This window comes from Neoarius graeffei, chromosome 1 (genome assembly GCF_027579695.1).
Source record: "Neoarius graeffei isolate fNeoGra1 chromosome 1, fNeoGra1.pri, whole genome shotgun sequence".
Lineage (NCBI taxonomy): Eukaryota > Metazoa > Chordata > Actinopteri > Siluriformes > Ariidae > Neoarius > Neoarius graeffei.
Window position 1 is genome coordinate 99409869 of NC_083569.1, and position 144179 is coordinate 99554047.

Consider the following 144179-nt stretch of genomic DNA (forward strand, 5'->3'; position numbering starts at 1 on the left):
GGGGCTCCCTCATGCCTGTGTTACCTTCTGGCTCTCCCCTTTTAGTTATGCTGTCTTAGTTAGTTGCCGGAGTCCCTGCTTGTACTCGGTGCAATATGTATACTGCTCCTACTTATTCAGGTGACATTGGGCATACCTAACAACCTGGGTTTTCTTTCTCTCCCCCCTCCCCCACCCCAAATCTGTCCCTCTGAGTTACATGGAGTCAACAGGAAATCTTTTGGTGGAGAGGGTGGAGACCTCGACTGGCTATCGTAGCCTGTAGGGAATCGGCCGTCAGACTTCTGTCGCATGTCCCAGACCCGGTGAAATGTAACTGAATTGTCTTGGCCAGCCCTAAGGGTCCCATCTGCATCTCATTATTGCTGAGGAGTGTGCTCCCATCACCCAATCAAGCATCCAGCCAGAGCAGGTCATGATATATTTTTTTACCATATTAACATGCCATTGTTGTGTGTTATGCCTGATGTCAAGACTCTCGTCTCTGCGAGCCTACCACACAGATTTAATACTTGTCATTTTTAGGGCATACCTAACAACATGTGTTTTCTTTCTCTCTCTCTTCCCCCCTAATCTGTCCCTCTGAGTTACATGTTGGTCCTGGGATTGAGATGCTGACCTCTTCTGCCCCTTGGACCTGCTTGATCCATCCTGGTGCCCTGTGTCTGGTCGGAGTTTTATCGCATCGCTCCTGTGAAGGACAGCCCCATGAGGATAGTTGAGGGTTATACCTGGAGGATGCTCTTGACTCTTACAGTAATGCTTTTATGGCTGAGGACTACAGTTGCCTTGCTAACTTTAGGACTGCCGTTATCATGAATCAATTTTGCACTCAAGTTTCCATCAATGAAGAGTTATAACATCAACAAAACTGTCCTCATGTTAAAACTGTTAATATTATAGTCAGGCTGTCTGTTGTTGCCCAAATGAGGATGGGTTCCCTTTTGAATCTGGTTCCTCTCGAGGTTTCTTCCTCATGTCGTCTGAGGGAGTTTTTCCTTGCCACCGTCGCCACAGGCTTGCTCATTGGGGACAGATTAGGGATAAAATTAGCTCATGTTTTAAGTTGTTCAAATTCTGTAAAGCTGCTTTGCGACAATGTTTATTGTTAAAAGCGCTATACAAATAAACTTGACTTGACTTGACACAACACACACACAGGGTTAGTCAAAATTATGTTAACAACTTAAATGGTAGAAACCATTTATTCACAAAACATACATCATATGTGTGCAAGATTATTTACAAGACGGTCTCAAACTGTTCACCCTCGTGTTCAGGGCCATCGACAGGGGGGGACAACCGGGTATTTTGTCCCGGGCCCAGGCATGAGGGGGGGCCCAGAACTGGTCCCTCATGAAAATGCCATTAATCATTCTGTTTCATTTCAAAATGTGTTGATTTGGGGAGAAAAATGTGCTATATTTGCATTCAATGAATGATTTCTGGTTCTTTTGCCTTTATTGTCTTCGAAAATAGATTCAAGAACCCACCTACCACCCCTAATGCAGAAATGGTTTGGCCTTTGATTAAGGCGCCAAATAACACGGCACTATTCCATCATAACGCTTCGACAATAAGCGTGCGAGCCCGTTTGCCAACATGCACAAGTCAGGTGCAAAGAAAAGAAAAGAGAAAAAGAGATGAAGCCAAGAGCCTCAGGGGCTCACTGCATAGATATTTAGCTGAGCCAGGTAAGACACAGATAACTTTTTTCCAGCCCTGTAATGTAACCCCAGCACACGCGACGCGCCATTCATAATTATAAAGTAGAGGATAGCAGGGTACACTGAGTGAACACTGAAATGCACAGGGCATTGAATTATTTCATAAACATATCGGTTTAATAACACTGTGTTGCATATATCTCAATGAAGCAAAGAATAGCACATTGGCCCGCAATCATATCCAAATGTTTTAGGCACGCTTGCTGAGCTGCGCTGAGCTGGACTCCGATTAGCTGAAAGCCCGTGGAACGCTGCCTCTTGTTAATTAAACCTTATTTTGTTGGAAATCATCCCGTGTAGATACGACGGCATGTGAAATTGCCAGCTAGATAGAGTTTAATGTAACGAATGGGCTATAAATGGGGTGTTTTGAGGTTAGTCTGTTGCAAAACATTAAACTTTCGCTTAGACTGGATACTCTTCAAACAATTCCCTTGCTCAAGTGAAAAATGATAGGCCTGTATGAAAAGCGCAATTAATGAAAGTAGCCTAATAAGCCCTAAATGAATAAAACAACCTCTGTTTTATTGTTGTTGCTTACACGTTAAGATTTTGAAATCTTCTTGGTCCAGTTCTATATCCAGGGAACGTTGTAATCCTTTTGGTTTATCCGTAATAAACGTGTCAGCCCCCAGGTCAGATAGGCTAATGTTACGTGGTTGGGAGGGTGTCAATTTTTTTTGTAACATTCTAAATCGAGTATGGAAAGGACGTTTATGAAAAACAAGACAAAAAAATACACTGAAAAACTCACTGTACACATCACTAGTGGTGATGCTTCTATGTTCAGATTTTGGGAAAGCCATAACTCCGTTCTCATTGAGGCCCAGTTCCATCCCGTAAACAATCATTTTGGTTTATCAACTACCTGCGCTCAAACATGTCACAGGAGAGGCTCAATGGGCTGGCTATGCTCTCTATAGAGCGCGAACTTGCAAAGAAGCTGGACTTCAATGACCTTATTGACGACTTTGCCACAGCAAAAGTCCGGCGCATTGCATTTCACACCTGAATAGTTGCAGACTAAGGAAATGTTCAAACTGTAAATATGTTGAAATGTTGAAATAAAATGGTTGACTGTTATAATGGGCTTGGAATACCTGTTATTTAAGGGTTGGAGTGAATGGAGACTGTGAAAAGAGGGGTTGGGTGTGGGTGGTTGCTGTGTGGCGATGTGCGTGCGCGCGTATGTGTGTGTGTGGGGGGGGCACTCAGATTATTTTGGGGGGGGCCCACTCAGATTATTTTGTCCCGGGCCCAGCCAAAGCTGTCAACGGCCCTGCTCGTGTTCAACACACAAAAACTAGCAAGCAACTGCAAGTAGGGCCCAATTACACCAGCAGCGGTCACAGCACACCACACATTCAGGAGAACAATAATCCATTCGTGTTAACATAATTTTGACTAACTCTAGACAGACAGACAGACAGACAGACAGATAGACAGATAGATAGATAGATAGATAGATAGATAGATAGATAGATAGATAGATAGATAGATAGATAGAGTCTATCCATTCTCAGTATGTCACCTAGCCTACAAGAAAAAAACAAAAGCATTGAGTTATTTTATGGCTCCATTCCTACAGCATGTTCTCATCCATTGCCATAACCCCCCCGGGTGGCTCAGACCACAATACTGTCCTTCTTAGACCCACCAATAGACAGATTCTGAAAAGGGTGAAGTCTGTGGAAAAGCAGATCCAGGTGTGGACAGTGTTGAGACTCTGAAAGGGAACTCTGAGTGTACATCATGGAACATCTTGGAGGATTCTTCTGTTGAAGTAAATGAGATGACAGAAGTTATCTTGGGCTACATAGACTTCTCTGTGGGTGCCCAATAATGACCAGCAGAGTGTACCCAAACAACATGCCTGGGGTGACTAAAGGATTAAAGGAGAAAGTAAATGAGAAAAGGAGGGTTTTTACTTCAGGAAAACTGCAGGAAAGGAAGGAGATCCAGAGGAAGGTAAACAAGGAGGCCAAATGGCAGTACAGGGACAAGGTGCAGTGGCAACGCAAGGGCAGGATGGACTGGCACAACAATAGCAAATACCCCCTTTAATGGAAGGAAATATCAGACCCCTGTCCTGAGGAAAAGGTGTGCCTCTCTTTAGCCGAGAAAGTGAATTAATTTTTCACCTGTTTTGAGACAGTGGGTACCGATAACTTTCATGCTTGGCAAGAGATGGATAATTTTGGTATGGAGAACACACACACACAAAAAAATTGAGGATGAGAGGTGTGATAGGTTTCATTAGTTTATATCTTTATTTTTTCCAGTTTATTTTTTTAATTTCAGTTTAATTTTAGTCCTATAGTAATTTCAACAAGATGTAGTAGCCATGGGGAGTCTGGGGTAATACATAAACTCAGGGAACTGGAAAACAATAGACTATTGCATATGAATAGTTCATATCTAGCGTGTTTATACTGTTTATATTGTCTGAGTGTTTAGTCTATGTCTAGTTCTTATCTAGTGTTTATACTGTTTATTTATACTGTTTATATTGTTTGTCTGAGTGTTTAGTCTATGTCTAGTTCCTATCTAGAGTGTTTATACTGTTTATATTGTTTGTTTTTTCAATTATTCTATTTTTATTTTTATTTATTGCATTGCCTGTTTGCACCGTGGGTCAGAGAGGACTGAAATTTCATCTGTGCTGTATGTCGAGCATGTATAGCATATTTGACAATAAAGTTGACTTGAATACATGGATACTAGGGGATGTGCAGTATACTCAGTAGTTTTATTACAGTTACTGGTACACAGTTTTCCATGTGAGTAAGAATGATTGTGGTTTTTGTCTATTGATGTGCTTTTAATGGTCTATGTGTTCAGGTGTTCAGTTACTGATATACACTTTAAATGTCTGTTTGGACTTTTGATGGCTGCTGTAGATGATTTGGATTCTTGTTGTTTCTGTTTATTTGATGTGCTTTTAAAGTGGCTATATGTTCTGTACTATACCAGAAATTGCCTCTTGGAGGATATTAAAGTTTTCTAAGTCTAAGTAAACATGGAAACATACATAAAACACAAACTGAAGGTGACAAAAGCTCGATATAACATACTACCAAAGACAAAACTTCAAAGCAGGTGCTCATTAGATCACAACGTGACTCAGGTGGCGTTTACATTAGACCGTATCCGTCTCGTTTTCGTCGCGGATGCACTGTCCGTTCACATTAAAACGCCGGGAAATGACTCCACAGGCGGAACAACTTGAATCCGCCAGGGCCCACGTATTCAACCCAGTTCGTATCTGATCCGGTGCTGTGTAAACATTGAGATACGAGGAAACGCAGTGCTGAGCTCTAGCTGACGTCGTCATTGGACAACGTCACTGTGACATCCACCTTCCTGATTCGCTGGCATTGTTCATGGCATGCCACGTTGGTCATGTGACGCGACTGCTGAAAAACGGCGCGGACTTCACTTCCTGCTATTGTTTCCGCCTTGTATCACCTTTTTGTTTTTCATTAAAGAGTATAAAAGTATGAATATAATGCTTTGCTTTGTCATTCTTAATGTTGTTCATGGTAAGATGCAAATACTGCCCATTGTGTAGTTATGATTGTCTTTAGGCTTGCCATCCTTCCACTTGCAAGTGGTGAGTGACTTGCGCATGCCCGATATGCACTGGGATCACACACACAGCGGCTCAGTCCCGAATCACTGCTCGTGCGCTTCACTCGCGCGCTCTGTGAGCTGTGCAGGGCCGGAGTGCGCACCCTCCAGAGGGCACTCGCTGTTCAGGCCAGAGTGATTTGGAGCACAGCCGCTGAGGAGGACGCGCTGAGCCGCACTGACACATTTCAACTTACGTGCCGTGTGATTAGCGTATCCGTGTATTGGCGTTGCTGTGTGCATGCGAATCGTTTTAAAAACGTTAATCTGATGATCCGCTGATATGGTCTAATGTAAACACCACCTCAGGTGATGAAGGTGAAATGCCGGGGCTGATGGGAAACGTAGTTCTGGACCAAAAGTGCTGAACTACTCCTGACCAGACTTCATACCAATGATGTCATTGTGATGGACTATGATTTTATTCATTTTTGAATATGTTAAAATCTTTATATTAATGTGATGTGGTTTACTGTGTGTAAATACAACTGAATATGAAAAAAAAAGCATTACATTTTACTGTAAGGCTTTTAGGATTCCTGAAGCGATATCCTAAGTCTCTGCAGTTGATGTAATATTTTGATATAATATTTATGGGAGTGATTTTAAGTCATTAAGCCTGATGAAAAACAATGAGGTGTTAAATGAACTTTACATCATGAGATTTTCAGAGCTATTGTTGCAGTGTTAAAACTTGAATAAAAGTAAAAATGGCTTTTTACACCTAACTGGGAGTTAGTATGTGTCAGGGTTCCAAGGTCTTTTGCTCGATAATTCCCATGGTTTATTTAGTAAAAACTGAACAATTTTTTATTTTTTTTAAACAGATTTTATTGATTTTATTCAAACGTTTCAGAACAAAAGCACACTTCAATCCCATGAGAATGTTTTTAAACAACAAAATGTATCTCAGGTTTTTACTTCATAAAATATTAGAAAATAAGCCTTAGTTCATTTCATTAAAATATTACACTGCATCAAACCATCCTGTATATTTATCCCTGAGCAAATGCTAAACTGAGTAAATGCTGGCTACAATATAAAAATAATAATCTTCAAATTTAACAAAATTAATATAGCTGTAAACACAATAATACAGTGTAAAGCTTAAATAGGGAAAATAAATGCATGCAAATGTATCAGGAATACCCCCCCCCCCCCCCCCCCCAAAAAAAAGGCATGAATTTAAATCTTTCATCCAAAATCATTCATCACTAAACCTGTCCTCAGTGACAGAGCACATGCATGAACGTGTTCTCTGCCGCACTGGAAGCTGCTGTGATTTAAAGCTAGATTATAAAAATAATATAAAAACGACACTCAGACAGATGCTTCAGCTTCTATCACTCTGTATGGTCTGTTGTCCTCATCAGGTTTAGCTGTAAAACACAATCATGAACACTTTAAATTAGCCTCTTATTCAATGTTCGGGTCTAATTTTCTGGCTAATGAAGAACACAGAGTTCTTACTTCGAGCTCTGTAACATTTCACTGCCAGAATGATGGTCACCAGCACATACGGAGAGGCTGCAACGACACTGCTGAGGAGCTTCAGCACCGACAGTGGAGCTTTTCCATGTGATAGAACTGGAGGGGAAAATACTATGGATACAAAATAATATAATTAAAAATCTTATATAAAAGTATTAATTTACATTTCAGTTTCATTTCAAAATACAGGTCTTGCCTCTATTAAGTCTGAAAAGACGTCGAACTTAATATGTTACTTTCTTTTACAACATACAGGCATTTCTCTGGAATTATTAAATTGAACATTAGGACAGTTATATTTGCTCTTTCTTACTGATCATATGGAAGGCATAAAATAAACATCTAAGACAAAATTTAAATAAAACTCAGGCTGCCTTTTGGACAGTGCTGTATTGTTCAGCATGAGTCGATTGGCTGGTTGATGACAGTTACCCGTACCTGGCAGGTCAATCACAGCCTGGAGATGGTTTATTGACTGTAGTGTGTCGAAAGTGGGCTTTAATAAATAAAGTGTGAATGCTTAAAATACATGCATCACTGAGACAGAGTCGAACCTGCCACCCTTTGATAATCACTCAGCATGTCTCTCTGGTCTGCAGTACTCCAAATACAACATAACTTGTGCTTATTTTACTCAAAATGGTGTGAAAGTGGTGTCATTTCAAGGAGGATTAATGAGATTTCTACACCATAAATTCCAAAGGGGAGTTGTTCTGACTCCTGTCACTGTTTGAGTGATGTTAGTGACTTCTGGTGATTTCTGGTATTGCGCCTTTAATGATATACAGTAATCGACCAGTGCACATGCAGACTAAGTGCTCCACCACAGAGTTGTTTGTCCGATCCTTGGAGTAGATCTATAATTTCACAACTTTCAAGAAGATTTCAGTAAAACACACTCAACCTGGAGTCAAGCCTACTGAGTCTTTTCGCTATCTGTCCAACAGTACAAGTGACGTATCTGCCAGGACAGAACAGTAAAATGAGGCTTCTGCATGCTGTTCACAGAGTTATTTTGTTGTCTTTTCCTGTCATGTGGACATCAACAGTCTCAGCTGCAGACGAGGTCCTGAGTCTCAACTTCTCACAAGTCCTCCAGAACCTCAATATGTACATCTGTCAGCACCGCTGCGACAAGGGCTAGAGCCAAGGCCAAAGAAGCAACAATAAAGGTGTTCTATGCAGAAAAGGAGGCAACCATGATGAAAGAAAAGGCTTTGATAGAGGCAAAACTTCACATGTTGAAGCAAGAGAAGGAAGCTACAGCAGCATCAAAAGAGGCAGCAATATACAAAGAGGCAACAGCAGCTGAACAGATGGAAAGAGACTCTTTTGGTGAGTTACAGGATTTAACTCTTGAAGATCCAATAAAATGCACCAGAGACTATATAGAAACTCAGCCATTTGAACAACATGCTCAACAGGAGCTTTAAGATGCTACACCACTGCAGCCAATCCTACATGATAAAAACATAAAACCCCCGTCAGTGCACAAAACTCAGTTTACGAGTCACTTGAGGAGGAAGATAACTACAAACCCATTGCAGGTGAATGCTACTCACCTCCCCCTACCCCTAAGGTATTTTTTCCCAAAGCAGGAATACTCGCCTGTGGATCCTTCCACCCCAAAGGAATACCCAGCTGCTACACTTCAAGCCCCTGACCAAACTCAGTGTAAGAAATACTTACCTACAACTCAGCATACCCCTGATCAGGTCTACTATAAGACGTACTCACCTTTAACTCCTCAGACCCCTGACCTAGTTCATTATCTTGTGAGAAAAGAGATGGTGAGGTCTGGGCTCCTTGCCTTTGATGATTGTCCAGAAAAATACTGGGCATGGAAATCGTCTTTCCTAGCAGCCACAAAGGAGCTAAATCTATCTGACCATGAAGAGCTCAACCTCCTCGTCAAATGGCTCAGCCTTGAGTCATCAGTTCAATCAAGCAGATAAGGTAGCGCATGTTAATAATCCTAGAGCAGGTGTGTTTATGATATGGCAGCACTTGGAGGAAATGTATGGAAGCCCAGAGTTGATCGAAAGTGCCCTACTGAGAAGACGAGAGACTTTCCCAGTCATCTCTAACAAAGACACATACAAGCTCAGAGAATTAGGTGACTTGCTAAGAGAGCTAGATGCTGCTAAATCTGAGGGATTCTTGCCTGGACTCGCATACCTAGACACATCGAGGGGTGTTAATCAAATAGTCAAAAAGCTTCCTTTCTGCCTACGGGAGCACTGGATCATGCAGGGATCCAAGTATAAAGAGGATTGTCATGTCCCCTTCCCACCATGAAGCTTTTTTTTGTCAACTTTGTATGTTCCCAGGCCAAGACCCACAACGACCCCAGTTTTACATTTAGCCTCTCCTCTACCCCAAGCCACGTGAAGGTTGAAAAGGCACCAAAACACCTCCCCAAAACAACCATAACAGTTAGAAAAACTGCAGTCACTGCCACAACTACTGCCCCACAGGCTCACACAGCTGCCAAGAAGGACGAACCGAACAAGCAATGTCCTATACATAATAAACCTCACCCACTGTCAAAATGCCATGGGTTTTGAAGAAAGCATCTTGATGAAAGGAAAACATAATTAAAGGAGAATTTTTTGATGACGTGCCAGCACCAAGCATATGGCTAAAGATTGCAAAGCAACGCTTAAATGCAAGGAGTGTGAAAGCAACAAACAGACCACAGCAATGCATCCTGGTCCGGCTCCTTGGTTGCTTGGTGAGCAGGCTGAGTCCACACCTGAGGACGAGCAAAGCGGGGAGTGTGAAGAACCAACACCCCCCATAGTCACTTCCAAGTGTACAAAAATATGTGGTGGTACAACCAAGCCTAGATCCTGCTCAAAAATCTGCTTGGTCAAGGTTTACCATGCCAACCATCCAAGTAAGTTTCACAGGGTGTATGAAGTACTTGATGACCAAAGCAACTGGTCTTTAGTAAAATCACAATTCTTTGATCTATTAGACATTAATAGCAGTGCAGCCCCCTATACTCTTCAAACATGCTCTGGCACAGTAGAGACTGCAGGGAAGAAAGTGAGTAACATTATGGTGGAGTCACTCGATGGGAAAACCAAGGTGAAACTTCCCACTTTGTTAGAATGTAGCAACCTACCTGACGACAGATCAGAGATCCCAACTCCGGAGTTCACCCAATATTTTCCTCACCTCAGACCTGTGGCCAATAAGATCCCTCCTCTCGATATCGGTGCTCCTATTCTCCTCTTGTTGGGCAGAGACATTTTGAGCTTGCACAAGGTACGTGAACAGCGTAACGGGCCTCACAACTCACTGTACGCCCAGCGCCTTGACCTTGGCTGGGTAATAGTTGGAGAGTTATCCTTGGGTGGTGCTCACAAGACAGAGGAAGTCAAAGGCTACAAGACACATGTCCTTCAAAATGGACACTTCTCTTTCCTTAAGCCATATCCCAACAATATTCACATCAAGGAGAGAGTAAAGGGTCCAGTCCAGCGTAGTCTTCAAATGCTATCTCATGGCCAGGAGATCTTTCATGAAACATGTCTAGATGGTCTGGGGGAAAGTTTGTTTCAGAAAAACACCTGAAGAAGACAAACCAGCCATGTCAGTGGATGACAACAACTTTCTCAGAATAGTGGAAAACTAAGTGTACATGGATGACGAAAATCACTGGGTGGCACCGCTGCCTTTTCATTCACCTCACAAGTCTCTTTCTAATAACAGAGAACAGACCTCCCAGAGACTCTCCTCTCTCCAGTGCTCATTCAAAAGGAGACCTGACATGAAAGAGCACTTCTTTGGCTTCATGTAGAAAGTCATTGACAGCCGCCAGGCAGAGCTGGCTCCTCAACTGCGGCCAGGGAAAGAGTACTGGTATTTACCTACCTTTGGTGTATACCACCCCCAGAAACCAGGGAAAATAAGAGTGGTATTTGATTACAGCACAGAGTAAAGGAACTTCATTGAACAACATGCTTCTCAGTGGACCCAACCTCAACAACACCCTAGTTGGAGCCCTACTAAGGTATAGGAGGAAGCAAATAGCCATCACAGATGATGTAGAACAAATGTTTTATGGTTTCAAAGTCAGTGAGGCCTGCGATGACCTGGCAACTTGTCCAGGGTGTACCCCGCCTCTCACCCATAATCAGCTAGGATAGGCTCCAGCTTGCCTGTGACCCTGTTCGGGATAAATGGCTACACATAATGGATGGAAGTCAGCAATGACCATCGTAATTTCCTGCGGTTTCTGTGGCACAGAGATAATGATCCGGATAAGGAGATCATTGACGACAGGACGACTGTGCACATGTTCGGGAACAGCCCGTCACCAGCTGTAGCAACATATGGGCTGAGGAAAGCTGCAGAACATGGAGAAACAGAACATGCACAGATGCAAAGGAGTTCATCTTCAGAAATTTTTACATTGATGATGGACTCGCCTCAGTGGCAAAGGAGGTTGAAGCTATCGATCTCCTGCAGTGCACCAAGGCCCTACTAGCTGAGTTCAACTTATGACTTCACAAAATATCTTTGAATAGCACAAAGGTCATGGAGGCCTTTCTTCCAGAACAGCGAGCAAGTGACTTTAAGGATCAAGATTTAGGAGCAGACCCCTTGCCCCTTCAACAGAGTTTGGGTTTAAGCTGGGAACTTCAGACTGATAGTTTCACCTTCAGAGTGTCAAGAGATGTGAAACCATTCACTCGGCAAGGCATACTGTCCACTGTAAACAGTCTTTATGATCCCCTTGGATTTGTTTCCCCCATCACAGTGCAAGGCAAGGCATTAGTAAGGGACCTTCCCTCAGAGCAGTATGAGTGGGACAAACCTCTCCCACTGGAGAAAGAGGCACAGTGGAAAGCATGGACTAACTCCTTAACTGAGCTGGGACAGGTTCACACGCAGACAGCATACATTCCAGGCTCCAGGTCATGTCGCAAATGGACAGAACTATGCGTTTTCTCAGATGTTTCCACTATGGCAATAGCTGCTGTAGCTGTAGCCTACCTCTATGTCTTGGATTCTGATGAAAAATGGTATGTAGGTTTTGTAATGGGAAAATCAAAGCTGGCTCCTCACCCCATGCACACCGTACCATGCCTGGAGTTGTGTGCAGCAGTCTTGGTGATCGAGCTGGCAGAACTGATCTAATCTGAAATAGATATAGAGTTGCAAGCAGTCAGGTTCTTCACAAACAGTCACATCATGCTGGGCTACATCCACAACAGTTCAAGAAGGTTCTATACCTATGTAGCTAACCAAGTAGCTCACATTCGGAGCTCCACTGAACCAAAACAGTGGCAGTACATGATAACTGATGAGAACCCTGCAGACCATGAAACCAGGCCAATTCCAGTGGATTACCTGGCCTCATCCAGTTGGTTCCTTGGCCCTCCATTTCTCAGCCAGCCAAACACAGATCAAGATGATGAGGCAAAATCATTGGAGCTTGTGCAACCAGATGCAGATACAGACGTTCTGCCTCAAGTCACTTCTCTTGCAACCAAGGTCACAGAGCAGTCTCTTGGATCACAAAAATTTGAAAACTTTTCTACTTGGAAGAGTCTAGTAAGAGGCATGGCAAGTCTCATTTATGTAGCCAAGACATTCTCCAGTGAAACTAAGACTGATGAGTGTAAAGAATGGCCATCATAAACACCAGACCGCTGGTCCCAAGCTCATATGATGCCGAGATACCTGAATGCTCTCACCTGCCACTCTCCTAACCCAAAAGGTGAGTGTTACTCCCACACCCCCAGGAGACTTCAAATTGGAGCACCTATGTAAGGGACAGTGGCACCAGATACAGAGTTTGGCAGACTCTTTCTGGAAAAGGTGGAGGCTGGAGTACTTGGTAACTCTTCAGCCATGGAGAAAGTGGACCAAGGAGAAGCCTGACCTTCAGGAGGGTGACATTGTTTTGATAAAGGACATTCAAGCAAAATGTAATGAGTGACTTCTTGGACTGATAGTTCAGGCCATTCCCAGCTCCAAGAGCAAGGTCTGTAAGGTTATGGTGAAGACTCTTAGCCAAGGGACAATTGAGGAGTATTTTAGGCTCTTTCGTGATGTTGTTTTACTTATACCAAAGGTGAAAGAGTAAATAGTGTTATAACACACTTATACCAAGCGAGGAGTGTTCTGACTCCTGTCAGTGTTTGTGTAATGTTAGTGCCCTCTGGTTGTGATTTGTGGTATTGCGCCTTTAAGGATACAATCGACCAGTGCACATGCAGAATAAATGCTCCACCACAGAGTTGTCTGTCCAGTCCTTGGAGTAGATTTATCATTTTACAAACTTTCAACAAGATTTCAGTAAAGCACACTCAACCTGGAGTCAAGCCTACTGAATATTTATGTTCGCTATCTGTCTAACAATACAAGTGCCCTATCTGCCAGGACAGAATTATAGTAAATATCTTGTGATGAACAATCAAGTTGCTTAAAAGGTATAAAGGGGCAGTAGTTCATAAATATTTTAAAATGCTTTATGAATGGAAAACTGACTCCAAGACAGCAAAAATAATTTTATTTAAATTAATATTTGAATTATTTCTTACCTCTGACTGAAACCCAGCTTTTCGGTGACTCTCCTCTCTGTGGGTGTTTACAGTGGTAGAAACCTTCATCTGACTTTGAGACACTCCTGATGGTCATCTCTCCTGTAGTCTGGTTCTGGAGAACTGAATCATCTTTATAGAAATCAACACCAGAGTCTGAGATGTTTGTGTTGCGATATAAACAGTGTAAAGTCAGAGGACGTCCGTCATTGACAGGATAGACCGGACTGTCCAGGATCACATCACCATCTGTAGGAAAGAGAAAGATGACACTGAAAACTGAATGTGATTTGTATGTTTCATCTGGAAGGATGTACGTATGTACAGTAGTTTACTACTAAAATGGTTACTCTAAAAGAGGTATGCTACATTCACATTACCATGTAAAAGATAAACTCAAGGTACAAAAGATGTCTCTATGAGGGTGCCACCCCAATAAGGGACTTTATTTCCACAAGGAAAGGTGAAGTTTATTAAACTGAGTTTCTGAGAGTGAAGAAATAAAACCATAGGACATGTTTAAAGGGCAGTGATTTGTGGAAAACTGTGAGATTTTGAAAAAAAAAATCAGTCGAATTAAAGAAGTCAGTCTATAGGGTCCAAACTTCCAAAGACACTTTTTTTTCAAGAAAAATAAATTTACAATACATTTTAATCGTAGTTTATCTTCTTTGTAGCGTTGTACTCATTTCATTGAATTTTAGATTTTTACAGCTACAAGACAACAGGTTTTGAAGCTAATAGAGTAATTATTCAGAGCTACATACTGCCCTGCCTGCAATACAATAAACATCATACAACCACGAATCAGAAAAAATTGTGACAGTATGTTGAAAATTACATTAAAACTGAAGATATGATTTGTAAATAATCTTTGACCTGCACTGCACTCAAAACAATACAACAGCACATTATTTGTTTTACCTCATGAATTCCCCCAAAATAAACGCATTTCAGTTCTGATTCTTGCAACACATTTGTCCCATTCTTCCTGCAAACAGGTCTTAAGGTGTGCCACAGCCCAGGATCATTGTCATTTTTCATTTCAAAATTCTCCATACATTCTCTATTGGGGACAGAGGGGACACACCCTCGTCTTCCACAGCCACACCTTTGTAATGTGTGCAGAATGTGGTTTTGCTTTGTCCTGTTGAAATATCCCTGGAAAAGATGTCGTCTTGAAGATGAATGACGGCCCTTGATGAAGTGCTGTGACCGGAAGTCACAGGCGTTCCAAAGCCCATATCCAGACCACTTCCTATCTTTCTTTGAGGAACTTTGTTTTTAAACATCAATATTTTTCTCACACATTTGTCGACAATCTTTGCTCCTCACAGACTCAGCCTTTCCTGGATACTGATTTTGTACCGAATCATGCACTGTAAAAAAATATTTGTTGTTTTAACTTAAAAAAGTTAGTGCAAGGGCCGCCTTAAAATTTTGAGTTCACTGGAATTCACATAGTAAGTTAAATTGTTGTGAACTTACTATATTAATTTCAGTGAACTCAAAATTTTAAGGCAGCACTTAAGGCAACCCTTGCACTAACTTTTTTAAGTTAAAACAACAAATCATTTTTTACAGTGTGATTACAGTCACCTGTTTCAAGTCACATCATTATTTAACTGTTTCATCTCATTACTCGCCCTAATTTACTCCGTCCCAACTTTTTTGGACTGTGTTGCAGGCCTGAAACTCAGGAATGGATGTATAACAAATGAAATGAAGTTAACAAAACATGAAATATCCTGGGTTCATGCTAATTTTTTTTCTTGTGATATTACAAATAAGATTTCCTTTTTTTATATAACAATACTTTTTTAATGGTCTGGTTTGTGTATTAAATACTGCTGATGAGAACTGATAAAAAGACTCACAGTGCACTGTGATGTTGACAGGATTACTGTGTCCTCCAGATTCAGACTGACACCAGTAAACTCCAGTGTGTGATGTAGAGAGGGAGCTGATGCTACATGTAGATCCTGAATATGATGAACAATTGAACGGTGTCTCTTTGTGTGTGTATCGTCTCACTGTCCATCCAGTAGAGTCACTCTGGTCCTCACAGCTCAGTGAGAGAGAGTCAGCAGTGAAGTGTTGAGTTCTGCTGGGACTGATGATCAGAGACACTGGAGGAGATTCACATGATAATAAATATATTAATATTATTATATTTCAATTTATGTCACTTTTATATTTTATTCCAAATGCAGCTAAGCAGTAAACGACATTAAAAATTGCAGTGTGCTGTAAAGAAGATAATAGATTAATCTATACATAGAGCATAAAAGATCCTAGAAATGACAATTTACTGAGTGAAAAGCAGGCTTGTAGTTCTCGAGTCCAACTCGTGCCCTAATTTTAAGGACTCGTGACTCGACTTGGACTTGAGCACTGATGACTCAGACTTGCATTCGGACTCAGCAATTGGAGACTAAGGCTCGGATTTTTTCTTTCTATTTTGCAACATGCCATAATTATTTGGCATGAGATATTTATATCTACATAACATATCTATATATGTTTACACTAACATTAGTGTACACTAAAGAGAGAGTTGAGAGACTCTCTTCAGCAACAAACGATGTCTCTACGGTTTTCATGAACTCACTCGTCAGAAGGAGTCTTAATAGCAACATTATGAAGAGCTTCTTTGCAATGCACGGCCCTGATATAGGCATTCGTGGTTTGTTTTGTTTTTTACCAAGAAATAAAATATAAAGTGTTAGACATGTTAATGTATTGTATTATCATTAAGCATTACATATAAAATGTGGTAATTAATAATTGAAACTACTTTACATTTTTGGGCAAAAATTTTTTATTCCAAGCTTTTTTTTTTAAATTAAATTAATAAACATTCACACAAAAGAATGAGCAAATAATAAAGTAAATAATGAAGTAAATGTGTTCCCTGTGCCCACTCCTTTCACTGTTACTCAAACATACAGTCAGGATTATTTTAACTGTTATCCACAATGCCAAGATGGCAATGTCCTCCCTTATATGTGCACATGTGCAGAGAGGTTTTAATCTCTGTGTACCTGTGTACCTTAGGAGGTTGACTTGACATACACAATAATACACAATAATATATATCAGGAGGTCAATCAAAATGGTGCGGTTGGAGTGTTGGACTCGACTAGGACTCAGTAGTGGACTCGGACTCGACTCAATTTTATTTTAATGACTCGGATTTGAACACTGGGGACTCGAGACTGGACTTGGACTCAAGGTTTAGTGACTTGACGACAACACTGGTGAAAAGTCGCTTTCATTTTAAAGTGCTGCGCTGTATCAGAGCTAAAACACAAAAACACATTTTTTTCACTTATAATACACACACATACATGTTATCAATTCATAACACCTCACAATAATCTAATCTTTCTCACGCTTTCAGATTCTGCTTTATTATTATTATTATTATTATTATTATTATTATTATTATTATTATTTATTTTTACACTCTGTGTTCAGTATAAAAGTTCAAACCTCCTCCTCTTCAACTCATTCACACTTGAGCATGATACTGGGGAAAATGCATTTGTTCTCTATATGTATGTTCCTCTGTATGTATACACTGCCTGTCCACAAAATGTCATCGTTTGGATTGAAATAAGCAAATACTTAAGAGTTGGATAATTATTGCAGTGATTAATATGTTTCAGATGGCAACAATTCGTTTAACGTGAACTGATGCAGTGAGTAGCTTCTCATTTCTTAAACAACCGTGTCATGGTCATGGAAAAGGTGTTACTATGGTTCAGAAGGGTTAAATTACTGGCCTGAATCAAGCAAAGAAAACAACTAAGGAGTCTGCTGCAATTACTGGAATTGGGTTAAGAACTGTACAACACATTATTAAAACCAGGAAGGATCTTGATGAACCATCAACTTTGAGAAAGAAATGTGGTCAGAAAAAAACTCATGACTGTGATCAGAGATCAATTAAACACTTGTTTAAGATCATTAAAACAGTAAAAAAAAAAAAATCAACAGTAGCCTCATGGCTATGTTTAACAGTGAAAGTAGAAGCATTTCCACATACAAACTGTGAGAGAGTGGCTCAGGAAGCATGAGGAATCATTTTCACACATGAATTGGCCACCACAGAGTCCTGAGCTTAACCACATTTGGGAAGCCATAGCCTAATGGTTGCAGAAGCAGCTTTGGGACCAAAAGGTCATCAGTTTGATTCCCTGGATCATCAGGAATGGCTGAAGTGCCCTTGAGCAAGGCACCTAACCCCCAACTGCTCCCCAGCCTGCTCTGTGTATGTTGTACATTGCTAAATACCATTAATGTAATGTGCTGGAGAAGACTTTACAGAGCGGTTCAATTCCCCCATCATCAATACAAGATCGAGGCTAAAAATTAGTGCAAGTTTGAATGGAAATAAATGTTGTGATGTTGCAAATGATTGCTGAAACAATGCCACAGCTAATGTGCTCCATAATTAAAGCTAAAGTCAGTCCAATAAAATATTAGTGTGAAGCATTTTTTGGTCTGGCAGTGTAACTTACTGTGTGTTATGACCCAGCTCGAGTTTTAACATGTTCTGTCCAGTGCAGTCACATACTCACCAGTAACATTTACCCAGAGTGCATCACTGTAGTGTGTGTAGTAGACTGGGTTTCCTCTTCCAGCTCTGCAGCTGTACTGACCTCCATCAGAGACATGAACTGGTCTGATGGCATAGTGGCCTGATTCTGTTTCAGTCTCAGAGCTCTGTGTTGATGTGCTCCAGTAAAACTTCCATCCAGCAGACTGTGGCTTCAGTGTACAGTACAGAGTCACTGGGATTCCTGTCAGTGCAGCTCCTTTAAGGTCTGATGTGAGTTCAGGTTTAGGTTTTTCTGCTCGAGATGAAACATACAGTTCAGGCGTAATATAATATTTACTGTACTAATCACCTCTACAGAGTGAAAACATTTCTGCTGTCCCTGTGATAATCCTGGTCTCAGGTAAACAATAACTAGGACTAAATATATATTTTTCTACAGTGGTATTACTTTATTAGTGTAGTATAGTAAATTAAAATTCATCATCTTCACATTTATTTGCTGGAAGAGAACCTGACCAAAGATTAGACAATAGCAGGTCCATACATGATGTGATTCTTCGATTCATCAGCATTGTGTGGTTTAATTAGGAAATAACTTAAGAAGTGAATAAGATGATTTACACAAGTGAATGACTTCTTTCTTTTTGATGAACACAAACCCAGATGCTGTGCAATAATGACACATTCTTTTCATACACATTACTCTTTTAGTGGATATTATTCAAAATAAAACAGAAGTAGCTTTTAAGCTTTTTTTTTTTAAGCTCTCAATCGCTGAGAGAACACTTGCGGTCGCTACTCCATACAAGTGTGCGCAGTACCCTGGCTAGGGTAGTTGTGCCTTGCCGAAACATCTAACAGTGTTAAGATGAGTCGCCTTGCCACCGGTAGAGTTGACCAGGTTCACACATAAGTCGTTTATTGCCCAAACTACCAACCGACAATCCTGCTGCCCGAGAGTCTTTCCAGAAACCAGCGTGGTTTGTTTGGGACAGAGTCCCGAGATTTTGTCTGGCGCTGCTTATTCGGGTTATTCGCAGCTAACTTCTATATCTAGAGGCCGTTCCCCTATCCGCAACCTGGGGAGCCGGTGGATGGGAGTTTTCTCTCCACACCACAAAACAGAAGTAGAATAGTTTTTTCCAAATTTCAAATAATAAATAATGAAGGCAATCTCTCACTGTTGTTTCACATGTTTAATATTTGTAAGAATATGTTCTATAATCTCAAAAAGAGCTCCATCACTTCAGTTTACCTGCAGAATACGTTTACAATTCAAACACCTAAACACTTCATTCCTGCTTCTCTAACCTCCTGACTGTGGCTGAAGTTTTATGTGAAGTGAAGTTTTATTAAAATAAGTTACTGTGCCTTTAGTTCATGTAACTCGTAAACATGAGCTAAACTTGTTTTCTTTAATAAAGGATCTGATGTACTGTATGTTTATCAGAGAAATCGGCAAACCCACATTGCGTGTACATGTTTAAAGCAGTTCTATACAGAATACACTTTATATTTTTCACTTTTTTAAAAAAGAATCTGCACATTAGTGTTCATATATAAAAAATAAATCCTTTTCAAGTGTCAATAACATGACTTTGTATCCAGTGAAGCCATGATAGAAATCTTTTCCAAAACAAATCTATGAGCACTTTTTAGTGAACAATTAATAATCCAATAGTTTTTTCTAAACCAGTAGAATGATGACAGACACTCACAGTCGGTTTGGGTTTTTCTGTTGATATGAAATTATCAGCAGATCAGAACTGCTTTTATATTTACAAAATAAGAATTAGTCTTGTCCTCTCTCTGCTTTCTGATTCAACATTTACTGAAAAAGCTACAGTGGAATGACGTTTCTCGAAAGTATGTGTGCAGCTCTTTAGATAAAGAACATTTTATCTTCATATTTATGAAATTCACGATTGACCTCAAGTTAATTGTATTTATTTTTACTTTTTCCATGTGTTTTTTTGCTCCATCTGATGTTGAAATTGTTTTGTTAAATCTGCAATTTGTGTTCATGTATAAAAAAGAAATCATTTTCAGGTTTCAATCACATGACTTTGTATCCAGTGAAGTCATGGTAGAGATCTTTCCCAAAACAACTCCACAAGCACTTTTTAGCGAACAATTAATGAACAAGTAGGGTTTTTTATTGTTTGTTTGTTTTCTCAAACAGTATAATGATAACAGTGCGATTGGGCCGATCAGCTGGTAGAGAAGATTTGATGAAACCCAAACAGGCCTGGAGGTAAATTTGCATGAAGGTCTGTATTAAGATCAGTGATTAGATTTGTACAAACTCACAATTGTGGAAGATTTTAAAATCCATTGTTCCTTATTTACAGCTGACAAGTTAACTGTTCTAGCAGTTCTGTGTTTAATCCCCCAGCCTGTGTTTGTGCTGAAAGTGTCAGTTAAAGAGAAAGGGTATTGTGCTTTCGAGTCAGGGTATTGTATTATTTATTTATTTTTACCCCACTGGCACCACACTAATTAACATTCATACTATGACAAAAAAGCATTGTTACATCTAAAAATACAAGAATTCAATCAGAATACCAGCTTCCTTCAACATATAAATTAAAACAAACACACACACACACACACACACACACACACACACACACACACACACACACACACACACACCAGTTCACTCAGAGCTTTCTTTTAGCTCCCATAGTGTGGAACTCAACACAAAATCCCTGGCTGACAGACACAAGGCAAAATGTTGTTGAAACTAAACAAGCAAACAGGCATCACAAAACTCAACAACTTGTGACAACAGACACAGAGAAGTCCAATAAATGTCCTTAGATGTTTCTGCATGATACACACTGTCCACATGCTGGATAGTGTGTATCATGGCGCTCTGAGGTTTATCATAAACTGTGGAGCTCTAACTCATCACTGTGTCTTATACACTAAAGTAAATTGGCCATCTTTATATGCGCGCCGGCTCGGCCATTGGTATGTCTTTATCTACAAGGCTATCCTTGAGATGGTTCCATCTTCTTTATCATCTCTTTTAATCCTGAATAATAGAGCCTACAGTCTTTGTTCTCTGGACTTTTTACATTTTACTGTTCCTAGGGTTAGAACAGAAATGGGGAAGAAAGCTTTTAGGTTTTCTGCTCCAACTACATGGAATAATTTGCAGTCAGAGCTCAAACTCTATAATCTGGTATCTCTGAATGTATTTAAGTCCATGATAAATCCCATTGTTTCGAGGCTTCATGAGTGCAAATGTTTTATCTCATCTCATCTCATTATCTCTAGCCGCTTTATCCTTCTACAGGGTCGCAGGCAAGCTGGAGCCTATCCCAGCTGACTACAGGCAAAAGGCGGGGTACACCCTGGACAAGTCGCCAGGTCATCACAGGGCTGACACAGACACAGACAACCATTAACACTCACATTCACACCTACGGTCAATTTAGAGTCACCAGTTAACCTAACCTGCATGTCTTTGGACTGTGGGGGAAACCAGAGCACTTGGAGGAAACCCATGCGGACACAGGGAGAACATGCAAACTCCGCACAGAAAGGCCCTCGCCGGCCACGGGGCTCGAACCCGGACCTTCTTGCTGTGAGGCGACAGCGCTAACCACTACACCACCGTGCCACCCCAAATGTTTTTTTGAATGGAAATTGTCTTATTTGACCTTGACTTGATTTTGTAAATTCAATTGTTTATTTGTATTTTTATGTCTATGTCTAAGGTGATAATGTGTTAGAACTGTTGTTTTTTTGCTGCCATTCTTGCCCAGGTCTCTCTTGTAAAAGAGATCTTCGATCTCAATGGGACAAACCTGGTTAAATAAAGGTTATAATAATAATCATCATAATGTTTGATAAGCATTTCATACAGCAGGTTAGAGATGATTTTCTAGTGTGGTTATGTCACTGTATGGAATCTGACTAGGGACTAATTCTGTGTGTGTGTGTGTGTGTGTATATATATATATATATATATATATATATATATATATATATATATATATATATATATATATATATATATATATATATATATATATATTATGGCATGCCGTTCAGGAAATTAATCTTTGAATATATGGAATGAATCCCCAAATATATTGAATGAAACTTTGAATATATGGAATGAAACTTTGAATATATGGAATGAAACTCTGAATATATGGAATGAAACTTTGAATATATTGAATGAATCCCCGAATATATTGAATAAAACTCTGAATATATGGAATGAATCCCCGAATATATTGAATGAAACTTTGAATATATGGAATGAAACTCTGAATATATGGAATGAAACTTTGAATATATTGAATGAAACTTTGAATATATTGAATGAAACTTTGAATATATTGAATGAATCCCTGAATATATGGAATGAAACTTTGAATATATGGAATGAAACCCTGAATATATGGGATGAAACTTTGTATTCTGCCCCCGCTCCCACAGCTCGGCAGACAGACAACAGGTCCCAAGAAAAACTCTGACTCAGAGGAGAGTATTAGAGTATATTGAGAAACGCTGTAAAACTCTCATCATCTCTCTCTCATTATCTCTAGCCGCTTTATCCTTCTACAGGGTCGCAGGCAAGCTGGAGCCTATCCCAGCTGACTACGGGCGAAAGGCGGGGTACAGGGGTACACATAAACACAGACAACCATTCACACTCACATTCACACCTACGGTCAATTTAGAGTCACCAGTTAACCTAATCTGCATGTCTTTGGACTGTGGGGGAAACCGGAGCACCCGGAGGAAACCCACGCGGACACGGGGAGAACATGCAAACTCCACACAGAAAGGCCCTCGCCGGCCACGGGGCTCGAACCCAGGACCTTCTTGCTGTGAGGCGACAGCGCTAACCACTACACCACCGTGCCGCCCGCTGTAAAACTCGACAAATAAATTTTACAAATTAGTTTTATATACAGAAAATACCGTTATACAAATATGATCCACGAGGGAAATGACTTTGTCACCGTAGCTTCGTTGCACATAAAAGAAGTAAACACTAATAAAACCACAAGCATTGGCCAGAGTGTTAACAATGTCTTTATTGTTTAAAATAGCCGCAACCACATCCTGAGCCGACTGACTCATTTTTGCTGCAGGACGGCGGCAGTGCCTTCATGACGTCAGCCAAGTTTCATTCCATATATTCAGAGTTTCATTCAATATATTCGGGGATTCATTCCATATATTCAAAGTTTCATTCAATATATTCAGGGATTCATTCAATATATTCAAAGTTTCATTCCATATATTCGGGGATTCATTCAATATATTCAAAGTTTCATTCAATATATTCGGGGATTCATTCCATATATTCAGAGTTTCATTCAATATATTTTGGGATTCATTCCATATATTCAGAGTTTCATTCAATATATTCGGGATCATTCCATATATTCAGAGTTTCATTCAATATATTCGGGGATTCATTCCATATATTCAAAGTTTCATTCCATATATTCAAAGTTTCATTCAATATATTCGGGGATTCATTCCATATATTCGGAGTTTCATTCAATATATTCGGGGATTCATTCCATATATTCAAAGTTTCATTCCATATATTAAAAGTTTCATTCAATATATTCGGGGATTCATTCCATATATTCAGAGTTTCATTCAATATATTCGGGGATTCATTCCATATATTCAGAGTTTCATTCAATATATTTTGGGATTCATTCCATATATTCAGAGTTTCATTCAATATATTCGGGGATTCATTCCATATATTCAAAGTTTCATTCCATATATTCAAAGTTTCATTCAATATATTCAAAGTTTCATTCAATATATTCGGGGATTCATTCCATATATTCAGAGTTTCATTCAATATATTTTGGGATTCATTCCATATATTCAGAGTTTCATTCAATATATTCGGGATCATTCCATATATTCAGAGTTTCATTCAATATATTCGGGGATTCATTCCATATATTCAAAGTTTCATTCCATATATTCAAAGTTTCATTCAATATATTCGGGGATTCATTCCATATATTCGGAGTTTCATTCAATATATTCGGGGATTCATTCCATATATTCAAAGTTTCATTCCATATATTAAAAGTTTCATTCAATATATTCGGGGATTCATTCCATATATTCAGAGTTTCATTCAATATATTCGGGGATTCATTCCATATATTCAGAGTTTCATTCAATATATTCGGGATCATTCCATATATTCAAAGTTTCATTCAATATATTCGGGGATTCATTCAATATATTCGGGGATTCATTCAATATATTCAAAGATTAATTTCCTGAACGGCATGCCATAATATATATATATATATATATATATATATATATATATATATATATATATATATATATTTTTTTTTTTTTTTTTTTGGGGGGGGGGGGGATTAATGTTTCATACTTAAGATGAAACGCTGTAGTGGTCCGTGATAGAGTCCTCAGTCACATGTGAAAAATGCATGTAAAACACTTTCAAATGTTAATGAAATATGTGAGATAAAACACACCTGATACAGTCAGTGTAACAGCATCACTGGTCTCTGAGCTCTGAGAGTCACTTCTCCTCCCACTGCAGGTGTATTTACTGCTGACATCATTTCCTACTGAATCAAGACTAAACTCCTGTGTTGTTCGGTATGAGCGTGTGTAATCATTCCTCTTCCAGCTGTATGTCCACTCAGTGTCTCTTCCTCTCGGTATCTCACATCTGAAAGTCACTCTCTCTCCTCTGAACACCTCCTTATCAGGCTTTATAATCACCACAGGTTTAGGACTCTCTGTGGAAAAATAAATACGACTACTTTTATGCATTAATTAATTCCCAACACCATTATTTAAATGAAGAGTAACATTTTAAACTGAATACAGTAAATCTGCTCACATGTAAATGATTAAACTCTGTCAGAGGTGGACTGAGTCATTTTAACAATCTCTACTAATGAATTAAATGTAGATCACAATTTGAAATTAATCAGATTAATGTACTGAAAATGTAGATCTTTTTCACTATTGATTGATGTCTGAATGACAGTGTGTTTGCTCTCCTGTTTTCCTGATTATTCATCATTAGGAACACTGAGTGTCAGCAAGGGAACAAGAAACTAAAGGGAAAAGATTCACAATAATGCTAGAAATAACTGACAGGATCATTTGTTTACCCTGTTAACAGGTATATTTAATATAAAAGAAAACAATAGCTCTGTAATACACACCCTTACTCATCACCACACACCTGTACACACACACACACACACACACACACACACACACACACACACACACACACACACACACACACCTGTTATCACGTCATAACCCCTCATACACACTCACTCTCTCATCTCTCTCATTCTTTCAGATTCTACAGCCTCTTACACTCAGGGGTTCAGTATAAAAGTTTGACCCTCGTCCTCTTCACTCATTCACACTCAGGCAGGTCTCGACTCGAGCATGCTGATGTTTCTGAAGCAGTAACTTTATGAAGCCCCTTTTACAGCCTCTGAGCTGCTTGTTAAAAGAGTTTTACAGGTTTTGTTGGTGACATTTTCTCCCAAATCTAAACTAGTGTTGTGTCACCAGTTCACCTCACACCAGCGCTGCTCAGCCGTGATCACACTGTCTCTCTTTAATAACTTTCATAACATCAGTTAGTTAAAAGAGTTCTCTGTATGCCGTTGTCTAAATATTGCTATATTGTGACACTGTTCACATGGTGTTTATATGTTCAGTGTTGTACAGAATCATTTAACAGAAAGCTTCTTACTCACCAATAACATTTACCCTGAGTGCATCACTGTAGTGTGTGTAGTAGACTGGGTTTCCTCTTCCAGCTCTGCACTTGTACCGACCTCCATCAGAGACTCGAACTGATCTGATGGTGTAGTCGTGTGATTCAGTCTCAGAGCTCTGTGTGGGGGTGATCCAGTAAAACTTCCATCCAGCAGACTGCAGCTTCAGTGTACAGGACAGAGTCACTGAGTGTCCTGTCAGTGCAGCTCCTTTAAGGTCTGATGTGAGTTCAGGTTTCAGTTTTTCTGTTAGAAATGAAACACAAGCTCAGGGTGTGAAGTCTTTACCGCACTAATCACTTCTACAGTGAAACACAGTATTACTGTATTACAATATGTCGGGCCACCGCCCGACTCAGGCCGGGCAGCCGTCCGGCCTGCAGCTGACTCCCCCCCCGACGGGAGAGAAGTCCGCCACAACCATCTGCGCCCCTGGCCTGTGTATCACCTTGAAGTTAAAGGGTTGGAGTGCCAGATACCAACGGGTGATCCGTGCATTGGCATCCTTCATGCGGTGGAGCCACTGGAGAGGCGCGTTGTCCGAACAGAGGGTGAAAGGGCGTCCCAGCAGGTAGTAGCGGAGGGCGAGGACCGCCCACTTGATCGCGAGGCACTCCTTTTTGATCGTGCTGTAGCGCCCCTCGCGTACTGACAGCTTTCTGCTGATATACAGCTCTGGACGGTCCTCCCCCTCCACCTCCTGGGACAACACCGCCCCTAGCCCTCTGTCCGACGCATCCGTCTGTAACATAAAAGGGAGAGAAAAGTCAGGGGAGTGTAAAGTGGCCCCCCGCACAGTGCAGCCTTTACCTCAGAGAAAGCCCGCTGGCATTGCTCCGTCCACTGGACCGGATTTGGTGCCCCCTTTTTAGTCAGATCAGTCAGCGGGCTGGTGACGTCCAAATAATTAGGTATAAACCTACGATAGTAGCCAGCCAGCCCCAGGAACTGTCTCAACCCCTTTTTGGTCTTGGGCCTCGGGCAGGCCGCAATTGCTGCTGTCTTGTTTATTTGGGGATGCACCTGCCCGTTGCCCAAGTGGAAGCCCAGATACCGTACTTCCACCTGCCCAATCGCACACTTCTTTGGGTTGGCTGTGAGACCCGCTCGCCTCAGCGACCTAAGGACGGCCCTCAGGTGTTGTAAGTGCCACTGCCAGTCATTACTATAAATAATTATATCGTCGAGGTATGCGGCCGCATAGGTGGCGTGGGGGCGTTGGACCCTGTTCATCAGCCGCTGAAACGTAGCGGGCACCCCAAACAGCCCAAAAGGAAGTGTGACAAATTGGTGTAAGCCAAATGGTGTGGAAAAGGCCCTTTTTTCTCGGGATAATGGAGTCAAGGGGATCTGCCAATAACCCTTTGTCAAATCCAGCGTCGAGTAAAAGCAAGCCATGCCTAGCCAATTGAGCAACTCATCAATACGAGGCATTGGGTACTCGTCGAATTTATGCACCGCGTTGACTTTTCTGTAGTCCACACAGAACCGGACCGACCCGTCAGCCTTGGGAACCAAGACCGCTGGGCTGCTCCAGTCACTGTGGGACTCCTCGACGATGCCCATCTCGAGCATGGCCTCGAGTTCTTCCCGAACCACTTTTTTCTTGTGTTCGGGTAGCCTGTAAGGGCGGCTACGCACTACCACCCCCGGGGGCATCTCAATGTGGTGCTCTATGAGGTCGGTGCGGCCAGGCAGGGGCGAGAACACGTCCGAAAACTCGGTCTGCAACTGGGAAACCTCTGCGAGTTGGGTCGGGGAGAGGTGGTCTCCACAGGGGTCGGAGAGGTATGCGATGCCAATGCTCCCTTTTGAACCTCCGGCCCCAGCTCCGCCTTCTCCGGAACCACCGACACCAATGCTACGGGGACCTCCTCGTTCCAGAGTTTGAGTAGATTGAGGTGGTAAATCTGTAGCGTCCCACCCCTGTCCGTTTGCCTCACCTCATAGTCGACGTCCCCGACTCGCCGTGTGACCTCAAAGGGTCCTTGCCACTTGGCGATCAATTTGGAGCTCGACGTGGGCAATAGTACGAGTACTTTATCTCCCGGTGCGAACTCATAAACTCATAAATTTTTCCCCTCGGAAAAAAATGTGGACCGACACACAACACCTTCACCCCCTGTGCTTCCCCCAATGCCTCGTCTTGCACCAGGCTTTGGTGAATTGAGGTCTGATTACCATCAGAATCCACCAACACCTGATCTGTATCCCCTTGGATACTCACTGGTATGCGATACGCTCTGGCCCGATCGAGGGCAGCTCCTGGCGTGTCGGGGATCTGAAACACCGTGCCCACTTCCATTGCCAAACACTGCTGTTGGAGGTGGCCTGGCTCCCCGCAGCGCCAGCAAACTGGCCCGGGCTTCCTCTCTGCACCGGTGCCCTGGGGCTCACTCACCTGAGGGGGGGAAGAGACAGACACAGAAGGGAAAAATGGGAGGGCACCGCAGGTGCGACGTGCCGGCTGGGGTGGGGCCAGCCCCCGCCTTCGCGGTGGGAGAACGGGGCGAGGACGAGACACAGGAGGAGAGAGGGGGAGAGAGAGGAGAGGAGAGAAGAGGATGTCCTCTGTCCTGCCGTCAGAACAGCCGCCAAATGGTCCTCCGCCAACTTGATGGCCTGATCCAGTGACGCCGGGCTGTGGCACTGGACCCACTCCGCAGTTCCCTCTGGCAGGCGGACAATGAACTGCTCCAGCACCACCTGATCGAGGATTCCCTCAGCGTCGCGGTTGTTGGCCCTCAACCACCACCAGCAGGCGTCCCGGAGCTGCTGGCCAAACGCAAACAGCTGGCCGACTTCCTCCAGCCGCAGAGCGCGGAAGCGCTGTTGCTGTTGTTCGGGGGTGCGCCCCACCTGCTGAAGGATGGCCCAGCGAAGGTCTGCATAGGCCAGCCAGCGGTCGGCGGGGAGCTGAAGCGCAGCCAGCTGTGCCTCGCCCGTTAGCAGGGGGAGGAGGCGCACCACTCGCTGTTCCACCAGCCAGCCCAAGGCCTCTGCTGTCTGCTCGAAGAGCGTGAGGAAGGCCTCGGGGTCATCCTGCGGGCCCATCTTGGCTAGGGTAAGGGAAGAAGGGCCCGCGGCAGTGGAGATGGTGGACCCCGCCGACGCGAGGAGGTGCTGGAACACCTGTCGATCTTCCTGCTGTGCCAGCACCAGGGCCTCGAACCGGCGCTCTTGCTCCTTACGGAAGGTGACTTGCGCCTGTTGCTGGCTCTGCTGGGCCGTGGCAAGGGCGTGGACCAACTCTGCGAAGGGGGAGGACTCCATGGGGCTGTTCTTTTCCTGTGCTCCGTCCCGGGTTTCGGCACCACTGTGACATTTCGTAGGAGGGGGAGGAGCACAGAAAGACGGCAGGCCAGAATAAAAGTTCCATAACTTATGGTTTATTTGTTCTTTTCAGACACAAAAATAACTCTCCCAGTCACACACACACACACACACACACACACACACACACACACACACACACACACACAAGGCATCTCGTTCAGGAGAGAGCTCACTTCCTCTGCTCTCTCTCTCTTTATATAGGGCGCGGTCACTGGGAAGACACACAAACACAGGTTAATTGACATCAGGTGTAGTGATTCTGCCACTTACCTTCCCTGACTCCGCCCTCCTGTCACAGACCGTCGCTTGACCACGCCCCTGCTGCCACACGCACCATCGGTTTAATCCATATTTTATCAACTTATGGCCTATTTACAGTGGGGCAAAAAAGTATTTAGTCAGCCACCAATTGTGCAAGTTCTCCCACTTAAAAAGATGAGAGAGCCCTGTAATTTTCATCATAGGTACACTTCAACTATGAGAGACAGAATGGGGGGAAAGAATCCAGGAAATCACATTGTAGGATTTTTAATGAATTAATTGGTAAATTCCTCGGTAAAATAAGTATTTGGTCACCTACAAACAAGCAAGATTTCTGGCTCTCACAGACCTGTAACTTCTTCCTTAAGAGCCTCCTCTGTCCTCCACTCGTTACCTGTATTAATGGCACCTGTTTGAACTCGTTATCAGTATAAAAGTCACCTGTCCACAACCTCAAACAGTCACACTCCAAACTCCACTATGGCCAAGACCAAAGAGCTGTCAAAGGACACCAGAAACAAAATTGTAGACCTGCACCAGGCTGGGAAGATTGAATCTGCAATAGGCAAGCAGCTTGGTGTGAAGAAATCAACTGTGGGAGCAATTATTAGAAAATGGAAGACATACAAGACCACTGATAATCTCCCTTGATCTGGGGCTCCACGCAAGATCTCACCCCGTGGGGTCAAAATGATCACAAGAACGGTGAGCAAAAATCCCAGAACCACATGGGGGGACCTAGTGGATGACCTGCAGAGAGCTGGGACCAAAGTAACAAAGGCTACCATCAGTAACACACTACACCGCCAGGGACTCAAATCCCGCAGTGCCAGACGTGTCCCCCTGCTTAAGCCAGTACATGTCCAGGCCCGTCTGAAGTTTGCTAGAGAGCATTTGGATGATCCAGAAGAGGATTGGGAGAATGTCATATGGTCAGATGAAACCAAAATAGAACTTTTTGGTAAAAACTCAACTTGTCGTGTTTGGAGGAGAAAGAATGCTGAGTTGCATCCAAAGAACACCATACCTACTGTGAAGCATCGGGGTGGAAACATCATGCTTTGGGGCTGTTTTTCTGCAAAGGGACCAGGACAACTGATCCGTGTAAAGGAAAGAATGAATGGGGCCATGTATCATGAGATTTTGAGTGAAAACATCCTTACATCAGCAAGGGCATTAAAGATGAAACGTGGCTGGGTCTTTCAGCATGACAATGATCCCAAACACACCACCCGGGCAATGAAGGAGTGGCTTCCTAAGAAGCATTTCAAGGTCCTGGAGTGGCCTAGCCAGTCTCCAGATCTCAACCCCATAGAAAATCTTTGGAGGGAGTTGAAAATCTGTGTTGCCCAGTGACAGCCCCAAAACATCACTGCTCTAGAGGAGATCTGCATGGAGGAATGGGCCAAAATACCAGCAACAGTGTGTGAAAACCTTGTGAAGACTTACAGAAAACGTTTAACCTCTGTCATTGCCAACAAAGGGTATATAACAAAGTATTGAGATGAACTTTTGTTATTGACCAAATACTTATTTTCCACCATAATTTGCAAATAAATTATTTAAAAATCAGACAATGTGATTTTCTGTTTTTTTTTCTTATTTTGTCTCTCATAGTTGAGGTATACCTATGATGAAAATTACAGGCCTCTCTCATCTTTTTAAGTGGGAGAACTTGCACAATTGGTGACTGACTAAATACTTTTTTGCCCCACTGTATTTATATCTCACATCAATGCACATATTGGTAACTTATTAAGCCTGCGTTTCACCATCAATCTACAATGTAATTTCTGGTGGCGCAGAACTGCTGCGATTCGGGCACGAGAGCACTTGTTTGTTTGTTAAGTTTTTATTAAGTGTTTGTGTGTTGAGAGTGGGGTCTGCTGAGTGTGTTGTGCATATGTTTTTTGTTAAGTTGTTCATCGAGTTTGACAAGTTTTGCATGATGGAAGGGAGGATGGTGGGAATTTTCCTGCTGGTGATGTTGATCGCGTCTGTTGTTTGCAACATTACTGGATATACTGCCACCATGTCTTCTGTGGGGCGCAATCAGGTGCAGCGGGCCTACGGGAGAGAATGGCTGCTATCCCTGCGAACGAGAGCCTCATTAGACCCTGGCCTGTTGGATTATATACTGGAGGACCTGGTGTGACGGCAAACAGGAAAGAAGTCGTGCAAAAGAGGCAGGAGGGGTGGCATCCAGCACCGACTTCGATGGAGGTGGGATAAGTTACCACTGCCTTCAATAATTTTCAGCAATGCTTGATCACTGAGGAATAAATTGGATGAGCTTCGTTTGCACACACGGGTTTGCCATGAGTACCAAGAATCCTGCCTCATGATCTACACTGAGACTTGGTTTCAGGACGACTTCCCGGATCCTATGGTTCAGGTACAGGGGTTCTCAAATGTCCGTATGGACGGTAACTCAGGGAAAACAAGGGGAGGTGGCGTGTGCGTTTTCATCAAGGATTCTTGGTGTCGGAACTATACAGTGAAAGACAAGGTGTGTACACCTGATCTAGAACTCATATGTTTAAGTTTAGGATCATTCTATTTACAGAAGGAGTATGGGAACATCTTTATTTGTGCGGTGTACATCCCACCTAGTGGGAATGCATCTAAAGCTGCTGTGCGAATTGCGGATTGCGTCCATCAGCAATTACAACCCAAACCAGATGCACCGGTATTCGTACTTGATGACTTTAATCTCAGCTGCGCGCTCCCTGGGTTTCAGCAGTATGTAAAGAATAGCACTCATAAAGATAAAATACTGGATAAATGTTATGGTAACATCAATAGTCCATACACTGTTAAAATCAGACCTCCTCTCGCTAACTTTGACCATAACACTATTTACTTACCGTAATTCCCACATACAAGTCCGCACTTAAGCAAAGCAAACCCATTTCAAAGACTATTAGTATTTGGCAGGACAAGTACAAGGAGGAGCTGAGTGGCTGCTTCCTAGCAACAAATTGGGATGTCTTTTATCAAAATAATGATGATATCAACAATACTGTGGATGTTATTATGGATTATATTAAGTTTTGTGTTGATACTGTTGTGTCAAAGAAAGTCATTAAGATCTATCCAAATAATAAAGATTATATAACTCCCGACATTAAGAACTGCATCAGACAGAAAAAACGAGCCTTCCGGAATAACGATATTAATGGGTTGAAAATTGTCCAAAAAGAACTAAAGGGGAAAGTACGGGAAGCCCAACAACAACACAATCAACGGGCCAAGGACACTTTTTCAACTAAGGATACAGGGAGAATGTTGGATTGTGTGAAAGACATGACTAATTTTAATATTGCAAAGAGGGGATTGTTTGAATGCAACAAGCTGGAGAGAGCGAATGAGCTTAACTCCTTTCATTTATGGTTTGATACACCTTCTGAGGGGAATGGGTGTGTACTGGGCACATGCGACCCAAGGAATAACATATTAATAGATCCTGGTATGGTTACAAGGGTGTTCAGGGTGTTGCAAATTAGGAAGGCCAGTGGGCCTGATGGGATCTCCCCACTCCTTCTACACACATTTGCACATGAACTTGCACCAGCTTGGTGTCCCTTATTTCAGCTCTCAGTAAACACACACAGTATACCCTCCCTGTGGAAAAAAGCAACTATAATTCCTGTTCCAAAAAAGCCATGCCCACAGGTTAATAATGATTTTAGACCTGTTAACATCAGTGGTTATGAAATCATTCGAATAAATTATGATAGGGATTCTACGTAAACAGGTTCAACATGTTCTCGACCCCTACCAGTTTGCTTATAGAGATGGCAGAAGTACTGATGACGCCTTAAGCACAGTATTACACCTCATTTTGAAGCATTTAGAGAACTCAAAGGCATATGCCAGGTTACTCTTCATGGATTTTAGTTCGGCATTTAATAGTAGGGAGATATCTAGGTGTCCACTTCGATTGTCAGCTGAAGTGGGCCCAGCATGTTGAATCTGTCTGTGTTAAAATAAGCCAGCGCCTGCACTGCTTGAGAAGGGTAAGGGTCTTTGGGGTGGAGAAATATATTATGCTGACTTTTTATAGCAGACATCCCAAGTCTCCCGGAAGTTCCGGGAGTCTCCCGCATATTGATAGCGGCTTCCTGATGCCCGCAAATGACATACAATCTCATGGAATCTAGAGCAAGCGAGCAATCTTCATCCCGAACCTATCGACCAGTCAGTGAGTGCATAGAGCATGAAGAAGAGCAGCAGCTGCTCCAGCTGTTTTCTGGAACCCAGGAAATTAATGCATGGTACAAATCATCGGGGTTTTTTGTTTGTTTTTTAACTGATTTGGTGTTCAACTTTCACGGTTATGATAAAGCAGTGTCTCTTTGTAATTGTCATCTTTGTAAGCTCACTTGCTCGGCACAAGGCTGAATAATGGCAATAAATTACTTTCACTTTCAGTGCTGGAGCTGCAGGAGCAGGTGGCGCGCAACTGCCAGGAATTTGTTCAGATTCACCTCCAAAACTAAGTCGCTCATAAAACTACAACCTTTTCTGGTTCAAACAGAACCAATTAGGACCATGTACACCCTTTCTATTTTGTGCTACAACGTTAAGTAGAGGTGTGTGTGGGGGGGGGGGAGGGGGGGTTCAACGTGTAATTACCGTTACTTATTTATTTATTAATTGATTTATTTTTACTAAAATCATCGTATCTCTGCAACCATACAAGATTTTTTTTTTCAAAATTCTGTGGCCCCATGCATGAATCTGATAACCCACATTTTTAAAAATGAGAAAATTGAATCTAAATATAATAATCCGTAAATTTGATATCAGTCAACCAGACATAGATTTGAGGTTTGTAAGGGTTTCATTAACATGTCTCCAGTTAGTCTGAAAATTGCACTGGTGAAAATTTTAAACAGCTAAGAAAAATACAGATAAAAATATGTGGGTTATCAGGTTCATGCATGGGGCCACAGAATTCAAAACCCTATGATCTTCTTGCTGCGTCCCTTTACAGAGAGCTGATTTTAAGGTGAATTGAACCTGTTTTAAATTTTAAGGTAAAGTCCCTACAATAATCACGGAACTGGAGTGAAGGAAAAAGCCATTGCAAGATCAATTTATAATTTATAAACTTCCCTGTGTATTTCTGAATCTTGTCGTTGCCTTTTTGTCCACTGAAACACGTGTGATGTTATATTGCATCTAAAAACATGATTTCAATATCAAATGAATGGACACGCCATCCTGTTATCTCTCTCAACTAACTCATCGGGGTTTTCTGTATTTATAGGCTCTGAAAGAGATTCAATCACAACATGAGCAAAATTTACACTGTTCAATTAATACTGTATCTTCAGGTACTATTAACACATCCATCTTCCGTCAAATATGTGATTTTCCGATGTGAAAATCAGCACTCTCCAGTCACAAGACAAAGCAATTCTACAGAGATGCGAGAGCACTCTACGTCAGAAGCTTTCCAAAAAAAAAAGGAAAAATTCCCAGTGAGAGATCAAATCTTGACGAATCTGTCAGTGGTCAATCCTGAGAACCATGATGATGTGAAACCAGAGCAGATTTTGACTTTGGCAGACAGATTTCCAAATGTAATGAAGGCAGATGCCAGAGAACAACTTCATTTAGAAGTCCTGGATTATGTCTCATCTAATCTGGAAGTGCTGGTGCCAAATTATAAGAATTTACCAGTTGATGAGTTCTGGGGGAAGCTGTCCAAAGTCACATCTGTGAGCTCAGGGCAGTTGAGATTCAGGGAACTCTCTCAGCTGATGAAGCTGCTGTTGGTGCTGCCAAATTCTAACTGTGATGTGGAAAAGGCATTCAGCATGGTACGTCACATCAAGACCGAATTTAGGAGTCAGACGTCTCACCAAACACGTGTGAATCCGATGTCTTGCAAGATTAACAAGTTTATTGACACAGAGTACTACGAGGTGGAGGTGTCTAGAAAATTGCTCAAATCTGCAAAGCACGCAGCCTCTAAATACAATGAAAGCTTGCAAAAGGAACAGGCATAGAACAGAGGAAAGGAAAGAGCCCTTTAGGCCTAGGCCTACATGTACAGTTGCATTCATTGTCATTCATGCAATTCATTCATTATTCTGTTATATTCATCTGTGTTTTGGTATCTAAGTAAAGCAATGTTCTGTGGTGAAATATCTATCTATCCTGGTCATCCTTCCTTATTTATGGGGGGGGGGGGGGGGGGAGGGGGTTGTCCAGATTCAATCAGTAAGGACCTTAATATATGGCACATTGTAGTTATCATAGTTTATGGGTTGGGGGCAGCTACGTCCCCAAGTCAGGGTGTCAGCTATGAATCTGAGTGAATTCAGGTATTGTTCATCTCCAAAAGGCCACCCCAAAATCCACCAGAATGCAGGAAATCACATCAAATTCAAATTTTCTGGGGGAGTACCCCCATACCCCCCGGCAATGTATTTGCCCTCCCCCCCAAAAAAAAAATCCTTCCCCAAAGAGGGGGACCTCCCAGAAATGAATTTTGTCAGGTTGGGATGTCTGTTATAGGGCTGCCATAGAGTCCATCATTTGGTATGGGATAACAATATGGTTTGGGAATCTATCGGTGAAGCTTAGAACACAATTGCATATACTCATTAGAAGGGCTGGGAAGATAATAGGTATGTCACCCCCTTCCACACTGCAAGACATTTTTGAAGACATGGTGCGAAAGCAGGGTGTGAAAATTGTAGAAGACCCGAAGCACATCCTTCCCTATGAGTATGAGCTGTTGCCCTTTGGCAGAAGGTATAGGGTCCCTAACTGTAAAACTAATAGATTTAAATTTTCTCTGGTCCCTCTATCGATTAAGTTACTTAACAAGAACTCAAGAACTGGTGAGGGGGTTGGGGGGGGGGGGGGGGGGGGGTGAAAGTATTGGAAGAACTAGTGTGTGGGGGTGGTTTTTTTTTTGGAATGTGTAAATGTGTGTTTTGATTTTATGTGTATTCATGTCAGACTCTCATTTGCCCAAGATGAATTTCTCCACTTTGGAGACAATAAAAGGTTTATTTTAATTTGTAAAACTTATTCACAATATACACCACCAATTCACATATTAGCAATAGTTCTTTACATCTCATCAATCTACATTATTATTTGCATTACTTGTTTACATCTCACATCAATTCACATATTAACAATAGTTCTTTACATCTCACACCATAACTCTACATCAGTCAAATCAATTGTTTGCTAAACTTACTTACGTGTCACAACATCAAACCACATATCAGCAATAGCCAGTCATTACAATTTAATTTACAACTTTCCAAATAGGAGTTAGATCAAGTTCCTCCTGCCTTTCCTGTCTCTGTCTACATGCTCCTGGGGAGACTCCCAGAGCATCCAGGAGACTAGGGATGTCTGAATCATTTAATTTTGTTATTTAGTCTAGTCTTAGTACCCCACAGCAACCTCATAACTTTGGCCGACCAAAGCAACATTGGATTGGGAGTCGAGCACGCGAGCCAATGGAAAAGTCCAGGCTGCCAGTTCTCACTATCACAAGGGAGGTTTGCGAATGTTCCCTGCGCAAAGACAGTTTAGCGGGCATCCATTAAATTAGCTAACTCAATTTTCTGATATTTACCTTAAAGCTAAAAACACAGAAAACAGCTACAACTTAGTAAATTAAGATAAAATATGACAAAACTACAGACAAAAAGATCTGAACTTCAGTAAATGGAGGTGTGAATTTTTCGACTAGCATCCTGTCTGTCACTACTAACGCTACTTATGTCATCTGCTGCACTAGTATATTTTGCCTGAGAAAGTTTCTCAACTAAAGACAAAATAAACAAAAGAACCATGACTTACCTCTGTCTACTTTGCTAAGGCATCGTGTTTAGCAGATAGTTACAACTTCGTACGACATAAATCCTCATAAAATATAAAGTATGATGGACTGATATTTTTATGATATTATGATATTTTTCATGATATTTTTTAACCATATTAACATGCCATTGTTGTGTATTATGCCTGATGTCAAGACTCTTGTCTCTGTGAGCCTACTACACAGATTTAATACTTGTGTCATTTTTAGGGCATACCTAACAACCTGTGTTTTCTCCCCCCCATCTGTCCCTCTGAGTTACATGTTGGTCCTGGGATTGGGATAGTGGCCTCTTCTGCCCCTCGGACCTGCTTGGTCCATCCTGGTGCCCTGTGTCTCATCTCATCTCATCTCATTATCTCTAGCCGCTTTATCCTTCTACAGGGTCGCAGGCAAGCTGGAGCCTATCCCAGCTGACTACGGGCGAGAGGTGGGGTACACCCTGGACAAGTCGCCAGGTCATCACAGGGCTGACACATAGACACAGACAACCATTCACACTCACATTCACACCTACGGTCAATTTAGAGTCACCAGTTAACCTAACCTGCATGTCTTTGGACTGTGGGGGAAACCGGAGCACCCGGAGGAAACCCACGCGGACACGGGGAGAACATGCAAACTCCACACAGAAAGGCCCTCGCCGGCCCCGGGGCTCGAACCCAGGACCTTCTTGCTGTGAGGCGACAGCGCTAACCACTACACCACCGTGCCGCCCCAAGGCAACATGTTGTTTAAAATAAACAAGCAAACAGGCATCACAAAATTCAACAACTCGTGACAACAGATACAGATAATTCCAATAAATGTCCTTAGATGTGTCTGCATGTTTGATAAGCATTTCATACAGCAGCTTAGAGATGATTTTATAGTGTGGTTATGTCAGTGTATGGAATCCGGTTAGGAGATAATTCTGTGTGTGTGTGTGTGTGTGTGTGTGTGGTGGTGGTGGTGATTTTTTTTTTTTTATATCATTAACCCTTGTATGGTGTTCGGGTCTGTGGGACCCGTTTTCTTTTTTTAATCTAAGGAACAATGATACGATTAATTATTTTTTAAAACTCAGACTCATTGGCCTTGGCTCATTTTCTATGAAGAACATATATCAGAACACATTTTCGATGACCACACCCTGTACCCCCCCACAAACACATTTATATTACATACAGGATGTTCGGGTCCACTGGACCCGGGGCTAATAAAAGTGTGTACCTTCACTCTGTCCTCCTCCTGTCTGGGCCTGCTGTTAGTGTGTGTGTGTGTGTGTGTGTGTGAGAGAGAGAGAGAGAGAGAGAGAGAGAGTTTTGTGTTTCTGCCCCTGCAGTTCAAGCACCGACACATGTCTGCTCTCACATTCCTGCACCCCTCTGACTTGCGGGAACCAAGACAGAGGTTCCTGTAAATTGGGGGTGGGACACAATAAATGCAGCTTTTCCAGTGTGCTTCCTTATCACAACTGATCAAGATGGCCAAAAGATTCTCTGCTCAGATGGCCTTGCAAATGATTTTGGAAGAGAGAGAAGCTTTTGATGATTGTGTAGAGGAAGAAGTTTCAGAATGTGAAGATCACATTTCTGAAAATTCAGAGTCTGACAGTGACTTTGAAGAAGAGGATGAGACGGAGCATCAGCCAGTCCCAAAACGAAGACGAGCAAGGGGATGATGTGTTGTATAGACTGACATGGTTACTGTATGATGTAGGTACAACACACAGTCCCTTTAAGAACTACATTTCCCATCAGCCAACTTTCGCGTTGACCTACGTCACGACTGGGCGGGATCACCTATGTCACATCCTCCAGGAAGCCATAAGTAACCCGGAAGCTCCCAGCTTGCTCTCTCTCTCATCTTGGACTTCAAGCCATCCGGACACAAAGAGATACCCTGCACCAGAAAACCCAAGAAACCACTTCTTTTTTGCAAGAAGAAAGATTCAGCGCATTTTTCCTTTTTTGTTTACCCTTGGCCACGGTAGACTCCAGAATCGCGCGATTTTAAACTCAGATAGAGTTCCAACCGGTTTTTCTTTGTCTATTGTCAGTCACGCTACAAGACTGCAGCCCAAGCAGTTTAATTTAAAAGTTAGAAGTGACCGGATCCTTCTAATTAAAGCGTTGTGCACATTGTCTGATCAGAGACTTTCTTTTCATCACGAGCGACCACGCGTTGGACCAAGAAATCCTCTGATTTCCAAGGAAGCGACTCACGTGCTCCACAACGGTGAAACTCCAAAAGTCTCGGAACATCTTCTCATAATCTCGCGTAGAGGCAAGATACTGAAGTAAGAGACTGGCATTTGGGCAGAAAAACTAGTCTTAGGAATTAGCTTTATGAAGAAGTGTGAATTTAAACTCAGGAACGGTTTAAATGTGTACACTGTAGACCCTCAGGGTATTGAATTAATTATTGTTCTATTTTTGTCCTCTCAATTGCTTAATAGATAGGCTTTGCATACTCGCTCTATTCCTTTCTAACCCTTAACTTCATTATCACACATATTTTGACCTCGTCAAGATTTCAGTGAATTTGGTAATGTTATAAAGCTAGTGGGTTAGCTACTACGGCTAATTCTTCTGTCTCATTAGCACCCAGGGCTAATTGTATTGTTTCCAGGGACTATAAGGCCTCACCACGTGGTCAACTGGTCACACACACACACACAACACACCTCAGTTAGCATCCCACGCTAGCCTTTTGGTTAGGCTAAAGGCCTCACAACACACCTTAGCTAGCAAACCGAAGCTAACTCTTTTGTTCTATAAAGAAACATGTGGTGACCCTTCCCCCCTCCGTTCTTTATCATGAGGTCCTTTGTCTCAACTTTAGATAATATTCCAAGCCCTGATTCAATTCAACCTTTATAGCGCATTTCCCCATGCTCACATTCAAATCCACATATATCACGAATGACCATTTGAATGTATTTCAATTGCTAATATTTAATTTTTTATCACACACACACACACACACACACACACACACACACACACACACACACACACACACATCTCACTGTTTGCTGCTGACTATTTGAAGATTTCAACTGCCATTATTCAGTTTATCTTTGTTATAATAAATTCAATTAATTATTGAAACTGTGTGTGTTTATTTGTTGTTCCGATATTTTTGAAGTCGCACAATCTCAAAAGAATTCCAAGGTGCATATGAGTTATGTAATACGGTAAGTGATCATAATAATTTGGAATATACCATAATTTAGCTGTTTGGTAATTTATTATTAAGCACCAAAATTAAAGGTATTATTTAATGAGACTGATTTAATGAGATTAATGAGACTGATTTAATGAGATTGATCACTTAATGACCAATTGCACCTACAATGTGTTCAGCTTGTGTTGTGTAAACTGAACTGAATGGGTTACATTTCTAATAAAATTCAAAGAAATAAAAATCAGTTGTGATGAAAAACCTTGCTCCATTTGTAAATTTGACAATAAACGTCTTTTTTCCACTCACATCTTGACTATAATTGATTTTCTTTTGGGAAAATTAAATTTTATTTAAAAACAAACAGAAAATGAGTCACACTTCTCATCTCATCATCTCTAGCCGCTTTATCCTTCTACAGGGTCGCAGGCAAGCTGGAGCCTATCCCAGCTGACTACGGGCGAAAGGCGGGGTACACCCTGGACAAGTCGCCAGGTCATCACAGGGCTGACACATAGACACAGACAACCATTCACACTCACATTCACACCTACGCTCAATTTAGAGTCACCAGTTAACCTAACCTGCATGTCTTTGGACTGTGGGGGAAACCGGAGCACCCGGAGGAAACCCACGCGGACACGGGGAGAACATGCAAACTCCACACAGAAAGGCCCTCGCCGGCCCCGGGGCTCGAACCCAGGACCTTCTTGCTGTGAGGCGACAGCGCTAACCACTACACCACCGTGCCGCCCTGAGTCACACTTTTTTTTTAAATAAATGTAATCTAACAAAGGCAAAGGGCAAATATTAACCATATATGCTGTTTATATTGCTTGTAATTGGGGTGAAGTAAACATCGGTGAAGTATTTAATGCAAAATTGTTTGTGTTGAATTTAAAACACCAAAATGCAGCGGCTCCACCAGACCCACAAACACTGGCTGACTAACAAAAATATGAAAACCACACAAGGGTTAAGATGAAAGGCTGTAGTGGTCCGTGAAAGAGTCCTCTGTCACATGTGAAAAATGCATGTACACAATATAAAATATTAATAAAATTGACAATATGTGAGATAAAACACACCTGATACAGTCAGTGTAACAGCATCACTGGTCTCTGAGCTCTGAGAGTCACTTCTCCTCCCACTGCAGGTGTATTTACCGCTGCCATAATCTCCTACTGAATAAAGACTAAACTCCTGTGTTGTTCGGTATGAGAGTGTGTAATCATTCCACTTCCAGCTGTATGTGTCTCTTCCAGCTGTACTCAGTGTCTCTTCCTCTCGGTATCTCACATCTGAAAGTCACTCTCTCTCCTCTGAACACCTCCTTATCAGGCTTTATAATCACCACAGGTTTAGGACTCTCTGTGGAAAAATAAATACTACTGTTTTTATGTATGAATTAATTCCCAACACCATTATTTAAATGAATAGTAACATTTTAAACTGAATACAGTAAATCTGCTCACATGTAAATGATTAAACTCTGTCAGAGGTGGACTGAGTCATTTTAACAATCTCTACTAATGAATTAAATGTAGATCACAATTTGAAATTAATCAGATTAATGGACTGAAAATGTAGATCTTTTTCACTATTGATTGATGTCTGAATGACAGTGTGTTTGCTCTCCTGTTTTCCTGATTATTCATCATTAGGAACACTGAGTGTCAGCAAGGGAACAAGAAACTAAAGGGAAAAGATTCACAATAATGCTAGAAATAACTGACAGTGTCATTTGTTTACCCTGTTAACAGGTATATTTAATATTTTAAGTTCGTTTCTTAGACAAGGATATTTTTTAAACTTGTTACCTCGTTAACAGTTTCGGCGAGAATCTCCCGCCTTCTTCAGAAACAGTCACCAGATGTCGAGTGGTGACGTGCCTTATCAGCTGATGTTGCGTTACGGAGGCGTGAACGTCCCGCCCAATTTGACAGGTAGTTCACGCCTCCTGCTGTCAGGTCGCTCCTCCAGGACGGCGCTCCAGGTGTGCGACAGCGCGTACGCTCCCTCATCCCAATTCATCGTCCTCTGCGCCCGCTTGCGTATCTCCACTGCCTCTAAAATCCAACGCTGGAATCTATTTTCTTCAGCGCGAATGACTCTGGCCTCTTCCCAATTCATTATGTGATTTTGCCGTTTGCAGTGGTCTGAAATGGCTGATTTTAGGTTTTCTTGGTTTGCTTTTTCTTTTTCGGATCTTGTGAGTCTTCTTGTTGTTTCTTTTTCACATTCTATTTGGTGTTCTTTCCTGCGAGTGTGGAAGCATCTGCCCGTTTCACCAATATAGACTTTATTGCATGAACGGCAAGGGATTTCATAGATGACATTGCATTTATTGTCCAGTTGTATTTTATCTTTGGAGTGAACTAGCAGCTGTCGGAGGTTCTTGTATGGTTTGACCGGGGTGTTGATGTGGTATTTCCTCATGGATCGTTGGATGCGTTCTGTGACTCCTTTTATGTACGGTAGTGTGACAAAGCCCCGGTTTGTTTTTTCGGTGTTTTTTCTTGTTTGTTCATTTTCTTTTATTTGTGTCTGTAATTTCCCTTTCCGAATTGCCCACGGTGGATATTGGCAGTTTTTTAATGCCTGTTGGATGTGTTGTTCCTCCTCCTGTCTGTCTTTCTCCTCCGTGATGTTCTGTGTTCGGTCGTATAGTGTTCTGATTACTGACATTTTGTGTGCGATGGGATGTTCAGATGTCCAGAGTAGATACTGGTCGGTATGTGTAGGTTTTCTGTATGTTGTGATTCTAATGTTCCCTTCTTCTGTGTGGTGTATTTTTAAGTCCAAAAAAGCTATTGTCTTGTCCGTTTCCTCTTCGTGTGTGAATTTGATGTTGCCTGTCTTGTCTATGGAGTTTAAATGATCCGTGAGTTGTTGTGTGTGGCCTGTTTTGGTTATTTCGAGAATGTCATCAACGTATCTTTTCCAGAAGATAGGTTTGCAGTCATCCGGTGCTGTTTCTATGGCTCGGCCGGGTTTCCAGATCCTCCATAAAAAAGTTACATAGAGTGGCAGATAGCGGGTCCCCCATTGCAAATCCCTCTTTTTGTCTATAGATTATGCCTCTAAATTGGAAATATGTGGAAGCGGAAATGAAATGCAATAGTTTTGTTATGTCCTGTGCTGCAAGTTTTGTGCGTTTTTTCAGGGTTCTGTCTGCTTTTAACCGGTTTTCTACTATGTTGAGAGTGTTTGTGACCGGTGTTTTTGTAAAGAGGGATATGACGTCATGCGATACAAACATTTCATCCTTTTTTATCTTGATTTCCTTTAGTTCTTTCGCCAGTTGTTTTGAGTTTTTGCAGTGGTATTCCGTGAGTCCGAGGAGTGGTTTGATTATGTCTGCCAGTATCTTGGAAAGGTTGTAGGTAACTGATCCTCCGGGTTTATGAATTTTCGGTGTGCTGTATATCCGGGGGGTGATGTTTGCTGTGGGGATGAGGTGGTTGTATGTTTGTTTATCGATTTTGTTGTCATCCAGTAACGGTTTGAGTAATAGCTTTAGTCTTCTTTTCTTTTCCTCCGTCGGGTCTTTTTTAATACTTCATATGTGTTTGGGTCCGTGAGCATTTCATTCATTTGTTTTTCATATTGATTAGTGTCCAGGATAACCGTGGTCCTCCCTTTATCAGCCGGTAATATTGTTATTTTCTTGTTCATCACACCAAACAAAATCCCGAATGAAGAATTCATATTAGCCACGGAACTAGCGTGCAATATGATACAGGACCAAGGACAGAAGGCCGCATTAAGGAACGAAATAGCAGGCATCCTCACCTCAGCTAAACCGCCACCCAGAAACATAACCAAACAGGAAATGGAAGCCATCAGAACACTCACAAAGAACAAGAAAATAACAATACTACCGGCTGATAAAGGGAGGACCACGGTTATCCTGGACACTAATCAATACGAAAAACAAATGAATGAAATGCTCACGGACCCAAACACATATGAAGTATTAAAAAAAGACCCGACGGAAGAAAAGAAAAGAAGACTAAAGCTATTACTCAAACTGTTACTGGATGACAACAAAATCGATAAACAAACATACAACCACCTCATCCCCACAGCAGACATCACCCCCCGGATATACGGCACACCGAAAATTCATAAACCCGGAGCACCACTAAGACCCATAGTAGACAGTATAGGATCAGTTACTTACAACCTTTCCAAGACGCTGGCAGACATAATCAAACCACTCCTCGGACTCACGGAATACCACTGCAAAAACTCAAAACAACTGGCGAAAGAACTAAAGGAAATCAAGATAAAAAAGGATGAAATGTTTGTATCGCATGACGTCATATCCCTCTTTACAAAAACACCGGTCACAAACACTCTCAACATAGTAGAAAACCGGTTAAAAGCAGACAGAACCCTGAAAAAACGTACAAAACTTGCAGCACAGGACATAACAAAACTATTACATTTCATTTCCGCTTCCACATATTTCCAATTTAGAGGTATAATCTATAGACAAAAAGAGGGATTTGCAATGGGGGACCCGCTATCTGCCACTCTATGTAACTTTTTTATGGAGGATCTGGAAACCCGAGCCATAGAAACAGCACCGGATGACTGCAAACCTATCTTCTGGAAAAGATACGTTGATGACATTCTCGAAATAACCAAAACAGGCCACACACAACAACTCACGGATCATTTAAACTCCATAGACAAGACAGGCAACATCAAATTCACACACGAAGAGGAAACGGACAAGACAATAGCTTTTTTGGACTTAAAAATACACCACACAGAAGAAGGGAACATTAGAATCACAACATACAGAAAACCTACACATACCGACCAATATCTACTCTGGACATCTGAACATCCCATCGCACACAAAATGTCAGTAATCAGAACACTATACGACCGAACACAGAACATCACGGAGGAGAAAGACAGACAGGAGGAGGAACAACACATCCAACAGGCATTAAAAAACTGCCAATATCCACCGTGGGCAATTCGGAAAGGGAAATTACAGACACAAATAAAAGAAAATGAACAAACAAGAAAAAACACCGAAAAAACAAACCGGGGCTTTGTCACACTACCGTACATAAAAGGAGTCACAGAACGCATCCAACGATCCATGAGGAAATACCACATCAACACCCCGGTCAAACCATACAAGAACCTCCGACAGCTGCTAGTTCACTCCAAAGATAAAATACAACTGGACAATAAATGCAATGTCATCTATGAAATCCCTTGCCGTTCATGCAATAAAGTCTATATTGGTGAAACGGGCAGATGCTTCCACACTCGCAGGAAAGAACACCAAATAGAATGTGAAAAAGAAACAACAAGAAGACTCACAAGATCCGAAAAAGAAAAAGCAAACCAAGAAAACCTAAAATCAGCCATTTCAGACCACTGCAAACGGCAAAATCACATAATGAATTGGGAAGAGGCCAGAGTCATTCGCGCTGAAGAAAATAGATTCCAGCGTTGGATTTTAGAGGCAGTGGAGATACGCAAGCGGGCGCAGAGGACGATGAATTGGGATGAGGGAGCGTACGCGCTGTCGCACACCTGGAGCGCCGTCCTGGAGGAGCGACCTGACAGCAGGAGGCGTGAACTACCTGTCAAATTGGGCGGGACGTTCACGCCTCCGTAACGCAACATCAGCTGATAAGGCACGTCACCACTCGACATCTGGTGACTGTTTCTGAAGAAGGCGGGAGATTCTCGCCGAAACTGTTAACGAGGTAACAAGCTTAAAAAATATCCTTGTCTAAGAAACGAACTTAAAATATTTGTAATAGTTAGACATAATGAACATCCACTAGGTATATTTAATATAAAAGAAAACAATAGCTCTGTAATACACACCCTTACTCATCACCACACACACACACACACACACACACCTGTTATCACGTCATAACCCCTCATACACACTCACTCTCTCATCTCTCTCATCCTTTCAGATTCTACAGCCTCTTACACTCAGGGGTTCAGTATAAAAGTTCGACCCTCGTCCTCTTCACTCATTCACACTCAGGCAGGTCTCGACTCGAGCATGCTGATGTTTCTGAAGCAGTAACTTTATGAAGCCCCTTTTACAGCCTCTGAGCTGCTTGTTAAAAGAGTTTTACAGGTTTTGTTGGTGACATTTTCTCCCAAATCTAAACTAGTGTTGTGTCACCAGTTCACCTCACACCAGCGCTGCTCAGCCGTGATCACACTGTCTCTCTTTAATAACTTTCATAACATCAGTGAGTTAAAAGAGTTCTCTGTATGTCGTTGTCTAAATATTGCTGTATTGTGACACTGTTCACATGTTGTTTATATGTTCAGTGTTGTACAGAATCATTTAACAGAAAGCTTCTTACTCACCAGTAACATTTACCCAGAGTGCATCACTGTAGTGTGTGTAGTAGACTGGGTTTCCTCTTCCAGCTCTGCACTTGTACCGACCTCCATCAGAGACTCGAACTGATCTGATGGTGTAGTCGTGTGATTCAGTCTCAGAGCTCTGTGTTGATGTGATCCAGTAAAACTTCCATCCAGCAGACTGCGGCTTCAGTGTACAGTACAGAGTCACTGAGTTTCCTGTCAGTGCAGCTCCTTTAAGGTCTGATGTGAGTTCAGGTTTAGGTTTTTCTGTTAGAAATGAAACACAAGCTCAGGGTGTGAAGTCTTTACCGCACTAATCACTTCTACAGTGAAACACAGTATTACTGTCTCTGTGATGACGCGCCCTGTAGATAAACAACTTCACCTTATGATGACTTTTCTATTGTTTTGCAATTTTAAACTCGACAGATGTTGAGGATGAAAATAGTGATATTAAATTTAAATGTTCACTGTGATCAGAGTGAAGGTCAAACAATAACTGCTGTGTGATTATGCAGATCTTCAGTCTCTTTCTCTTCTCTATACCATTTTATTTTTATGAGTGTATCGACTAAAAATTATTTTGAAAAAGTGGAACACAAAATACAACACAACACAGACAGTCTTTATCAGAAGATGTATTGGAAATATAATGTCTTTTTTTTTTTTAATTTGCATTTTGCCCAAATGTCAATAAAGTGAATAGTGTTGCTGCCTGACATAGGCAGACAGACAGACAGACAGACATGTGCACATGCGCACGCACACAGACACCACTAAAATTATATGAACAAAATCTCCCACTCTACCTTATTCACACAAAGTCCATCAGTCCCTCATTATTTCTCATCTATAAAAGTGTGAAATTACTTTACAGCAGTAATGTAACAGATTCCTATTTCCTAAACAAGGGGAATGTAAGCTGAAAATAGTTTTTGGAGCAATAAATATGAATACCCAGTAATACCCAGTGCTTCCTTTTTTTTTGACATAAGTGGAAAAAAAAGTATGTCGGACATCATTGGACATAAAGGGCAGCAGACATAAGAGAATGAACTTTTCAACTGCACAGAAACGTATCCAGCACCAGTTCATCAGCACTCTACTAGAGAAGAACGGCTGATGTCCAAAAATGGTGAAATTGAATAATCTGCTTATTCTAGAAATGAGCCACTAACAATGACTGCCAACATGATGAGGATGAAACCGGAATTAAAACAGACGGCTATCGACACTAATTAACTACACTAATTAACATTAATAGTATGACAAAATAAAACACCGTTACTTCTTAAAATATAATAATTCAATCACATTAGCAGCTTCCTTCCTCACACACACACACTTTATATATATATATATATATATATATATATATATATATATATATGCGGCACGGTGGTGTAGTGGTTAGCGCTGTCACCTCACAGCAAGAAGGTCCTGGGTTCGAGCCCCGTGGCCGGCGAGGGCCTTTCTGTGTGGAGTTTGCATGTTCTCCCCGTGTCCGCGTGGGTTTCCTCCGGGTGCTCCGGTTTCCCCCAAAGACATGCAGGTTAGGTTAACTGGTGACTCTAAATTGACCGTAGGTGTGAATGTGAGTGTGAATGGTTGTCTGTGTCTATGTGTCAGCCCTGTGATGACCTGGCGACTTGTCCAGGGTGTACCCTGCCTTTCGCCCGTAGTCAGCTGGGATAGGCTCCAGCTTGCCTGCCTGCGACCCTGTAGAAGGATAAAGTGGCTAGAGATAATGAGATGATATATATATATATATATATATATATATATATATATATATATATAAAACCACGTCAATTCACTCAGAGCTTCCTTTTAGCTCATCAACACAAAATCCCTGGCTGACAGACACAAGGCAACATGTTGTTTAAAATAAACAAGCAAACAGGCATCACAAAATTCAACAACTTCTGACAACAGATACAGAGAAGTCCAATAAATGTCCTTCGAAGTGTCTGCATGTTTGATAAGCATTTTATACAGCAGGTTAGAGATGATTTTATAGTGTGGTTATGTTCTGACTCAGGGCCAATTCTGTGTGTGTGTGTGTGGGGGGGATTAATGTTTCATAATTAAGATGAAATGCTGTAGTGGTCCATGATAGAGTCCTCTATCACATGTGAAAAATACATGTACACAATATAAAATGTAAATGAAATCGACAATATGTGAGATAAAACACACTCACCTGATACAGTCAGTGTAACAGCAACACTGGTATGTGTGTATTCTGGGTGTGATGACTGTGTTCCGTTACATGTATAAAGACCTTGATGAGAGGTTTGAACTGTATTGATTGTGTATTGATTCTTCCATGAGGCATCACTGAGTTGTGTATTATCCCTATACCAGTGATATGACCAGGATCCTCCAGTCTCTATGTCACATGTGAGAGTGACGGTTTCTCCAGTGAACACACGCCCAGCTGGCTGTATTGTCACTACTGGCTTTGGTCTTGCTGTACAAAGATAATAAACACTTCAGCATATCCAGTACATCCAAACATCATTTAAATATATTATATAATTACAGAGTCCCAATAATTGTTAAAATTGTTTCACAGGCTCACTAACTTTTAATCTGTAGTGGAACTGTAGAAAATATAACGTACCTGTCACTCTCATCCTGACTAGATCACTGAACTCTGAGTCATAGTTTCCCCTGCGTGCTTTACAGGCGTACTTTATTCGTCCTTCAATAGACACTGTCTCAGTGTGTGTGTTACTGTGTGGATCATCAGGTGTCAGATATTTTGATTGCTGATAATCGTACCAGAGAAACCTCCATCCAGTCGACTGCAGATTACAGCTCAGAGTAACTGTGTCTCCAGTGTAGATGGGGCTCTGAGGATTCACACTCACAGTCGGTTTGGGTTTTTCTGTTGATGTGAAATGATGACGGTATCAGAGCTGTTTTTACCTTTTACATGATTATTTTTGTGTCTGATTCAGCATTGATATAGTGTTACACAATTTAGAACAAAGAATGTAGAACAAACATGAAACCTAAAACTATTGATACATATGAAAATACATATGATCAATTACATTTATAAATAATAACAGAAAGTCACACACACACACCTGATACAGTCAGTGTAACAGCATCACTGGTCTCTGAGCTCTGAGAGTCACTTCTCCTCCCACTGCAGGTGTATTTACCGCTGACATCATTTCCTACTGAATAAAGACTAAACTCCTGTGTTGTTGGGTATGAGCGTGTGTAATCATTCCTCTTCCAGCTGTATGTCCACTCAGTGTCTCTTCCTCTCGGTATCTCACATCTGAAAGTCACTCTCTCTCCTCTGAACACCTCCTTATCAGGCTTTATAATCACCACAGGTTTAGGACTCTCTGTGGAAAAATAAATACTACTGTTTTTATGTATGAATTAATTCCCAACACCATTATTTAAATGAATAGTAACATTTTAAACTGAATACAGTAAATCTGCTCACATGTAAATGATTAAACTCTGTCAGAGGTGGACTGAGTCATTTTAACAATCTCTACTAATGAATTAAATGTAGATCACAATTTGAAATTAATCAGATTAATGGACTGAAAATGTAGATCTTTTTCACTATTGATTGATGTCTGAATGACAGTGTGTTTGCTCTCCTGTTTTCCTGATTATTCATCATTAGGAACACTGAGTGTCAGCAAGGGAACAAGAAACTAAAGGGAAAAGATTCACAATAATGCTAGAAATAACTGACAGGATCATTTGTTTACCCTGTTAACAGGTATATTTAATATAAAAGAAAACAATAGCTCTGTAATACACACCCTTACTCATCACCACACACACACACACACACACACACACACACACACCTGTTATCACGTCATAACCCCTCATACACACTCACTCTCTCATCTCTCTCATCCTTTCAGATTCTACAGCCTCTTACACTCAGGGGTTCAGTATAAAAGTTCGACCCTCGTCCTCTTCACTCATTCACACTCAGGCAGGTCTCGACTCGAGCATGCTGATGTTTCTGAAGCAGTAACTTTATGAAGCCCCTTTTACAGCCTCTGAGCTGCTTGTTAAAAGAGTTTTACAGGTTTTGTTGGTGACATTTTCTCCCAAATCTAAACTAGTGTTGTGTCACCAGTTCACCTCACACCAGCGCTGCTCAGCCGTGATCACACTGTCTCTCTTTAATAACTTTCATAACATCAGTTAGTTAAAAGAGTTCTCTGTATGCCGTTGTCTAAATATTGCTGTATTGTGACACTGTTCACATGTTGTTTATATGTTCAGTGTTGTACAGAATCACTTAACAGAAAGCTTCTTACTCACCAGTAACATTTACCCAGAGTGCATCACTGTAGTGTGTGTAGTAGACTGGGTTTCCTCTTCCAGCTCTGCACTTGTACCGACCTCCATCAGAGACTCGAACTGGTCTGATGGTGTAGTCGTGTGATTCAGTCTCAGAGCTCTGTGTGGGTGCGATCCAGTAAAACTTCCATCCAGCAGACTGCGGCTTCAGTGTACAGTACAGAGTCACTGAGTTTCCTGTCAGTGCAGCTCCTTTAAGGCCTGATCTGAGTTCAGGTTTAGGTTTTTCTGTTAGAAATGAAACACAAGCTCAGGGTGTGAAGTCTTTACCGCACTAATCACTTCTACAGTGAAACACAGTATTACTGTCTCTGTGATGACGCACCCTGCAGAGTGCGAATTACCCCACCATAATTGGGGGGTACCATCATGGTCCACTATCATATCAATCCCCCCCCCCCCCCCCCCCCCCGGTCCCGTCCCGTCTCGTCTATGGAAGTCGGTGTCAGTAACTCAACACAATAACTCTGAACAATAATTTTTAATGTCATTAAGCATGACAAACCATACAGTACTACCACAGAAAAAAAAAACAGCAGTACAACCTGATAACCTTCTTTGTCAGAACAAACTGGGTATCAACACTACAAATGAGTCACATACAGTATATACACACATGCACACACACACAGACACACAACTTCCAGACATTGTATTTGCATTATATGGCAATATTTTAATCAACACAAAGCAAATCAATGTTGTTTTAAAATATTGACCACAGAGGTCTGGGTTCGCTCTCTTTTCCTTTCCTCCCTGGCACCCACGATTTTGAAAGGCGATGCCCTGCCTTCACCCAGGACATCACAAATGGAGTAGGTTTAAAGACCTCCAAAGGAGGGCCATTAAGGTCCACAAAAAGAAGAGAGGACAGACTCTTGGCACGAAGCTGATTGCGCGTTTTTCTATCTGTATCATTTACAGCTGAAAATCCTCTCTCACATTCAGCAGAGGTAGGTAAATAAGTCTGGCTTGCAATGATAAGTTTTTTCAGCGTCTCTCCCTCTAGTGTCCCTCGTAATTGTAAATTTCTGAACTCCTCCACTGCTTCTCTGCCCGGCTCCCCAAGGAGCTTTGCCAATGCACAGACCTCAGTCTCTCCAAACAGGACTAGGTCATCCTGTTTCTCTGGCCAGCTTGACTTTTCAAGTGGCTGAAGGATGCAAATTAGGTCATCAGCTGGTATTCGGGCTGTCAGATTGTCCACTACCGCTTGATAAAATTGTTGCCTGTTGATCTTTCCTGCTCTGTCACCAACAATGTTCACCCCCTTAAAAACACCAGCTGACAAGCTTTGTTGTGCCTTTGCGGCAGACTTTCCACCTTGTGATTTCATGGCATTTAGAATTTCTGTTGTCTGTTTGATGTAGTGGTAACCCTGAACAATGGTTGTCTCCCGTTTTTGTAGTGACAGGCTCTGCAATTCTCGCAAGGCATCTTTCATGCAGGCTAAATCATGCACAAAGCTGGCATTGCTAAGGTACTTCAGTAGTCCCAGGAACTTCTTCCTGACTTTATCAGGGTTGGCTGCATTTTCAGCCTCAATTTGAAAATGTCTAGCCAGAGCAGGGTAATCTTTCCACACAGCCCTGACAGTGTTATAACTGCTGGCAACCCATTTTATGGTAAATATCTCCCCTATCTTCAGAATTTGGACATTAAGGTCATCTGCAACTTCTTGTAGCAACCGGGCGAGCTTATGGGATTGGTGAAATAAACTGTACAATTTAGAGATGAATATCTCAAAGTGATTGCAGGCGGCCAAAGATTTTAATGAGTCATGGACAGACAATTCCAACCTGTGAGCCATACAGTGTATGGACTTTAGTTTTGGAAATTCAGATTTAAGTCTAGTAATGACACCAGACTTGCACCCTGTCAAAACTGAGGCCCCATCAGTTGCAATGCTTATGAGGTTTTTTTTGTAGGAAGTCATCATCTAAACCAGCCATCTTTAGGCTCTGTCTCAAAGCATCATATATGGAACTGGCATCTGTACCCCCTTTTAATTCAATGAGATCTAAGAAAATGTTCTCAACATCCCCATCTCCGGTAATGTCACACCTGATGAATATTATTAGGTATGCCAGCCCAAATACTGTGCTCTCATCAATTGTCAATGAAATGCGTGAGTTTTTTTCTTTAATGTTCTTCACTACCACTTTTTTCATTTCTGTGGCAATATGGTTCACAATTTCGGCACAAGAATGATCTGACCTGTGCACATTCCCTACAACCGCACCATTAAGATCTTGCAGAGTCATGAGAGGTGGCATCTTTCTGAAAGCGAACCTTTCTTTCGCTATTGCATATGCAGTTCTGAAAGAGCTTGTTGTTTCTTGCACTAAAGCTGCATTAATTTCCAAAACATTGTTTGGCAACACCTCCTTTTGTTTCTGTTGAGCTATCTCAATAGCCCTCTGGTGCGAAGCACTATTTCTGTGTTTGTAGATTTTCTTGGCTAATGTTTTTTTGCAGCTACTCCCTACTACCCCATTAACCCATTCACTGGCAAAATTCATCCCTGGACATTTATTAGACAATAGCAAAGTCTTTGCATCTCTGCATGGCCCACAACCGATGGATCCATCTTTTATATATAACCAAGGGTTACCTTCTATCCAGCCCTGCAGCTGCTCTCTGGTCCAGCAGTGTGGTATCTCTGTCCTCTCTTTCCCTCCATCTCCAATAGCCTTCAGAAACAAATATTTGCCTATAATACTGATTTCCCTCTTGATGACACAATAGACCTTTAAGATAATATTTAGAGTGAATCAACCCAGCCCTGTTGTTTGATGTTGCAGAGTGCTGTAACATCAGAAGAACAACAGAATTTGATAAAATGTAGACCAAATGACGAAACAACAAACTTTAACTCATGAGGGCAAGGAGACTTTGTTTCAGTTTTGTTTTTCTGTGTCCCCATCAGTTGGCATTAGCCATGCCAGTTTGCAAATTCAGTTACATGTAGCATATTCTCTCCTTCTCAGATCTGCCCAGACAACAGGGCTACGAGTTGATTCACTCCAGAGAATCCCTTTAGTGTAGGGGCGATTTCTCAGAGACAACAAGGGAAGCCGAGCTTCCCCTAAAATTCTCTCCCCAAACTGCGGCATCTACGACATTGAATTCTCATTAAAACAATAACTTGCATAACATAATATATGCCCAAGATTGTATTTACGTTCATAACTATCCTGTAACTTATTTGAGTGATGTCTGACGAACTTGCAGTTCGCTATGAGAATCACCTTTGCTGCCAGGCTGTAACCAGCGTTGCCAGATACTGCTGACGTTTTCCAGCCAAAATATGTTCAAAACCCGCCAAAATGCACTTAAAACCGCCCAATCTGGCAACACTGGCTGTAACCTTTCTTATTTCAATGGGCTCTATGCGCTGGCAGCCGGGTATCCGTTGCAGTCTATGAGAGGGCTCTGAACAGCCAATTTCGGCTAGTTGTTATTGGTTAAAATCGACAAAATCGTCACTTCCAGGGAAGCTGGGCTTCTCTGGGACTAACGAGACAGTGGGAGGGGCAAGAAGCCGGGCTGACGAAGGATTATTGGAGGTAGTGTTGAAAGACATGAGGAGGGCAGGCTCTGTACTTCGGTGTCGGCGAGGAACACGGTAAGCGCATGATCAGTCAGTCCCTAGCGGATGTCGAGAAAGTGTAGTCTTGTGCCAAAGTGCTGTCCGAATTTATTTTCATATAAACGTTTCTTCTCATTGATGTCTCTGTACATTACTCTGTAAATAAATGTAAATATTACTCGTTGTGCTCCGTTAACTTTCATCCATTCTATCAGTTTGATCATTCGCGAATTCACTCGTTTATTTCATTTGTAGTTCAATCTGGTTGTATGCTAGCTTGAGCCTTATTGGGATCTGCAGTGCTAGCTGCTAACAGAAATTGGTGAAGTCTCTGGAAAGCACAACCAGCGAGTATGACAGGGTCACAGACCATTTTCTGGAAAAGGAGCGGAGGGCAGAATTTGTGTATAAATAGTGTGCATCATATAATGTTCATGAATCTGAAGTGTGTATATTGTTCAGTAATGTTAAGAGAATGGTGGGCTCTGTGTTATAGGTTATACCTGGGTATGATATTCAAGGTTCTGTGTGTTGTATAGCCTACCTGGTTATGAATTTCCAGACTGTGTTGCAGAAGATGTTCAAGGATGTGTTGCACAGCTGGGTGTTGTGTTAAAGACTCTGTGTTGCATATCAGGGTATGATGTTCAAGGCTCTTCGTTGAATAGCCAGTGATTTTTGGATGTTTGATATTTCTGATTAAGGATATGAGGCACTAGCCTGGCAAGCCAGACTATAACATGAAATGTACAAGCAAAAATACTTTCTGCCACTAGGTAGGGTTGTCTAGTTCACTATGCTAATGGGGCACACCTTTCTATGCTTTGATATCCGGCCTACAGGTTTTACGATGAATGCGTAAAATGGGCTTCCCCTGTTTTAAAAACCAGCAGCCGCCACTGCTTTAGTGCAACCTAATTTCTCACCTCTTGGCCACATGCTGCCTGCTCAGTGCCACTGTTGTTGTCTGCTGCCTGCCTAACGTCCTGCTGAATGTCTTGCTCTCTTTCGTCCTGCTGTGCCTCTCCTGTCTGCTGGGAACCCATTTTCTTTATTCACATGAACAGTGTATAAAACCTAGCTGCACCTACACTTGTACTGTAATTGTCTGTAGATCTTAGTGCTAATTTTTACTACTTACTCTTTTAGCACCCAAAAAATGCCTGATGTCTGGCCCTTTTCTTTTCCTCATGTTTGGCCTACTGTCTCTGTGAATAAAATCAAACAGGGTACTCAGATGAAACTATGAATATCTTAAAAATAATACAAAAGGAATGTAAGTAAAAACAATAGAAAACAAATTCAAATACTAGCATATGTACTAGGCTATTTTGCCTAGGCTAGCCTACTACCTGGCTCTTTTTATGTTGCCCCCAGAGGTTGTGATTGTAATTTTACATAGGCTTAGCTAGGCCTACATCAGAACTTCTTGTGCCTAATCACACACACAGGATGGGCCTATGTGCCAAATGAATTTCAGAAGGGCACAATTTATTCATGATAAAATGAGAATGGGAACATATGGAGTTCTTCTCCTTTGAAATGAGAATCGTTTCTATACCACACTGTAATAAGCTTGATTTAAATAGAGACTTAGCTTATCTTGCTAACTAACGTTGGTAACTAACGTTAACATCCGTCCACTGTAGCCTACTGGCCTCAGTGGGTAAGTAATTCAACATATAAAGACGTGACATGAGCTGAAAGAAGAACAAATCACTTTAATAAATGAAAGTTGTAAAATAAACACATTTTCAACAGGCTAAAAATTGGTTAGCAACTAACATTACCAATGCACGTCTTCTGCTGCAAACCATAGACTGTATAAATTGCTGCAAACCCATGGACTGTATGAATCAACTGAATACTAGTGATGTGTCGGTCGCGAACGATCCGGTTCAAAGAGCCGGCTCTTTGAAGTGAACGACGGGAGCCGGCTCTTCGGTGGGAGCCGAGTTGGGGAGCCGAATTAGTTTTTTGTCCTTAGGTGCCTCAGAGAGAGACAGAGAGAGAGAGAGAGACTTTCACAAAAAAAGTTGCTGTCCGATTGCGTCTTTGTGTTGTCTATTACCATTCAAAGGAAAAAAGTAGCATGGTGTACGCCTACTTTTTTTGGTTGGGGGGGGTTTCCATAATGGAAGTACGGTCCTATCTTGAGGAGCCCCGTTACAGCGAAACGCAGACCCACTAAGCTGGTGGGAGACTGCACTCTATCCACGGCTTACACACGTGATGGCACGGAGGATGTGTATAGTGGCAACATCTGTCCCCTCAGAAAGGATCTTTTCAAAAGCAGGACAGATTATAACTGAGAGGAGAAATAGAATCGGCCCTTCCAAGCTGAGACACTTGGTTTTCCTCAATGCCAATCTCCACTAAAGACTTATTCTGGGAGTTTGTGCAGCCTTAATGTAAATAGTTTTTTGTTATTGACACTTCTTTGTAATTTTTACTTCTTTGTTCATTGTACTTCATACTTTTTATACTTATTTTATATGCTTATTTAATATTTTATTTAATATTTTATTTAATAAAATATTTTGTTGCACATTGCTCTGTGTTTGTTAAAATAATTTCCAACTTTGCTTCATAGTTTCTTAGGCCTGATTTATACTTCATAATTTATTTTGTGGCATTTTGTTCAAGGTCGAGTGTGAAATAAAGCCATAAAGGATAAACAGTTGATGTCTTCTGTGTATTTTATATTGGTAATATAACACAGTTTTGCATTATGTTTGTGAGAAAATAATGTATTAATTGGTAAGTAAGTTTTATTTCTATAGCTAGAACATTGTTACACTGCTATAGACCCCTTCGCATGTTTGTAAACAAACCGACCGTTGCCAGGATGCGCGCGCAGCCTGGACCCAGAAACAATGGCGCTGCCCATAGACCGGCATTATGAGCTGTCAGATTATGCCAAACAATTGTCATTACAAGATCGAGAATGCTACATAAATAAGTTAACTCTAACAAGTGGACATCGCGTACCGGATCCGTATTTAATTAAAGAGTGGACGGACGATGTTAGTTAGTTCCCTGGTATACAATGGCCAGATATATACTCGTACCTTATTGACAAGACTTCAGTGTACACCCACGGAAAACTTCGTGCCTACAAGTCTTTAGACGCATATGATTATGTTATGTGCGGGCATGTACAACTTGATTAACAATGCGACATTCATATTCATTTTGTTTTAATCAAATTATGCCAGTGATGTGATGGCAATGTGGCTTTAGCTACAACAGCAAATACCAACACTAAACAGCAATTTGCAGGAGGGAATGGCATGAAAGGAATGATAGTGTAAAGAGTGCAGCTAAGAGAAATCAGAGCTGCGTAAAAAGCGAGAGGCAGAGAGCAGAAATGAAACTGAACGGGGCGGGAGCTAGGTTAGAGCAGTCAACACAAGTTGGCATTTAGAGTGAGGGCACACAATTTTACCTTTCCATCCTTGCTTTAAAATTGTGATTTTCGGCATACACAAATAATGACGGCACAAAATCTGGACTGCTTGAGTCAAGCGAGACCTCTCCTACAAACAAAACTGCATGCAAAGCTAAGTTAACATGCTAACAATATTCATTACATTGTGTAACTATGACCAGCTAATCAGACAAACGCTACCAAAGTATTTTGCTACATCAATAAACGAAGACTAGAAAGAATAAAAAAGAAAGATTTAATAAATAGCCCGATCTTACCTGTGATGAAGTGGGCGCTGCAAACCCGCACATTTTTGATAGTGCTTTCATCCCAGTCTACATGTTTGATGGCTTGTAGTCATAGACGTCGGCGATTTTTTTGGAATGGGTGAGATCCTGCTGGAATTCTGTACATTTTAACCCCATCACTGCTATGATTCTGACACCCGACAACACAACAACTAGGCATTTCTGAGTCTTTTTTGGGTCCAGGCTGCGCGCGCAATTTCCGCTTACGTATGAATGACGTTTACTGTGAAGGGGTCTATACTTTACAAAGCTTTACAATGGCTACAAAAACTAAAAAATAAAATGGAAAACATCCTATTGATAAAATATAAATAATAATGTAATTAATTAACTAGTTAATTGCAGCAATTAAATAAAAAATAAAATCTCGGGAGCCATTTGGGAGCCGAAAGAGCCGGCTCCTTATAGTAAGAAGAGCCAAAAGAGCCGGCTCCCGAAAAAGAGCCGAAATTCCCATCACTACTGAATACGGTGTGGACTGGAAGCTGTTGCTTCTAGTGCGTTCTAGCGCTGCAGTGACTAAAAATGGTACGGTCCACAATAGGGGTGTCTGTCTGAAATCGATTTACATTAAAATGTTCCTACAATAAGAATGCTGAATGGGAGTTGGTTTGAATTATATATTCCTTTTCACAATATCAGAAAAAATATCAGACCCGCCCAAAACTTACATTTTTGTCTCTTTGGGGGGTGCTGGGCCTTCATTGGGGGGTACAGTACCCCCCGTAATTCGAACTGTGGTCTTATCTCACATTGTCCCACAAAAATATTAATATAGTGTAGATAATGTTACTAATTGGTTCTGTTAAGTGTCCATTTCAGTCATTAAACACATTTAACATTCACTTTTATTATGATTACACTAATTGAATTTGATTTTTTTTTTTGAGGGGGAACAAAATGTAACGGAATAATTACTTTCCCTGGTAATTAGTTACTTTTATGACAAAGTAACTCCGTTACTAACTCAGTTACTTTTTGGGAAAAGTAACTAGTAACTATAACTAATTACTTTTTGAAAGTAACGTGCCCAACACTGGACTCTTACCTGGTTCACCTGCCCCACTGCCTTTGCTAGAACCTGCTGCATCATCCGAATCTTTTTTAAAATATTTATGCAGTGAGCCCCTGAGTCTCTTGGTTTCTTCCTCTCTTTTTCTCTTTTCTTTTCTGTGCTCCTGACTTGTGCATGTTGGCAAATGGCACGCACGCTGATTGTCGAAGCGCTATGATCGAACGATGTCGTTTTTTTCCCCTTAATCAAAGAGTCAGACCAAACCATTTTTGCATTAGGGGTGGTAGGGGGTTCTTGACGCCTTATTCAAAGACAATAAAGACAAAAGATCTAGAAATAATTTATTGAATGCAAATATAGCACATTTCTCCCCCAAATCAACACATTTTGAAATGAAATAAAATAATCGCAACTTCATGAGAGCCCAGTTCTGGGCCCCCCATTCCTGGGCCCGGGACAACATACCTGTTTGTCCCCCCGTCGGCGGGCCTGGCTGCCTCACATATCCATCCTAAGTCCGTTTGGTGCGTCTGTTTCGCACATCCCCAAAAATTAACACTATGTATCTGCAAGAAGCAGTACATGCATGAACAGTTGGGGCAGTGTTGGGACAAAATGGGGATGTGACATGACTGGGTCAATAGGCACGTCAGCAGTGACATGGGTGAAAGTTTTCAAGACAAGCAGAGTGACCAAGTCTGCAATTACCCACATTGCTGCCGCACAGTAACAAATATTTTTACATTAAATTGTTCCTACAATAAGAATGCTGAATGGGAGTTGGTTTGAATTATATATTCCTTTTCACAATATCAGAAAAAATATCGGACCCCCCAAAACTTACATTTTTGTCTCTTTGGGGGGTACTGGGTCTTCATTGGAGGGTACAGTACCCCCCAGTACCCCCCGTAATTCGAACTGTGGTGTGTATGTTGGGTCTGATGACTGTGTTCCGTTACATGTATAAAGACCTTGATGAGAGGTTTCAACATTATGGATTGTGTATGTTTTCTGCAGCATCACTGAGTTGTTTATTATCCCTAAACCAGTGATACCACCAGGATCGTCCAGTCTGTATGGCACATGTGAGAGTGACGGATTCTCCAGTGAACACATGCTCAGCTGGCTGTATGTTCACCTCCGGCTTTGGTCTCGCTATACAAAGATAATAAATACTTCAATGACTACAGTATCGCAACATCAACAGTTATTCACTGTCTTCCTAATTTCTTAATCTGTAGTGAAAAAGTAGAAAAGATGACATACTGCTCACTATAATCGTGACTGGATCACTGAACTCTGAGTCATAGTTTCCCCTCTGTGCTTTACAGGAGTAATTTAATTGTCCTTCGTTAGACACTGTCCCAGTGAGTGTGCTGGTGTCTCGGGCTCCAGGGGACAGGGGATTTGATTTCTGAGGATCTGTGTACCAGAGAAACCTCCATCCAGTCGTCTGCAGATTACAGCTCAGAGTAACTGTGTCTCCAGTGTAGATGGAGCTCTGAGGATTCACACTCACAGTCGGTTTGGGTTTTTCTGTTGGTATGAAATTATCAGGGTATCAGAGCTGCTTTTATCTTTACAACATCAGAATTAGTTTTGTCCTCTCTCTGCTTTCTGATTCAACATTTATTGAAAAAGTTACAGTGGAATGATTTTTTGACAAAGTATGTACGCAGCTCTTTAGATAAAGACCATTTTGTCTTTATATTTATGAAATTCATATTGAACTGAAGTGTAAAGTTCACTGTGTTCACTGTTAAGTTTGCTTTTCCATGTGTTGTTTGAAATTGTTTTGTTAAATCTGCACTTTTGTGTTCGTATATAAAAAATAAATCATTTTCCGGTGTCAGTAACTTTGTATCCAGTGAAGGCAAGATAGAGATCTTTTCTAAAACAAACCTACAAGCACTTTTTACTTAACAATTAATGATCAGATATCCGTCCAATATCTGTAACTGCTTATCCTGTGCAAGCTGGAGCCTCTCCCAGCTGACTGTGGGCCAGAGGCGGGGTACACCCTGGACAAGTCACCAGATCATCGCAGTAATGATCAAATAGTCTTTTTCAAATCCAGTAGAATGATAACAGTGTGATCAGCCTGATCGTCTTGTTATAAACTCTTGGCTGGTGAGCAATGGAAGGGTAGGATGCACCTCCAGATAGCTCGTCAAAAATCCGTTTAAAACTGAACAAAAACCCAAAATTACTGAACGTTACCCATTTCTTGAAGAACATAAATGCAGCAGTAAGCACAGGAGCATAATATTCTGCTCAGTTTTCACAATGGGTAAACCGAAAGGCAAGAAGAACGAGTCACCTGAGGCAGGGCCAGAAGCCTCGAGTACGCCAGACTCGGAGGCCCCGGAAACTGATGACAGTAGTGTGGATGAACCCTCTAATAAGGCGGTACTCACGGCCATCGGTGCTTTAAGCACACAGGTGAACCGGATCAAAGCAGAGGTTTGTGCCTCCATAGAAAACCGCATCACAGAAGTTTCTACTACCATCAGGGGTGAGATTTCATCACTAAATGTAAATATCCAGAAGTCTATTTCGGAGCTGAGAGGCAAATCAGCCGAGCACGAGGCCGCTCTGAAAGAGCTAGAAGAAAGCACCTCAACCCACTCTGACATCATTTCCACACTCCAATCTACAGTGGATCATCTGACAATGAAAATTAAACACCTGGATGAAAAATGTGAAGACCTTGAGGCGCGCTTGAGGAGGAATAATATTAGGATTATAGGAATACCGGAGGGAAAAGAAGGACCGCGGCCCAGAGATTTCATCGCTCAACTCCTAACCGAAGCACTGTCTCTGCCTGAGCAACTGTTGACAGACCGGGCACACAGGATAAACCGCCAGAAACTGAAACCCGAGGACCCCACACGACCTTTCATCTTAAGACTGCACTACTACCACGTTCGTGAGGAAATACTACGCAAGGCCATGGAAAAGAAAAACCTGGAATACCAGGGGCAGAAAATATTCATATTTCCAGACTTTCCCCCTTCTGTGGTCAAGCAGAGAGCTGCATTCACTAAAGTTAGAGAAATGTTATGAGGAAGATCAGACGTCAGATATGGACTGATTTACCCAGCCAGACTGATGGTGACGCACGGAGGAACGAAAATGTCGTTCACCGACCCGAAGGAAGCTCAAGGTTATGCCGAGAAACACTTTGGACAGCCACAATAAACAATGACAGGGAAATGGTCACACCAGGCTACCCGACATAGTGGATAGCGAGCTGCATACAGACATTCATATCCCAGAATGGGGGGCAATGAGAGGACTTGGACTGTCGGTGAGATGTCACCGATGCGGTGAACTTTTTTTTTCTTCCTCCCTCTCTTTTCTCTCTCTCGCCCTCTCCTTCGCTCCTCGCTTGTTTGTTCACCAAAGAGCGGTAGCCCACATTTCTGAATGGCATATGTTTAATGTGTTGATTCTGAACAGGTGAACCACCCCAGCAGTTATGCATACTGGTTTCATTCCCCCAGATTTGCGGTGGGACTGTGTTACACTTGAATTGTTTTATACCTGACAGTGAAAATGTTTTTGTTATATTGAAATTAATAAATTTGATGGGCTATTTTGAGAAGAACACTACTGTAGTTACTTAGGTTAACAAGGCTTAACAGTAACAGCTCAGGGAAGTAATAGATTTTGGTTATCTTCTTTTTTTTTTTTTACAGTTTGAACACTTCCCGAAGTATTCTTGCGCCATACCTTTGTTTGGTACTGGCTAGAAATGTTTTTGTTCACTCAGTTTGTTCCAGGGGGTTTAAGGGAGTTTATTGGAAGGGGGAGGGAGGGACCCAGATAGCAAAAATCAGTTGAATCAACATTGAAATAGCGTTTGGCAGAAAACATTGAAATAATGTTGAAATGATATTGAAAGTGTCCCCTTGAATTTGGGTTGAATCAACGTTGAATTTTCAACCCTATCAGCATTGAATCAATAGTGATTCAACCATCATCTAAATAGAAATTTCTATTTAGATGATGGTTGAATCACTATTGATTCAATGCTGATAGGGTTGAAAATTCAATGTTGATTCAACCCAAATTCAAGGGGACACTTTCAATATCATTTCAATGTTGATTCAACTGATTTTTGCTATCTGGGAACCCATGTGAACAGCATGCAAACTCCACACAGAAAGGCCCTTGTCAGCTGCTGGGCTCAAACCCAGGACCTTCTTGCTGTGAGGCAACAGTGCTAACCACTACACCACCATGATGCAGTCTGGAGTTACCAAATATAGTCTCGTCGTCAATGGAGCTCGAGCTCTTCTGAGAGACGGTTATTTGGACCATTCCAAATAGCGGCTGGTACGGTAGAAAACGGAGATGTTTGTTTTTCTGTTTGTTTTTTCCTTACATGTTGCACACACAAGATTTGCACATAACCATAAATAATAATCTATTCTTCATAGTTCCTTGTGCTCTATTAAAATTCTAAATTAAATAAATGAAATTCAATGAAATATAGGAAACCCCCCTCCCACAAAATGGTCTCACCCAGAGTGCACCCAGGCTCCTGTCCAGTGGTGCAGTGTATGATGACAACAAAATCAACATATATTCAACATTGATCAAATGTTTCCTTCAACCATTACATTGATTCGAACACATTTTTTCAACTTTTTATTTTATCAGTGGTTGATTAATGGTTGATCCACCATCAGTGTTCAACTATAACTGTAAATCAACCATCTTGACCAAATATCAACATTGAAATAACATCATTTGCTATCTGGGGACGTAGCCTGGGCCTGCCTATCCTAAGCGTGACGCAACACGAGGGCCTGTTGCGAGCTTATGGCCCTTTTCCACTACCCTTTTTCAGTTCACTTCAGCTCACTTCAGCCCGACACGGCTCGCGTTTCGACTACCTCAGAGCAGCACGACTCAGCTTGCTTCAGCCCTGCTTAGCACCCAAAATTCGCACGGTTTTGGAGTAGGGCTGAAGCGAGCCAAACCGAGCTGAGTGAGGCTGGGGCGTGAGGAGACACTCCCCTGTGCACTGATTGGTGAGGAGGAGTGTCCTCACATGCCCACACACGCCCCGCGAGCACGCTGGGATCTGTAAACACCATAAACCTGGAAGAAGAATAATTACGAATTACGAGAATTTCTGAAGCCTTATGCGCCTCGCCTCATCTATACGCTCTTGCCAGTATCTGTTGGCGTTGTCGGTGACAAGCCACAGCACCAAGACCAACAACACTAACGACTCCATGTCCTCCATGTTTATTGTTTACTATCCGGGTCGTGAGACTACCGCTTAAAAGGTCACTGATGTCACTGTTTGCGCCGCCTAACGACATCATGTGACGTCCACCCACTTTCGCTAACTCCACCCAATGTGTCCACCCACTTCCAGCCAGCACGGTTCAGCGCGGTTGTAGTCGAAATGCAGCTCCAACAGCCCCACTCAGCTCGACTCAGCACGGCACGGCTCAGCCCAACTCAGCCGCGTTGGTAGTGGAAAAGCGGCATTAGCCTGGCCAGGCAAGCTATCTACAGCTCTTCCAAGCTCCCGAAAAATCGGGAACCAATCAACTTTGAGCATCTCCAACGGCCCTGGGTAGAGGTGTGTTCAAGGCACTGACGTAGTAGAACTGCGACCGGAAGCCATAGATTGTTTACAGAATCTATGCCGGAAGCGCTTCATTCACGCTTCCGCATCTATTACGCATAGATGCTGTATTGAAAGCATTCAACGGGAAGTTCTCATTGAAAACGGAGCAAAGAGTAGCCCTGGAGGTATTTATTGAAAGGAAGGACGTTTTCGCCTTGCTCCTGATCGGCTTCGGTAAGAGTTTAATCTACCAGTTAGCCCCGTCGCGTCGCATACGTCAGAGGAAAGAGTGATGTGATTGGTTTAAGCTTCGTCACAGCTTTTTCTGGCTTCGACCAGTAGCAAACTGAGGCATTTCAGGGAGGCGGGTCAACCACGCACTTTGGGAAACGGTTGGGCTTAATATCTTGGCCAGACCAATAGCTCGGAGAGTTTTGAAGTCGCGTTAGCCAGGCTAGGAGGGACGGGACTTAGCCGTCTAACTATTGTAAAATCACAACTTGAAGGTGGACTAATTGAAACAGATATTTACTCTGCTTTTTTCCGATATGTCAACACAAGATGATCTGAATACAAGTGAGAGAAAGAGAGGTCTAACTTTAGCTAGCTGGAATGTGCGTGGACTGAACAACCCGATAAAAAGAGGTAAAGTCTTTGCTCATCTTAAATTATTAGCACCAGATCTGATATTCTTACAAGAAACCCATTTGAAAAAGGACTCTCATATCAGATTAAGGTGTAAATGGATTAATAATGTATATCACTCATCATTTAATGTTAAAGCAAGAGGTACAGCATTCATGATAAGGAAAGGCATTCCCTTCATTCACAAAGACACAATATCTGATAAGGAAGGTCGCTTTTTGATTGTAACTGGGGAAATATACTGCAGGCTGAAGTGACTCAAATCCGATCTTTTCGCCCATATGTGACCTGTATCCGATCTTTTATTGACAATATGAACGACACAGATCTGATTTTTTCAAATCCGACCAAGGCCGTTTGGATATGTGGTCCTAATTCTGATTCCTATCCGCTCTTTTCATATGCGACTTCAGTCTGAACCGCCAGGTCGCATTCATCCGACTTACACGTCATCAACAAGCCACAAACATCACTATTCTGCGCTGAAGTAGGCGGCGGGTCTCTCAAAAAAAGTTACAACAACATGGCGCATGACATCAATGCGATGGACGCTTCGGGCTGTGAAGGTTCTGAATCTTCTCAATGGAAGGACGCAGAGGTTAGGGAGCTGATTTCCATTTGGGGGGATGCAGCTATTCAAGCTAGATTGGATGGGTCATACCGCAACCGGGCGGTTTTACTTCCGTAAACACTGGCCATGCTCACTGCGTGTGACGTCGTCGTATCCTGCAGTGCGCATGCGGAACACTTTTAGGTCGCTTTTCGTTCATACTGAGGATCACATACAAGTCGCATATATTTGTTAATGTGAACGACCTCACAAAAAAAATCGGATTTCACAAAAAAATCGGAATTGAGCATTAAGCCTTGCAGTGTGAACGTAGCGATATTCTACACCTCTCACCTCGATGAACATATATGCTCCGAAAATAGACAATCCATCATTCTTTCAGAAGGTGATAGCTCTTATACCAGGCTTGTCCCAAACAAATTTAATTATCGCAGGGGACTTCAATTGCGTGTTAGATTCTTATTTAGATAGATCTTCCACTCGCAGAATAGAGAAAAGCAATTCAAGTGTCTTCCTTAATACATTTATCAACAATACTAATTTGTCTGACATTTGGAGAATCGCAAATCCAACCAGCAGGGACTACTCCTTTTACTCGGCAAGGCATAACTCATACATTAGGATAGATTATTTTCTCATAGATGCTAAACTGATGCCATATGCCGTAAATACCACAACATTCTGATTTCAGATCACAGCCCCCTTACGTGCACTCTGAATATTCAAAACATGGTAAGGCCGCAGACAAACTGGAGGCTAAACCCTCTGTTATTAACCAAAAAAGAGTTTTGTGATTATTTAGAAGCTCAGATATCCCTCTATTTTGACACTAATGATAATTCAGAAACGACCCCTTCTATTCTCTGGGAGGCATTCAAAGCGTTTCTTAGAGGCTCTGTTATCTCATTTGAAGCATCCAGAAGGAAAAAGAACGGTTACTTGAATTAGACAACCAAATTAACCTTCTGGACAAAGAGAATGCCCAGACTCCTTCCAGTGATTTACATAAAAAAAATATCAGCCTTAAAATATGAATATAATAAGATACTCTTGACAAGGATTAGTAAGGCATTTTTATATACCAAACAGAAATATTTTGAGTTTAATGACAAGCCACATAGACTCTTAGCCCGGTAACTCAGAAAACAGGAAAATGATCGCACAATACAGAAAATTAAATCTGATAAAGGTGAGACTCTGATCAAACCCAAGGACATTAATGATCGATTTCTCCAATTTTATAAAAACTTGTAGGGGAGAGCGGGGTAAGAGGAGCCACTTTTTACATTTTTCATCATAACTACATGTTAAAGCCATTTTTGCTTCCAGTCTACACACCATACCAAATTTCAAAGTGTACTGTTACTATCTGAGCAAAAAACAATTGATAAGCTCTTATGGTTAGAGTGATATTACCTCTTGAAAACAGGAAAATGATCGCACAATACAGAAAATTAAATCTGATAAAGGTGAGACTCTGATCAAACCCAAGGACATTAATGATCGATTTCTCCAATTTTATAAAAACTTGTAGGGGAGAGCGGGGTAAGAGGAGCCACTTTTTACATTTTTCATCATAACTACATGTTAAAGCCATTTTTGCTTCCAGTCTACACACCATACCAAATTTCAAAGTGTACTGTTACTATCTGAGCAAAAAAACAATTGATAAGCTCTTATGGTTAGAGTGATATTACCTCTTGAAAAAAAAATGTCAAGTGGCTCAACTTACCCCATGCACGGGGTAAGATGAGCCACTGTGTGGGGTAAACTGAGCCAACACAAAACATGTTAGGTTAACAAAGTAAACAACTTTTATTATTAGAAATGCAATCAATGAATCAAGTCAAGTCAATCAAGTGGGGGATAGGGCCGTTGCATAGAGAAGGGGAGATGAAGAGAGAGGTGATAGAACGAGATGGGATAGGGAGGGATAGATAGATGGATAGAGAGAGAGATATGCGTAGATAGATAGAAAGAGGGATGGTTAGAGAGGGAATGAGAGATATACTATATTATAGAAATTACTAAAACAGTAGAGCAGTGCCAAAAAAATCTTATTTCTTTCAGTAGGTTAAAACATTGCTAAAACATGCAGCAATCATTCCATCAATCATTTCATCATTATTCAATGTTCCAAGCGTTCAAATGGCAAGGGAACACCATTTGCCTCTCCCTCCGTGCTGTCTCCCCAACAGTAAAGGGGCGGGGCAATTTTTTCACAATATCCTGTCTTGACAGGACAGCCTCATCTTTCTCTTTGAAGACAAAGGTTGGCTTTCTTGCAGAGCCATGGCATGACCGGCTTCTTTTGACAAATCTTGCCTCTATTTCGAAGACATCCAATTTGATTATCTGGCCAATGAAGAAATGCACTTTCACCAACTTGGTATAACCTGTCTCTACCTCTCCATTCTTTATCTTTTCAATGAACCTAGTCAGAGTCATCCTGTCCAAATGCATATCCCTCGCCACAGCCCGAATAGGCCTGCCTTTCCTGACTTCCTCTGCGGCTCTCTCCAAAACTGCACGGGACTGTGCGGCCCTGTCTGTTTTTCTTTTGTATGAGTGTGGCATCATGCACACCTGTAGTAACAGAGGGCATTATTTTATTTATTAAAAACGTTTTAAACATATTATTTATATTAACATGTTATTTATTTGTTTGTTTATTTGTTGTTGTTGTCATATATGACCAGCAAATGTGAAAACTTAAGTGTCATCCATATTGGGTAAGCTCAGCCACCAATGGGGTAAGTTGAGCCAGTGGCTCAACTTGCCCCACATCTAATGGCTCATCTTACCCCGTGGCCACCATTTTGTAGAAAAATGCTAATAAAGGGGATTAGGCTAATCAAAATTATTTTTATTAGCATTCATATCATAGCTTAGAAAGCCACTAACTTAACCCTAATGTGTCTAAATATTATTCTACTTTTGTCTTCTCTAAATCACCTTCACTGTGGACAAACATGGAATTGACTTAGAAAGCACAAAAACACATTTTTATAAATATCTCCCTCACCTAGTTTGACATGTGGTGCTCCTCTCCACAAGTGTAAGTAAATGGTCCCGCCCCCCTTTGAATGTGGTCACATGGTCACATTTGTTTACTGTTTCTTAGAAACAGGGGGTGGCTCATCTTACCCCCTGGCTCATCTTACCCCGCTCTCCCCTACACTTCCAAAAATGATACAGACTATATAGCTATGCAGAATTTCTTAGATAAATGCAGTCTCTCTCAACTAGATGAAAATGAGTCTGTTCAGCTGAACTCTGAAATTTCTGTTGAAGAAGTTAAAAAAGCCATCACTTCTCTTAAAAGCAATAAAGCCCCAGGCCCTGATGGCCTTCCAGGTGAGCTGTATAAAAAAATTAACGAAACTGTCTGCCCATATCTACATAAGATGTTTACTCAAGCCTACACCGATGGTGTCCTACCTCCTACCCTAACAGAAGCGGTCATTACAGTGATACAGGGTAAGGACCCAGAAGAGATAGGCTCTTTTTGTCCTATTTCCCTGTTAAACCAAGATGGGAAATTATTTTCTAAAATTTTGGCAAATAGATTAAGCCCATTTTTAGAGAAATTAGTGCACCCAGACCAGACTGGTTTTATACTAAGCAGAAATTCTTTTTTCAATCTTAGACGATTATTTAACATCTTGTATGCTACTGACGGACCAAAAGAAGAGTTAGCCATTCTGTCACTCGATGCTGAGAAGGCATTTGACCAAGTTGAGTGGCCTTATCTATTTGAAATTTTAAAGAGATATAATTTTGGAGAAAATTTGATTTCATTGATAAAACTTCTCTATAACAACCCCTGTGCTCAGATACTCACAAATCAAATATTGTCCCCCCGTTTTAATCTACAGAGAGGAACGAGACAAGGGTGCCTTCTATCGCCCTTGATTTTTGCTCTAGCAATCGAACCCCTTGCCGAGATTATCCGCTCAGACCCTTTAATTCATGGTTATACAGTAATACACAAAAATCTTTAAATAAAATTTCATTATATGATGATGATGTTTTGTTATTTATCTCTCAGCCACTAGTCTCGTTTCCGCAGATACTCGATAAAATCAATTCATTTGGGACCTTCTCTGGTTATAGGATAAATTGAAATTTGGAAGCAAGCTAATGCCCGTGCATATACAGAATAATGCCTGGTTACAGAACCTCCCTTTTTGTATATCTCCAGAAAAATTCACTTATTTAGGAATTCAGATCACAAAGCGCCACTCCCATTTATTTAAGGAGAATTTCTCACCACACTTGTCTAAATTACAGTCAATTATACAGTTTTGGAAGACCTTGCCAATATCATTACTGGGCAGAGTCAATGCTATTAAAATGATTTTCCTGCCCCAGCTACTCTATTTATTTCAGAACATTCCAGTGTTTCTCCCCAAATCCTTCTTTAAGAAAATAGACTCGATTGTGCTCCCTTTCCTATGGGACTACAAAACCCATAGAGTTGGCAAGAAACATCTTTGCAAATCTAAAATAGAAGGGGGTTTGGCACTCCCAAATTTTTTTATCATATTATTGGGCCTCACAAATTAGGATTATGGCATACTGGCTGAATGACACAACAACCCCACTAAACTGGCTCAAATTAGAACAAGAGACATGCCAGCCTAACTCTATGGGTGCCATCCTTCTGGCTCCTTACACTATTGAGAAGTCTTTATATAATTGCAATGTGATGATCCATAGTACAGTGCGCATTTGGAAACAAATTAAGTCACACTTTAAGTTGAAACCCATATTTTATGCATTACCTATTGCTGGAAACCCTACCTTTCCACCATCCATTCTGGATAATACTTTTAATCTCTGGAAGAACTTAGGCATCCATACCATGGACGTTGTTAGGTCCATTTTAGGGGGGCTTAAGCCCCCCTAAAATGTTCCCAAGCCCCCCTATAATTTTCAGTGTTTTTTATATATATATATATATATGAAAATAGTGCAGACTTGCACATAACACAAACCAGCAAGAAAACGAGTCAAACAATAACATGTCTACAAGTTCTAGCTACGACACGAATAAAATTATCGTTATGTTTCCCAGCATAGCCAGGTAGGTGGGCATGCACGGTTCAGGCGGGAGCTGTATGTTATTAGGCCTACTTGCTATAACGTTACGTTCCTGAGGCCGGCAGAGTTGTTAAGAGAAGAAGAGGACTTAATTCGCAGTGAATGATACAGTGAACAAAAGATTGTAAGTTGATGTCAGTCATTGTTAATTGCTTAACGTTACCTACGTTTATCTAAGGGGAAGAAAATGTGATGTTGTAGGCTACTTGTCCCTTTTAACATTATGGCAGCTAAATTGAACTTTATGGAAAATGTTAGCCAATATTAGTGTGAACAGTTAAACTTGACAGCTTTCTATATTCTGTCCCATCTGTGTATTGGTATGTTCTTCAACTATTGCGAGTGAAAACTAAATGCCATTAGTAGCAATAGTTATGGCGAGAGAAGATTTAATGTGTCCTTTCAATTCATTGGCTAGATGGATATATGACGATTTTTTAAGAGAGTGAGTGAGGAACAGGAGAGTGACAAGGGAGCTGATGCTGAAGAGGTCTGCGTGATCGAGGTCAGTAAATGTCAACAGAGAAAACAGAGCCAAGTTCAACCAATGCACCGTTTTGAGACGGTTTAGCTACGGTTTGATCTAGGCCACTAACTGAACGAGGTAGCCTATTTGGCCGCAACGTAGTAGCCCACAACGCTTCCCTCGAGTTAAAGATGACAACGCGTTGCATAAGAATGGAAACTGTAGGAAAACATTTCAAAACATTATGACCGCATTGGCCTTTGCAGTAGGCTTCTGAGTTTGTTTTCTTTTGTTTGGTGGGTGTGTCAGAAGTCACCATATCAGCACTGATGTGCAGGCTATCAAAAACCCACTGAATTAAAAAGAAAAAAAGACAACATGCACAGTAGGCTATCCACCTCCAGTTGAATGATATAAGAGTGAAAATAAAGTAATCCCCATATTTATATGCCTTAATCAGGCTTGGATAAAAGCAAATGGCAAGCGATGGCCCACTCAGCTGCTCCTGTCTGATCAACACCTTTAGTGCACTGTTGAATTAGCCGTCTTGCATGGCATAAACTCGCCCCTTATTTCATATTCAGTTCTGGCCAACTTGACTTGTAGTCCCTGTCTAGGCTTAGCCTATAGTCTAAACTAGTCTCATTGGATGTTAAAGATAGGCCAGCTTACATACAGTAGGCCTACACAACAAAATATTTAATGAATTAATGATTATTTTATAATAATTTAATTTAATGAGAACAGTCATAGGCTACTGTAGGCCTCCTGTACATTGCCATGTCAGATAATCGGCCAATGCATTTGATGCTTCCACCCACAAAGTAGAGCAAAGTGGGCACAGAGCTCACAACAGTGATAAGAATGGATAGTTGACTTTCCGTATTATAAGTTCTTCTACTTAGTTATATACTGTAATTTTGTCTTTAATTGTTGATTTAAAGACATTTCCTCCTCTGTTCTCTAACATATCACTGTTACTTACATTAAAACTCTGTTATGTAAGACTCAGTCAGACATACACATTGAGTTTATAAGAATGTAGCTGTGTACTGTGAAATAGTCTCAAGGATGTTCATCTTTCCTGTGATGTTGTTGTACAACTTGACAACTTATGACAACTTATATTTTGGGCTAAACTAAGTAAGACCAAGTAAGACCTTAGTTTTTTCTTTGTGTTTTAGCCCATCTCGTAAAGTAGCTCTAGCTAGTACTTAAATAATGAAAGCTGTTTTTGAGATAGGACAGAAATGGTGAGCAAATTTTCTTTCTAAACTTCACTATCAGTTGAAGCTTATTTATTTGTTTGATATCTGCTCTGAAAACCAAGTGTCCCCCAAAGGGTTAAGGTATACTGTATTCTCATTTGGCAGAATAAATGTTTGAGAAACATTCATATTTGTCTGTATTGTCAGATTTCACTAGGATTTTGAACTAAGCTAGCTGTAACTAAACTAATTAAATAAAGCACCACACCATTATGTTGTCTCCTGTCCAGTGCATCAGACTGAAATAAATAGCTTTATTTGGAATATAACCTAATTAATTTTTACCAAATGCATTGATGGAGATACTTGCAAGCATCTTTCTTCATAAACATAGCCCCAGCCTCTAATAAACTGATTTAAACTTAATTTGTTAATATCAAGAAGATATCCTGAAGACTTAGGAGAGAAATAGCAGGGTAGAAAAAGAAAGTGATCCAGATAACAGATTCTGATAAATGTTCTTCAAATAATGAATAATTGACGAAGCCTATGTAGGAGCAATAAAAAAAATTTCGGTGCGCGCACGCATTACTGAACACACTCCTGGGGCTAAGCCCCCCCATCTCTCAATCCTAGTGACGTCCATGATCCATACAATAGGAGACCTGTACAGTAAAGGCATATTTGCATCCTTTGCACAATTACAGAGTAAATATAATCTACCAGGAAATAGTTTCTTTATGTATTTGCAAATAAGAGACTATGTAAGAACACATCTGCAAAATTTTGAGACTTTCAAAGGTTCTTGTCTTGATAGATGCCTCCGGCCCATGTCTTGCTCAGAAAAATCAATGTCTTATATATATGACATCTTGCAATCTATCAGTCCAGTGAACTCCACCCTAATAAAATCAAAATGGGAGGAAGAAATGGGCACAGAGATTTCAGACACTCTGTGGGAGAAGAGTTTGGAACATACTGTACTCATCGATGCTCTAATAATGCCAGGCACTGCCTAATCCAATTTAAAATTTTACATCCTCTTCACTACTCTAAGGAGAGGTTACATAGAATATACCCCAAGTTGTCCCCTATATGTGACAGATGCCTTGCAGCAGATGGCACTTTGCTTCACAGCTTTGCTCTATGTCCTAAAGTTAAGATCTTTTGGTTTAATATTTTCAGTTTAATATCTAAAATACTTAACATACAGTTAGAGCCTAAACCACTCACTATTATCCTGGGGGTGTCAGATGATGTTAATAAACTAAACAACTCCCAACTATGTTTTCTGTCATATAGCATCATCACTGCAAAGAAGCTACTTCTCTCACATTGGAAAAAGAAAGAAGCACCCACCACAAAGATGTGGCTTAGTGATCTTACTAACACCCTCCACTTTGAGAGAATAAAATATACTCTTATGGACAGGGCCGCTGACAGCTTTGGCTGGGCCCGGGACAAAATGCTCTGAATGGGCCCCCCCTAACAACCCCCCCGGGCCAACCCACACACACCTCTCTTATCCCAGTCTCTACTCACTCCAACCCTTAAAATGACAGGTATTCAAAAACCATTCAACCGGTCAACAACCATTTCATTTTAGCATTTCAACATTTTTACAGTTTTAACATTTCCTTAGTCTGCAACTATTCAGGTGCGAAATGCAATGCGCCGGACTTTTGTTGTGCGTGCGTGCGTGCGTACTGTCCAGTGTGAAAAGCAGAGAAGAACACACTGCTTGAGAAACGGCGGGATATGATTGCGGGCTAATGTGAATATTCTTAGCTTCAATCAGATATATGAAACACAATGTTATTAAGCCGTTGTGGTTATGAAATGATTCAATGCCCTGTGTGTTTGATATGGTGTTCAGTGTGACTTGCTCTCCCCTCGTTTGTAACATGAATTGCGTGCCGCGCGTGCTTTGGTTGGGGTTACTTTACGGGGCTGGAAAAAGTTGGCTGTGTGTCTTACCTGGCTCAGCTGCCCCACTGCCTTTGCTAGTACCTGCTGCATCATCCCAATCTTTTTTAAAATATTTATGCAGTGAGCCCCTGAGTCTCTTGGTTTCTTCCTCTCTTTTCTTTTCTTTTATATTTTCTTTTCTGTGCTCCTGACTTGTGCATGTTGGCAAGTGGCACGCACGCTGATTGTCGAAGCGCTATGATCGAACGATGTCGTTTTTTTCCCCTTAATCAAAGAGTCAGACCAAACCATTTTTGCATTAGGGGTGGTAGGGGGTTCTTGACGCTTTTTTCAAAGACAATAAAGGCAAAAGATCTAGAAATCATTTATTGAATGCAAATATAGCACATTTCTCCCTCAAATCAACACATTTTGAAATGAAATAAAATAATCGCAACTTCATGAGAGCCCAGTTCTGGGCCCCCCCCCCATTCCTGGGCCCGGGACAACATACCCGTTTGTCCCCCCCTATTGGCGGGCCTGCTTATGGATAAACTCCCATTATTTGAAAAAATTTGGTCACCTGTCATTCAGTATCTCACACCCCGTAGTGGCAATTAATTTTTCCCCTTTATTACAACAAAGTAGTGATTAGGCGGAAGGGTACGGCTGGGTAGGGTGTGTGTGGGGGTATTTATTCAAGTTTTGTTTTAGTTTTAGTTTATTTTTTCTTCATCTGTATTCTGTATCTTACATTTATCTGCTTTTTTATTTTCCATTGTTATATGTTTTGGGGGGCGGCACGGTGGTGTAGTGGTTAGTGCTGTTGCCTCACAGCAAGAAGGTCCGGGTTCGAGCCCCGTGGCCGGCGAGGGCCTTTCTGTGTGGAGTTTGCATGTTCTCCCCGTGTCCGCGTGGGTTTCCTCCGGGTGCTCCGGTTTCCCCCACAGTCCAAAGACATGCAGGTTAGGTTAACTGGTGACTCTAAATTGACCGTAGGTGTGAATGTGAAGAAGAAACCTTTATTCATCACATGCACACTTCAAGCACAGTGAAATTCATCCTCTGCATTTAACCCATCTGAAGCAGTGAACACACACCCAGAGCAGTGGGCAGCCACACCAGAGCGCCCGGGGAGCAGTCAGGGGTTTGGTACCTTGCTCAAGGGCACCTCAGCCCAAGGCCGCCCCACGTCAACCTAACTGCATGTCTTTGGATTGTGGGGGAAACGGGAGCACCCGGAGGAAACCCACGCAGACATGGGGAGAACATGCAAACTCCACACAGAAAGGCCCTCGCCGGCCGCTGGGTTTGAACCCGGAACCTTCTTGCTGTGAGGCGACCGTGCTAACCACTACACCACCGTGCCGCCCATTATTTATTTTTTTGTGAGTGTGAATGGTCGTCTGTGTCTGTGTGTCAGCCCTGTGATGACCTGGCGACTTGTCCAGGGTGTACCCTACCTTTCACCCGTAGTCAGCTGGGATAGGCTCCAGCTTGCCTGCGACCCTGTAGAACAGGATAAAGCGGCTACAGATAATGAGATGAGATATGTTTTGGGAAAAAAAAAAGAGGGCACTATGTCCTAGCTGCACAGTGCACGAATTTCTATGGATGGACATAGTGTTTGATATAAATGTATGACATTACAACAATGTGCTCTAATAAAAACATTTGACACATCTTGTTATAAACTCTTGTTTTATCTTCATTCATGATAATGATTTGTACCATTACAATCCTCATTTAAAGTGTTTCCAAGAAACGAAATAAAAGTTTATTGAGATTTTTTTAAAGGTAAATAGATAAATATTAAACATGTTTTGGTTACACTGCTTGTAAAGGATATGAAGTAAACATTTGTAAAATATTTCAGCAGAACTTGATAATGATTTATTGTTTTACAATATAAATAATGGGGGGGGCGGCACGGTGGTGTAGTGGTTAGCGCTGTCGCCTCACAGCAAGAAGGTCCTGGGTTCGAGCCCCAGGGCCGGCGAGGGCCTTTCTGTGTGGAGTTTGCATGTTCTCCCCGTGTCCGCGTGGGTTTCCTCCGGGTGCTCCGGTTTCCCCCACAGTCCAAAGACATGCAGGTTAGGTTAACTGGTGACTCTAAATTGACCGTAGGTGTGAATGTGAGTGTGAATGGTTGTCTGTGTCTATGTGTCAGCCCTGTGATGACCTGGCGACTTGTCCAGGGTGTACCCCGCCTTTCACCCGTAGTCAGCTGGGATAGGCTCCAGCTTGCCTGCGACCCTGTAGAAGGATAAAGCGGCTAGAGATAATGAGATGAGATGAGATATGTTTATTTTACATGCATAAGCGATTATCCAACCATTACCTGTAATTGCTTATCCTGTACAGGGTCATGGGCAAGCTGGAGCCTATCCCAGCTGACTATGGGCAAGATAGTGTAGTGGTTAGCGCTGTCGCCTCACAGCAAGAAGGTTCCGGGTTCGAACCCCACGGCCGACAGGGGCCTTTCTGTGTGGAGTTTGCATGTTGTCTGCGTGGGTTTCCTCCGGGTGCTCCAGTTTCCCCCACAGTTCAAAGACATGCGGATTCGGTACAATGGGGCCACTGTAATTGGTGCAAGCTGTAGTGGTTTCCCAGCCATAATGTACAGTGGTGCTTGAAAGTTTGTGAACCCTTGAGAATTTTCTATATTTCTGCATAAATATGACTGAAAACAACATCAGATTTTCACACAAGTCCTGAAAGTAGATAAAGAGAACCCAGTTAAACAAATGAGACAAAAAAATTATACTTGGTCATTTATTTATTGAGGAAAATGATCCAATATTACATATCTGTGAGTGGCAAAAGTATGTGAACCTCTAAGATTAGCAGTTAATTTGAAGGTGAAATTAGAGTCAGGTGTTTTCAATCAATGGGATGACAATCAGGTGTGAGTGGGCACCCTGTTTTATTTAAAGAACAGGGATCTATCAAAGTCTGATCTTCACAACACATGTTTGTGGAAGTGTATCATGGCACGAACAAAGGAGATTTCTGAGGACCTTAGAAAAAGCATTGTTGATGCTCATCAGGCAGGAAAAGGTTAAAAAACCATCTTTAAAGAGTTTGGACTCCACCAATCCACAGTCAGACAGATTGTGCACAAATGGAGGAAATTCAAGACCATTGTTACCCTCCCCAGGAGTGGTCGACCAACAAAAATAACTCCAAGAGCAAGGCGTGTAACAGTCGGCAAAGTCACAAATGACCCCAGGGTAACTTCTAAGCAACTGAAGGCCTCTCTCACATTGGCTAATGTTAATGTTCATGAGTCCACCATCAGGAGAACACTGAACAACAATGGTGTGCATGGCAGGGTTGCAAGGAGAAAGCCACTGCTCTCCAAAAAGAACATTGCTGCTCATCTGCAGTTTGCTAAAGATCACGTGGACAAGCCAGAAGGCTATTGGAAAAATGTTTTGTGGATGGATGAGACCAAAATAGAACTTTTTGGTTTAAATGAGAAGCGTTATGTTTGGAGAAAGGAAAACACTGCATTTCAGCATAAGAACCTGATCCCATCTGTGAAACATGGTGGTGGTAGTATCATGGTTTGGGCCTGTTTTGCTGCATCTGGGCCAGGACAGCTTGCCATCATTGATGGAACAATGAATTCTGATTTATACCAGCGAATTCTAAAGGAAAATGTCAGGACATCTGTCCATGAACTGAATCTCAAGAGAAGGTGGGTCATGCAGCAAGACAACAACCCTAAGCACACAAGTCGTTCTATCAAAGAATGGTTAAAGAAGAATAAAGTTAATGTTTTGGAATGGCCAAGTCAAAGTCCTGACCTTAATCCAATCGAAATGTTGTGGAAGGACCTGAAGTGAGCAGTTCATGTGAGGAAACCCACCAACATCCCAGAGTTGAAGCTGTTCTGTACGGAGGAACGGGCTAAAATTCCTCCAAGCTGGTGTGCAGGACTGATCAACAATTAGCGGAAATGTTTAGTTGCAGTTATTGCTGCACAAGGGAGTCACACCTGATACTGAAAGCAAAGGTTCACATACTTTTGCCACTCACAAATATGTAATATTGGATCATTTTCCTCAATAAATAAATGACCAAGTGCAATATTTTTTGTCTCATTTGTTTAACTGGGTTCTCTTTATCTACTTTTAGGACTTGTGTGAAAATCTGATGACGTTTTAGGTCATATTTATGCAGAAATATAGAAAATTCTAAAGGGTTCACAAACTTTCAAGCACCACTGTATGTACATATATAGATCTTCCTATGGCAAAGCTAATACATTAAATTAAATTCGAAGCGGGGTACATCATGGACAAGTCGCCAGGTCATCGCAGGGCTGACACATAGACAAAGAACCATTCACACTCACACCTGTGGTCAATTTAGAGCCACAAATTAACCGAACCTGCATGTCTTTGGACTGTGGGGGCACTCGGACGAAAAGAAAGGGTGCAGCTCCTCATTATGTCAGGTTACCTTGGTATAAGAACCCCATATTTTCATGTAAATATCTTCCCTATCTAGCAGTCTGTAGCACAGTCTTTCATAGGAGGAAATCTTAGACATTTCGTCAAACCACTCCTTTACCGAAATACCACCTTTAGTTTTCCAATGACGTATCACTATCCTGCATCCAGTAATAAGTGCTATTCTACACCATGAGATCTGGTGGACATTTTGACCACTTCCTTTCTGTATCACTCCAAATAGGCAAAGTGTCGGTTGTTGTACCAGTGTAGAGGACATCACTTTATTGATAAAAGAGATAATCTTAGACCATAGCAGATCTATCATAGGGCAAGAATATACCATGATAAAGATTATCATGAATATACCAAGAATAAACCATGATCCAATAACATTCCCCCATGTTTCATCAGATATCTCTTCCCCTATATCCCTCTCCCAGCATCTCTTCAGGCCTTCAAAACTGGGTGGTTGAGAACCCCTCAGAAAGTTATAAAAACATGAGGTTTTCCTTTTGAAGTGCCCATCCTGTTCTAGTCTGTCCTGTATTTCAGTTCTAGATATAAGCAGTAGTTGTCTAAGGTGTGTCTGAATACAACTCCGTAACTGCAAGTATTTCCCAAAATCCTTATTTGAGAGCTTATACTTTTCTTTTCGTTGTTCAAAAGACAAAAGTTGGTCTCCATCAAACAAGTCCCCAATATAAACAATTCCCACTTTGACCCATCCAGCCCAGCAAATTTTATTTTATTTTTTACCTATCTTGAGGCTTGTGTTATGCCATAGTGATGTTTTATTTGTAAAATTGGGATTTAAGCCTGTGATCTTATGTGATGTTCACCACGTCTCCTGTGAGAAGTTGAGGACTGGATTGTTGTGATAAGGGATCACGTCACTAGTTTGAGTAATAAAGGCCTGAACAGGATGAGGGTATGTAAGGTCCTTCTCTATAGACACCCACATTGGAGCTTGCTCAGCTGGCATATATAGCTTTGATAATTGTTCGAGACAGAAAGCATAATGATAAAAAAGAAAAAACTAACAATAAAGCATAATGATACCAAGCTATATGGGGAAGGCCCAGGCCTCCATCCTCCACAGTGGCATAAAGTTTTGTCTGATTTATATATGGTTTTTTACCACCCCACAGAAAATTGTATACAGCTTCATTATATTTTAATAGTACATTGTGGTAAACTTAATGGTAACATATTACTTATATAATTAATTTTGGGAACTACTGTATTACCATCTTTAGAATTTGAATTTTCCCCAGAAGGGACAGTCCCAATCTGGTCCAGTTCTGTAGTAAAAGCTCTATTTTCTGGATTAAAGGGAGGAGATTAGTTATCATAATGTTATCCAGCCATGCAGTGAGTTTAATACCCAAATATGTTAGACCAGATGGCTGCCATGTAAATTGCCATCCCTGTCTAATATTGGGTGGACAAAGTCTCGATAGGGGCATTGCCTCGGACTTTGACCAATTTATTTTGTAACCAGACATGCCCGAGAAAGAGTCAATCAAGGTGAAGATGTGACGTATAGTTGTTGATGGGCGCCTGGATAGTAACAATATATCATCTGCATACAGGAGCAGTTTATGCTCCCTGCCACCAGCCTTAATACCGGCTATATTGTGATTTTGCCTGATAGCAATTGCTAGTGGTTCAAGCACTCGGGCAAATATTAAGGGGGACAAAGGGCAACCCTGCCTCATCCCTCTCTGCAGCTGAAAAGGGAGAGACTTCCTGTCATTTGTTACCACAGAAGCCTTAGGGTTGTAATATAATAATTTAACTAAATTAATAAAAGAAGGACCAAGGTCAAATTTTTCTAATGATTGGAAAAGGTACACCCACTCCACCCTATCGAATGCTTTCTCAGCATCCAGTGAGAGCAACAGTTATATCCGCCTCATTTCCAGCTTGTCACATGAGATGAAGCAGCCTGTGGAGATTATCAGATGATATTCTATTCTTAATAAAGCCCACTTGATCTGGGTGAATAAGTTTCGGTAAAAAGACCTCCAATCTAGATGCTAAGATCTTGGCAAGCAGTTTGGCATCGACATTGATCAGTGATATGGGGCAGTAATTGCCGCATTGTTGCGGGTCCCTGTCTTTTTTTTGGGTCAAAGTTATTATAGCAGTTTGCATACTATCTGGTAGAGAACCTCTTTCTACTGCATCCTTAAAGACTCTAAGTAGCTTTGGGGCAAGAAGATCTGAAAATACTTTGTAAAATTCAGCCAGGAGGCCATGCTCCCCTGGAGATTTCCCACTTTGTAGGTCCTGTATAGCCTTTTTAACCTCCTCCAATGTAACATCTGCCCCAATTTCATATTGTTCCTCCTGTGATAAGGTTGGGCATTTTATACTATGTAAAAAGGAACTAACATCTTGAGAATTTGGGTTGTCTGACTTATAAAGATTCTGATAAAACGTAGCAAATATAGCATTTATGTCTGTGTTATCTGTCTTCAGTTCACCTCCATCATTCTGTATCCCTGGTATGATTGATTGGCTGTACTGCTGCTTTGCTCTCTGTGCAAGAAATCTCCTTGTTCTCTCCCCCTGTTCATAATATTTATGTTTGGTCCTGAATAATGTACAGTTAAGTCCATATATATTTGGACACTGACACAAATTTTATTTTTTTACCTGTTTACTGAAACATATTCAAGTTATAGTTATATAATGGACATGGACATAAAGTCTAGACTTTCAGCTTTCATTTGAGGGTATCCACATTCAAATTGGATGAAGGGTCTAGGAGTTTCAGCTCCTCAGCATGTGCCACCCTGTTTTTAAAGGGACCAAAAGTAATTGGACAATTGACTCAAAGGCTATTTCATGGGCAGGTGTGGGCAATTCCTTCGTTATGTCATTCTCAATTAAGCAAATAAAAGGCCTGGAGTTGATTTGAGGTGTGGTGCTTGCATTTGGAAGATTTTGCTGTGAAGAAAACATGCGGTCAAAGGAGCTCTCCATGCAGGTGAAACAAGCCGTCCTTAAGCTGCAAAAACAGAAAAAACCCATCCGAGAAATTGCTACAATATTAGGAGTGGCAAAATCTACAGTTTGGTACATCCTGAGAAAGAAAGAAAGAAAGAAAGAAAGAAAGAAAGAAAAAGAAAGAACTGGTGAACTCATCAATGCAAAAAGACCTGGATGCCCACAGAAGACAACAGTGGTGGATGATCGCAGAATAATTTCCATGGTGAAGAGAAACCCCTTCACAACACCCAACCAAGTGAACAACACTCTCCAGGAGGTAGGCGTATCACTATCCAAATCTACCATAAAGAGAAGACTGCATGAAAGTAAATACAGAGGGTTCACTGCATGGTGCAAGCCACTCATAAGCCTCAAGAATAAAAAGGCTAGATTGGACTTTGCTAAAAAACATCTAAAAAAGCCAGCACAGTTCTGGAAGAGCATTCTTTGGACAGATGAAACCAAGATCAACCTCTACCAGAATGATGGAAAGAAAAAAGTATGGCAAAGGCGTGGTACAGCTCATGATCCAAAGCATACCACATCATCTGTAAAACACGGTGGAGGCAGTGTGATGGCTTGGGCATGCATGGCTGCCAGTGGCACTGGGTCACTAGTGTTTATTGATGATGTGACACAGGACAGAAGCAGCCGGATGAATTCTGAGGTATTCAGAGACATACTGTGTGCTCAAATCCAGCCAAATGCAGCCAAACTGATTGGTCAGCGTTTCATAATACAGATGGACATTGTTCCAAAACATAAAGCCAAAGCAACCCAGGAGTTTATTAAAGCAAAGAAGTGGAATATTATTGAATGGCCAAGTCAGTCATCTGATCTCAACCCAATTGAGCATGCATTTCACTTGTTAAAGACTAAACTTCAGACAGAAAGGCCCACAAACAAACAGCAACTGAAAACCGCTGCAGTAAAGGCCTGGCAGAGCATTAAAAAGGAGGAAACACAGCGTCTGGTGATGTCCATGAGTTCAAGACTTCAGGCAGTCATTGCCAACAAAGGGTTTTCAACCAAATATTAGAAATGAACATTTTATTTACCATTATTTAATTTGTCCAATTACTTTTGAGGCCCTGAAATGAAGGGATTGTGTTTAAAAAAATGTTTTAGTTCCTCACATTTTTATGCAATCATTTTGTTCAACCCACTGAATTAAAGCTTAAAGTCTGAACTTCTCCTGCATCTGAATTTTGTTCAAAATTCATTGTGGTAATGTACAGAACCAAAATTAGAAAAATGTTGTCTCTGTCCAAATATTTATGGACCTAACTGTATATTCAACTTTCTTCTGCAATATGGAGTCATATTCCACTTTCAATTTGTTTAGTTCAAGAAGAGTGGAATAGTCAGATTGGGTAGAGTGTATATTTTCTATTTTCTTAATATCTACCTCCAGTTCACGGAGATGTTGAATGGACCTCTTTTTCAGGTACGAACAATATTGAATAAGTCGACCTCTAATAACAGCCTTAAACGCATCCCACTCCACAGCTAAATTTGACACTGAGCCTTCATTGTTTAGCCAATAATCCAGTATCTCACTTTTAATAAATTCCAGGGAATGTATGTCCCTGAGCAAGGATGAGTTAAATCTCCACCTAGTGGGCTGGAGTCTCGGTAGTTGGCCTATACGCAGTGCCATCCCCACCAGTGCGTGATCTTATATTAAGATAGTACCAATAGTCGTTTGTTCAGTGATAGAGGGTAGTGATTTTGAGATGAGAAAATAATCTATCCTTGAATAAGACGTGTGTGGATGAGAGTAAAAGGTAAATTCCTTATCCGAAGGGTGGAAAAATCTCCACACATCTAAATCTAGCTCCTCCTCCAAAGTATCAGTTGCTTTCTATGCCTGTGAAGGTTGTGTAATAGCCCATGTGTACGTTTTATCAACTCTAGGGTCCCTAACATTGTTAAAGTCCCCCCCAATACTATATCTGAGTTTCCGAACCGTGTAATTGCATTGCTAACATCCACAAAGAAGCCAGGCAGGTTGGCTGTTGGAACATATATATATGTTCATAAATGTGCACCTAATACCAGAAAGTTCAGCATCCATAGCTATCCATCTTCCTTCATCATCTGTTTGTTGTTTAAGTATTTTAATATTAAGATTTTTACAGATCAAAATGGCAACTCCCCTCTGACTAGAGAACCCTGCACTGTAGAGAACTTTCCCGACCCAGTCCCTTTGCAATAATAAAGAATCCTTGTTTTCCAAGTGAGTCTCCTGCAGGAAGACCAGATCTGGTTTTTTTTTGTTTCAAATACAATAAAATCTTCCTCCTTTTAATAGCAGAGTTCGCGCCCTTAACATTCAATGATGTCAGTCTAACCAGTTCACCCATAACGTGTTACTAATGGCCCTTTTCCACTACCCTTTTTCAGCTCACTTCAGCCCGACATGGCTCGCGTTTCAACTACCTCAGAGCAGCACGACTCAGCTCGCTTCAGCCCTACTGAGCACCCAAAGCTCGCACGGTTTTGGAGTGGGGCTGAAGCGAGCCAAACCGAGCCGAGTGGGGCTAGGGGCGTGAGGAGACACTCCCCTGTGCACTGATTGGTGAGGAGGAGTGTCCTCACATGCCCACACACGCCCCGTGAGCACGCTGGGATCTGTAAACACCGTAAACCCGGAAGAAGAAGAATTACGAGAATTTCTGAAGCCTTATGCGCCTCGCCTCATCTATATGCTCTTGCCAGTATCTGTTGGTGTTGTCGATGACAACAAGCCACAGCACCAAGACCAGCAACACTAACGACTCCATGTCCTCCATGTTTATTGTTTACTATCCGGGTCATGAGACTACCACTTAAAAGATCACTGATGTCACTGTTTGTGCCGCCTAACGACATCAAGTGACATCCACCCACTTTCGCTAACTCCGCCCAATGTGTCCACCCACTTCCAGCCAGCACGGTTCAGCGCGGTTGTAGTCGAAATGCAACTCCAACAGCCCCACTCAGCTCGACTCAGCCCAACTCAGCCGCGTTGGTAGTGGAAAAGCGGCATAAGTGTATTGTTAGCCAGATAATTAGAAATGTTTACTCGAAGATATTTAAAGAACTCCTGTCCTATTGGAGCTTTCCCTCATAAAACGACAAAACTTACACATAACATAACAGTATTTGACAATATACTAACCCAACATATAGAAAAAACAGCTATGAGCCAAAACTGAACATGTGGCTCTCTTACGCTAACTAAACTACGAGAGTGCATCCTATGAAAGAACACCTGGCCTGTTTTAACTCCCCGCCCCCCAAGCCTGTCAGTGACACATCAATGTGCTTGTCACACCGAGGACCATCAATAATCTGTTAACCACAACTGAATATTATTATATCTTCCAGGAGAAAGCAAATAACTAAAATAATAACAATAACAATGCAGCTGGTATACCAGTAATAGTCAGACATAGCGCACACTATAACATAGAGACTCTGCTGACATATACCCTCACACACCTGCATATATAAATGTGCATGTGTACCTACACACACGCACATCTGGATACACAAATAAAATCCTTCTGCTTATGCAGACTCCATCATGCACATGCATCACTGGAAAATAATAGTGCCTTAAAACGCACGTGTACATCCGTGTATGCGCAAATCTTTAACTATGTTAACAAAAAACACTCTGCATAACGGCTCCTCCTACTCAAGCGAGTAGGACGCTTCTTTGCTTTGCTCCTGCTTTCTTAATCTTTATTTCTATACTTTACTTTCTCATTGAATTTCCACTTTTTTTTTCTTTTCTCTTCTCTTTTCTTCATCTTTATAAGCTTTTAAATTTAATTTTAATTTCCACTTTTTTTTTTTTTTTAAATGCCAGGAAGCAAAAAATCCTGCAGAAAATGCATGGAATTAGAACAGAGGATTTCTATTCTGGAATCAAAGATTAATGCTCTGCCAAAAACGGACGAATTAAAAGCGATATCTCAGGAAAGGAGTACAGAAACAGTGGCTGAGAATGCAGAGATTGCGCTCCGACAGACTGAGGACATTGCAGACCAAGTGGAAGAATTCATAACTCAAGCTGTACAAAATGTGAGTACTGAAAACTGGCAAATGATGGGTGCTAAGCCTAAAAACAAAAACAGAAGAGTTATTACTTCAACACCAGCTCGTTCTACAAATTACAATAGGATCTACAATCCTATGGAAAATCCACAGCCCATAAAGCTTCAGAACAAATTTGAATGCCTCAGGGATGTGGAAGAGGATTTGTCAAGTGGACAAACACATAGTAAAAAGAGATTGCACCAAGATCGAAGAGCTGTGAGAAGAGGCAAAAAGCAGCTCGTAACACCACCTGATCCCACAACCCTTGTTCTTGGTGATTCCACTGTAAGACAATTAAAAGGTTATGAGATGATTATTTGTTGTCTTCCAAATGCATCCATCTCTGACACCAAAGACAGCATTTTGAAACTCATGTCCGAGCATAAAACGATTAAGCGTATCGTTGTACATGTGGGAGCAAACGATGTTTTCAGAGAACAGCTGTTTGTCCAAGATGATTTCAGAAAACTTTTTTCTGAGCTCTACAAGACTGGAATTCAATCTTTTATCAGTGGCCCACTCCCAGCGAGAGGAAGTTTTGCTTTTTCTCGACTCTTCAGTCTTAACACCTGGCTTGGAAAAACTTGTTCTTCATTTGGTATGAATTTCATAGACAATTTTAATCTTTTTTGGAATCGCAAAGAATTCTACAAGCCAAATAGCACTGAACTCAGCTGGATTGGAGCCAAAGTCTTAGCAGACCACTACAAACTTGCAATCTTTTCTCAGCCAGCACCGAGGAAAACAGTTGATAAGATGTCACAGACTGACATAGTTACAAAGCCTAAACAATCATCTTTGCAAGTCGTCATCAAGGACACACAAACATCTGACTTGCAGGCCTCCCAACATTCAAGGACAGACGACTCCACTTCTCCTCGGATGGATTTCCCAAATAGCATGAAAAAACTGCTTCCTATGGCTATGCTCTCTTTTTCTAGTCCAAATTTGTCGCGACAAGCAGTGTACCCAGTTCATCAAAATTGTGTTCGTCCAGGACTTTCAGCTGGCTACAAATCTTTTTCACCATCCAAAAGATACATGTCATCTCCAGTCCTTTCACCCTCAAACCAAATGGAACATTTAGAAAGTCTTGTTTGATGTACTCTGGGTCCCTGCAAATGGATGTAGAAAAAAGCAGGGATCCGATGTTGACACTATTCCTGTGTTGATAAGAAACAGAAAACATAGAGCACATTTAACCCTGGGGGTGAACCAATCTAATCTCCTTCCTGTTTTAAAACAGCATCAGAGTGCACAACCAAATATTACTGTAAAACTAGCCCTTCTGAATATTAGATCACTTTTAAACAAGTCATTTTTAATTAATGATCTTATTTGTAAACACAATCTTGATTTTTTGCTTCTAACTGAAACCTGGCTGGATCAAGCAAATAGTGCTACCACCCTTATCGAAGCAGCTCCCCCAAATTTTAATTTTTTGAATGTTACCCGACAAGGGAAAGGTGGAGGGATCGCAAATATTTTCAAAGTCTCTTTTCAATGTAAACAATCCTCACTTGGTGATTTTATGTCCTTTGAACACTTATGTGCATTTGTTACATGCTCTCCTAACATATTATTATTAACTATTTACAGGCCTCCGAGACATTCAGCCAAAGTCTTTCTTGAAGAGTTTGGTGAATTGTTATCAGTCATTTGCTTAGAGTTTGATTGTCTTATTATATCTGGGGATTTTAACTTACATGTAGATAATACTGATAACATTTATGCCAAAGAACTATTTGCAATTATTGATAACTTTAACCTAGTACAACATGTACAGGGACCGACCCACTCTCGTGGTCATACTCTTGACCTCGTCATCACAAAGGGTCTTACTGTTTCTTATACTGTTGTTGACCTGGCCTTATCTGACCATTTCTGTGTTTTCTTTGAAGTTTCTATGTCTCCTCACATTCAGAATAGCTCAACGACTATAGGCAGGAGAGTCATAAACGACAACACGTGCTCTTTTTAAGCAAGCTCTCTCTCAGAACTCAACCAAAATGTCAGACTCTGTAGATGATTTACTGGAATTTTTTAATTTAAATATGACCCAAATTATGGATGATATTGCTCCATTCAAAATCAAAAGAATCAATGATAAGCAGAAAGCACCATGGAAGCAGTACCCGGCTGTTAAACTGCTAAAGAGAGAATGTAGAAAGACTGAAAGAAAATGGCGCAAATCTAAACTTCACATCCATTATCAAATCCATAAAGAGATGCTTTGTAATTATAATTATGAAATTCGTAAAGCAAGACAGTCTTTCTTCTCCAATATCATCAGCAGGAATATGAACAATGCCCGTGTGCTATTTTCAACAGTAGAGAAGCTAACTAATCCCCCACCACAATTAGCACCTGAACTTCTCTCAGTTAATAAATGCAATGAGTTTGCATCCTTCTTCAAAGGTAAAATTGATAAAATACGGCAGAATATTTCTCATAATATATCTCAGTTGCAAAAAATTGAAAAACTGCAATCACCAATGACACAGATAGATAACTTTAACACAATGTCAGAATTTTGTTTAATTGATTATGAGACTCTTGAAAAAACTGTACAAAATCTCAGTTCCTCAACATCTGAACTGGACATTCTGCCCACCAACTTTTTTAAGTCTGTTCTTCATCTTATAATTACAGATGTGCTTCAAATTATAAATACATCCTTGGAGACTGGTGTTGTTCCTGTGTCCCTAAAAAAAGCTGTTGTAAAGCCCCTTCTTAAAAAAATAATCTGGATCCTTCAGTGTTAAATAATTACAGGCCAATATCAAATCTACCATTTATCGGGAAAATCCTGGAAAAAATTGTCTTCAATCAATTAACTGCCTTCTTGATATCAAACAGCCGTTTTGATAATTTTCAGTCAGGATTTCGTGCCAATCATAGCACTGAAACAGCGCTGATTAAAGTTATAAATGACATACGTCTTAATACTGATGCAGGCAAAACATCAGTCCTGGTATTACTGGACCAGACATAGAGTGTTTTGGTAAACTGGGATGTATGGATGCTGTCAGTCCCCACTCGCTTGCTCACTCGAGTTTGTTGACGGTGTAGTGGCTGCTGCTTTATGTCCCGGGGCTCCCTCATGCCTGTGTTACCTTCTGGCTCTCTCCTTTTAGTTATGCTGTCATAGTTAGTTGCCGGAGTCCCTGCTTGTACTCGGTGCAATATGTATACTGTTCCTACTTATTCAGGTGACATTGGGCATACCTAACCACCTGTGTTTTCTTTCTCTCCCCCCCACCCCAAATCTGTCCCTCTGAGTTACATGGAGTCAACAGGAAATCTTTTGGTGGAGACGGTGGGGACCTCGACTGGCTATCGTAGCCTGCAGGGAATCGGCCGTCAGACATTCTGTCGCATGTCCCAGACCCGGTGAAATGTAACTGAATTGTCTTGGCCAGGCCTAAGGGTCCCATCTGCATCTCATCATTGCTGAGGAGTGTGCTCCCATCACCCAATCAAGCATCCAGCCAGAGCAGGTCATGATATATTTTTTACCATATTAACATGCCATTGTGTGTTATGCCTGATGTAAAGACTCTCGTCTCTGCGAGCCTACCACACAGATTTAATACTTGTCATTTTTAGGGCATACCTAACAACGTGTTTTCTTTCTCTCTCTCTCTTCCCCCCCCCCATCTGTCCCTCTGAGTTACATGTTGATCCTGGGATTGAGATGCTGGCCTCTTCTGCCCCTCGGACCTGCTTGATCCATCCTGGTGCCCTGTGTCTGGTCGGAGTTTTATCGCACCGCTCCTGTGAAGGACGGCCCCATGAGGACAGTTGAGGGTTATACCTGTTAAAACTGTTAATATTATAGTCAGGCTGTCTGTTGTTGCCCAAATGAGGATGGGTTCCCTTTTGAGTCTGGTTCCTCTCGAGGTTTCTTCCTCATGTCGTCTGAGGGAGTTTTTCCTTGCCACCGTCGCCACAGGCTTGCTCATTGGGGATAGATTAGGGATAAAATTAGCTCATGTTTTAAGTCGTTCAAATTCTGTAAAGCTGCTTTGCGACAATGTTTATTGTTAAAAGCGCTGTACAAATAAACTTGATTTGATTTGATTTGACCTCAGTGCAGCTTTTGATACTGTTGATCACAACATACTGCTATATCGACTTGAACACTGGGTTGGATTGACTGGTAAAGTTATCAATTGGTTAAAATCATACTTAAAAGATAGAAGCTTCTTTGTTACCCTGGGAAATTGTTCCTCAACGTCAATGCCCTTGACCTGTGGTGTCCCCCAGGGGTCGATTCTTGGACCATTACTTTTCAACCTTTATATGCTCCCACTTGGGCAAATTATCAATAAAAATTCAATTTTGTATCACTGCTATGCAGATGATACCCAAATTTATTTTGCTCTTTCACCAAATGATTATGCCCCCCTTGAATGTCTCTACCAGTGTATCGATCAAATCAATAGCTGGATGTCACAAAATTTTCTTCAGCTGAACACAGATAAAACAGAAATAATTCTATTTGGAAAAAAAGATGAAAGACTCAGGATTACCACTATTCTTGACACAAAAGGGATTAAAACTAAAGAAATGGTTAAAAATCTTGGTGTTTTCATTGACAGCGAGCTAAACTTTGACAGTCACATGAAAGCAATCACTAAAACGGCATTTTATCACCTAAAAAACATTTCCAAACTAAGAGGACTTATGTCAAAACATGATCTGGAAAAACTAATACATGCCTTCATCTCTAGTAGGGTTGATTACTGCAATGGCCTTTTCACAGGCCTGCCAAAAAAGACCATTAAACGACTTCAGCTGGTTCAAAATGCAGCGGCGAGGGTTCTCACACGAACAAAAAGAACAGAGCACATTACTCCAATTCTAAGGTCCCTTCACTGGCTTCCAGTAAGCTACAGAATTGACTTTAAAGCATTGCTGCTGGTGTACAAACCTCTAAATGGTACAGGGCCCAATTACCTCTCTGATATGTTGCAGCGGCCTAACCCAGTCAGATCTACCAGATCAAAACAGAAAAATTTACTATTAAAACCAGTTGTTAAAACAAAGTGTGGTGAAGCAGCTTTTAGCTACTATGCAGTGCAGCTATGGAACCAACTGCCAGAGGACATTAAAAATGCTCCTGCTGTTGGCAGCTTCAAATCTAGGTTAAAGACCAAGCTGTTCTCAGATGCTTTCTGTTAAATAATTAATATTTTACATTTTTTATAATCTTTTTCTCTGCATGTTTTAAATTTATTTTAACTTTATTCTATTTTATTCTGCTAGGTTTTTTTTTTCTCTTTCTCTTTCTTTTTCTCCTTTTTCTTTTTGGCATTTTAATATTTTATTTCTACTATTGTTTAATTCTTATTATTTTCTTTTAATTCTTTTAATTAATTATTTTAGAATAAAGATAAAATTATTTTATGTAATTTTGTTTCTCTATTGTTTGCTGTTTTTGTTTTTACTTCTGTAAAGCACATTGAACTGCCATTGTGTATGAAATGTGCTATATAAATAAACTTGCCTTGCCTTGCCTTGTAGATGATAGACTAAGGTGGAATAATATGGAAACAAAACCCAATAAACCCAGTATATTAGAACGAGCAACCAGGAGAATAACGCCTGGACATACCAATATGTCCATTAAGAGTCCCCTTCTGACACTCAGCCTGGATACTCAATCCTGCGCTGAGAGGAAAGCAACTGCCACGTCTGGCGAGGTGAAGGTGTGGGACCTGTTGTTTGCGGAGACTTTAAGGGTCGCTGGATACAGCATGGAATATGACATCCCCCGCTCTTGGAACTGTTTCTTCACTGTGTCAAACTTCCTACGCTGCTGAAGCACGTCTTGAGAAAGATCCTGGAAGAAAGAGATCCTGTTGCCTTGCCATTCAATTCTCCTCTTCTCGCGGGCAGCCCGAAGAACTGCTTCCCTGGCACTAAATCTCAAGAAGTGGGCCAAGATATGACGGCTGCGACCATCGTCCCGCTTCGGACCTACGCGATGAACTCATTCCAGCTCAAAACCCACATCCACGTCAAGATCCAGTTTTTCAGTCAGTATTGTAAGCACAAAACCACATAAATCCTGTTTCTCTGCATTTTCAGGAATGCCCGTCACACGAAGATTATCCCGTCTCCCTGCATCTTCTTAGTACGTAATTTTATCCTGGAGCTTTTTCAAGTTTAATATAGCAGAGTCTCTGTTAGCCTCTCGGCTGTTGTTAGTGTCCTCTAGATCCCAAATCCTGGCTTCTGCCTCCATCATCCGCGCTCCAAGTTGCTCCACGGTGGTTTGTAGTATTTCCAGGCTTGTTTTCACGCTGCACACATCTGCTGCTATCCCTTGCAAGATACTTTTGATGCTGGCAAGTTCGGTTTTGGTGTGGTCAGGTGTGGCTGAGCTTGCATTACAGTCTTACGCCTCCATCTTGTCTTCTATCGAGTTCTTTTTCGGCTGTCTTGATGAGCGAGAAGGATTTTGCTTCGGGACATGTGACATATTTGTTAATAGGACTTTGTGAAACTATTTTAACGAAGTTTAGTTCAGTTGTGTGGCTATGGCATGGGGGTAGGGTAGCTGAGCGGAGCGAAGCTATGCGGCCACGCTGGTGTCTTGCCTCACCGGAAGTCCCAAACCCAGAACCTCCTTGCTGTGAGGCAACAGTGCTAACCACTACACCGTGTCACCACATAAATTATTAATTTCTCTAAAATTATTTGAGCAAGAAATTTTATTTTGCATGAACAAACATATTAAATACTTTTATTCCAGTTGCGATTGTTTGAGACTACATGGGAAGCCCTTAAACATCTCACTGCGAATCAGAGATTTGCTTGGAGGCTACAGTGGTGCTATAATTTGTAAATATTGCAAAGACATTGAAAGTAAAAAGTGCTGTTGGATTATTTCTGAAATTTGTTGTTTAAGTCTAACTAAATAGCTTTCACTTCTTCAGCTAGCAGCTTAGCAACTTTTGGCAGGAAATGGCAGACAATACGAATGTTGATTTTACATTACATTGCATTACATTCCATTACTGGCATTTAGCAGACGCTCTTATCCAGAGCGATATACAACATACCCAGAGCAGCCTGGGGAGCAGTTGGGGGTTAGGTGCCTTGCTCTAGGGCACTTCAGCCATTCCTGCTGGTCCGGGGAATCGGACTGGCAACCTTTGACTTGATTTTAGAAAATAATTTTGATGCTCATACTTATTAGAAAATTAAAGAAGAGGGCAGAGATTGGTTTCGAGTCATGGGGAGATCCAGTGTTGACATGAAAAGCATAAGAACATAAACTGAAGAAATGTATTACCAACAGTTTTGAGGTAATTTGTTTGTATTTTCTGAATTCACAAATCAGCACGATCAAAATAAGCCAATATTCATGTTTTTTTCTTTGTGTTCATCATTTTTATAGCTCGCAGAATTCCAAATAGCTAATCGCAAACTAATTTTCCAAGCTGATTAAAAAATTTCTGAAAAGAATTAGATTGCAAACGTACATCTCTAGTTTCCACGGTTTAGAGATATTTAAACGGTAAAAAGCAAAATGCTTCCTTTCATTGAGTCCAAAGGGTTAAATTACATTGTAAACAACAGCTGATGAGCCAATTACAGCCGATGACGTGTTCACTGCATAGCCATGTATACACAGTAAGAGTCCAATCTTTGTGATTTATCTCTGCAATCCACCTGTTTTTCCTGCAAGGATCAACTGTGCAGCTGGACTCCTGTAGAAAGACGGCCTATCATCATGACTGTACACCCAACAGCACAGCATGAATTTATCATGATTTTTTGTTTAGAATCACACAATGTTTGTTTCCATTCAACATGGCGGTGAACTCGCTGAACATACTATGATGATGTCACGTGCATAGTCTCCATAGACTACCTGCAGCATTGACATATACATGGGATTAAATTAATGCCAAAAAGATTTTGAGCTTGTGAAATGATGTTTGCATGTGTAAAAAGTTTTGCTGCTGGTGAAATATTTCGTGCATGTATGAAAAAGTTTTGTGCACACAGATATATTTTTTGCTCTGTACGGTAAATACGTATGGTAACCTGGCAAATAAACAAGACTTGTAATACAGTGGTGTAAAGGGAAACAGAATTCTGAGGGGAATGGAATCAACTACTTCACCATCTCCCTCTGCTTTCTAACAACAGGAGCAGCTACCGAGCCTTATCAGCAAGCTACAAACTTGGATCAGTGCCATTTGGACGTTTATGGCCCTTTTCCACTACCTTTTTTCAGCTCACTTCAGCCAGACACGGCTCGCGTTTCGACTACCAAAAAACAGCATGACTCAGCTTGCTTCAGCCCTGCTTAGCCCCTAAAACTTGCACAGTTTTGGAGTGGGGCTGAAGCGAGCCAAAGCAAGCCGAGTGAGGCTGGGGGCGTGAGCAGACACTCCCCTGTGCACTGATTGGTGAGGAGGAGTGTCCTCACATGCCCACACACGCCCCGCGAGCACGCTGGGATCTGTAAACACCGTAAACCCGGAAGGAGAAGAATTATGAATTACGAGAATTTCTGAAGCCTTATGCGCCTCGCCTCATCTATACGCTCTTGCCAGTATCTGTTCGCGTTGTCAGTGACAACAAGCCACAGCACCAAGACCAGCAACACTAACGACTCCATGTCCTCCATGTTTATTGTTTACTATTCGGGTCATGAGACTACCGCTTAAAAGCTCACTGATGTCACTGTTTGCGGCGCTTAACGACATCACCTGACGTCCACCCACTTTCGCTAACTCCACCCAATGTGTCCACCCACTTCCAGCCAGCACGGTTCAGCACGGTTGTAGTCGAAATGCAACTCCAACAGCCCCACTCAGCTCGGCTCAGCCCAACTCAGCACGGCACGGCTCAGCCCGACTCAGCCGCGTTTGTAGTGGAAAAGCGGCATTAGTCAAAGAAGTCAGCAAAACTATAGAGACTGATCTAAACAATGAGGTTGTAACTTTTCCCTGCTGAAGATCAGTGGAAGCAGCTCCAGAATGGTTTCTGCTATTTGTAAAACATTTTCAACTGTGATGGGGCAATAGATGGTAAACACATCAGAGTCCATGCCCCAGTCATGATAATAGTAGTAGGAACTTCCACAAAGGATACTTCAGTTGTATCCTGATGGCTGTACATGATGCCAGAGCATCCATCCATCCATTACCTGTAGCCACTTATCCTGTTCTACAGGGTCGCAGGCAAGCTGGAGCCTATCCCAGCTGACTATAGACCCTTTTCAGTCACGTGACCTTCGTAAACGCGACCACCATTTTGGACATGTAGCGGACTTCGGCTCGAATTGGTTTGAATGCGAGGAAGGCGACAAACGGAGAACATACAAGAAAAAGGAGCGAGATGCAGAAAACACCTTCGCTATCCAGCGATGTAGGGCATTTACAGGGCAAGCAGAGGGAGAGGTATTTTCAAAAATTGAGGTTAGCAGGCTTAGAGAGCGACGTTTATCTGCTTCCGCCTGGATTGTTTACAGACGTACGGAAGTACACGAAGCCCTCGTCTTTACCTGACTTCGGCCCACATGATCTTTATACCTATGTCGTTAAAAACCCATCGCCATACACAGGTATTGATCTGAAAACTCTTGTTTTGAACACTTATTTGTAGGCAGTGCTTAATTTGTAAAGTGGGAGGTTCCGGAGTGCAGAGGATGAGCGGCTCCGGTGCGGAAAAAAAGAGGGGGGGAGGGGGGCGCGGCGCTGCGCTTCTGGGCATGTTTTGTAATAACACTGCAAATTAAGTTCATCTGCAGATATTTTGTGGATGTCGTTTCATGAGAGAAATCACCAACAAGACAGATATCAAAATCAGACATTAACACTAAATAAACTTGCATTTTTTAATTTAATTATTTGTTTGTTTGTTTTTTTGTTACATAGTCAAAAGAGGTGTCGGATCACCGGATCCAGTGTAAATAGCTGCCGGAGCCAACGCCCAAGGTTCCGGAGCACGCTCCGGCTTGCTCCTCCTCAAATTAAGTGCTGTTTGTAGGACATTACCTCTGATCTGTCCTACAGTCTACCAACAGCAAAGGAACACAACGCTAGCTAATGTCGTTAGCTAATAGCTACTACAGAAGAACAAAGAGGTTACAATGGGTTATTTTAGCCTATTTGGTTACACACTCGCCGCCACAGAATGTTAACAGCAATGTAATGCCTTTTCTGGCTAATTTTATTCGTCTTACCTCCAACAAAGTGGTCACTACACAAGCGCTGGTATGCCGAGGGCTGCCAATCTTTCCTCTTTCGATTACGTTCATTATGTCTTATATTGAATATTGTTGTTTTTTTCTTTTTTATCAGACATCTAATTTTTTAGGTTTGTTTACCTGACATGTTTTGACGTACGACTGTCGTCTTCCTCAGAGTGTCACTGGATGTTATTGGTGATGCATCTTTTATCAGCTGATGTTTCCGAAGGCGTGGCCTTCCTGTCTGGATTGACAGGTCAGTCACGCCTTCTACTGTCAGTTCGTCCCCTGCAAGATGGCACTCCAGGTATGGGAGAGCATGTATGCTCCCTCATCTCGGTTGATGGTCCTCGGGCTTCGCTTACGGATCTCTATGGCCTCCCTGATCCAGCGCTGATGTTTATTATCTTCTGTGCGGATGACTCTGGCATTCCCCCAGTCCATAATATGATTTTCCCTTTTGCAATGATCTGTTATGGCTGACTTGTAATTTTCCTGTTGTACCTTTTCTTTTATTGTTCGGGTTTGTCTTGTAGCTGTCTCCTTTTCGCACTCTTTCTTATGTTCATTTTTTCTTGTGTTGAAACTCCTTCCTGTCTCCCCAATGTAAGTTTTATTGCATAATTGGCATGGGCTCTCATATATGGTGTTGCATCTGTTGTCCGGATGTATTCTGTCTTTGGGATGAACCAGGATCTGACGGAGTGTTGTGTGTGGTTTGACAGGTGTGTTAATGTTGTGTTTCCTCATTGCTCTTTGAATACGTTCCGTTATTCCTCTGATGTATGGTAATGTCACTACTCCCCTGTGTTCTTGTTTGTTGGTCTGTTTTTTCTCTTTCTTCTGTGTTTTATTGTTTTTGACCTGTTCCTCCCCTTTGGATATTGCCCATTGTGGATATTGACATGCCTTCAGTGCGTGTTGTATATGTTGTTCTTCCTGTTCTTTGTCCTGTGCATCTGTAATTATTGCTGCACGTTCATGTAATGTTCTAACTACAGATAGTTTGTGCATTATGGGGTGTTCGGAAGTCCAGTTTAAATATTGGTCGGTGTGTGTGGGTTTCCTATGTACTTTTATTTTGATGTCCCCCTCTTCTGTGTGATGTATTTTTAAATCCAAAAATGCTATTGACTGCTCCGTTTCCTCTTCATGTGTGAATTTTATATTGCCAGTATTGTCTATAGTATTGAGATGGTCGGTGAGTTGTTGAGTGTGTCCCCTCTTCACTTTTTCCAATATGTCGTCCACATAACGTTTCCAGAGTGTTGGTCTGTATTCCGCTGGTATTGTAGTGAGTGCTCTCTGCTCCAGGTCTTCCATGAAAAAGCCGCACATGATGGCTGATAGTGGGTCTCCCATGGCAAAACCTTCCTTTTGTCTGTAAATTGTGTTCCTGAACTGAAAGTATGTGGATGTGGCGATGAATTGAAGGAGTTGCGTAATGTCTTGTACAGTGAGGTTTGTGTGTTTCTTGAGCGTCCTATCTGTTTTTAATTTGTCTTGTACTACTGTACCTGTATGGTGGCTTCCGTGGGTGTTCTGGTGAAAAGAGATACGACATCGTGTGAAATGAAAACTTCGTCTTGTTGCATTTTTATGTTTTTTAGTTCTTCTGCCAGTTGTTTTGAGTTTTTGCAGTGTTGGTCTGTGAGTCCTAGTAATGGTTTAATTATTTCGGTGAGTGCTTTTGATAAGTTGTATGTCACTGAACCAATGCTATCTACTATGGGGCGTAATGGTGTTCCTGGTTTGTGTATTTTTGGTGTACCGTAAATCCTGGGGATGACATTGGCTGTGGGTACTAAATGATTATATGCCTGTTTATTTTATTTTCATCGAGTAACGGTTTGAGTAATGCTTTAAGTTTCTTTTTCTTGTCTTCTGTTGGGTCTTTTCTTAAAGGAACAGTCCACCGTACTTCCATAATGAAATATGCTCTTATCTGAATTGAGACAAGCTGCTCCATACCTCTCCGAGCTTTGCGCGACCTCCCAGTCAGTCAGACTCAGTCAGACGCACGGTCACTCCTGTTAGCAATGTAGCTAGGCTCAGTATGGCCAATGGTATTTTTTGAGGCTGTAGTTAGATGCAACCAAACTCTTCCGCGTTTTTCCTGTTTACATAGGTTTATATGACCAGTGATATGAAACAAGTTCAGTTACACAAATTGAAACGTAGCGATTTTCTATGCTATGGAAAGTCCGCACTATAATGACAGGCGTACTAACACCTTCTGCGCGCTTCTGCAGCGCATTGATACGGAGCTCAGATATCAATGCGCTGTCGAAGCGCGCAGAAGGTGTTAGTACGCCTGTCATTATAGTGCGGACTTTCCATAGCATAGAAAATCGCTACGTTTCAATTTGTGTAACTGAACTTGTTTCATATCACTGGTCATATAAACCTATGTAAACAGGAAAAACGCGGAAGAGTTTGGTCGCATCTAACTACAGCCCCAAAAAATACCATTGGCCATGCTGAGCCTAGCTACATTGCTAACAGGAGTGACAGCGCGTCTGACTGCGTCTGACTGACTGGGAGGTCGCGCAAACCTCGGAGAGGTACAGAGCAGCTCGTCTCAATTCAGATAAGAACATATTTCATTATGGAAGTACGGTGGACTGTTCCTTTAATATCTCGAAGGCATTGTCACTGAGTAATTCCACCATTTTGTGTTCTTATTCTTTGGTGTCCATGATAACTACTGTTCTGCCTTTATCTGCTGGGAGGATTGTGATGTCTTTATTTTTTGCTAATGTTGTCATGGCTTTGGCTTCCTGTTTTGTGATGTTGCTAGGTGGTGGTTTGGCCGTTTTCAATATACCAGCTATTGTGTTTCTTAGTGCTGCTTTTTGTGCCTGATCCTGTATTTTCTCACATGCTAATTCAGTTGCCAGAATGAATTCATCGTGTGGTATATTGTTCGGTGTGACAGCGTAGTTGAGTCCTTTTCCTAGTGTACTGCGTTCTGCTTGTGAGAGTTTGTACCTTGCTATGTTGTGGATCCATTTTTCGTTGATGTGTGCGTGCTCCGGTTCTGCCTTCTTTTTCTGTGCGATGAGTTTTTCCAGTTTTCGGATTTGTCGGGTTTTTGTCTTGGTGAATTCCTGCTCGTGTATGTCTGCCAAGTGTCCATGTATTGCTAATTCCATTTCCTTGTTCTGGGGAAACCGGCGTTTGAAAGTTTCCATCTCCCTATGTAGTTCGCTGTTGATATTGTTGAGTTTGTCAGTTGTGCACCGTATCTGTTCTTTTACCAGAGTCATCCGCACTTTCCTGATCATCTTCTCCGCGTTTCTGGTTGGAATCGGGTTCTTCATGTTCAGGCTGGCCGGTACGACTTCTTCATCCCGGCAGCGCAGATTGAATCTCAGGTGGTTTCTGTAGCGTGCCCGTTTTCGCGTCAATCTTTCAAGGCAGCGAAACTCCTTGATGCTTTTATCTCCATAACTTATTCTTAATCTTTCGATTACGTTCATTATGTCTTATATTGAATATTGTTGTTTTTTTCTTTTTTATCAGACATCTAATTTTTTAGGTTTGTTTACCTGACATGTTTCGACGTACGACTGTCGTCTTCCTCAGAGTGTCACGGGATGTTATTGGTGACGCATCTTTTATCAGCTGATGTTTCCAAAGGCGTGGCCTTCCTGTCTGGATTGACAGGTCGGTCACGCCTTCTACTGTCAGTTCGTCCCCTGCAAGATGGCACTCCAGGTATGGGAGAGCATGTATGCTCCCTCATCTCGGTTGATGGTCCTCGGACTTCACTTACGGATCTCTATGGCCTCCCTGATCCAGCGCTGATGTTTATTATCTTCTGAACATGAACGCGCAGCAATAATTACAGATGCACAGGACAAAGAACAGGAAGAACAACATATACAACACGCACTGAAGGCATGTCAATATCCACAATGGGCAATATCCAAAGGGGAGGAACAGGTCAAAAACAATAAAACACAGAAGAAAGAGAAAAAACAGACCAACAAACAAGAACACAGGGGAGTAGTGACATTACCATACATCAGAGGAATAATGGAACGTATTCAAAGAGCAATGAGGAAATACAACATTAACACACCTGTCAAACCACACACAACTCTCCGTCAGATCCTGGTTCATCCCAAAGACAGAATACATCCGGACAACAGATGCAACACCATATATGAGATTCCATGCCAATTATGCAATAAAACTTACATTGGGGAGACAGGAAGGAGTTTCAACACAAGAAAAAATGAACATAAGAAAGAGTGTGAAAAGGAGACAGCTACAAGACAAACCCGAACAATAAAAGAAAAGGCACAACAGGAAAATTACAAGTCAGCCATAACAGATCATTGCAAAAGGGAAAATCATATTATGGACTGGGGGAATGCCAGAGTCATCCGCACAGAAGATAATAAACATCAGCGCTGGATCAGGGAGGCCATAGAGATCCGTAAGCGAAGTCCGAGGACCATCAACCGAGATGAGGGAGCATACATGCTCTCCCATACCTGGAGTGCCATCTTGCAGGGGACGAACTGACAGTAGAAGGCGTGACCGACCTGTCAGTCCAGACAGGAAGGCCACGCCTTCGGAAACATCAGCTGATAAAAGATGCGTCACCAATAACATCTGGTGACACTCTGAGGAAGACGACAGTCGTACGTCGAAACATGTCAGGTAAACAAACCTAAAAAATTAGATGTCTGATAAAGAAAAAAAAACAACAAATGCCAATCTTTCCTGTTTATGGCCGCTATCCATCTTCTCCGTCGGGATCCGATAAAATGATAAACCTTGCCTTGTTTGTTGATGGTTACTACATCCAGGTGCACAACGATATAGTGGCATGATGGAAGTCTTGCTGAAAATAAACACTTTCTTTGCTGCCGTTCCTCAATGCTGGCTGTGGTAAACTACTGGTAGTACATGTCCAAAATGGCGGCCGCGTTTGTCGTGACGTCACGTAAAAAGGGTCCATAGGCAAGAGGTGGGGTACACCCTGGACAAGTCGCCAGGTTATCGCAGGGCTGACACATAGACACAAACAACCATTCACACTCACATTCACACCTACGGTCAATTTAGAGCCACTAATTAACCTAACCTGCATGCCTTTGGATTGTGGGGGAAACCGGAACACCCAGAGGAAACCCACGCAGACATGGGGAGAACATGCAAACTCCACACAGAAAGGCCCTCGTCAGCCGCTAGGCTCAAACCCAGGACCTTCTTGCTGTGAGGCGATGGTGCTAACCACTACACCACCGTGCCGCCTACAAATGAAGTCATGTTTTCAAAACCTTATTTCAGTAAAAGTATGTAAGTATTATCAGCTTTGGAAATTCCCCTTATTGAGTTCAGGACAGAGTCAGTATAATCACAGAAAAATTTTATGTCCCCTCCATGAAACAAATAATCAATAATGTACTAGTTAAGCTGTAATCGTTTTGCTGGAGGCTACAACTATTATCATGATGAAACCGTGTGAAATTATAACCAGTGTTATGGAAGCTAGTTGGAGAGATAATGGAATATTGTCATTGTGGCAGCAGGGACTTGGTTGGGCATCAGCTGTGGACGGAGAGGAGGCAGGGAGAACCAGCAGGTAACATATGATGAGTCTCACCCTTGTTGGATTACTGGGAATTTATTTTTGTGTATCTCCTGTGTTCTTTCACGAGAAGCTGCTAACCAGTGAGAGAGAGATGAACAGCGAGCGCTCTGTGTGTGTGTGTGTGTGTGTGTGTCAGAGGCTTCAAAGGCCCACGGTAACATCCTTATGTTTGTTACAACTCTGGGGTGAAGAACTTTAGTATGAAGGGTTTTTGTTCGTGTTTTGTGAGGGACAAGGCTGTGAGGGAGAAGGCTGGAAGAGAGAAGCCTGGAAGCAGGGCGAGAGTGTGAGCACTGAACAAGCGCTCAGAGGGGCAACACCTGGGTATGAACCTGAAGTTTCAATAAAACCCTCTTCTCTTCTCCAAGTTTGTGCCTGCTTGTATCTTTATTCAAAGGGAATACAGAAAATTTACTTCACACTCCAACAGTGGACTGTTCGCTGTGGACAGAGAGGAGGTGTGAGAGAATTTTGTCTCTAGCTTGTGGTTTAAAGCTTCAGAATGTGTTGGGATTCCCGGCTTTCTGTCTCCGGAGGCAACAAAAGGTGTGAAGATCTCTGTCTCTGTATCCACAGGTATACTTTTGACACATTGTTGACTAGGTTAGAAAGACTGCTGTCCCATTTCAGTATTGCATGAGCCTCGCACCTCCAGACACACACACACCTTCACACACAGACAGACACACTCCCACACACACACACCCCACATACACAGACAAACTGTTTTAGCTTGCTACATTTTTTTTTTTTGAGAGAGAGAGAGAGAGAGAGAGAGAGAGAGAGAGAATGGTGAAAATGTTGTATTATTTAGCATGAATTTACAATTAATATACTTGAGAGGTACACTACCGTTCAAAAGTTTGGGGTCACTTTGAAATGTCCTTATTTTTGAAAGAAAAGCACTGTTCTTTTCAATGAAGATCACTTTAAACTAATCAGAAATCCACTCTATACATTGCTAATGTGGTAAATGACTATTCTAGCTGCAAATGTCTGGTTTTTGGTGCAATATCTCCATAGGTGTATAGAGGCCCATTTCCAGCAACTCTCACTCCAGTGTTCTAATGGTACAATGTGTTTGCTCATTGCCTCAGAAGGCTAATGGATGATTAGAAAACCCTTGTACAATCATGTTAGCACAGCTGAAAACAGTTTAGCTCTTTAGAGAAGCTATAAAACTGACCTTCCTTTGAGCAGATTGAGTTTCTGGAGCATCACATTTGTGGGGTCGATTAAATGCTCAAAATGGCCAGAAAAATGTCTCGACTATATTTTCTATTCATTTTACAACTTATGGTGGGAAATAAAAGTGTGACTTTTCATGGAAAACACAAAATTGTCTGGGTGACCCCAAACTTTTGAACGGTAGTGTATTTTAACATCAAGGTCCTTTCAGCTGAGCCTAAGTACATTTTGAGTTGAAATGTTTCGATGACCTCACGTATATGTGACCATCTTGTGTTCTCCATTATCATTGTAAAGGCATTTGGCATGACAAACACAGACTCGTCATTAAGTAGTAAAACCCTTAGAATGCCATATGGTGATTGCTAGTATGTCAGTTTTCTTTTGAAAAATCATGGGAAATATGTTTTATCCAATGAGAATTCCCATATTGGGGCAGCCAATCAGAAGTCTGTGTTTCAAACAAAGACAGCCCTTTTACAATGATTTTAATAGGAGCCACCATTTTGTTTTGGTGTGGTCCTTGGGTGGGTCTCCCAAAAAAGGACCCGACTTAAAAACTAAAGGAAGAAACTTAGACTTCAGTGTTTTCCCAGAAATCACTCAGACTTGCATTGTTTCTGTGCAATAAAAGCATTGATGGCAACTTCTTTCATGGAAGTATATTTTTTGGCTACTTTTGAGATATAGACCTCCACGACAGAGGCAGGTAGAAACAGCAGGTAACATGTGATGAGTATTTATTAATTTTTTTGTGTCTCTTGTGTTTGTTCAGGAGAAGCTGGTAGAGAGAGAGAGTTAAACAGCCTGCACTGTGTGCATGCATGCTAAGAGTAAAATTAACTTGCTGAATGTGAAAGGAAGCAAAATACAACACACCTTAAATTGTCACAAGCCTGTCTCGCATTCCCTCATTTCCCCCAAACCATGTGCAAAAGCATAGCAAGCAACATAGGGTAATAATCATAAGTGTTATACTAGAGATGACATGGCTACATACATTTATTTTATTGTGTTTCTCCTCTGATTTCACTAACTGCATTAGTCCTGTACAAAGTTGGAGGTAAGAGTTTCACCCACTCCCCCTACCTCAGGTTTCCAATGGAGAGAGCTGAGGTCAGCCTGTACCCGGGCCCCCTCCCCATCTCATACTTCTGCAGAGGAAATAGCCTGCCCAGCTCTCAAACTAGAATCAGGACACTCCCTTCAACAGGTTAATTGACCTACACGGTGACGTGATATCACTAATGCGCAAATGAGTGACAGAAAACTGATCACACAAATGTCACCATTCTGATTTTTTTCCCCTGTGTGCGCCCCTGCCCACATCACTCATAACTAAATCTGCCACTGGTGCCTGACTTTGAACAGTCAAAACAAACTCACAAAACAATAGTGCAAGAATAAGAGTACTGCAGGAACACAAGCAGTTCTGTGTCCGTGTGTCTATTCATAACACTGCTTAAGTTGCTTAATCTCCTCCATCAATCACTTTGCACAATCTGGAGGCAGCTCCTTAAGGAACATGGTAATGTAATTTCCAAAGCTGCTGTATATATTCTGGCCTACATGCTCCTCCTGGGCTAGCTTCCTCCCTCTTTGGAGTGTAGGCATTCTGGATGAGGTAGAGGGAGTAGAAGTAGGTATTCAGGATGAGGTAAAGGGCTCAGAGGGGGTCTTGGATGAGGGCTCAGATGTCGAGGTAGCTGGGCCAGGTGAAGGACCCGGATCAGATGTCAGGCTTGGTGAAGGACTGCTGATGACCTCTTCATTTGGCGTCAAGAACCATAGTATCATGTTAACACCTGGCACACAATGTGATTGTTGATATCCGATGCATGTAAAATTTGAAGCATTTTAGCTCCTAAACTCAAACGCAGTTGGTGCTGGCATTAATATGAAGTGAAGCAACATTCTGATTTCAGCTTTGCTGAGGCGAGAGGCTAGATGTAAAACAGCATATTGTTCTTTGGAAAATTGATCTCAGTGGACCAATGATTGACAAAATTGCTTAGCCTGCTCAGGTATCTGATAACCACTTGATAAACACACCATCAGAACTGTCCAAATCAGTTTTTTCCAGCATTTTACGTAACCATCTCAGACTTGTTTCCATTTATTTTTGAGGTTTCTACATCAGGTTTTAAAATGGTACTGATCTCTCCCTGACTGTTTTGACAAAAATATTTGTTACTATGCGGCAGCAATGTGGGTAATTGCAGACTTGGTCACTCTGCTTGTCTTGAAAACTTTCACCCATGTCACTGCTGACGTGCCTATTGACCCAGTCATGTCACATCCCCATTTTGTCCCAACACTGCCCCAACTGTTCATGCATGTACTGCTTCTTGCAGATACATAGTGTTAATTTTTGGGGATGTGCGAAACAGACGCACCAAACGGACTTAGGATGGATATGTGAGGCAGCCAGGCCCGCCGACGGGGGGACAAACAGGTATGTTGTCCCGGGCCCAGGAATGGGGGGCCCAGAACTGGGCTCTCATGAAGTTGCGATTATTTTATTTCATTTCAAAATGTGTTGATTTGGGGGAGAAATGTGCTATATTTGCATTCAATAAATTATTTCTAGATCTTTTGTCTTTATTGTCTTTGAATAAGGCGTCAAGAACCCCCTACCATCCCTAATGCAAAAATGGTTTGGTCTGACTCTTTGATTAAGGGGAAAAAAACGACATCGTTCGATCATAGCGCTTCGACAATCAGCGTGCGTGCCATTTGCCAACATGCACAAGTCAGGAGCACAGAAAAGAAAAGAGAAAAAGAGAGGAAGAAACCAAGAGACTCAGGGGCTCACTGCATAAATATTTTAAAAAAGATTCGGATGATGCAGCAGGTTCTAGCAAAGGCAGTGGGGCAGGTGAACCAGGTAAGAGTCCAGTGTTGGGCACGTTACTTTCAAAAAGTAATTAGTTATAGTTACTAGTTACTTTTCCCAAAAAGTAACTGAGTTAGTAACGGAGTTACTTTGTCATAAAAGTAACTAATTACCAGGGAAAGTAATTATTCCGTTACATTTTGTTCCCCCTCAAAAAAAAAATCAAATTCAATTAGTGTAATCATAATAAAAGTGAATGTTAAATGTGTTTAATGACTGAAATGGACACTTAACAGAACCAATTAGTAACATTATCTACACTATATTAATATTTTTGTGGGACAATGTGAGATAAGACCACAGTTCGAATTACGGGGGGTACTGTACCCCCCAATGAAGGCCCAGCACCCCCCAAAGAGACAAAAATGTAAGTTTTGGGCGGGTCTGATATTTTTTCTGATATTGTGAAAAGGAATATATAATTCAAACCAACTCCCATTCAGCATTCTTATTGTAGGAACATTTTAATGTAAATCGATTTCAGACAGACACCCCTATTGTGGACCGTACCATTTTTAGTCACTGCAGCGCTAGAACGCACTAGAAGCAACAGCTTCCAGTCCACACCGTATTCAGTAGTGATGGGAATTTCGGCTCTTTTTCGGGAGCCGGCTCTTTTGGCTCTTCTTACTATAAGGAGCCGGCTCTTTCGGCTCCCAAACGGCTCCCGAGATTTTATTTTTTATTTAATTGCTGCAATTAACTAGTTAATTAATTACATTATTATTTATATTTTATCAATAGGATGTTTTCCATTTTATTTTTTAGTTTTTGTAGCCATTGTAAAGCTTTGTAAAGTATAGACCCCTTCACAGTAAACGTCATTCATACGTAAGCGGAAATTGCGCGCGCAGCCTGGACCCAAAAAAGACTCAGAAATGCCTAGTTGTTGTGTTGTCGGGTGTCAGAATCATAGCAGTGATGGGGTTAAAATGTACAGAATTCCAGCAGGATCTCACCCATTCCAAAAAAATCGCCGACGTCTATGACTACAAGCCATCAAACATGTAGACTGGGATGAAAGCACTATCAAAAATGTGCGGGTTTGCAGCGCCCACTTCATCACAGGTAAGATCGGGCTATTTATTAAATCTTTCTTTTTTATTCTTTCTAGTCTTCGTTTATTGATGTAGCAAAATACTTTGGTAGCGTTTGTCTGATTAGCTGGGTCATAGTTACACAATGTAATGAATATTGTTAGCATGTTAACTTAGCTTTGCATGCAGTTTTGTTTGTAGGAGAGGTCTCGCTTGACTCAAGCAGTCCAGATTTTGTGCCGTCATTATTTGTGTATGCCGAAAATCACAATTTTAAAGCAAGGATGGAAAGGTAAAATTGTGTGCCCTCACTCTAAATGCCAACTTGTGTTGACTGCTCTAACCTAGCTCCCGCCCCGTTCAGTTTCATTTCTGCTCTCTGCCTCTCGCTTTTTACGCAGCTCTGATTTCTCTTAGCTGCACTCTTTACACTATCATTCCTTTCATGCCATTCCCTCCTGCAAATTGCTGTTTAGTGTTGGTATTTGCTGTTGTAGCTAAAGCCACATTGCCATCACATCACTGGCATAATTTGATTAAAACAAAATGAATATGAATGTCGCATTGTTAATCAAGTTGTACATGCCCGCACATAACAATCATATGCGTCTAAAGACTTGTAGGCACGAAGTTTTCCATGGGTGTACACTGAAGTCTTGTCAATAAGGTACGAGTATATATCTGGCCATTGTGTACCAGGGAACTTACTAACATCGTCCGTCCACTCTTTAATTAAATACGGATCCGGTACGCGATGTCCACTTGTTAGAGTTAACTTATTTATGTAGCATTCTCGATCTTGTAATGACAATTGTTTGGCATAATCTGACAGCTCATAATGCCGGTCTATGGGCAGCGCCATTGTTTCTGGGTCCAGGCTGCGCGCGCATCCTGGCAACGGTCGGTTTGTTTACAAACATGCGAAGGGGTCTATAGCAGTGTAACAATGTTCTAGCTATAGAAATAAAACTTACTTACCAATTAATACATTATTTTCTCACAAACATAATGCAAAACTGTGTTATATTACCAATATAAAATACACAGAAGACATCAACTGTTTATCCTTTATGGCTTTATTTCACACTCGACCTTGAACAAAATGCCACAAAATAAATTATGAAGTATAAATCAGGCCTAAGAAACTATGAAGCAAAGTTGGAAATTATTTTAACAAACACAGAGCAATGTGCAACAAAATATTTTATTAAATAAAATATTAAATAAAATATTAAATAAGCATATAAAATAAGTATAAAAAGTATGAAGTACAATGAACAAAGAAGTAAAAATTACAAAGAAGTGTCAATAACAAAAAACTATTTACATTAAGGCTGCACAAACTCCCAGAATAAGTCTTTAGTGGAGATTGGCATTGAGGAAAACCAAGTGTCTCAGCTTGGAAGGGCCGATTCTATTTCTCCTCTCAGTTATAATCTGTCCTGCTTTTGAAAAGATCCTTTCTGAGGGGACAGATGTTGCCACTATACACATCCTCCGTGCCATCACGTGTGTAAGCCGTGGATAGAGTGCAGTCTCCCACCAGCTTAGTGGGTCTGCGTTTCGCTGTAACGGGGCTCCTCAAGATAGGACCGTACTTCCATTATGGAAACCCCCCCCAACCAAAAAAAGTAGGCGTACACCATGCTACTTTTTTCCTTTGAATGGTAATAGACAACACAAAGACGCAATCGGACAGCAACTTTTTTTGTGAAAGTCTCTCTCTCTCTCTCTCTCTCTGTCTCTCTCTGAGGCACCTAAGGACAAAAAACTAATTCGGCTCCCCAACTCGGCTCCCACCGAAGAGCCGGCTCCCGTCGTTCACTTCAAAGAGCCGGCTCTTTGAACCGGATCGTTCGCGACCGACACATCACTAGTATTCAGTTGATTCATACAGTCCATGGGTTTGCAGCAATTTATACAGTCTATGGTTTGCAGCAGAAGACGTGCATTGGTAATGTTAGTTGCTAACCAATTTTTAGCCTGTTGAAAATGTGTTTATTTTACAACTTTCATTTATTAAAGTGATTTGTTCTTCTTTCAGCTCATGTCACGTCTTTATATGTTGAATTACTTACCCACTGAGGCCAGTAGGCTACAGTGGACGGATGTTAACGTTAGTTACCAACGTTAGTTAGCAAGATAAGCTAAGTCTCTATTTAAATCAAGCTTATTACAGTGTGGTATAGAAACGATTCTCATTTCAAAGGAGAAGAACTCCATATGTTCCCATTCTCATTTTATCATGAATAAATTGTGCCCTTCTGAAATTCATTTGGCACATAGGCCCATCCTGTGTGTGTGATTAGGCACAAGAAGTTCTGATGTAGGCCTAGCTAAGCCTATGTAAAATTACAATCACAACCTCTGGGGGCAACATAAAAAGAGCCAGGTAGTAGGCTAGCCTAGGCAAAATAGCCTAGTACATATGCTAGTATTTGAATTTGTTTTCTATTGTTTTTACTTACATTCCTTTTGTATTATTTTTAAGATATTCATAGTTTCATCTGAGTACCCTGTTTGATTTTATTCACAGAGACAGTAGGCCAAACATGAGGAAAAGAAAAGGGCCAGACATCAGGCATTTTTTGGGTGCTAAAAGAGTAAGTAGTAAAAATTAGCACTAAGATCTACAGACAATTACAGTACAAGTGTAGGTGCAGTTAGGTTTTATACACTGTTCATGTGAATAAAGAAAATGGGTTCCCAGCAGACAGGAGAGGCACAGCAGGACGAAAGAGAGCAAGACATTCAGCAGGACGTTAGGCAGGCAGCAGACAACAACAGTGGCATTGAGCAGGCAGCATGTGGCCAAGAGGTGAGAAATTAGGTTGCACTAAAGCAGTGGCGGCTGCTGGTTTTTAAAACAGGGGAAGCCCATTTTACGCATTCATCGTAAAACCTGTAGGCCGGATATCAAAGCATAGAAAGGTGTGCCCCATTAGCATAGTGAACTAGACAACCCTACCTAGTGGCAGAAAGTATTTTTGCTTGTACATTTCATGTTATAGTCTGGCTTGCCAGGCTAGTGCCTCATATCCTTAATCAGAAATATCAAACATCCAAAAATCACTGGCTATTCAACGAAGAGCCTTGAACATCATACCCTGATATGCAACACAGAGTCTTTAACACAACACCCAGCTGTGCAACACATCCTTGAACATCTTCTGCAACACAGTCTGGAAATTCATAACCAGGTAGGCTATGCAACACACAGAACCTTGAATATCATACCCAGGTATAACCTATAACACAGAGCCCACCATTCTCTTAACATTACTGAACAATATACACACTTCAGATTCATGAACATTATATGATGCACACTATTTATACACAAATTCTGCCCTCCGCTCCTTTTCCAGAAAATGGTCTGTGACCCTGTCATACTCGCTGGTTGTGCTTTCCAGAGACTTCACCAATTTCTGTTAGCAGCTAGCACTGCAGATCCCAATAAGGCTCAAGCTAGCATACAACCAGATTGAACTACAAATGAAATAAACGAGTGAATTCGCGAATGATCAAACTGATAGAATGGATGAAAGTTAACGGAGCACAACGAGTAATATTTACATTTATTTACAGAGTAATGTACAGAGACATCAATGAGAAGAAACGTTTATATGAAAATAAATTCGGACAGCACTTTGGCACAAGACTACACTTTCTCGACATCCGCTAGGGACTGACTGATCATGCGCTTACCGTGTTCCTCGCCGACACCGAAGTACAGAGCCTGCCCTCCTCATGTCTTTCAACACTACCTCCAATAATCCTTCGTCAGCCCGGCTTCTTGCCCCTCCCACTGTCTCGTTAGTCCCAGAGAAGCCCAGCTTCCCTGGAAGTGACGATTTTGTCGATTTTAACCAATAACAACTAGCCGAAATTGGCTGTTCAGAGCCCTCTCATAGACTGCAACGGATACCCGGCTGCCAGCGCATAGAGCCCATTGAAATAAGAAAGGTTACAGCCAGTGTTGCCAGATTGGGCGGTTTTAAGTGCATTTTGGCGGGTTTTGAACATATTTTGGCTGGAAAACGTCAGCAGTATCTGGCAACGCTGGTTACAGCCTGGCAGCAAAGGTGATTCTCATAGCGAACTGCAAGTTCGTCAGACATCACTCAAATAAGTTACAGGATAGTTATGAACGTAAATACAATCTTGGGCATATATTATGTTATGCAAGTTATTGTTTTAATGAGAATTCAATGTCGTAGATGCCGCAGTTTGGGGAGAGAATTTTAGGGGAAGCTCGGCTTCCCTTGTTGTCTCTGAGAAATCGCCCCTGCACTAAAGGGATTCTCTGGAGTGAATCAACTCGTAGCCCTGTTGTCTGGGCAGATCTGAGAAGGAGAGAATATGCTACATGTAACTGAATTTGCAAACTGGCATGGCTAATGCCAACTGATGGGGACACAGAAAAACAAAACTGAAACAAAGTCTCCTTGCCCTCATGAGTTAAAGTTTGTTGTTTCGTCATTTGGTCTACATTTTACCAAATTCTGTTGTTCTTCTGATGTTACAGCACTCTGCAACATCAAACAACAGGGCTGGGTTGATTCACTCTAAATATTATCTTAAAGGTCTATTGTGTCATCAAGAGGGAAATCAGTATTATAGGCAAATATTTGTTTCTGAAGGCTATTGGAGATGGAGGGAAAGAGAGGACAGAGATACCACACTGCTGGACCAGAGAGCAGCTGCAGGGCTGGATAGAAGGTAACCCTTGGTTATATATAAAAGATGGATCCATCGGTTGTGGGCCATGCAGAGATGCAAAGACTTTGCTATTGTCTAATAAATGTCCAGGGATGAATTTTGCCAGTGAATGGGTTAATGGGGTAGTAGGGAGTAGCTGCAAAAAAACATTAGCCAAGAAAATCTACAAACACAGAAATAGTGCTTCGCACCAGAGGGCTATTGAGATAGCTCAACAGAAACAAAAGGAGGTGTTGCCAAACAATGTTTTGGAAATTAATGCAGCTTTAGTGCAAGAAACAACAAGCTCTTTCAGAACTGCATATGCAATAGCGAAAGAAAGGTTCGCTTTCAGAAAGATGCCACCTCTCATGACTCTGCAAGATCTTAATGGTGTGGTTGTAGGGAATGTGCACAGGTCAGATCATTCTTGTGCCGAAATTGTGAACCATATTGCCACAGAAATGAAAAAAGTGGTAGTGAAGAACATTAAAGAAAAAAACTCACGCATTTCATTGACAATTGATGAGAGCACAGTATTTGGGCTGGCATACCTAATAATATTCATCAGGTGTGACATTACCGGAGATGGGGATGTTGAGAACATTTTCTTAGATCTCATTGAATTAAAAGGGGGTACAGATGCCAGTTCCATATATGATGCTTTGAGACAGAGCCTAAAGATGGCTGGTTTAGATGATGACTTCCTACAAAAAAAACCTCATAAGCATTGCAACTGATGGGGCCTCAGTTTTGACAGGGTGCAAGTCTGGTGTCATTACTAGACTTAAATCTGAATTTCCAAAACTAAAGTCCATACACTGTATGGCTCACAGGTTGGAATTGTCTGTCCATGACTCATTAAAATCTTTGGCCGCCTGCAATCACTTTGAGATATTCATCTCTAAATTGTACAGTTTATTTCACCAATCCCATAAGCTCGCCCGGTTGCTACAAGAAGTTGCAGATGACCTTAATGTCCAAATTCTGAAGATAGGGGAGATATTTACCATAAGATGGGTTGCCAGCAGTTATAACACTGTCAGGGCTGTGTGGAAAGATTACCCTGCTCTGGCTAGACATTTTCAAATTGAGGCTGAAAATGCAGCCAACCCTGATAAAGTCAGGAAGAAGTTCCTGGGACTACTGAAGTACCTTAGCAATGCCAGCTTTGTGCATGATTTAGCCTGCATGAAAGATGCCTTGCGAGAATTGCAGAGCCTGTCACTACAAAAACGGGAGACAACCATTGTTCAGGGTTACCACTACATCAAACAGACAACAGAAATTCTAAATGCCATGAAATCACAAGGTGGAAAGTCTGCCGCAAAGGCACAACAAAGCTTGTCAGCTGGTGTTTTTAAGGGGGTGAACATTGTTGGTGACAGAGCAGGAAAGATCAACAGGCAACAATTTTATCAAGCGGTAGTGGACAATCTGACAGCCCGAATACCAGCTGATGACCTAATTTGCATCCTTCAGCCACTTGAAAAGTCAAGCTGGCCAGAGAAACAGGATGACCTAGTCCTGTTTGGAGAGACTGAGGTCTGTGCATTGGCAAAGCTCCTTGGGGAGCCGGGCAGAGAAGCAGTGGAGGAGTTCAGAAATTTAAAATTACGAGGGACACTAGAGGGAGAGACGCTGAAAAAACTTATCATTGCAAGCCAGACTTATTTACCTACCTCTGCTGAATGTGAGAGAGGATTTTCAGCTGTAAATGATACAGATAGAAAAACGCGCAATCAGCTTCGTGCCAAGAGTCTGTCCTCTCTTCTTTTTGTGGACCTTAATGGCCCTCCTTTGGAGGTCTTTAAACCTACTCCATTTGTGATGTCCTGGGTGAAGGCAGGGCATCGCCTTTCAAAATCGTGGGTGCCAGGGAGGAAAGGAAAAGAGAGCGAACCCAGACCTCTGTGGTCAATATTTTAAAACAACATTGATTTGCTTTGTGTTGATTAAAATATTGCCATATAATGCAAATACAATGTCTGGAAGTTGTGTGTCTGTGTGTGTGTGCATGTGTGTATATACTGTATGTGACTCATTTGTAGTGTTGATACCCAGTTTGTTCTGACAAAGAAGGTTATCAGGTTGTACTGCTGTTTTTTTTTTTTTTTTTCTGTGGTAGTACTGTATGGTTTGTCATGCTTAATGACATTAAAAATTATTGTTCAGAGTTAGTTATTGTGTTGAGTTACTGACACCGACTTCCATAGACGAGACGGGACGGGACCGGGGGGGGATTGATATGATAGTGGACCATGATGGTACCCCCCAATTATGGTGGGGTAATTCGCACTCTGGATAAGACATATATCAAATTTAATATATTTTTGTAGTTATTAAAATTATGTTACTAATTACTGGCCACTGACGAGGACAAATGCTTTGTTCCTCGACATAATGTGCATTGCACGTAAACACTCTTGCCTTTTATTTCAAGTAATGGCTGTATTTCCAATGTGAAAGCGCACTGCTGGGCTGACCGCTCGCCATTGCTCTGTCTTCCGATTGAAAGTGCGCAGTAGTGCAGTAGGCGTGGCCTACCTACGTATGTTGTCCAAATCTACTCTGATTGGCTTACTGTGCCATTGTCTCGCATCTCCCCGCCCCACACGAAAGCAGAGTAAAGAAAGGCTGAATGAGCAGCATGCCAGATGAGAACAGCTTTAATAAAGTAACGCATAGTATTTTATTGTAAGTAACGGGAACGGCGTTATAACGATGTAAAAAGTAATTAGTTAGATTACTCGTTACTAAAAAAAGTAACGCCGTTTATTTCTAACGCCGTTATTCCCATCACTGGGTAAGACACAGCCAACTTTTTCCAACCCCGTAAAGTAACCCCAACCAAGGCACGCGTGGCACGCGATTCATGTTACAAACGAGGGGAGAGCAAGTCACACTGAACACCATATCAAACGCACAGGGCATTGAATCATTTCATAACCACAACAGCTTAATAACATTGTGTTTCATATATCTGATTGAAGCTAAGAATATTCACATTAGCCCACAATCATATCCCGCCGTTTCTCGAGCGGTGTGTTCTTCTCTGCTTTTCACACTGGACAGTACGCACGCACGCACGCACAACAAAAGTCCGGCGCATTGCATTTCGCACCTGAATAGTTGCAGACTAAGGAAATGTTAAAACTGTAAAAATGTTGAAATGCTAAAATGAAATGATTGACCGGTTGAATGGTTTTTGAATACCTGTCATTTAAGGGTTGGAGTGAGTAGAGACTGGGATAAGGGGCGGGGGGGGGGGGCCCATTCAGAGCATTTTGTCCCGGGCCCATTCAGAGCATTTTGTCCCGGGCCCAGCCAAAGCTGTCAGCGGCCCTGGAGGCAGCCATCATGTGCATGTGAACACGCAGTATAAAGGAACTATAAATGATCCATTTTTCTTTTTCTGGCATGGCAGCAGTACGTTGCCATAGGGAAGTAATGAGAATGGACCATGCTAGAATCTTTTGCCTTCTGACTGGATGGTCAGTAGGCAGTGTGCTAATTGACTAGTTAGTAGGTACATAATTCTGGGAGAATAAAAAACTGCCAAAATTTGTATTTGTAACTTGAATCACGCAAGCTTGTAATGTCATGCTGTGCATGAAGGTAGGAAATTTGTGTGTCCATTCAAAACTTTACATGTGTACAAAAGATGTGTGTGCGCAAAACCTTTTTACACATGCAGAAAATATTTATACAGCAGCAATTTTTTTTCTTTTTACACACATGAACATCACAAGCTTAGAATCATTTTGACATTAATTTGATCTCATACATAGACAGTTATGGAAACAATTAAGAGACCACCATTGGTAATCAAACTTCAAAAGATATATATAAATTTTTTCAACACTGTCATTGCCAAAATTCTCCCACTAGTTTATCTCTGAAATAATTTTTTTAAATTAAATATATATTGAGATATTTAATTAAATATATATTGGTGTATCACAACAGGAAGGTTCTGGGTTCGAACCTCGTGACCAACTAAGGCCTTTTTGTGTTGAGTTTGCTTGTTCTCCCCATGCCTGGGTGGGGTTCTGCTGAGCGCTCTGGTTTCTTCCCACAGTCTACACACGTGGATTAGATCAACTGACTACTCTCAATTGCCCATATGTATGAATGTGAGTGTGAATGGTTATTTGTCTCTGTGTTAGCCCTGCAATAGATTGGTAACCTGTCCAGGGTGAAGTCACCTGGGTTTGATTCCAGCTTCCCCCGTGACCCTGATAGATAAGTGATTTAGATCAGGGCTTTTCAAAGTGTGGGGCGCGCCTCCCCTAGGGGGCACCAGAGTTCTTTGGGGGGGGCACAACGTGAGGAAAAATAAACCAGAATAAGTTACTATTGCGGACATTTAGCGAACTTCAGCTAGCCTTTGCCAGAGACAAAATGAATTGATTTTTAGTACCTAAAGGTACAGTGAGTGAGGAGACAGAGTCTGGGCCAAGCAAAAAAAGAAGGAAGTATGACCACGATTATTTAAAGTTTGGATTTTCATGGACTGGATCTGAAGATGCTCCACTGCCACAGTGTGTTGTCTGCCAGGAGGTGCTCGCTAACGATGCTATGAGACCATGCCGACTCCGGCGTCATATTGAGATCAAACACCCAAGTTTGGTGACCAAGACCTGGGAGTTTTTTGACAGGAGGCTAAATGAACTGCGGTCACAGCAGAAAGTAATTCATACTTTTAGCACTGTAAATGACAAGGCACAGATGTTTAAAATGTGTAAAAATAGATGTTTTCAAAAAGCACAGATGTTTAAAATGTGTAAAAGAAAAAAATAAAAATGTGTACAACAACCATTTTTTAAAATACGAATGGAACATTAAGTATAGCAACAACAAAAATTGTACAGTAAAAGGGGGGGGTGCTGTTGTTTATTTGCTCTCTGAGGGGGGGCTGACTCTCCCACACTTTGAAAACCCCTGATTTAGATAAGAGATTGATGGACGTCTTGATAGAATGCACATATGAAGATAGATGTCAAGTTGCACAAACATTATGTGCAAAAAAAAAACGCTATTAGAGGCAGGAGGAAAAAATGCTGTTATAGGCAGGAGGCAAGTGTATATCAACAATGCAAAACTCATTCTCACTGTCCATAACGAATAGTAGTAATAGAGGAAGCCTCAGTGCTAATCAAAAACAACCGTTTGAATCAATCAGAGATTTTCTTGCATTTGAAAGCCCATCAAAGCTCTTCATAGGCAAGCTCTCTGCAAACAGTGACTTGGAATATAAGTAAACCATGCTGATCCAAATACTCATGGATATTTAGCACAACACAAATGCAACGTTATATGCAATGTGTACAATAACGGTGTTCATTAAAAGTCAGTGGCATCATTCTATTTGCATATTTCTCAAACCACAAATGAGCAAATGAACACATCCTTTCGTTTGTGTAATCAATTTACATACATGTTACCAGCTGGTGGGAAACAGGATTAACCAATCAGGATCATTTTCCCCATTATTGCTTAGAAGCTCTCTCACTACACTGAGCTCAGGGATAATCAAGGTGACAGTCAATAAGGTCCCACTGTTTATTGCAGGAGGAGAAATAGAACTAGGCCTGGTTTTATCAGATAAAATGTCATTTCCCCCATTACTATAATCTTATTTTTTATCTAATTTCATTGAAACTGCCATAAAGTTTATTGAATGTTATTAATGTTATTAAGATTGGTTAATAATAGATCATGCCTTTAATAATTAAAATAGCGCATGTCATCACTGCTCCTGCTGCTGTCTGGCTTCCACCAAAATACCCTTCTCTGTTGCGCAAGTCTGTTACCCAACATGCTCTTGTGTTTTGGTGGCTTCCATGAACATGATGTGCGACAGAGTCACACCACAAAAGCAATGTTTGCCCTGTCATCAGGAGATTGTCAGATTGAATCTCAAACTCACTGTTAGGCCACAGCCATCAATGGCCAGGAGGCCAAGAGAGCAAAATTGGTTCTGCTGTCAAAGAGGAAGCAGTGGCATACTCTCTCTACAGACAGGGAGGCGTAGCATACTCCTATCAGCAACAGCAGCCAATCATGAGTGTCTATCAGCTGATGCATACAGAGTAGAGTGGATCGCGCTTTGCTCTGAGTGTGTGATGCCACTCCCTGATATTACATGAGCTGCAGGTTGAACAGATGTAGTTGCTTGGCTTCAAGTGCCTCAGAGGAAGCATGTGATAGCCTTCGCCCTCCCTGGTTGGTCGCTGTCATGTGATAGCAGAGAACTGCCTGATGAATGGGAAATGGCCTCCCAAAGAAAACCCCAAACATAACAATTAGCATTAATTTGCACGATTGGATGGGTTCCCTTTTAAATCTGGTTTAACTCTTGTCACGGAGTTTTTCCTCGTCACCTCTGACTTGCTCATTATGCAAGTTAAAAAGTTTAAAATTTTATATCTGGATTTGTATAAAGCTGCTTTGTGACAATGTCCATTGAACTGAATTGAGATTGTCGAGAATATTTCCTCATCCTGCCCTGTAATTAATTCCTATGCTACTCATTAGGAGGTTATGATTATTTGTGGATAGTTCGCTCACCAGGTGACAAAGCTAGTTATGCAGACCTACAGCAACAAAAATATTACTTATCAGAGGAAACATCAGTGAAAACTGTCACCTGCTGCTTGAAAAGTTTTAACACAAAATATTGCACAAAACAGTACACTCATAGGGAGCGATTCTACCAGTTTACTATGGGGTGCCAAGTGTCACCGGGCCCATTTCGTGGACGAAATGCATTTCGTCCATCACGGAATGCATTTCGTCCATCATGGAATGCATTTCGTCCATCACGGAATGCATTTCGACCATCACGGAATGCATTCTGTGATGACAAAATGCATTCTGTGATGGACGAAATGCATTTCGTCCACAAAATGGGCCCGGTGACACTTGGCACCCATAGTTTACTCATCCCCTCAGGATATCAAGATGAACAAACTTACCTGACACAGACAGGCGAACAGGATCACTCTTTTCTGTGCTCTGTGGGCCATCTACAGTCCGGGTTCCCATGCAGGTAAATGTAGCCTCATCATTCACCATAAAGGTGTATTCACTTGTCTTTATAGTAGAAATTTCAGCTTCATTCTTGAACCAGGTGTAAGTCCACTCGTCTTCTCCTCCCTGTATTTCACATTTAAGGGTGACCTTCTCTCCTCTGAATACTTCTGTCCCACCAGACTGCAGTGTGAGTGTGGCCTTTAGATCTCCTGTAAGAACCCAAAAATGAAAGACGTCTCTGATTTACAGTCTTTGACACTTTAGGAAGATCGATTACATTCCACTGGTCTCAAATTAAGAATGCATTTATCACTTGTTATTTTACTAATTTTGAGCCATTTGTTTTAATCATCTATGAAATGAACAGGCCGAGTTTTACGTACATATTGAAGGCAATTTTTTTTTAAAAATGCAATAAATGAAATGTAGATAAATCACCTGTTTGTGTCCAGTGGATGAATCCAGTCAGCACTAAAGTTCGGGAGAGAAACAGAAATTACAGTTTCATTTAGGTATAAAACAGTTGGGGTTTGCTGATGGAGGAAAATAATGAACAACAGGGTGGTGTGATGTGGCCCAGTGTGACGCAGGTGTACTGTTACCATCCCAAAGTAGATTATTTTCAATTACTGTACTCTCTGTCTTGGAGAGTTTAATTCCTCTTATACCAGACAAATTTGCCATCAATTACAAGTTGAAGTTTCTTAATGAATTGCATGCTGTACTTTTCAACTTTTCAGTTTAGTTCCTGTTACTGCTGATGCTATAGCTGCTATAAACAGTTGTTCCTCTTTCACAGTGTCTGCTTTTTAACACTTGAAGTTTAAAAAAAAAAGTGTGAGCAAACTTTCATATAAACCTGTGATAAGCCTGCACTCATGTGTAGTGCAGAGCTGAAGTTTTATTTAAAACAATTCAAATCAGTCTGTGCCCGATAGACTCTAATGATCTTAAATCCCCCAGTAGATTTATTCAAATCAGCATCTGTTCTGATCTGATGTTGAAGACGGTGCCATGTCTCGATGAATATAAATATCTCACATTTAGAAATTCAATCACTTGATTTCCTGTCTGCTTGGCACAGTCGCCTACCTGAGGCTAAGACCTGCAGAGTTTTATAGTGTATCTACAAGAGCAACTTTCTGCACTTTACAGATGATAAAGTGCAGAAAATCTCTCCAAATAAATGCAGAATAAAGTATAAAATATAAAATCCTAAACTGACTCCCAGTGCAAAACAGCAGTTAAAAATATCAGCTTTAAATATTCTGCACAACTGAGACACACCAGGATGCAGTTGCTGAAAATAGTGTTTGTTTAATTATTATTTAATATTTGCCTTATAAAATAAATTGGGTCGGATTTAAACGCACCACAAAACAGCAGAATGCACTGTTCACGTGAAATTCAGTATCAAACCTTAGCTACAGACAAATGAAATAATCACACAGAACCTGATGACAGGACTCTCAGCCTGTTAATTCAAAACTTAATTCACCACCAATCAGTGTAATGAAGACACACAGAGAACATTTACTCACAGAGCATCACACAGAGTGGACGGAGCTCCATCCTGCCCTTCTGATGACTGACTGAATGACTGAGTGAACGTGTAGCATCTGTGTTAAACACTTGAAACTTCCTGCATGTGTTCTTAAACACCAATCAGAGAGGGGGTGGAGGGGGAGAGGGTGCCATTATTAGGATTCATTACATGCAACACATTTTCTCCATCAACACAATATTTTCACCACTCATGATCCGCATTATGTGCATTATAGCAATGGTATAAGAAGTATCTCTCCACATACCCAAATATAATGGGGGAATAAAACAATAAGTACTGAAAGAGGAAGTACACACACACACACACACACACACACACACACACACACACGCCCAAAGAGAGAGAGAGAGAGAGAGAGAGAGCTGTTGTGGTTTCTGTACTTCAGGCTAAAAGGTCTTGGTGTTGCTGTCAGTAATAACAGCAACTGATCAGCAGTAAGGAACATTTAGGTGTGATGTGTTTTTTGAGCCTAAAGTTTAAGCAGATCATCAGTGTTACTGTTAGAGCTGTGAATAAAAGGCCTGAAATGAGTGATGTGAATTATTAACTTTCTCCAAAGGAGTAAATATATCGTTTCATTCACAGTCTGATGGTGTGAATGTTGCTGTCAGACAGGACACAAGTGAATAAACTCAGTGTGTCCTTTATTCAGGGCAAACCAATGATCTTCATCATAATTAAAAACAGAGGTCAGAGTACAGGAAGACAATATCAAAGTAAGCAGATCCATACTCCAAATAAAAAGGCAGGTACAACACACAAAAACAGATTTTCACAGAAACAGGGAACTAAGGCTCACTATTGCACTAGTAAAGCACTAGTGGCACTGAACCTCCACTGAGTCTCAGGATTTTCCTCCTTTTTGCATCTTGATTACTGTTAACAATTTTCACTAAACTATCAAATAAAATATCCAGGTCAGGTGAGCACAGCACTGGACTCAAAGCTTTTGTGTTATTGGGCTTCAGTTTCTGATTAATTCTACTTACTGCCCGTGGATGGTATGGACACATTTCGAGTTATTTCCTCTCTGAGCTCTCTCTGTTGAGATGCATTTATTGGTGGCACAATGTTGGGGTTCACCCAGAAAGAGACCCCGATTCCTTCATGAGCCCCCTCGGATCCGAGGACAATAATGATCAGGTCGAGAAAAACAGACAAAGAATCAGAGATTCACATGCCAGTTTATTCGCACAGTCACTTCGTCAAAGATGAAAGATTACAAACACCTTTTATAACAAATCATAATCTCTCCAAACGGCTATTGTGTCTGTCAAATGTGTGTGTGTTTGTATGTGACCTCAGAGAGGGGTGTGTGTGTGTGTCTATGGGAGGGTGTGAGTGAGTGACATCATTTTGATATCTGTGTCTATGTGCTAGGTCAGCAAATCACATCTTAATTCCGTATGTATGTGTGTGTGAATGAAACCTTCAATCATAAGCAAAATAATATTTCAGCAATTCCATTTACGCACGTCAAAGCATGTGAGATGTTTTTACGACAATGTTTTAAACAAAGACTATGTTTGGTCTAACAAAGAAGTGTTCTTCTCCACTGGACGAAGGTCAGGCTACACAGGAACAGTTTAAAATCACTGCCATAGTATATGCAATAGTCCAAAATAATAAAGGATCTTAAAAAGCTCTAAAATATACTATAAGTAATATATACTATAATAATATATACTATAACTATACTATAAAAATATAATATAAGAGTCTTAACTCTTTGTTCAGCAATAAGGCTACCATTACATCCAACATTAAAGTGTGTGTGGGTCGATCTGACATCAAAACAGACCTTGGCGTCGTTCAGACACATCTCTGATCAAAAATACACATTTCATAAATAAAATGTTCCCAAACAATGTCCAGCCGAGACAGAAGGTCATTTTTAACTGAACCTTAAGTTAATCCTTAATTTTGTCACCTTTTTAATAATAATACTTATAAGAATAATAAGAATAATACTTATATAAACCTAACAATCCCCCCCTTTGATAATAGTATCACTATTATCAAATCCTAGGACCATATTTGATCATTATCACCTCATGATTATATATGTGATTACATCAAGAATTAATCCTGAGTTAATCTTTGCCCTTCTTGACGTATATTGGTGCTCAGAGGGCGGGCATGCCCAATCAGCCCTCGTCCCACCTCACCGGAGCTTAGAGAAACTCAAAACCTCTTAATTCCCAGATACACGCTACTTCCTTCAGAGATTTGTTCTAAAACAGTGAGGGAAAAATGAAATTAGAAGGCATATCGACCTATAGCGAGAACAGAGTCCTGTAAGAATACAGAGTTTCAGAGCATAGAGATGTGTAATAATAGTAGAAAACGGCATCAGATGAAAGACATAACACATTCGTGTGGTGTGCACTTGTGCAGTCCAGTTAGCGAAGTTAGTCCAGAAGATGTTGTCTCGAAGTCCAGCTCGAGCGGGTAACCCTGCTCCGAGCAATGAAGTGGTCCAGAAGGCTCGGGCGGGTAACCCTGCCCCGAGCAATGAACTGGTCCAGAAGGCTCGGGCGGGTAGCCCTGCCCCGAGCAATGAAGCAGTCACGAAGGCTCGGGCGGGTAGCCCTGCCCGAGCAATAATGAAGTCACGAAACCCGTGATGAGGACTGTCATGGTTGTAGTGAGGATGATTGGTTCCAAATGGGGCGCAAGGTCTCTTCTCCTCTTTGTCCACAACGTCTTGAGGATTCTCAGTCGAATCTGTGTAGAGCTCAGAAATAGAGAGAGAAAACTGGCCAGAGGGAGACTAGATAGGGACACAAAAAGTGTTAATAGCAGCAAACTTGTTATTGTAACACAACTTTGTTATGGAGCCTTCTTCAATCACGTGGCATGGATCCACTGTGGAAAAAGATCAGTTAAAACAGCAGCAAAAGTAATGGCGACTATGTCTGCAGCCCCATTATATTGTTTTCCCAATTGTCCAAATCATTACTTTAAAAAGTCACACCAGCATCTGTCTCCCACGTGAAAGGGGTGTGTGGTGGAGATAATATTGTACTATTGACCTTGGTACAAATTTTATGCAACTTATCTATAAGGGCTGCAGAATACTCATCCATATGCATTTTCAAATCAGAGGTACCCAGAGCCGGAGTTCCCTTCTTCCAGGGGGAATAATTTCTTGGTGTCACACGAATTTCAGCCAGAATGAATTATGGATTACAGAAGCAAACCTGTGTCCTGCATGACCTTAATTAATTTGTCTTTCAATGTTCGATTAGTACGTTCTACGATACCAGAGGATTGAGGAATGTGAAAACACCAGTTTAGTTTAGAGATACTTACAAAGGTTTTGTGTGACTTTTGAGGTAAAATGGGTACCCTTGTCTGAGTCTATGGCATTTGAAACCCCATAACAATAACAATAATTATTATTATTGATTTCTTATTATTTTATTGTTGTTGTTTTGTTGTTCTGCTTTTATTGTTTGTTTTCTTTTTTATTGTCCAGTGTTCTTAGGTACTTTGAAAGGCACTTATAAATAAAATGTATCATTATTATTATTATAACTAGGTATCAAAACGAGTAACTACCTTCATGTTCTCTCGAGAACAGGGAAAAACTTCTACCCATTTAGAGAATTTGTCCACAATCAAGATGACAAAAATCAAATGAGAAAGAGCGAGCGTATGTCTCATGCAGAATATCAGGCTGATATTGATTGAACACATAGAATAACCACAGAGGTGTGATAATATTATAAATTATAAAACAAGAACCGTCTGAGGGTTTAGAACAAGAACCATCAACAAATGTCATTCCAAGTATCATCCCGAGAATTAAGGAGGCGTGCGAGAGCGCGACCTACATTATCAAAAGAGGATGTGACACGAACTTCGAGATTGTTAGTAGAACAGAGAATAAATAGTCATATGTTAATCTAATTATCTATTAAATTACTGATAAATTAATTTAATGGGTCTGTAAATTTTGCAACACCTGTTTAACTTGGTGTGATGAGTGCAAGATCAATGGGTTTCCGCATCTAAAACCATCAAAGCACATGCGGAGACAGCCCCCAGACACGCAGGTAAGCCTTGAGCAACAATGTCTAATGTTTTAATGTTTTGGATAAAAACGCACAATGATGCATTTCCCCCCCCTCACGTTCCCCAGAGGCCGTGCCCCGGTGTCCACAGGCATAGAGGTGAAAGGGCTTGAAGTGAGCAGGTGACCCAGGGGCGGAACAAAGGGTGCTTCTGAGGGAGTGATAAGCGACCACCATAGCGTCAGTCCAGGTCAAAGGATGTTGCAGTGGAGGAGGTTTTGTGTCTAGAATGACAGCCTTGAGAAAGTTCAAAACTTCAAAAGTTCAAATACTTAAGTGTCCATATAATATTGCAGCTTGGTTCTGGAAACCTTAAAGCCCTTATGCGCCAGATGTTGAAGCAGGCGCAAGTGTCAGTGTCTTGGCAGATTTCTGGTGACTCAGCAGACACCAGAACACACAGACCACAGAGTCCTGAGGGAGGGAGAAGGTCACAGAGTGCGTTATGAATTACAGCTGAAAAAAAAAAACAGCAGGAGAGTCAAATGAAACCTTGAGTCCAAACGCTATCTCCTCATGTGCGTGAAAAAAAAGGCAGAACAGAGATCATTAATGGCAGGAACCTGTGATATTACAGAAGAAACAATCAATTCATTAATCTTAATTCATTAATCTTACGTAAATCTTGTGTAAAGTGTCTCACCACGCCTTGCTCGAGAAGAGACTGTAGGATGACATGGATCCAGAGAGAGAGGTATTGCTTATTATAAACAGGATGCACATGAATAGTTTCATGTCAATTTAAGTTCCAGGTTGCAGTGCAACAAAATGCGGAAAGGTTCAAGGACAATGAATACTTATACAAGCCAATGTATCATAATCATGATAATTTATGAAGTTTTTTTCTTAATGGTTAAACAAAGATAAACCCAAGTCTCCGATTTATAAACAAAAAGTTATTCAAGTAAACGTTTGTTAACTGTTTCTTGCTGAAAAAAAATTATGGTTAACTAAATACATTAAAAGCCTATCCATTCCATATCCTCTGTGGTTTTTAAAGGCAAAAGTATGGAGGTTTAAAACTCAGCAAACAGTTAATCAGAGCATTTCATATCAATAGTTCGAAATTAGGAGGAACATAGTTAAGCTTAGCCTCATAAGTAGCAATAAGTTTAAAGAAAGATAAGGAGATAAAAAAAAAACAGGGCAAATTGAAATGACAAACAATTTCACTGAATGTAATTTGAATAAAATTGAATAGCTGATAAGCACTTTTGTTGGATTCGATATGTGACAGAGAGAATTGGTTGTCTGTCTTGGACATTTTGACTTTATGTATATGGAATTTACCTAATAATATAAAGAGATTACTTATTAAATTTATTATTGTGAGAAAGTGCCAAAAATAATGATTTTCTCTGCCCATTGCAGATTTCTGTGTGTCCTTGCCTGCTGTTCTTGCATGAGTTGTTTATATTATAGCTATCTGTAACAGTCTGAGCCTTATCTCAATGCTGACTGAGAAAGAGACAGAGCATATTGCTACGGAACAATTATTCAAAATATTATATATTATAATAGGACGACAATTATTCAAAAAATGTCAAAAATGAAGTAAAAAGCGGGTTAGCTCGCTGTTGAACTAATTTCATGCTTCCCAGACAAGACAAGTCCACATTTCGCTAAAACGCGTCAGAAACAGGAGTATATAGGATATTTAAAGGTTAGAATTACATATGATTAATAAAAATACCACTACACCAGCGGCGGTGAGAGCGCCGAATCCTAACCACTAGACCACCACACGATCAGTTTAAAATGTTTTAGATCAACATTAAACATTAGGTTAAACATTAAACTTTTCGGCATTTCCATTCACACGTAAGGTAAATATATTTGATGTCTTTTATTATGCCTTTAAACAGGAAGTGGTATAATACTCAATATTTTAACAATGACTCCTGATAAATTTCTTCAAATCTGAAAGTGATATTTGATTTGGCTGAATTAATCAAACTCTAAGCCTTAAATATATTTCTTCTGTTTTTACCATGTCTGTTTAATTTAAGTGAATGTTTTAAAATGTTTTTTGTGTTGTATTTACTTGTACAGTTATTTCATTATTTAAGGTCTGAACGCATAGAATTACTGCCCAAATCTGATGAGACGAGAGTTTTGCCCTAAAGAGCTGTTTTTTTCTTTTCTTTTATCCGGTGAGCATGCCCAGTTCACAAGCATCATGGGAACTGGAGTTCTCATAATGTTATTTTGCCGTCACATACTTCGTATTCATCATTTATAAGATTTAGACATGAAACTGCATTAATAGCTGCACTATTAATTATTAAAACACATTAATAGTCTTGTAGAGTGCTCGCGGACCTGTTCAGAGATCACCTCGCGGACCACTCGTGACTTTCCTAATAACTTTCCAGTTATAAGTTTCGGACTATCAACACACAATGAATATAAAATAAAATACAGATGATCTACTCACCAAACGCTGAAACTAATTGATTAAGAAGCAGATTTTTCCTCTGATGATGTTAAGGGAAGAGGATCTCTTCTCTTGGATTTCTAACAGTGCGGATCTTCTTCGGAACGAAACATAAATGACGCGATCGAGCGAATCAATACAGACGCTGCATTTGCTGAGTTCATGCACACGTAATGGGTTGAGGAAAGTTCATACTTTAATTTCATGCAGCATGAAAGTGTGATTATTGTTTACAATTTGAAAACAGGAATACAAATAAGGTTTCCGTAGTTTCTGAGTCAAGAATCCCCTTGGTAAAATTTTCTATAGATTTCTATAGAAAAAAATCTATAAAAATTCTATAAAATTTCTAAATGAATTTTTTATAGAATTTTTATAGACTTTTTGTAGAAATTTTATAGTTTTAATAGAAATTTTATAGAGTTTTCATAGAAATTTTACAGAGTTTTAATAGAAACTTAATAGCGTTTTAATAGAAATTTTATAGAGTTTTAATAGAAATGTTATAGAGATTATACATAGAAATCTTATAGAATTCCTATAGAAAGTCAACAGGATTTAACGAAGTTTCTATAGAATTCTTTATAGAGTACTGTGAAAATCTCTACAGCAATTTCTATAGAGACTATAGCAATTTCTATAGAGATTGCTATAGTTATTGAAGTCACCTGCATAATAGATACTCGAAGACCTACCCATGAAAATACAGTGAGCAACTAAAACTGTGTCCACCACCTGAATACTGGATCGTATAACAAATAATCATAACAGTAACACGAGAGAATACCAAATTATAAAAATTGGACAGATTCATCTCCAAATTCATCTTCAGAAAAAGCTATCAAAGGCAGTTAGTGGTTGCAGTGTGTAAAAATGAATGTGAAGATGATATATGTAACTGTAAAAAAGAATTGTACTGTATATTTCGACGTTTAACATCTACTCGAATAATGTTTCAATTAAATACAGGTATATATAAAGTTAAGGGGCATCAAATTAGAGAGGTTGAAATCACTAATGAATTGATAGCATGTAATTTATCTGATATAGCAAATAAGTATATTTACATGAAAATACAAAGAAAGACGTTTGTTTCACTTCTTCCAAATGCCATTGAGCTTGACTGAAAATTAATGTATAGCGTATATCAGCGTTTATTTTGGAAGTACATTTATTAAATTATGTCTTAAACTGTAATTTACATTTGGATCAATTGAGTTGTTGATCAGAAGTGTTATTATGTGAGATAAAGTAAATGAAATAAAGAACATTTTTATTGGAGATAAGTACTAAAGTTGTTCTTTGGATGCAAGGCCTTTTGTCTCAGACTGGAATTTCTGTAGGGTCTTTAAAATCCACCAAATTGTGTTTTTATGGAAATAACCATTATGAAATTTATAAAATTCTGTTGGCCCTAATAAAGTAGAGCTTCTATAGAACTCTGTATCAATTCTATAGAAATCGTTTTCTATAGACTACTATTTATATAGAATTCTGTTGAGATTCTATAGAAGCTGTTTTCTATAGAGTACAACTTCTATAGAATTTATACTATTTCTATACAACTTCTATAGAAACTATTTTCTATAGAGTATTAGTTCTATAGCGTTCTATAGAGATTGTATAGAAAGAGGGGTTTCTATAGGATTTTCTATAGAGTTTCTATAGAATTCTAAAAAACATTTTGACAAGGGTCAAGAGTGAATCAAGTAAATTGATTCACACGCATATGAGTTTGTTCTAAAGAATCAATTCAGTGAAGCTTTTGTTGAGATTAAAATGCACAATATACAGAATGTCCGTATTTTATACGGATTTGATTCAATAAACATAGTATACGGGCGTACAAATAAAGTTATACGGATTCTTTTTAACAAAAAACACTTCAATATTTATTTAGAGCTATAATCAATTCCCACGATGATAAAAGAGCACATAACATTTACACCTTGTGTTTTTTTGTCAAACATTGAAGCTTTGTATTCATTCTTAAAGTTTATTATTATTAATATTGAATAAAAAGTACCTGGGATATATTATTGTTAACTATCATTCAAATTTTAGGTAAATCATTTTAATTTGCATCTTATAAGGATTTTATAAGGGAAATAAAGACTTTGGAAGTTGGTTATACAGGTTTGACTGACCAAAGGTTTGACATTTATGCACACCAGGAACACAGTTCTGACTGTTCATGTCCAGAGTACTGATTTGTTGTTTCATTATTTTGTGCATATCCAGTAATGTCTTATATAAATGCTAAAACAATTAAAGATACATTACACAGCTCCTAGAGATTGCAAATACCTGGATGAGGATAAATCAAAACTGAGCCGGCCAAATTGTCTAGAATCTGTGTAGAATGCTAAACCACATCCAATCCCGTGGGTTTTTTCTCGGGGTCCGGGTACCTTAATACAATAATACAATTAATATAATACAATTAATATAATACAAATTTTCCCCCCATGGTGGCTGCACGAAGGAATCAAAGATTAAAAGCGCGCTCTTCTTGTGACAGCTCTCCCGTGGAGTGTCTTCACGAGGCTCACCGTCCCGTAAACAAATTACGAGGTTTACCAGTCCAATCCCGTGGCTCTACCAGCCCCATCTCATCCCGTAAACAAAAGTCTAAAAAGTCTACAAGGTTCCCCAAAACGTCCCGTGCCTCCACACGAGGATTACCTGAATTTACTGGGTCTCTTTTCTTTTTGAAATTACTACCAACCAGGCGGAAGTCTAACCAATCAAATTATACATTAAAATTAAAATAATTTACTCACCTGGTTGGCAGTATACCACTTCTGACACCAAATTGTTGGGGTTCACCCAGAAAGAGACCCCGATTCCTTCATGAGCCCCCCTCGGATCCGAGGACGATAATGATCAGGTCGAGAAAAACAGACAAAGAATCAGAGATTCACATGCCAGTTTATTCGCACAGTCACTTCGTCAAAGATGAAAGATTACAAACACCTTTTATAACAAATCATAATCTCTCCAAACGGCTATTGTGTCTGTCAAATGTGTGTGTGTTTGTATGTGACCTCAGAGAGGTGTGTGTGTGTGTGTGTGTGTGTGTCTATGGGAGGGTGTGAGTGAGTGACATCATTTTGATATCTGTGTCTATGTGCTAGGTCAGCAAATCACATCTTAATTCCATATGTATGTGTGTGTGAATGAAACCTTCAATCATAAGCAAAATAATATTTCAGCAATTCCATTTACGCACGTCAAAGTGCGTGAGATGTTTTTACGACAATGTTTTAAACAAAGACTATGTTTGGTCTAACAAAGAAGTGTTCTTCTCCACTGGACGAAGGTCAGGCTACACAGGAACAGTTTAAAATCACTGCCATAGTATATGCAATAGTCCAAAATAATAAAGGATCTTAAAAAGCTCTAAAATATACTATAAGTAATATATACTATAATAATATATACTATAACTATACTATAAAAATATAATATAAGAGTCTTAACTCTTTGTTCAGCAATAAGGCTACCATTACATCCAACATTAAAGTGTGTGTGGGTCGATCTGACATCAAAACAGACCTTGGCGTCGTTCAGACACATCTCTGATCAAAAATACACATTTCATAAATAAAATGTTCCCAAACAATGTCCAGCCGAGACAGAAGGTCATTTTTAACTGAACCTTAAGTTAATCCTTAATTTTTTCACCATTTTAATAATAATACTTATAAGAATAATAAGAATAATACTTATATAAACCTAACACACAAAGTAATGCATCATCAGTGAGATAAGATGCTATAGATGTGAAAGTGACATCTAACATAATGTTCACCTTTCATTATGAGCTCATCTCATTGAGTGCTGAAAGCCATGGCACATGCCACAGAAACCAGCAGTAGTAGGAACATGTATGTGTGACTCTTTTAATTATAACTTTACTGAGAATGTGAAGCACAGAACATTTCCTCATTTCTCACTGGTTAAAGACACACAGCTCAACTAGAATAGAAAGCAAACCACAAGAATATTTCATCTTTTAACTGCTATTAACTGGAAGTGAAAGTCACATATTTGCTGAAGAATACATAAAAGACAGAAAGATAATCTCTTTATATCAGAATGTCAATTAATCACAATGTTCTTTATAAGATATGAAGTTATGGTTAGTATTTTTTTTTAATGTAAATCAGATCGCAAATGACTGATGTGAGACTGTGAATCAAAATGTCAGTCAGTATTTCTCCAGAAGCAGATTGAACATAACAGGCCTAATTTCCTGATCTGTTTTTGCTGTGTATGAGTCATTTCTTCTGTTAATTAATATAGGAATCTTCTAAGTCATGAAAGGGAGACTTTCCAAAGTTAGCAAGAAGTCAAATCTAATCTCATTATCTCTAGCCGCTTTATCCTGTTCTACAGGGTCGCAGGCAAGCTGAAGCCTATCCCAGCTGACTACGGGCGAAAGGCAGGGTACACCCTGGACAAGTCACCAGGTCATCACAGGGCTGACACATAGACACAGACAACCATTCACACTCACATTCACACCTACGGTCAATTTAGAGTCACCAGTTACCCTAACCTGCATGTCTTTGGACTGTGGGGGAAACCGGAGCACCTGGAGGAAGCCCACACGGACACGGGGAGAACATGCAAACTCCGCACAAAAAGGCCCTCGCCGGCCACGGGGCTCGAACCCGGACCTTCTTGCTGTGAGGCGACAGCACTAACCACTACACCACCGTGCCGCCCCTGAAGTCAAATCAATGATTTAAAAAAAAAAAAATAGTGAGGATGGCTTACCCTACATTCACACTAAACACAGTGAGAGCCTCAAAACCATGCAGCACATCTTGGGCAGTGGGGCGTCAGAATAAAGTTGAAGTCCAAGCAACTTTCTGGTAATGAGCTATGACGTGGTTCAGCAGCAATGGCATCCTGAGAAAGGAGGATTATCTAGAAATACTAAGCAAGTATCAAAAGCAAAACTCCAAAGTTGTAACAAAATGGCTTCAAGACAACAAGGTGATATTATTGGAGTGGCCATCATGAAGCTCTGACTTGTATTTGTGGCCTGAACTGAGAAAGTGTGTCCAAGCTAGAAGGCCCAGAAACCTGACTGAGTTGCACCTGTTCTGTCAGGAGAAGCAGAAATCCTAGCAATGTTTGTGGAAGGCTACCTCAAGACTTTGATTCCTTTTCAGCAATTAAAAGATGATGGCACGAAACACTGAAATAAAACCAAATGTATGTAAACTTGACCTACTGAAATTTATCCATTTCCTGATTTAGTAAATAAAGGCTGAAATTAATCCATGTGTTTTTGAAATGACCTCAAATGGAAATAGATACCCTGATCAACTTAATCTGTAAAGTTGTGAAACTTTAGATTTTTAATGTCTTTAGCCTTGGTTAGATTAGATTAGATTAGATTAGATTAGATTAGATTAGATTAGATTAGATTAGATTAGATTAGATAAAACTTTATTGATCCCTTTGGGTGGGTTCCCTCAGGGAAATTAAGATTCCAGCAGCATCATTACAGATAAACAGGGAAAAGAAATAGAGAAAATTTATTTTAATTTATCTTGAAGTTAAGTATTTACATATACAAATATATAAAAAGAATAAGATATGGGGAAGAGAGGAAGAGGGGGAGGGGGGAAGGTGGGGAGGGGGGTAGGAGAGATATTGCACTTTATATTGCACATTGTCCGGTATTGCTTATTGTTAGGCTAGGCTACTGCTCCTTCCCGTCCTCTGTCCTCCTGTTACCCCTTCTCCCCCCCAGAGAGGAGTAACAGGAGGACAGAGGGGTTGTGTGCAAAACTTGCAGTGCATGCAAAACTTGCAGAAATTAGCTGGTGTTCCTATTAAAATGGCTTTTGAATATATATTTAACTATTAATATGTTCACTGAATGTTAGATTTTATTACATCGTGTTTTTCAGGGCTTGACAGCAGCGACATGGTGGCTTTATATACTTCACGTTTAAGTATTACGAGTTATTGTCCCTGCAACCAAAAGTAAGACTTTTGACTTCTCTGTGTATCACATGATTGTCTGTTTGCCTCAAGCCTTACACTTTTATGTGCACATGTTCACAGCAAACGCAGCAAGAGTGTTAAAATTCATTCTGGCTGCCCTGCCAACGACACTGTCGAAGTTTGTGGACACTGTGACTTCGATGCTACCACCCCCATGCTTCACACTTGGGATAGTGTTCTGTGAATTAAAATGTCTTACATATAGGGCTAATCATTATGGCCAAACAGTTTAGTTATTGTTTAATCTTACCAGAGAACACTTCTCCAAAAGTTACAACACTGTTTTTTTTTCTGCTGGCCTTAGTGTACAGGCTTCTCCCTTGTGTGACAGTCTTTCAGGCCATGATGATGTAGGACTCTTAATGACAACTCTATTTTACAAAATTTAATACCTAATGTCTGAAACTCCTTTAATAGTTCCTTTGTTGCTGTCTTGGGGTCCGGTTGAACCTTTTGGACCAATGTTTGTTCATCCCTGGGAGTTAAAATGTGTGCCTCTTTCTTGAATGATGCAGTGTCTATGTGGTCCCAAGACTTTTTCTGTATTGTACTGGATTGCATTGTACTGTATTATGCTCCTAAGGGCAAACCAAACTTGTGCATTCCCAGTAACCCCTAATTATGACAACTGGCCAAACAGAAGCTTCTCAAATTCATTACATCAATTTCTGGAACCTTCCAGACGATTTACAGAAACTGTTAACTTGGTGTCAATGTTTGGCTCATTGGAATGCTTATATAGCGAATTTCAGCAGAAATAAACGTGTCTTTAATCATTTGTTTTAAAATGACCTCTGATGTAAACAGAAGTAGATGGCCTCATTGAGCCACCGAAAGAAATGTATAGTAACCTGAAATGTGTGGAGCTGTGAGATTGAATGGTGTAGGTTGTATAGGGAAGCTTTTGACCCCAACTCAAACTATTACAGGTAGCTATTGTAATTTGATATAGCTTTTATTTCGCTTTTTGTATATGAAGTGATTTGGTTATCTAAAACTCCTGCTTTTCTGTTTGTTTGGGAGATCAGACTTATGGGTATTGTAGTAATGTGAGAGCACAGTATTCCACAGACTCCAGAGACCCTCCCTAAAGCCTTGGGCATAACTGATAATCTTTGCACTTTTCGCATTTCAAACATTTCAAAACATACCCACATTTCTGAATGGCTGACAAGGATTCTGGGTATTAAAGTACATGCAACGGCAACATTATAAGCTGAATAATATTAATAAGCTGAATGCATTATTATTATTATTATTATTATTATTATTATTATTATTATTATTATTATTATTATTAAGCACTTTACACTGTCCCATTTTGGCCTGTTGTATAAAATGTCTACTCAATACAAATGAACAAAAAATTGGAAAAATCCAAGTGTAATTGACTTCCAGTCAGTCATTGAAATTGAGCATATGTTTCACATTTTACATAAAGCCAATCAGCACTAATTAAACCTCAATCATGTCTGATCATGAAGAGGAGAACACAACAAAAGAGCTGCTGTTGTTTGGAAAAATGTTGTTTATTTCTGGAAATTTCAGGCATCATGCTTAAAAAATACAAGCTTAAAATTAATTTTCTATTGCTTAAATTACTTAACTATTAAATCTAAAAAATGCCAATCAATGTATTAACATATTATTGAACAATTATGAACTAAAATGTCAATTAAATTAAAATGTAATGTTTAATAAAAAAAACAGGTCATATATATTATGAATAAAAATATACTGCGTACATTTTAACAGAGTATTTGACATTCTTTGATTTTCTTTGACGAGTGTATGGAGGTTAGCTTTATTACTAAATCTTATTTTGTTTGCAAACAATGTTGCAAGGAAGGAAACCAGCTAGAACATGAGATGAACATGTACAGTATGTGCCAGCAAAGATTTCCTCCTGCAACACAGCTCCTGCTCAAGTGATTGGAATCAGTCCAGGATTTTTTTTTATGATGGACACAAAAAGAAAAGAGGAAAGCACAGAGGGATGCGACAAAAACTTAGAGAGAGGAAAACAAAAGTTCCACTTCCAACCATTATTCTCTCAAATGTTCAATTGATGAAAGGAAAAGTGGATGAGCATGAAAGAAACATTAATTGCTTGTACAAATACAGGGAAGCTTGTGTTCTCAGATATTAAACTGATAAGAACAGATACTACACTTGATCTTAGCCAAAAGGCCGAGAAGCGATAACTTGCTGTGTGTAATGGCTTTAAGTATACCACTTCCAAATATTAAAATCCAGAAAGGTAAACACAGCTAGACTCCACCCCCAACAGCTGGATCCTTTTGAACAGAGACGTCACCATGTGTGTGTGTGTGTGGGGGGGGGGGGGTTTCCATGCTACACTACCATCACATGCCTGCACTGTCTAACACTACTGATTAATTACCTTACTCACGCCATACATTCATTTTGTAAATATTTCTATTTTCTTTAAGTAAATTAATTAAGATCTTCAATCTCTGCCCTTGTCCTCCTTCCTTTGTTGTGATTTGTGAATCAGTCGGAACACTAAGTAATAATAATATAAAATGAGGTCCTACCGAAGAGTGGAGCTTCCATTCAAATGAAAACAAACATGCAACAGATGATGCACTTTGATGTGTTTCAATTTCACTTTTATCACGAGAAGATACATTTCTCCAAACTCACATGTATAATATTATTCTTTTTCTTACTGTAAACTACAGTGTGCTTTTGGGATTTATAGCAAAATGTTTTGAAACCAAAAGAAACTGTGCAAGCAGACCACAGTAGGTGTGCTTGCACTGTTGTGTGTCGGACAGAGTGATCAGCAACACCAGGGCTCCGCAAGGGACTGTCCTTTCTCCTTTCCTTTTCACTCTCTACACCACTGATTTCAACTACTGCACGGAGACCTGCCACCTCCAGAAATGTTCTGATGACTCTGCAGTGGTTGGACGTATTACCGGTGGTGATGAGAGTGAGTACAGGATGGTGGTGGACAACTTTGTCACGTGGAGCAGGAAGAACCACCTACAGCTCAATGTGACGAAGACAAAAGAACTGGTGGTCAATCTGAAGAGAATTAGGGCTCCGGTGAGCCCTGTTAACATCCAAGGGGTCAGTGTGGACATGGTGGAGGAATATAAGTACCTGGGGGTCGTACTTGGAAAATAAACTGGACTGGTCCAAAAACATGGACACCGTATCCAAAAAGGGTCAGAGCCGCCTCTATTTTCTGAGACGGCTGAGGTCCTTCAACATCTGCCGAACGATGCTGCGGATGTTCTATGAGTCTGTGGTGGCCAGTGCCATCCTGTACGCTGTCATCTGCTGGGGCAGCAGCTTGAAGGTGAAGGACACTAACAGACTCAATTAGATCATCAGGAAGGCCGGCCATATTGTAGGTGTGGAACTGGACTCTCTGACAGTGGTGTTGGAGAAGAGGACACTGTTTTTATTTTGGACAATCTTAGACTGTCCCATACTTGCCAACCATCCCAATTTCGCCGGGAGGCTTCCGATTTTAGCCTCCGCCTCCTGCCTCCCGATCGTATTTGTTAAAAACTGGATAATCTCCCGGTTTTGGGAAATCCCTACTGCCAAGTTAAAAATACTCCCGCTTATGTCCAATCAGAATTGTATGAGAAACACTGCTGACGGCAACTGATTTTTAACCAATCAACGAACAGAACGACAGTCGCTTCCGTAATGTAGGATTCACCCAGGCTGTCCGACATTTTTTCAAGCATTCATTCATCATGGCCACTAAACCCAAGACCAAACGGCAAAAATCTCATCTCATCTCATTATCTCTAGCCGCTTTATCCTGTTCTACAGGGTCGCAGGCAAGCTGGAGCCTATCCCAGCTGACTACTGGTGAAAGGCGGGGTACACCCTGGACGAGTCACCAGGTCATCACAGGGCTGACACATAGACACAGACAACCATTCACACTCACACCTACGGTCAATTTAGAGTCACCAGTTAACCTAACCTGCATGTCTTTGGACTGTGGGGGAAACCAGAGCACCTGGAGGAAACCCACGTGGACACGGGGAGAACATGCAAACTCCACACAGAAAGGCCCTCGCATTTCAGTGTGCTTGAACCCGGACCTTCTTGCTGTGAGGCGACAGCGCTAACCACTCCACCACCGTGCCGCCCCGGATTATATTTATCATCTTGAAATGTTTTTAACTCTTGAGAATTTCTTTTTGCAGTTGAGTTGCAGAAATTTTAGCATCAGCCATGGTGGAAAAAATGATGCCAAAAATGATCCCATTTCAGAAACAAACTGTACAACTTCTAAAGTGTTTCATGAAATTTAGCATTACAGAAAATTTGTTTGATGAGTGTAATTGAATAGTGTGATTGTGTCTTAGTGCTATTTTGAATTTATGTTTGAAAGTTTTAAGTGAAAGTTTACAAGTGAAATTATAAACATTCTTCTAAAGCATCACTTGTGTTATTTTCTGTGGGTCTCTGTATGTATACAATATTCAGGCATGAGATTTTTCAGCTTAAAATCTGATTTAAGACTTCCCTTTCATTGTTATTATATTAAAATTCAAGACGAGTATTATTTCAGGTTTTTCACTCTGAGCTCTCTCATGCCTGATACATGAATCCCATAACCTATAGTAACTGATAGAACAATATCAACAATTCAAAAACTCTTTTAATTGTATAAATTTCAAATGGTTTGCAACTACACCACCGTGCCGCCACGGTGGTGTAGTGGTTAGCATGGTTGCCTCACAACAAGAAGATTCCGGGTTCGAACCCAGCGGCCAGCGAGGGCCTTTCTGTGTGGAGTTTGTATGTTCTCTGCATGGGTTTGCTCTGGTTTCCCTCACAGTTCAAAGACATGCAGTTAGGTTGACGTGGGGCAGCCTTAGGCTGAGGTGCCCTTGAGCAAGGTACCTGGGTGCTCTGGTGTGTCTGCTCTGGGTGTGTGTGTTCACTGTTTCAGATAGGTTAAATGCAGAGGATGACTTTCAGTGTGCATGTGACAAATAAATGTTTCTTCTTCTTAATTGGGATCCACTGTTTTTATCGTTTCAACCGCACATCATACCCTCGTCCAATTGAAAACGTCGTTAACGCACTTTTCTCCCCCATGAGAATTTTGAAAAGTTGGCAAGTATGTGACAGTGGTGTTGGAGAAGAGGACACTGTCCAAAATAAAGACAATCTTAGACTGTCCTTCCCACCCTCTACATGAGGAGCTGAACAGCCACAGGAGCACATTCAGTAAACAGCTGATTCTTCCACGCTGCACAACTGAGAGACACAGGAAATCATTCTTACCTGCTGCAGTCAAGCTGTACAATGCCACTGTATAACTGTGGTGCACTGTCTTACCATGTATACTGTATCCTTAACTCAGGGGCAATATATGTATTTTATTTTTTCGTGGTCCAAATCCTGCGCTCTGATTGGCTGGCGAGTGGGTCCATATCCTATGATACGGACCCCAGTTACAGACCCCGGTTATGGACCTCTGGCGACTCGCTCGTTCACAACAACAACAAACATAGTAGCATTTTTTGTCAACATTTATCTTTTTTTATAAGATTTATTTATAAGATTATCAAAATTCTTATAAATTTTTGCCAGCATTTCTCAGTATAATAGCATTAATTTTACAGCATGGATAGCGATAATGACAGTGTTCACAGCGAAAGCGAGTTTTACTCCCCTGAGGAAGAAGAAATAAAATAAAACATTTTTGGAGAAAGCTAAAACCTGTAATTTGCCAACACCGAGCAAAAACATGGCTGAATCCTGAATGACTCCTATTTGTTTAAATAGGCGACTACATCGGCGGCAAAATGCAGTATTTTTCCTGCCATGGAAGTGCACTTGTATACCGAGGAGGAAGCCATTTGCATTACAGCTGTGAATGAGGATTCAAAATGGCGGCTCGGCTCGGTTTTCCCTTTTGGGCGCTCTCGTTTTCTGTTAGAATTTGGTAAAGAAAAAAGTAAATATATTATTTACCAGCTTAAGGTCAGTCCGTATGGTGAAATACTGTGACCTCGGCCTTAAATACTGACCCCGGCCCAGAGGGCCTCGCTCGGTACTTTCAAGACCTCGGTCACGGTATTTCACCATACGGACCTCCCAGCTGGTAAATAACATATGTATTTAGGAATCATTGTATAGAAAATCACTTCATTTTGCTTTTACTTAAGTTCAGTGCTTTAAGTGGGCCGGTACGCACCGGTACGGAGTACCGGCACTTATCAATTTTAGCCCCTAGCGTACCGGGACTTTTTACAGAGTACCGGCACTTCTCATGAGCTCATCGTACTCTGTCTAGAAAGTTCTATTTCTCTCCTTACGATTTGTGATCATACTCTTCCTGTATGCTCACGCATATCAATATCTCTCCTCCAATCGTGTCCTCTGCCCTCCGGCACCGTGTTTGACCATAGGGCTGCCATAGACCATATACAGTCTGTGTGTTTGACAGCGGAGGAGGACAGAGGACGGAGGAGACGAGAGGAGGAGGGATATTGAAGTGTCGCTAGGTCTCGCGAACATTGAGTGCTGCTGAACATTAGCGCGAGTTTGAGTTACTGGGCGGTCATTGTGGTAGTCTCTGGTTCTGCGGTTGGTCTGAGGTAATTTAGTTGAATTTAGCGAATTAACCTACCATACATCGCGAATGTTGGGGTGGATTCAAAAGGGCCAAAAGAGAGCGCAGACTACTGACGGACCGGGTGAATATGTTCTCCATGACATGGACTGTCTACATCTTTCATCTCTGTATTTCTCTCATGTGTGTCCACAGTTCCCTTGTGCATCAGCCTGAGGTCCCCCCCGATGACCTCCCTTGGGCCAATACCCAAATGAACAAGATAAACATAAATTATCTGGAAATGTGAAAGCTCAATAAAAAACAAACTTATTTTGTAAAAATATTTGTAAAATGTAAAAATTATTTAAATATTACTTGGTCTGCTGTTACTGTCACCCACCGCGTAATTTACCTGGCAACAGTCGAATAATGTGAGTACCGGCACTTATTTTTTCCCACTTAAAGCACTGCTTAAGTTATTGAACTTATTTAAATTTTATTTATTCTTTTTTTAAAGACTATTTTATCTTGTATTTTTAGACATGTTTCCTTTTTCTTTGATTCAGGAGTTTGGGTGCAAATGTGAATTTCCCTCCGGGAATTAATAAAGTGATTCTGATTCTGAAACACGATTCATGAAAACACTGAGTGGATTCAGATCCCGAAGGATTTCGCAGTGATTTCAAAATCAGCGTCACTATTTAGAGTTAAATAGTTTCTTCAGTCTGGAGCTCCGCTAGAATTTCCTGCACTTCTTTGTTCCGCCACCATGTCTCCTTGTCTTCCTTCCTCCTTCCCGATGGCCGCCTTCCTTGCTGCCTCTTTCATGAACAGATTCATGAACCAAAAGACTAATCTATCTTTTCTCTGTTCCTGCATTTGTGTTCTTGTTTTTTTTCTCTGTGAGACCAAAACATTAGGTGTAGAACTCCATACTCACTCCTGGGGACTCGAGCCCATGCATTCTAAGGCTCAGATAGTGAAGCACAAGCTGGAATGGTTTAATTATCGAGCCAGAAAAATGACGTCATCTCACCTTCCTCTGTCTTGCAGTTCCACTCGCTAGGCAGGTTTTCCTTTCGTTTTCTGCTGGCTTTGAGATGGAGGGGGGTGGAGTCTGACATGTTTGTCCACACAAAAAGTAGGCTAGACACACCCACAGGTGGTCAAATCAAATCAAATTAAAATCAAATCAAGTTTATTTGTATAGCGCTTTTAACAATAAACATTGTCGCAAAGCAGCTTTACAGAATTTGAACGACTTAAAACATGAGCTAATTTTATCCCTAATCTATCCCCACTGAGCAAGCCTGTGGCGACGGTGGCAAGGAAAAACTCCCTCAGACGACATGAGGAAGAAACCTCGAGAGGAACCAGACTCAAAAGGGAACCCATCCTCATTTGGGCAACAACAGACAGCCTGACTATAATATTAACAGTTTTAACAGGTATAACCCTCAACTGTCCTCATGGGACCGTCCTTCACAGGAGCGGTGCGATAAAACTCTGACCAGATACAGGGCACCAGGATGGATCAAGCAGGTCCGAGGGGCAGAAGAGGCCAGCATCTCAATCCCAGGATCAACATGTAACTCAGAGGGACAGATTGGGGGGGGGGGGGGGGGGGTCACGTGGTATTGTTACTCACTTGCTTTGGCAGTCTCCAGAATGGTCCAATGCACACAGGACACATGGTGTGGAGCAGCAGTGAAACATCTCAACCTCCAACAGCAACACAAATAGAACATTTGGCCCAGAATTCAACTTCACTAATACCTATGTCCAAAACACTTATGGCGGGTTGTGAGTGAGGCTTAAGGCTCACTATTGCACTAGTAAAGCACGAGTGGCACCAAACCTCCACTGAGTCTCAGGATTTTCCTCCTTTTTGCATCTTGATTACTGTTAACAATTTTCAATAAACTATCAAATAAAATCTCCAGGTCAGTGAGCACAGCACTGTACTCAAAGCTTTTGTCTTACTGGGCTTCAGTTTCTGATTAATTCTACAGTGGATATAAAAAGTATACACACCCTGTTAAAATGATAAGTTTTTCTGATTTAAAAAAAAATTATGATGGATTCTCACGTCGAGGGCGATGTATGAGTATCCTGTGACTGATGAGTTTTTTTTTGTTTTTGTTTTTTTGTGGGAGTGGAGACCAATCCTTGAACGGCAGGCCCGATTACAGGTTCTACAAATGTATTCAAACAAATTTGTAGTAAATAAATTCTCTGTCATGCAAAATTTCACTAAACACTTTAGAAGTTGTGCAGTTTGTTTCTGAAATGGTATGGAAGACTAGTTTAATTTCACACTCAAATGTCCATTATATTTTGATTTAATTTATCTTTACCTTAAAATGTGTAACTGGCTGGTCGAACATTTGCTTATCCATGGAAATTCATTCTCCCATTCAACCTGGTATTTGCATTCATATTTTTGCCATTTGGTATTGGGTTTAGTGGCCATGATGAATGACTGCTTGTAAAAAATGTCGGACAGGCTGGGTGAATCCTACATTACGAAAGTGACTGTCGTTCTGTTCATTGATTGGTTAAAAATCAGTTGACGTCAGCAGTGTTTCTCATACAATTCTGATTGGACATAAGCGGGGGTATTTTTAACTTGGCAGTAGGGATTTCCCAAAACCAGGAGATTATCCAGTTTTTAACAAATACGATTGGGAGGTGGGAGACGGAGGTTAAAATCAGGAGCCTTCCACCGAAATCGGGAGGGTTGGCAAGTATGCAGGCCTGGGTGGTTTTCTTTGTAAGAAAAAGCTTCCATCTTGCGACCCTACCCTATAGTCCAGACCAGAGGTGGAAAAACTGGATTGACAGAGTAAAAGTCCTGCTTAGGTTTTCCTTCTGCCTGTGCTCTCAACACAGGTGATTTCACCAATTAGCTCATCAACCTGGCTTAGGGGATGTGGTAATTAGGATCAGCTGGTTCATTGAATTGGCTGGAGCAAAAACGTGGCAGGGTTTTTACTTTCTGCACCCGGGTTTTTCCACCTCTGGTCCAGACATATGGAGAATACGAGAGATTGTTGTCACATCTAGTGCACAACGAGTACTTGCCAGAAATTCCTGCAACTCCTTCAGTGTTGCTTTAGGCCTCTTGGCAGCCTCCCTGACCAGTTTTCGTCTTGTCTTTTCATCAATTTTGGAGGGACGTCCATGTGGCAGCGGGGGCATGGTCAAGTGCCGGTCTGTGACAGGAGGGCGGAGTCAGGGAAGGTAAGTGGCAGAATCACTACACCTGACTGCAATTAAACTATTTGTGTGTGTCTTCCCAGTGACCGTGCCCTATTTAGGGAGGGAGAGCAGAGGAGCTCTTCCCAAACCAGACGCTGAGCGTGTGTGTCTGCAAAGTGCATACGAAATTGTTATGCTGAAAGTGTGGCAATAAAACGTTCTGTCAAACCTGATCTCTGTCCTGCCGTCCTCTGTGCTCCACCCACGAACACTGAACCGTTACAGTGGTGCCAAAACCCGGGACCTGGAGCACAGTAGCCTAACAGCCCCATGGAGTCCTCCCCGTTCGCTGAACTGGTCCACGCCCTCGCCACGGCCCAGCAAAGCCAGCACCAGGCGCTACTCACCCTCCGAAAGGAGCAAGAACAGCGGTTCAAGGCCCTGGTGTTGGCCCAACAAGAAGATCGAGAGGCGTTCCGGCACCTCCTCACATCGGCGGGGTCCACCAGCGCTCCTACCGCGGGCCCGTCTCCCCTCACCGTCACCAAGACGGGCCCGCAGGATAGCCCTGAGGCGTTCATCACGCTCTTCGAGCAAGTCGCCAAAGCCTCAGGGTGGCCGATGGAGCAGCGCGCGGCGCGCCTCCTCCCCCTGCTAACGGGAGAGGCACAGCTGGCCATGCTACAGCTCCCCGCCGACCGCCGGCTGGCCTACGCGGACCTCCGCCGGGCCGTCCTCCAGTGCGTGGGGCACATCCCAGAACAGCAGCGCCAGCGCTTCCGCGCGTTGCGCTTGGAGGAAGTCGGCCGGCCGTTTGCGTTTGGCCAGCAGCTCCGGGATGCCTGCTGGCAGTGGCTGAGGGCCGACAACTGCGACGCCGAGGGAATCATCGACCAGGTGGTGCTGGAAGAGTTCATCGCTCGCTTGCCAGCAGGAACGGCGGAGTGGGTCCAGTGCCACCGCCCGGCGTCGCTGGATCAGGCAGTCAAGCTGGCGGAGGACCATTTGGCGACTGTCCCGGTGGCAGGAAAGCAGATGGCATCTTCTCTTCTCTCTCTCTCTCTCCCCCTCCTCCTGTGTCCCGT

General features: G+C 41.2%; 1 protein-coding gene and 1 pseudogene across 1 annotated transcript; both read right to left on the reverse strand.

The window, feature by feature from the left end:
• Positions 1–6677: 6677 nt before the first annotated feature.
• Positions 6678–120970, reverse strand: LOC132885605 (immunoglobulin superfamily member 1-like). The gene is given in 17 exon segments (XM_060920315.1): positions 6678–6736; positions 6828–6959; positions 13409–13657; positions 15286–15552; positions 17995–18267; positions 24491–24760; positions 25751–26017; positions 41486–41651; positions 41653–41768; positions 46773–47039; positions 48976–49245; positions 49399–49665; positions 49871–50140; positions 51093–51359; positions 60743–61012; positions 119155–119421; positions 120964–120970. Coding segments are annotated over 17 exon segments (3684 nt in total).
• Positions 120971–135316: 14346 nt separating this feature from the next.
• Positions 135317–135527, reverse strand: LOC132897912 (U2 spliceosomal RNA; annotated as a pseudogene).
• Between the last annotated feature and the right edge of the window lie 8652 nt (positions 135528–144179).